The sequence below is a fragment of the Mesoplodon mirus genome (genome assembly GCF_964341445.2).
Source record: "Mesoplodon mirus genome assembly, chromosome: 13".
Taxonomy (NCBI): Eukaryota; Metazoa; Chordata; class Mammalia; order Artiodactyla; family Ziphiidae; genus Mesoplodon; species Mesoplodon mirus.
This window is the reverse complement of record NC_138989.1, coordinates 62,080,312-62,211,943: the sequence shown is the minus strand read 5'-3', so window position 1 is coordinate 62,211,943 and position 131,632 is coordinate 62,080,312. Positions and strand designations below refer to the sequence as shown.

Genomic DNA, 131,632 nt, shown 5'->3' with positions numbered 1-131,632 from the left:
CTTTAAAAGTCAGGAGGCAAACACTCCATAGCAAAGGAATCTAAAATTCAAGTGAGAAATCCCTTTCTTCCCCATTTTTCTTAAATTTCATTTTTGTGGCTTGGTCTGTGATGGCAGAAATCACGTGAACTCTGGTTCACTTCTATGAGCACAGAATTTTAAAAAACAATAAAACACACAGAAAGCTGTGCAGGTGTCAGCAGGGCCTCCCACCCACCTGGACGAGCTGATAATCCTCATGAGGGAGGCGGCCAGCAACTCTCTGGCTCCACCCCCTGGACACCAGCCAGACCACAGGGCTCCATGTAGGGGGGATTCCCTCCTTCCAAGTGTCCCCTGCAGCTCAGGGTATGTGTGTCTGGGGCCTGGGAGGGAGACCATAGGTCCAGGTTTATGACCAGAATTTTGAGGTTCAGGCAAATCTCCCTTCAACATTTTCTTTCTGTTAAAATAAGGAGAAAATAAATTCCTCAGGTTACCCTGAAGGAGAAAAATGAATCACAAGAGGATAATCTGAGGGCCTGGTATAGGAATGAAAGGAATCACACTAGTGTTTCCATGAGTTCCTTATGCAAATGGACTACCATCCCTCGTGGTAATAATAATAGTAATAGTGATAGTAATGATAATGATTGGAATTGCACAAATGTTTGGGCATTCACTCTATGTGCTGGGCACTGCACTTTGGGGTTAAGCACTTTGTATGTACTAGTCATTTAACCATCACTAAAATCCTCTGAGGTGAATGCCATTATCCCCTTTTTGCAGAGGAGGAAACAGGCTCACAGAATTTAAATAACTTGTCCCAAGTCTAACACTGAGGTTTGTACTTGGATGTACTCTAGCATCATCCAGTATTTCCAACTTCTGCCCATTGTCTGCCTTTCATTAATTCATTAATTAACTCAATGAGCTCAGCCATCAACTATTATCTCTAGACCTCATCCTAAAACCACCTCCACATGGTACCCAAATAGCCTTCTGCCTCGGTGGCCTGAGTGGGCTGCTCAGGGGTGGAGGGTGTGTACTGAGTCTTAAGACTTCTTGCAGAGCAACTTCCTCCCCACCCTACCTCCCTGCCCTCTTCCCTGATCTTTGTAAAGGCACACCTTCGGTTGCTGATTACAAGATAGAGCCGTGCTATATGGTTTACAGAAAGTAGTGCAAAGCACGTGGGATTCCAAGTCAGGCAGACCTGAGTTTGAATCCTGGCTTTGTCCCTTACTAGTTGTGTGACCTGAGATATGTTACTCTCTCTGGACCTCAGATTTCTCATTGTAAAGCTGGGTAAGTTGACTTCCTTTGTAAGGTTGTGATGAAGTTTTGTAACTATGTATGTAAATCTCTGTACCTGACACATGGAGGTGCCACCATTCGAATGTCTGCTCTTCTCAATCTGGGTTGGTTTGTCCTTGAGGATTCCTGAAAGCATCCCTCTTCCCTGCCTGAACCAGGGGAAAAGGCTTCTTGGCTCTGACATCCAAAGGGGTGTAGTTATGAGTGTGGAAGAACCCTAAAGTGGTAGGTGGGAGTCAAGTTCTCATACTGCAAGACGCCAAGATGCCAGGGTCTGCCCTTGCCCAGTGGCTGTGGCTTTGGAGAGAACCCTGAGCTGGACATTAGAGGGATAATTGGGCACCCAATAACAAGTGCATACATAGGTTCTTAGGTGCTTTTAAACAGCTCTAATTACACAACTCAATGACTATTTTTCAGCCCCTCCTGGTATCATTAATTGAGAGTTTGAGCCCCGACATTGCTTTCCTTCCCGAGTCGCCCCCAGGCCTCCTCATGGTGGAGGTGCCCCCCTCTCCTGGTTCATGGAACTCATCTATCACCCTCTGTCTGCCTCAATCACAATGAACATATGAGGAGGTTTCTCTCCTCTCACTTTCTCCATAGAGTTTCTGCCCCTAGAAAGTTCTTTCTCTCCTCTCTCCCCACCCACTTTGCATGAGCATCCACACCCAGCTTTCTTCCTCCGCCCGTCCACACTATGCTCCTGGGAACTGAAAGCAATTATGTACATGTTTCTCACTGGGCAAGTGACTATCCCCCTGGACCCTGCGACAGCTCTGTTATTGTCTCTTATTTTAAAAAATACTTTATGGTGTGCAGTCCCACCTGGGCTGGAGGATACTAATAGTTCTTTTTATTGATAACAGATCTCTTTCTTTCCAGAAAGGTTTTGAGGAAGTTCATAAAAATATATGTGAGATGAAGTAAGGACTAGATAAATAAATGGGGAAGAAAGGAGACAAAAACTATGGATAATGATGTGACTTAAATATTTTTCCTACAATGTCTTGCATTTGTAGGGTTTTTTTTATAAGAGATATTTTAATTTTTTAAATAATTTATTTATTTGTTTTTATTTTTGGCTGTGTTGGGTCTTTGTTGCTGTGTACAGGTTTTCTTTAGTTGTGAGTGGGGGCTACTCTTCGTTGCGGTGCGCAGGCTTCTCATTGTCGTGGCTTCTCTTGTTGGCACGGGCTCCAGGTCCGTGGGTTTCAGTAGTTGTGGCACGCAGGCTCAGTAGTTGTGACTCGTGGGCTCTAGAGTGTAGGCTCAGTAGTTGTGGTGCATGGGCTTAGTTGCTCCACGGCATGTGGGATCTTCCCGGGCCAGGAATTGAACCCGTGTCCCCTGCATTGGCAGGTGGATTCTTAACCACTGTGCCACCAGTGAAGCCCCCATTTGTAGGTATTTTAAAATATGTATTGTTTGACTCAGAAATTTTCCCAACATTATTTCATTTTGGTTTCTGCTTGATATTGATGTATCCATAGGCAATTTAACTTTACAAATAATTTGCACCACGGCATAACAGGACAGTGTCCACACTCAGGAATTCTGCAGGAGAGGAACAAGCAGAGGGCCATTCTGCATCTTGAGCAGGGCTTTTCTAAATGGGAGAGAGAGCACTAAAGAAAAAGCAGCCTCAGTCTTCTTCTCCTATCCTCCCGCCCCCCACAGAGAGAAGCAAATAACACACATGGAATACAGAGTGTCCCTCTGCACTGTGTTCTGGGACCACAGTGTTTGGTTTGGTAAACAGTCAGACAAAAAAAAAAAAAAAACAAAAAAAACCAGTCAGACAAAGAGGCTCCAGACGAGGGCCAAAACCCCAGTTGGCTCAGAACACCACTCTGGGTACCCTTTGTGGTAGGCATTCCCTAGATGTGGAGCCAAGAGGCAGGCAGGCGCTAAGTGTACACATCTCTCCACCTGGCCAGGGGAGCATGGGAATGGGAGATGGTAGGAAGCACTGAGGCACCTACATTTTTAGCTCTTAAATGAACTTGTGCAATTATTCAGCCCCATTGAGTATCTGGTTGTTTGTCCTTCTGCACACAGCAGAAGGGTGAGAAAACCTCCATCCCTACATATGACTTCTATCAGATTCCTTCTTTCCATGCATCACCTTCTTTCCAGGTCTTAAATTAAACTCAGGCGAGTTTCAGGTCCATCATGTAGGTATCTGGTGTCCTCAGCCAGTACCTAAGGGTGTGCACTGCAAAAATGCACCATGGCAAAAGGGGCAGCTTTAACATGCTAGACATTTATGTATTTATTGCAACAAAACTCCTATAGATGGAGTTAAAATGTCTTGATGAAAGGGGTGCTGGGGTGCCTTTGAATGAAAGGGCCATACTGGCTAGCAATGGTCCTGCTGGTGCTTTTGTTTCTTCAGGTTTAAAAAATAATAATCTCCCAATGAGGGACAATAGGGAAAAGTGTAGGAGGAGAGTTTTTGTAATCTGTTTAGACTAGGTTGAAAGAAGAGATTGGAGTGTAGAGGAAAATGAGTGTTGGGGACTGGCATGGCCCTGTTTACCTGTAATATTCCTAAACTTAGGAAGTCGAGCTTTATTTTATAATTGGGCCAGGAAGAGAAGGGGGATGGCCTAGCACAAGCATTGCAAATGAGGCTCTCTGAGCCAGTGGGCTGGCCAAGGTTTACAGGCTCTTGGCAAAGACATCAGCCACTGGAGGTTGAGTTGGATGGGCGGAGGCCCTCTCCTAGCCAGGCACAGGAATCGGGGTTACTCACTAGGGAGCCTCTTGGAGAGAGCTGGCATTAATGCAGCCAAGAAGCTGCAAAGGCCGGGGTAGATATGTTAAACTAAGGTTGCTTGCTGGAGCTAAGGAGGTGACAGCTGGCTCAGCCTCCTCACAGTTGCCCTAACTAGAGGCTTAATGTCTGCTGGCTGCACAGTGTTGCCAGCTCCGCCTGATTTAAAGATCAGAAATGCTCCCTATTATCATCCCCCTGCCTCACTCCAATTGGCTGCCAAGATTTACAGAAGGATTCAGAGTCTCTTGGCTCTCACTCCTCCTCCCATTCTCCTCCTCCTGCCTCTTCTTTCTCTACTGTTGGCACCTGTCAAAGCTGGGGTGGGGACCAAAGGCAGAGGGACCTTGAGAGGACATTATTCAACTACTTGTCTGGTCAATTGGCTTAAAGTTGGACTACACTGCACCTTCAACTTCTTGAGTTGGTAAATTGAGCTATTATGATTCAACTGGCCACAGATTTATAACAGAGCCTTAGTAATCCTATAATAACATTGGCTAAGGAAATGCAGTTGTGTGGGGATATTATGACAGACATGGAAGAGAATTCCCATGCAGCTCTGATATTGCATCCTATTCTTAAAGAATAAACTTGAGTCCATGTTTTATTCAAAACAAAAATTAAACCCGGGTCTATAAAAATATGCACCCGGATATTGGTTCAAGATGGTGGAGTAGAAGGACGGGCACTCACTCCCTCTGTGAGAGCACAGGAATAACAACTCACTGCTGAAAAATCGACAGGAAGTCACTGGAACTGATCAAAAAAATACTCCACATCCAAAGACAAAGGAGAACCACAATGAGATAGTAGGAGGGGTGCAACCACAATAAAACCTAATCCCGTAACTGCTGGGTGGATGACTCACAAAGTGGAGAACAATTATACCACAGAGGTCCAGCCACTGGAGTGGAGGTTCTGAGCCCCACGTCAGGCTTCCCAACCTTGGGATCTGGCAATGGGAGGAGGAATTCCCAGAGAATCAGACTTTGAAGGCTAGCAGGATTTGATTACAGGACTTTGACAGGACTGGGGAAAACAGAGACTCCATTCGTGGAGGGCACACACAAAGTAATGTGTTCATCAGGACCCATGGGGAGGGAGCAGGGACCCCTTAGGAGACTGAACCAGACCGACCTGCTAGTGTTGGAGGGTCTCCTGCAGAGACGGGGGGCAGCTGTGGCTCACAAGGACACAGGCAGCAGAAGTTCTGGGAAGTACTCCTTGGCATGAGCCCTCCTGGAGCCTGCTATTAGCCTCACAAAAGGACCCGTAGGCTCCAGTGCTAGGTTGCCTCAGGCCAAATAACCAACAGGGAGGGAACACATCAGCAAGTGGATTAAAGTTTTACTGAGCTCTGCCGAAAAGACCAACACTCAGCTGTACCCATCACCAGTCCCTCCCATCAGCAAGCTTGAACGAATCTCTTAGATAGCCTCATCCACTAGAGGGCAGACAGCAGAAGCAAGAAGAACTACAATACTGCAGCCTGTGGAATGAAAACCACATTCACAGAGAGATAGACAAAATGAAAAGGCAGAGGACTATGTACCAGATGAAGAAACAAGGTAAAACCCCAGAAAAAAAACTAAATGAAGTGGAGATAGGCAACCTTCTAGAAAAAGAATTCAGAATAATGATAGTGAAGATGATCCAGGGCCTTGGAAAAAAAAATGGAGGCAAAGATCAAGAGGATGGAAGAAATGTTTAACAAAGACCTAGAAGAATTAAAGAGTAAACACCTAGAAGAATTAAAGAACAAACAAACAGAGATGAACAATACAATAACTAAAACGAAAAATACACTAGAAGCAATCAGTAGCAGAATAACTGAGGCAGAAGAACAGATAAGTGACCTAGAAGACAGAATGGTGGAATTCACTGCTGCAGAACAGAATAAAGAAAAAAGAAAGAAAAGAAATGAAGACAGCCTGAGAGACCTCTGGAACAACATTAAATGCACCAACATTAGCATTTTGGGGTCCCAGAAGGAGAAGAGAGAGAGAGAAAGGACCTGAGAAAATATTTGAAGAGATTACAGTTGAAAACTTCCCTAACATGGGAAAGGAAATAGCCACCCAAGTCCAGGAAGTGCAGAGAGTCCTGCAGGATAAACCCAAGGAGAAACAAGCTGAGACACATAGTAATCAAATTGACAAAAATTAAAGACAACAAAAAACTACTAAAAGCAACAAGGGAAAAATGACAAATAACATACAAGAGAACTCCCATAAGGTTAACAGCTGATTTCTCAGCAGAAACTCTACAAGCCAGAAGGGAGTGGCATGATATATTTAAAGTGATGAAAGGGAAGAACCTACAACCAAGATTACTCTACCCGGCAGGGATCTCATTCAGATTCGACAGAGAAATCAAAAGTTTTACAGACAAGCGAAATCTAAGAGAATTCAGCACCACCAAACCAGCTCTACAACAAATGCTAAAGGAATTCTCTAGTGGGAAACATAAGAGAAGAAAAGGACCTACAAAAGCAAGACAAAAATAATTAAGAAAATGGTAATAGGAACAAACTTATCAATAATTACCTTAATTGTGAATGGATTAAATGCTCCAAACAAAAGACACAAGCTTGCTGAATGGATACAAAAACAAGACCCATATATATGCGATCTACAAGAGACCCACTTCAGACCTGGAGACACATACAGACTGAAAGTGAGGGGATGGAAAAAAATCTTCCATGCAAATGGAAATTAAAAGAAAACTGGAGTATCAATACTCATATCAGATAAAATAGACTTTAAAATAAAGACTGTTACAAGAGACAAGGAAGGACACTACATAATGATCCAGGGATCAATCCAAGAAGAAGATACAACAATTATAAATATATATGCACCCAACATAGGAGCACCTCAATACATAAAACAAATGCTAACAGCTACAAAAGAGGACATTGACAGTAACACAAAAATAGTGGGGGATTTTAACACCTCACTTACACAAATGGACATATCATCCAGACACAAAATTAATAAGGAAACACAAGCTTTAAATGACACAATAGACCAGATAGATATAATTGATATTCATAGGACATTCCATCCAAAACCAGCAGATTACAATTTCTTCTGAAGTGCACACAGAATATTCTCCTGGATAGATCATATCCTGGGTCACAAATCAAGACTTGGTAAATTTAAGAAATTTGTAATCATATGAAGCGTCTTTTCCAACTACAGTGTTATGAGATTAGAAACAATTTACAGGGAAAATAATGTAAAAATGACAAACACACGGAGGCTAAACAATAAGCAGCTAAATATCCAAGAGCACTGAAGAAATCAAAGAGAAAATTAAAAAAATACCTAGAGAAAAATGACAACGAAAACACGACGACCCAAAATCTATGGGATACAGCAAAAGCAGTTCTAAGGGGGAAGTTTATAGCAATAAAATCCTACCTGAAGAAAAAAGAAAAATATCAAATAAACAATCTAACCTTATACCTAAAGGAACTAGAGAAAGAAGAACAAAACCCAAAGTGAGTAGAAAGAAAGAAATCATAAAGATCAGAGCAGAAATAAATGAAATAGAAACAAAGAAAACAATAGCAAAGATCAATAAACCTAAAAGCTCGTTATTTGAGAAGATAAACAGAATTGATAAACCTTTAGCTAGAGTCATCAAGAAAAAGAGGGAGAGGACTCAAATCAATAAAATTAGAAATGAAAAAGGAGACATTATAACAGGCACCACAGAAATACAAAGCAACATAAGAGACTACTACAAGCAACTCTATGCCAATAAAATGGGCAACCTGGAAGAAATGGACAAATTCTTAGAGATGTATAACCTTCCAAGACTGAACCAGGAAGAAATAGAAAATATAAACAGACCAATCACAAGTAATGAAATTGAAAGTGTGATGAAAAATCTTCCAACAAACAAAAGTCCAGGACCATACGGCTTCACAGGTGAATTCTATCAAACATTTAGAGAAGCGCTAACACCCAGCCTTCTCAAACTCTTCCAAAAAATTGCAGAGGAAGGAATACTCCCAAACTCATTCTTTGAGGCCACCATCACCCTGATACCAAAGCCATAAAAAGATACTACAAAAATAAGAATATTACAGACCAATATCACTGAAGAATATAGATGTAAAAATCCTGAACAAAATACTAGCAAACAGAATCCAACAACACATTAAAAGGATCATACATCATGATCAAGTGAGATTTATCCCAGGGATGCAAGGATTCTTCAATATACTCAAATCAATCAATGTGATACACCATATTAACAAATTGAAAGATAAAAACCATATGATCATCTCAATAGATGCAGAAAAAGCTTTTGACAAAGTTCAACACTGATTTATGATAAAAACTCTCCAGAAAGTGGGCATGGAGGGAACCTACCTCAACATAATAAAGGCCATACATGACAAACCCATAGCAAACATCACTCTCAATGGTGAAAAACTGAAGGCATTTCCTCTAAGATCAGGAACAAGACAAGGATATCCACTTTCGCCACTATTATTCAACATAGTTTTGAAAGTCTCATCCACGGCAATCAGAGAAGAAAAAGAAATAAAATGAATACAAATTGGAAAAGAAGAAGTAAAACGGTCACATTTTGCAGATGACATGATACTATACATATATAATCTTAAAGATGTCACCAGAGAACTACTAGAGATAATCAATGAATTTTGTAAAGTTGCAGGGTACAAAAGTAATGCACAGAAGTCTCTTGCATTCCTATACACTAACAACGAAAGATCAGAAAGAGAAAATAAGAAACAATCCCATTCACTGTTTCAAAAAAAAAGAATAAAATACCTAGGAATAAACCTACCTAAGGAGGTAAAAGACCTGTACTCAGAAAAGTATAAGACATGGATGAAGTAAATCAAGATGACACAAGCAGATGAAGAGATATACCATGTTCTTGGATTGGAAGAATCAATATTGGGAAAATGACTGCACTACCCAAAGCAATCTATAGATTCAATGCAATGCTTATTGAATTATTAGTGGCATTTTTTTTACAGAACTAGAACAAAAAATCTTAAAATTTGTATGGAGACACAAAAGACCCCGAATAGCCAAAGCAATCTTGAGGGGAAAAAAATGAAGCTGGAGGAATCAGACTCCCTGATTTCAGACTATACTACAAAGCTACAGTAATCAAGACAATATTGTAGTGGCACAAAAACAGAAATATAGATAAATGGAACAGGATAGAAAGTGTGGAGATAAACCCATGCACCTATGGTCAACTAATCTATGACAAAGGAGGCAAGGATATACAATGGAGAAAAGACAGTCTCTTCAATAAGCGGTGCTGGGAAAACGGGACATCTACATGTAAAAGAATGAAATTAGAACGCTCCCTAACACCATACACAAAAATGAACTCAAAATGGATTAAAGACCTAAATATAAGGCCAGACACTATAAAACTCTTAGAGGAAAACCTAGGCAGAACACTCTTTGACATAAATCACTGCAAGATCTTTTTCGACCCACCTCCTTGAGTAATGGAAAGAAAAAGAAAAATAAACAAATGGGACCTAATGAATCTAAAAGCTTTTGCACAGCAAAGGAAACTATAAACAAGACGAAAAGACAACCCTCAGAATGGGAGAAAATATTTGCAAACGAATCAATGGACAAAGGATTAATCTCCAAAATATATAAACAGTTCATGCAGCTCAATATTAGAAAAACAAACAAGCCAATCAAAAAAATGGGCAGAAGACCTAAAGAGACATTTCTCCAAAGAAGACATACAGATGGCCAAGAGGCACATGAAAAGCTGCTCAACATCACCAATTATTAGAGAAATGCAAATCAAAACTACAATGAGGTATCACCTCACACTGGTTAGAATGGGCAGCATCAGAAAATCTACAAACACAAATGCCAGAGAGGGTGTGGAGAAAAGGGAACCCTGTTGCACTGTTGGTGGGAACGTAAATCGATACACCCACTATGGAGAACAGTATGGAAGTTCCTTAAAAAACTGAAAATAGAATTACTATGACCCAGTAATCCCACTACTGGACATATACCCAGAGAAAACCATAATTCAAAAAGACACATGCACCCCAGTGTTCATTGAAGTGCTATTTACAATAGCCAGGACATGGAAGCAACCTCAATGCCCATCGACAGATGAATGGATAAAGATGATGTGGTACATATATACAGTGGAATATTACTTAGCCATGACAAGGAACAAAACTGGTTCATTTGTAGAGATGTGGATGGATCTAGAGACTGTCATACAGAGTGAAGTAAGTCAGAAAGAGAAAAATAAATATCATATAATAACGCATATATGTGGAATCTAGAAAAATAATACAGATGAACCAGTTTGGAAGGCAGGAATAGATACAGAGATGTAGAGAACAAATGTATGGACACCAACAGGGGAAAGCAGGGGGTGTGATGGTGGTGGTGGTGGAATGAATTGAGAGATTAGGACTGACATATATACACTAATATGTATAAAATAGATAAGTAATAAGCACGTGCTGTATTAAAAAAAGTAAACCCGGTGGAGAAGGACTTATATATTTTTTGATACAACCGCTCTATTAGAACTTAAAAAATTCAGCTGAGCATTATAGCACCATTATCCTCTGCAGATAGTTATTTGAAATAAAAAATTAATTTATTACTTAATATTATGATGCAAAAATAGTGATAGAACTAGAAGCATTCATAATTAATCACGAACACTTTAAAAAAAGTAAAACATAGCAATTCTCAACACTGTTTTTATCCTTTTTTTTTTTTTTTTTTTTTTTGGGCTGAACTATGAGGTTTGCAGGATCTTATTTCCTTGACCAGGGCCTGAACCTAGGCCCCTGGCAGTGAAAGCATGGAGTTCTAACCACTGGACAGCCAGGGAATTCCCTGTTGTTATCCTTAGTTGGAGAAATGACTTTGTTTCTAAATGGAAGAAGCCAGGTTAGAACTCAGCTTCTAGGAGCTAGTGGTGCCTTCTCCCAGTTAAGGGGTAACTCTGGGACTGGGAGAAATATTAATATGGGAAGAAGTAGGGTACAGACAGGGAAGGGCAGATTTTCCACTGCTTTATCCACTTCCCCTGCCTACAGTCTTTTCTCTCTCAGCCCAGGTTCTTGTTTATTTTCTCCCAATACCTGGATCAAGGGACATATTTGAATAGAGAGCTAATATTTAATTATGTCAGGTGGCCTTGGTGGTTAGGATGTGCTGATGTGAGTGAAGTCACAGAATTTATGAGTAGTTTTATGAGAGTCCTGAGTAGGTTACCTAAGCTCTCTGGCCCCCAAATGCACTGGCCAGCCATACCCATGTGTCAGCTGAGGTCACAGAGTGGGCCAGGGAGAGTGGATGGATGAGGAAAAGTCCTTCCTCCTTACAGAAGAATGCTTAGGACACAGCTCAAGGGATGCCACCTTTGAAGGCAAGGGTCTGTGGGCTCATGATTGAACTCAGATATGACATTGATGATGAGTTAAACACTGTTGAGTGAGGGGGAAAAATCCAGTAAGAAATTTAAAGAAACATACTGATAAGTGATGAGCAAAACAAAACAATATCCCCATGTGGACTCTTAATACACAGCATCACCTAGATTTTTGGCTCCTTCTGGCTCACATTTTTGCAGAATCTGGGGTTTACAGACCTCAGAAAGAGTCAACTGCCATATAAATCTGACAACCAATTTCTCAATAGCTTCTCATGCCCAACAACTTACAAGGAGAAACTAGCTTTAAATTAATATCCATTACAGCTTTGAAGGGAGAAAAAAGTTACCTAAAGGCAGCCTTGGGGGCAGGTGGAGGACTCAGAGCTTTGCTCAGTGTAGAATCTGAGATTTCTATTTGTGGAGGTGGTGGGAAGCCTTAGCCTTTTACCTTGATTATGGTAAGAGATGAAGCACTGAAATCCCTAGAAGAGCCTCAAGCCTCTTTTGCTTCAAACACATTGCTCCATTTATTTTCCACTTGGTGCATTTCATCCTATCATAAAAAATAATCCAAGTCCTAAAAATAAAATCCCCAAACATGGTTTCCTGATAGTGACCCTTCACACTTACATTAGTCGCTTCATCCCAGGTAAAGTCCTTTCTGCTATCGTTATCCATTTCCTCAATTCCAGTATGGCTCCCACTTCTCTACTCAACTTGACTTCTAGACTTCTTGCCCATTGGACCCACTCTGTCCTTCTTGTTCCATCCATTCACTCATCCATCGTCTAATGTATGCTAAGTAGAGGACACATGGATGAATTTGATGTTGTTCTAACTTCAAGGATTTCCGTTTGGTGAGCTTTTCTATCTTTCTGAATCTTCCCCTCATCTCTTAAATGTGAAATGCCTCTTGTTCACTAAAATTCTCTGTTCTTCTCTCTGTATATTCCTTTGGCAAAGCACCTCCATCCTACTTCCTCTCCTGCTCTACTTCATCCCACTACATAATTTTTGTTTAGCTGGTTTATTGTAAAGAGTCCTGGAGTAGGAATTGAGAGGTGCTACTTCTGACAAGATTGGCACTTCATCCATCACTTCTCAACTGCCTCACTTATTAGAAGAGGAGTTGGACTAACTCAGTGATTCTCAGTCTTGTCTGCACGTTGGAATGACCTGAAGGGCTTTTAAAAATGTTGATAGTGGCTCCTTCTCCTAAAGAGTCTGATGTCATTGGTTTGGGGTGGGGCAGCTTTAAAAGTCCTCTTGATGATTCTAACATGAAGGCAAGGTTGGGAACCACTGGACTGAATCTAATTCTAAATCCTTACCTTCCAAAACGAGGAAGTGTGTCATTGTGGGATCAGATGGGTTTTGGAGTTTGACAGACCAGGTTCAAATTTCAGCCAGGTATAACACCCTAGGGGAAATTATGTCACCTTTCCAAGCCTTAATTCCATTATGAAATTAATAGAGATTAATAATACCTACCTTGCCAAACATACAGATAAAACAAGATCGTGGCACATGACAGGCATTCAAGCAAAGGTAACTTTTATTATTATTTCCCCCTAAAATAGTTCCTACCTCTGGCTTCCTTACTTCTGCCTGTGGTGCGATCATTATCCCAGTTCTCAGGCTCAACAACTACTTGCTGAGTGAGTAATAGTTGGTAGATTTGAACATACTCACTCATGAAGGAGAGGGGAAGGTTCACTTTCATTCACTCTTATTAAGGTTCTCAAGTCTTCTAAGTGTGATTCCCCGGGAACTTGTTTAGAATCAAGGAATCTCTGCCTCGGACCCAGAACTTCATAATCAGAATCTGCATTTTAACCAGGTCCCCAGGGGATTTGCATGCACTGTAAAGTTTGGGAAGCACCACTCGCAAGACTCTCTGTCCTTGGGACTAAGTGAAAAGGGATGGACTCAAGCTCCTGGAGTGGTGACAACTTAAAGAGTCCAATGTCTTGGTTGGAGATGCCATGGTGAGCCCAAGTGAGTCATGGTTGTATTCCAGCTGGCAGCGGGGAGCACGCTGTCACATGCTGGGCCATGCCGCTAGAAGGCCGGGCTCTAGGCGAAGCCTCTTCAATCCCATTAGACTCCATCAAGCCACTCTGTCAGGTCCCATCCTCTGCCTGGTACTAATTGCTTCACGTGGGCTTGGTGAGTGCCTCACAGCTCCCAGTCACCATGACAGATTATCACAGGTCACAGGAGGGCGATGTATGCCTAACTGGACCGCTCCTGTTCCTGTGTCCAGCCAGAGGCCTCAGCATCCTGCCCACTCACAGGACTGATACTCCCTGCACTGCATGAGCAGCCCCTGGCCCTAGACTCTGGGGATCTTTTCTAGCATTTTCCTTGGTGACCCCCATCCCTCGATCCTCCATCTTGGATTCCTTGGTCTTTTTACACTAGGGCCCCTTCAGTGATTTCCCCCCATCCCACGCTGGTATACAACTCCTTTGGCCAAAAGGCAAAAAACCCTGTGTGGAATTGTACTTTTTACAGCCTACATTACAACAGTAGGTATGTTAAATACACCTTTCACACCACACATGTTACCCCATGAAGACTCACTGTCTGAGGGAAGGTGACACTTCAGGACGGGACTGGAACCACTGGACGCACCTCCCAGAGCATTTCTCTTTTCTCTCACAGTGTTGACCGTTGTTCATAACTACATGGTTTTGTGAGTATTTGTTTCATTGAATTTACCCACTGGACTGCAAGCTTCCTGGGCAGAGTCGGGCTGGTCTTGTTCATGCTGTGGCTCCAGTTCTGGGCTCCGTGTCTCACTCACAGAGATCTTCGTAAGCTATTTGTTGAGCACATAGGTGAATGAGTTGGTGAATGATTCTGTGACTCTGGGAACTTGAAGGGTAAGGCAAGTTCTTGCACAGTACTGTACTGAGATGGGCGTGCGTGTCTTTGGTGTGGCAAAGGGGTCGGTGTAGATCTGTCCCAAATACAGTCCTCAAAGCAGGGTACAGCATTATGACTGGAACACGTAGCTCATGGGGCAGAGCCCCTGCCATCTGGACACACACAGGTGACCCTTGCTCATGTTCTGCTGCCACAAGCCAATCAACCTAAGGCACCAAGCACCCAGCACTCCAATTTTCAGGTCAACCTCTGTGATTAGAGGCTTTGATTTTCCTCTAAGACTTTCCTAAACTGGAGAGGACAAAGCTCTGGCTCCAGGTGTGTAGACTGGCCAGTTCTTGAAGCACCTGAGTCATCCTGAAGGTGGATAAGCAGACAGGAAGCTGCATCTTCAGGGCCTCCTTGGTAGAGATCAGTGTGGATGGTACAAGACAGTTCCAACCCCAGCTACGAAAACCTGGCTCAATCCAAACCCAGTAAGCCTGGGCTCTCCAAAGACTGGGTGTGGGTTATGGCTGGCTCCTCCTCCCTTTACATCCTAGGTCCTAGGCTATAAATTCATGATGTCTTGGCCAGTTCACTTCCTGCCAGCTGTCCTAGGACTCAGCATCTTCTCTCAAGCTATAGGCCATGCTCTGAGGCATTGCCCCTCCACTTAACCATCATTTGTTCATCCCTGGTTTCCCATCCTACTGTGGATAAAGGTAAGTCCTCGGGACCCTAGGGCATGGTGTGAAGTGTAGTTCTCGAATCCTGGTGCAGCAACAAGACACAAAGGAACATTAGTGTCAGGGTCAAGGCTGTGTCTGATCACTGGTCCTTCTATGGGCAGAATAGTACTTTTTCCTTAGCACAGAAGGGATCTGTAATATCATTGGCCTATGAGGGAGCCCATCATGCAGTCTTCCAGGGAGGGACAGAATGCCCGTCAAGTTTAATCGAGAACTGGCAGATTTTAAGGCTCTCTAAAATGATATGAGATGATGTGCAATTAAGTGCTAAACTGTGAGCAGACACAGTTTAGAACTAAAAGAGTTTGGGTAATATCGGTGGCGTCTGGAGTAGGCAGAGGGAGTTTTATGGAAGATATGGGCCTCATAAGGCCCTTAACATTTAAAAAAAATAAATTTATCTATCTATCTATTTATTTATTTATATTTTTGGCTGTGTTTCTATTTATCTTTGCTGCTGCGTGCGGGCTTTCTCTAGTTGTGGCAGGCGGGGGCTACTCTTTGTTGTGGTGCACAGGCTTCTCATTCTGGTGGCTTCTCTTGTTGCAGAGCACTGGCTCTAGGTGCGCGGGCTTCAGTAGTTGTGGCACGCGGGCTCAGTAGTTGTGGCTCTTGGGCTTTAGAGTGCAGACTCATAGTTGTGGTGCATAGGCTTAGTTGCTCTGTGGCATGTGGGATCTTCCCAAGCCAGTGACTGAACCCGTGTCCACTGCATTGGCAGGCAGATTCTTAACCATTGTACCACCAGGGAAGTCCAAGACCCTTAACATTTGAGTAGCACTTAGTGAAAGTGGGAAAAGAGGGAACAGCCTTTCAGGAAGAAACTTGAGTGTTAGCTGAGAGAAGCATGGCATGCTTGTGGGTTGTGAACAGCCTCGTGATTGCACTGGAGAGTGTGTGCTGTGAGTCACAGGCCATGAATCCACCCCACTCGTGTCCACAAGGAAAGCAATGTTCCTTCATGTTTGCATAAGGCATCTGAATTGATGGGCACTCTGACATTTGCTTCCTCGTGGTACAATACACTAACCAGGCACTGGGTCCCTACCGAAGGACTCAGCATCAAAGAAAGTATAGGTAAGAAAAATAATACATTATGAAAGAAAAGATGGAATTATGAACCTCTGTGACCATTTAAATAGCAAAATTATGCTCGAAGCTTTAAATTTGGGCAATATTAACTAGAGTGTATTGGGGTCCCTTGTGTAAAGTATACATTCAAGTAATAGCAATAACAAACTGTAAGCAAACACTGAACACTCAGTTTTGTTTTTTTTTTTTTTTGCGGTACGCGGGCCTCTCACTGCTGTGGCCTCTCCCATTGCGGAGCACAGGCTCCGGGTGCGCAGGCCCAGCGGCCATGGCCCACAGGCCCAGCCGCTCCACGTCATGTGGGATTTTCCCGGACCGGGGCACGAACCAGCGTCCCCTGCATCGGCAGGCGGACCCCCAACCACTGCGCCACCAGGGAAGCCCCTGAACACTCAGTTTTAATTGCCTTCTTAAAATTTGGGAGGAGTAAGCAAAATTTGCCTGCTTTCTGTTTCCCATGCATGTATTTCTATAATGAAACTTTCTACTGGTCAAAAACCTCCTTAAATGTGGCAGATGCTTGATAACAGTAGCTGATGAGGACGTTTCTCTCACTGAGAAGCAGTTTTAAAAGCAGAGCCAACTTGCAATTTCTATTTGTTACCCCCTCTCCTCTGCACCCAGTTAATATCCAAAGCTCTGCCTGCTTTCAGATCAAATAAAGGTTACCAGCAAATAAGAAGTGATAGCTGTCACTTTAAGAAAATCATGCCAAGTCACTAGGCTTTTTTTCTTAAGTTCTTTTTCTTAAGTTTCTTGGGGATGCTCTGGAAACGAGGGTCTTGGAACAGTCTCTCGAAGGCTCTGCCAGTAGTAACTCTCCAGCTTGGAGGTTTCTTGTAGAACTGCTAACAAAGGACACAGTTTTCCTGCCAAAGAAGCTGATGTCGAAGAGGAATGAGGCACTGGAGAAGGACACGAGGGAGGCAGCACTGAGGCCGGAAGGAAAGGTGGGCTCTGCTTGGTCATCGGCTAGGTATGCAAGGTGTCAGCAGCCAGACAAAATAAACAGATACAACTCTAAAGTAATTGGAGGTCAGGAGCGATTGAAGTTCTGTGGACAGAACAGCAAGAAGATGAGAGCAGCGTGTAGGGAGAGTACGGAGGGACAGATCCCGGGAATGCTCAGCACAAGTTCATGGTGCCTGCAGCAGGGCAGTGCCAAGGGAGAAAGGCTGCAAATGTGAGATAATTTGGGAGGAAAAAGAGATAGGCTTGAGGTGAAGGATGGATGAATCAAAAATGGCATTAAGCGTAAGAGAGTGGAGCAACTAGAACTCACACACGGTGCTAGAGGAGACATGCATGGACACAACCACCTTAGAAAACTGCCTGGCAGCATCTACGGGAGTGGATAGCTGCACGTCCACAGTCCAAAAATTCCTTCCTAGGAACATGCACAAAAGAAATGTGAATACACGATCACGTCGAAAGACAGGCACCACGAAGTTCAACACAGCACTACCCCTAACAGCCAAAAAAGGGAAACAAGTCAACTGCCCATCAACAGTAGAGCAGATAATGATTTATTTGCACAGAAAGAGAATGAATGACCTACAACTCCATGCAATGCTATGAATGCATCTCACAATGTTGAACAAAAGAAGCCAGACACAAAACAGTACAGACTGTGTGATTCCATTTACCCAAAGTTCAAAAACAGGCTAAGCTGAGAGAACTCAGGGTATCAATCACCATTGGAAGGGGGCACAAGGGGAACTTCTGGAGTGCTGACAATGTTCTGTGTCTTGACCCATGGCTGGCTACCTGGATGTGTTAGTTTGTGAAAAGTCATCAAGCTGTATACTTATGATATCTGCCCTTTAATATCTATTATTACACTTTAATAAAAGTTTTTGAAATGACAGTATAAAGTAAAGACAGTTGAAAGCCCATTTTGTGACAATGAGCTTGAGATGGCTGGACAGGCAGGTGGAAATGCCCAGGATGCAGTTGGAGATGGGGAACTCTGGTCTGGGCAAGAACCCAGGCCTGGAGACATTTAATTTGGGGGCTGTTTACTCAGAAGAGACAGGAAGGTGAGAGTGTGGGCAAGTTTTTGGGACAATAGGGGAGCAGTTAGAACAGAAGTCAGTTAAAACAGCAGTCAGCTAGAAGAGCAGTAGGTCCCGTTAGAAGGAGGAAAGAGGGTGAGGAGTGAGCAGCACCATTTATCAGAAGCCTATTCAGCACTTCCCTCCAGTAAGACCCTCCACTTTGCTCTGTGAGCCCTGATTTCTGTCTTTTGGGACTTATATTTTGATGGGGTGGAGGAAAGATGTTCCTTCATCCCTTCAGGAGCCATCATCTTCCCCTAAAAGCTGAACAAACAGAGGGCTGGCTGGCAAGGTGAATGGTCCACGCTGGTGAGGGTGGAGTGAGCCATCAGCCCAGCCATCCACCTGCAAGACATGTGATGCCTTTGACCCTGTGGCTGCTGACAGCAGAGGGCATCAAGGCACCTGGGCAGGTAAGCAGACCCCACAGAAGGGTCCTGAAGGTTAGCCTGAGAGAGAGTAGGCAATGCACTGCCTGGTTCTCCTCCTTGGAATACAGGGGCCTCTTGAGATAAAGGAGGAATGTGCTGGAATCCGTGCACACAAAGAGAGGTGACACAGGCTTGTTGTCCCACCGCCTCATGTGGGCTCCTGGGCTGGTGCTTTCCCTGTAAGCACGGTAGGTCAGAAGGTCAGGGTGCCATCGCAAACACCTGTGTGGTGCTGGAGGCCAAGGCAATATGTCCATAACAGAGCCAGTACATTTCCTCTAATGGAAAATACCAGGGCAGTAGGGACTACCAAACACACCCACATAAAACATCAAGGCATCTGCAGAAATGCGAAGAAAAATACATATCAAGATACACACACACACACACACACACACACACACACTCCAAAGTCCCCACCATGAATTCTTAACCATTACACATGGGATGGCAGGAGTGGTAAAGTAGCTGGTTGGGGGTGAGCGGGAGAAACCCTCCATCAAAGCTCCTCTACCTGTTTTTAGGACCCTCCCTCTGTAGTGGGGTGCTACCCACCCCTCCATCACTAACTCTCATTGCTCCTCAATGGGATGTCAGAAGGGTGTGTCAGTTCCTCAGTGTAGAAGTGCCCCAGGACTAATGGTCCTCATTTCTACCCCATACCTTTGCTAGGCTGTTCCTCCTAGAAAGATGTTCTTGAGAGTCAAGAGGGATGGAAATCCTGGTTCTGGGGCTCCTGAGCATGATAATATGAAGATGTGGGGCAAGTCCTGTGCACTCTGCTCAGTCTCCTTGTCTTTAAGATGGGGACACCCCCTGCCCCCACCAGTGGTACGTGTGGGGTAGCATCCGGGAAGCCCCTGGTAGAGAGAAAACAAATAGTAGTTGTTCTCCATCTCACTTCCATTAACCTCTACCCGGAATGTCCTGATAGTCAACATGACCTTGTGTTTCAAGTGGTTTCACTAATTAGATAGTGTACCTGCCTCCCCTGATTCTGGCTCAGCTCCCAGGGTCAGGAGCACCCACTGTGCAGCCCAGGTTGGCTAAGGGCTTGGGTGTTGCTCTGGAAAGGAACACAGTGTCTCCAGATCTTCTGAGTGACTTCCTCAGGGACATTTGTTTTCTGTAATTTCTAAAATGTCTTTGAAAAGCTAGTAACTACTTGCATATTTGAATTTGATAACTCATTTAAAAAATCATAAGTTTCAAGAGTTAATTGCATTTTATTTATTTGTTTATTTTATTTTATTTATTTTTGGCTACATTGGGTCTTCGTTGCTGCATGTGGGCTTTCTCTAGCTACGGAGAGCATGGGCTACTCTTCCTTGCGATGCATGGGCTTCTCATTGCGGTGGCTTCTCTTGTTGTGGAGCATGGGCTCTAGGCTCATGGGCTCTTCAGTAGTTGTGGCATGTGGGCTCAGTAGTTATGGCTCACAGGCTCTAGAGCGCAGTCTCAGTAGTTGTGGTGCATGGGCTCAGTTGCTCTGCGGCATGTAGGAACTTCCCGGACCAGGGCTTAAACCTGTGTCCCTTACGTTGGCAGGCGGATTCTTAACCACTGTACCACCAGGGAAGTCCCAAGAGTTAACTGAATTTTACAATACAATTGTGGAAGGGCTTCTGGATGCTGGTGATACTGTTTCTTGACCTGGTGCTGGTTACATGAGTATGTTCATTAATTGGAAATTTATTTATGTTCACTTATGACTTTTTCACTCTTCTATATATATGTTTAAAAATGGATTTGTTACAGGTTTTCTGAGCTCTGCCACTTGACTTCATAGTAGGCATTCAAGACTGTAACGGAGTGCCTGCTGGCTCAGCCTGAGGGCACTGGGTCAGAGGTCTTGGATCAGTCTAAAGGGGTCCTTGGATAGGTCATTTTAAGGCTACCTCTGGTGGGCAAGGAGACCCCATCAGCCTGTTACTAGCCAGATCAAAAATGTTAGACTGGAGGTATGCAAAAAATACCACGAGCGTGTCAAGGAAGGAAACAACTTTGCCTAGAGAGTCAGGGAACCCCTTATAAAAGATGCCAGTGACATTTGAACTGGGTATTGAAGCCTGAATAGGACTGTTTCTGGTGGGAAGAATGAGATGACAAGAATAGTACAAACAAAGACAGAATAAAATTAAGGTGCATTGGGTCTGAGGCTCATAACATATTCTAACGTGGAAGAGCTTAGTGAGTGTGTGTGTGTGTGTGTGTGGTTGGTGAGAAGTGAGGTTAAAGAAGGAAGCAGCAGCTGGCTCATGAAGCACTTTGTCTGTTAAGCTCAGGAGTTTGGGATTTATCCTTCAGGTGGAATCTCTGAAGGCTGCTAAGTAGGAGAGCCCACAGCCGCTTCTACCACCACCACCCTCTCTCCATCACCAACTTCAGCAGCTCCATAACCACCAACTTCACTGTCACCTCTACCTTCTTCACCACCTCCACCTCCACTACTCTCTTCACTTCCACCTCCACCACTAGAGTGCCTATTGCAATAACTGCCTCCACAAAATGAGCTATCATAATGCTAATTATAGCACAATTAATTAGGGAACAACACTTAGATGACACCTATTTTTTACTACCTAGCATGGCCTGGGGAAGAACTCTGTGAGTGTGGAGCCTGGAGCCGAGCCCCTTGGTGGAAATGGAGGCTGTGCTTTGCTAACCTGCACTTCAGCTCACCACTGGTGTCATGAACTGTGCTGCAAGCAAAATGATAAAGTCCAGACCAAAAATTATCGAAGAGGCAGAAAAGCTTCTGAATATAGGGATGAAAGACAGCCAAGAGAGAACTTGGATTTGTTTATAATTTGTTGATAATACAAGTTTTAAAACTGTTTTTGCAATTCAAGTTTTCTGGTTTTCTAGCAGTGCAAATCACTGCCTATGGTAGAATAATAATATCCAGTGGCTGATCAAGGAGCATTACTTTTATTATCTCAATGAACTGTTAAAAGAACTACAATAACAGGTTCGTATTTTTCTTTAAGATGAGAAACTTGGGCTTAGAGATTCCTCAGGGCTTCACCACTAACACGAGGTTTTTAAAAAGCAGCTGTGCACTCTTGGGTGATGTGATATCCTTTTGGGAATCAGTGAGGTGGGGGACAGGCCTGAGATTGGGAGATTGGACTCTGGCTGGAGAGCCTGTAGTGCAAAAGGAGAGCGAGGAGGAAGGCAAGACTTGCGTGGCTTTCGGAGATGCTCTGGCGTCCTCTGGTGACAATATGAAGGTATCAGAAACCAAGGAGTGCTTTGTGTGCAAGTTCAGTGATGGTATATGTACACAGGATACGTGCACATACACATGCAAAAGGGCACAAAGTGGGCAGTGGAGATGGGGAAGAGAAAGGAAGAAGTACAGGAAGAGCCATCCTGGTCCTACTTACCTGTCAGCCTCTGCCCACCCTCCCCCACCCCCACCCCCCATCTTGATACAGACTACTTGGCTCCCTCCATTGATCCAAGGTTGAGCAGTAGTTCTCAAGCTTTGGTGTGCACAGGAATCAACAGAGAGCCTGAGAGCACAGCATCTGGGCTCCAGCTTGAGAGTTCCTGATTATTAGGTCTGAAAGAAATCTGCATTTTAAAACCACATCCAGGTGATTCTGATGCAGATGGTTCTTGTACCACACTTTCAAATAAAACACGTTGCTTAATATTTAGTTTTAAAAATGGATACCTCACTAGTAAACCAAAAATACTCATCCTAAACCAGTTACCAAAAAGATCCAGAGGAATTCACAGGTTACTGTCTTATTTCTGCTATCACCTGGTTAAAGATAAAAGATACAACTCTACAAAACAACCCCCAGCCACGCTGGTGGCTTAATTCTCAAAAAGTTAAAATATTTTAAGAGCATTCAAATGAATAAGTTTATTAAAAGTGTGGATCCCGGGCCTCCCTGGTGGCGCAGTGGTTGAGAGTCCGCCTGCCGATGCAGGGGATACGGGTTCGTGCCCCGGTCTGGGAGGATCCCATATGCCGCGGAGCGGCTAGGCCCGTGAGCCATGGCTGCTGGGCCTGCACGTCCAGAGCCTGTGCTCTGCAACGGGAGAGGCCACAACAGTGAGAGGCCCGCATACCGCAAAAAAAAAAAAAAAAAAAGTGTGGATCCCAAACTTGAGTTTCTTGGAAGTGTGTAGCTTCTTTTTCCCCACCCCCTTCTGACCAGAATTTATTTATGTGTCAATGATAAGTTGCAGGGATCATTCTGGGAGGTCATTTGCCCTGTTAATTTCTCTCTTTTTTAAAAAAAATTTTATTGGAGTATAGTTGCTTTACAATGTTGTGTTAGTTTCTACTGTACAGCAAAGTGAATCAGCTACATGTGTGCATATATCCCCTTTTTAAAAAATTTCCTTCCCATTTAGGTCACCACAGAGCACTGAGTAGAGTTCCATGTGCTATACTGTAGGTTCTCATTAGTTATCTATTTTATACATAGTATCAATAGTGTATATATGTCAATCCTAATCTTCCAATTCATCCCACCCCACCTTCCCCCTTGGTATCCATATATTTGTTCTCGTTTGTTCTCTAAGTCTGTGTTTCTATTTCTGCTATGTAAATAAGATCATCTATACCAATTTTTTCAGATTCCACATATATGCGTTAGTATACAATATTTATTTTTCTCTTTCTGACTTACTTCACTCTGTATGACAGTCTCTAGGTCCATCCACATCTCTACAAATGACCGAATTTCATTCCTTTTTATGGCTGAGTAATATTCCATTGTATATATGTACCACATCTTCTTTATCCATTCCTTTGTTGGTGGACACTTAGGTTGTTTCCACATTCTGGTTATTGTAAATAGTGCTGCAATGAACACTGGGGTGCATGTGTCTTTTTGAATTATGATTTTCTCTGGGCAAATACCCAGGAGTGGGATTGCTAGGTCACATGGTAGTTCTATTTTTAGCTTTTAAAGGAACATCCATACTGTTCTCCACAGTGGTTGTATCAATTTACATTCCCACCAACAGTGCAAGAGGGTTCCCTTCTCTCCACACCCTCTCCAGCATTTATTGTTTGTAGATTTTTTGGTGATGGCCATTCTGACTGGTGTGAGGTGATATCTCATTGTAGTTTTGATTTGCATTTCTCTAATAAATTAGTGATGTTGAGCATTTTTTCATGTGTTTTTTGGCCATCTGTATGTCTTCTTTGGAGAAATGTCTATTTAGGTGTTCCGCCCATTTTTGGATTGGCTTGTTTGTTTTTTTGATATTGACCTACATGAGCTGTTTGTATATTTTGGAGATTAATCCTTTGTCAGTAGCTTCCTTTGCAAATATTTTCTCCTATTCTGAGGATTGTCTTTTCGTCTTGTTTATGGTTTCCTTTGCTGTGTGAAAGCTTTTAAGTTGAATTACATCCCATTTGTTTATTTTTGTTTTTATTCTAATTACTCTAGGGTCAAAAAAGATCTTGCTGTGAACACTATGTCAAAGAGTGTTCTGTCTATGTTTTCCCCTAAGAGTTTTATAGTGTCTGGCCTTACATTTAGGGTTTCAATCCATTTTGAGTTTATTTTTGTGTATGGTGTTAGGGAGTGTTCTGGAAGTGTGCTTCTAGAGGTGTTAATATGCGGCCACCTAAAAAGTCTTCACTGATAAAATAAGGGTGAGAGATCCATCAAAGCATGCTGGCACTAAAGTCTTTGAGAAGCCTAGAGTAAAGGGAGATGTTTAATTTTATTTAGCTTAACGTACCTAGAACTTGTTGGATCATGTGACTTTTTTTCCTTTTTTCTAGTAACATGTTTTTAAAGTTCTCAATAGGCCAGCTTGGGAAATACTACATTAGAATAATAGAAATGTAAATTAAAGATTTTTCTGAGTTCTGAAAGAAAACTCCAATAAGTGGGAAAGAGTAGCCTTTAATAAATGGTGCTGAGACAAGTAGATATTCACCTGTAAAATACTGAGAATCCTACGTCACACTGCATACCAAAATTAGCTCAAAATGGATCAGAGACATAAATATAAGGGCTAAAACTGTCAAACTCTTAGAAGAAGCATTTTCACGACCTTGGATTAGGCAATGGTTTCTTAGATATGACACCAAAAGCACAAGAAACAAAAGAAAAAATCAAATAGGAATTCATCAAAATGAAAAGTTTTGGAGTTTCAAAAGACACCATCAAGGGCTTCCCTGGTGGCGCAGTGGTTGAGAGTCCGCCTGCCGATGCAGGGGACACGGGTTCGTGCCCCGATCCCGGAGGATCCCACATGCCGCGGAGCGGCTGGGCCCGCGAGCCATGGCCGCGGAGCCTGTGTGTCCGGAGCCTGTGCTCCGCAACGGGAGAGGCCACAGCAGTGAGAGGCCCGCGTACAGCAAAAAAAAAAAAAAAAAAAAAAAAGACACCATCAAGAAAGTGAAAAAAACTCATAGAGTAGTAGAAAATATTTGCCAGTCATATATCTCATAAGGAACTTGTATTCAGAATATATAAAGAACCCTTACACATCAATAATAAAAAGGCAACCTAATTTTAAAAATAAGCAAAAGATATGAACAGATAAATCATCAAAGAAGATAATTCAAATGGCCATTAAGAACATGAAAAGACACTCAACATTATTAGTCTTCAAGAAAATGCAAATCAAAACTATAATGGGATACCACTTCACACCCACTAGGATAGCTACAGTTAAACACAGATAATATAACTGTGGAACAAGTGGAGGAAATTGGAACTCTAATACATTCCTGTTGGTGAAAATGTAAAATGGTGCAGCCATTTTGGAAAATAGTCTGACAGCCCCTCAAAAGGTTAAACAAATAGTTACCATATACCTGAGTAATTCCTCTCCTATGGATGTACCAAAATGAAATTAAATCACACAAAAATTTGTACATGAATGTACATAGCAGCATAATTCATAACAGCCAATAGTGGAAACAACTGAAATATTTTTTAACTGATGAATGGATAAACAAAAAGTGGTATAACAACACAATGGAATATATTCAGCCATAAAAGGAAGGAAGTACTTATCCCTGCTACAGTGTGATGACCTTGAAAACCTTACTTATGCTAAGTAAAAGAAACCAGTCACAAAAGATCATATATTCTATTGTTTCATATATGTGAAACATCCAGACTAGGCAAATCTATACAGACAGACAGCAGATAAGTGTTGACCTAGGGCTCGAGAGGCTGGGGAGAAATGGGGAATGCTTGCCAATGAGCACAGAGTTTCTTTTTGGGGTGATGAAAATGTTCTAAAATTGATGGTGGTGATGTTTGAACAACTCTGTGGATATTATAAGCTTTCAGTGGGTGAATTGGATGATATGTGAATTATATCTCAATAAAGGTGTTATAATAAATCCTATAAGTTTCCTCTTCCATAGAGGCAATGGAAAGTCCTTGAGAATTATGTATGAAAAGGAATATTTATTTTAAAACTGAGTTTCTAGTCTCTCTTGCCACCTTCAATAAGAGCTGCTGCCTGCCTGAGCTGAAATGATAATAAGGACATAAAGTTAAAAAAAAATATGTTCCTAGGGGTGGTGGAGACAAGATGGTGGAGTAGAGGGACGTGAGCTCACTGCTTCTCATGAAAACACTAAAATCACAGCTAACTGGTGAACAACCATCAATGAAAAAAATACTGGAACCTACCAGAAAACATATCCTACATCCACAAAGAAGAAGCCACAACAAGATGGGAGGAGGAGTGCATTCATGATGAAAATCAAATCCCATGTGGGCAACCCACAAACTGGAAAATAATTATATCATGGAGGTTCTCCCACAGGAGTGAAAGTTCTGAGCCCCACATCAGTCTCCCCAACCTGGGGGTCTGACCTCAGGAGGAGGAGCCCCCAGAACATCCAGCTTTGAAGGTCAGTGGGGTTTGATTGTAGGAATTCCACAGGACTAGGGGAAACAGAAACTCCACACTGAGAGGGTACATACAAGGTCTCCTGCACACCAGGGACCAGAAGAAAAAGCAGTGACCACATAGAAGCCTGGGACAGACCTACCTGCTGGTATTGGAGGGTTTTCTGCAGAGGTTGGGGGGGCGGCTGTGGCTCACTTTGGGGACAAAGACACTGGTGGGAGTACTTCTGGGGAGTACTCTTTGGCATGAGCCCTCTTGGAGGCCACCATTTCCTCACCAAGATCTGACCCTACCCAAGAGCCAGTAGGCTCCAGTGCTGGGATGCCTCAGGCCAAACAATGAACAGGGTGGGAACACAGCCCCACCAATCAGAAAACAGGCTGCATAAAGTCTTCCTGATCCCACAGAGCCCACTAAACACACCCCTTGACACAGCGCTGATCCCCAGAGGGACAAGACCTGGCTGCACCCACCAGTGTAAAGAACCAGTCCCTCCCACCAGGAAGCCTGCACAAGACTCTTAGACCAGCTTCATCCACCAGGAGACAGACAGCAGAAACAAGAAGAACTAAAATCTTGAAGCCTGTGGAACAGAAACCACAATCACAGAAAATTAGACAAAGTGAGATGGCAGAAGAATATGTCTCAGATGAAGGAACAAGATAAAACCCTGGAAGAAGAACTAAGTGAAGTGGAGATAGGTAATCTACCTGAAAAAGAATTCAGAGTAATGATAGTAAAGAGGACCCAAGATTTCAGAACAAGAATAGAGGCACAAACTGAGAAGATACAAGAAACGTATAACAAAGAACTAGGAGTTCTAAAGAACAAACAAAGAGAGATGATCAATACAATAACTGAAATGAACAATACACTAGAAGGAATCAGTAGCAGAATAAAAGGGGCAGAAGAATGGATAAGTGAGCTGGGAGACAGAATGGTGGAAATCACTGCCATGGAACAGAATACAGAAAAAAGAATGAAAAAAATGAGGAGAGTCTAAGAGACCTCTGAGACAATATTAAATGCACCAACATTTCCACTAAAGGGGTCCCAGAAGAAGAAGAAGAGAGAGAAAGGACCTCAGAAAATATTTGAAGAGATAATAGCTGAAAACTTCCCTAACATGGGAAAGAAAACAGTTACTTAAGTCCAGGAAGCACAGAGAGTCCCAGGTAGGATAAACCCAAGGAAGAACATACTGAGAGACATAGTAATCAACTGAGAAAAATTAAAGACAAAGACAAAATATTAAAAGCAACAAGGAAAAAGCAACAGATAATATACCAGGGAATTCCCATAAGGTTATCAGCTGATTTTTCAGCTGGAACTCTGCAAGCCAGAAGGGAGTGGCATGGTATAGTTAAAGTGATGAAAGGAAAGAACATACAACCAAGAATACTCTACCTAGCAAGGCTCTCTTTTAGATTTGATGGAAAGATAAAAAGATTTACAGACAAAGAAAAGCTAAAAGAATTCAGCACTACCAAACCAGCTTTGCAACAAATGCTAAAGGAACTCCTCTAGGTGGAAAAGAAAAGGCCACCACTAGAAACAAGAAAATTATGAATGGAAAAGCTCATCTGTAAAGGCAAACATACAGTAAATATAGGGAATCAACCACACACAAATATGATATCAAAACCAGTAATCATGAGAAGAGGAGAGTACAAATGCAGGATATTGGAAATGCATTTGAAATTAAAAGATCATCAACTTGAAACAATCTTATTTATATACAGACTGCTATATCAAAACCTCATGATAACTGAAAACTGAAAATCTACAAAAGATACACATAAAAAAGAAAAAGAAATCCAAACACAACACTAAAGTTAGTCATCAAATCACAAGAGAATAGAACAAAAGAGGAAGGGGAGAAAAAAGATCTACAAAAACAAATCCAAAACAATTAACAAAATGGCAATAAGAAGATACATATTGATAATTACCTTAAATGTAAACAGATTAAATGCTTCAATCAAAAGACATAGACTGACTGAATGGATAAAAAAAAAAAAGACCCATATATGTGCTATCTACAAGAGACCCACATCAGATCTAGTAACACATACAAACTAAAAATGAGGGGATGGGAAAAGCTATTCCATGCAAATAGAAATCAAAAGAAAGCTGGAGTAGCAATAGTCATATCAGACAAAATTAACTTTTAAATAAAGGCCATTACAAGAGACAAAGAAGGAGACTACATAATGATCAAGGGATCAATCCAAGGAGAAGATATAGCAATTGTAAATATATATGCACCCAACATAGGAGCACCGCAATACACAAGGCAAATATTAACAGCCATAAAAAGAAATTGACAGTAACACAATAAGAGTGGGGGACTTTAACACCCCACTTTCATCAATGGATAGATCATCCAGACAGAAATTCAATAAGGAAACACAGACCTTAAATGACACATTAGACCAGAGGGATTTAATTTATATTTATAGAGCATTCCATCAAAAGCAGCAGAACACACGTTCTTCTCAAGTGCACATGGAATATTCTCCAGGATTGATCACATGCTGGGCCACAAAGTGAGCCTCAGCAAATTTAAGAAAATTGAAATCATATCAATCATCTTTTCCAACAACAATGCTATGAGATTAGAAAGCAACTACAAGAAAAAATCTGTAAAAAAACACAAACACTAGGAGGTTAAATGTCTTGCTACTAAACAACCAATGGATCACTGAAGAAATCAAAGAGGAAATAAAAAAATAACTAGAGACAAAGGAAAACAAAACATGATGATCCAAAACCTATGAGACACAGCAAAAAAAGTTCTAAGAGTAAACTTTATAGCAACACAATCTTACATCAGGAAACAAGAAAAATCTCAAATAAACAACCTAACTTTATAGCAAAAGCAACTAGAGAAAGAAGAACAAACAAAATCCAATGTTAGTAGAAGGAAAGAAATCATAAAGATCAAAGCAGAAATAAATGAAATAGAGACAAAAAAATAGAAAAGATCAATGAAAATAAAAGCTTGTTCTTTGAAAAGGTAAACAAAATTGATAAATCTTTAGCCAGACTCACCAAGAAAAAAAGGGAGAGGGCTCAAATCAATAAAATTAAAAATGAAAAAGGAGAAGTTACAACTGACACCACAGAAATACAAAGGATCATTAGAGACTACTACAAGCAACTCTATGTCAATAAAATGGACAACCTAGAAGAAATGGACAAATTCTTAGAAAGGTACAACCTTCCAAGACTGAACCAGGAAGAAATAGAAAATATGAACAGTCCAGTCACAAGTACTGAAATTGAAACAGTGATTAAGAAACTTCCAACAAACAAAAATCCAGGACCAGATGGCTTCACAGGTGAATTCTTTCAAATATTTAGAGAAAACACCTACACTTCTGAAACTCTTCCAAAAAATTGAAGAGTAATGAACACTCTTAAACTCATTCTATGAGGCCACCATCACCGTGGTAGAAAAATCAGACAAAGATACCACAAAAAAATGGAAATTACAGGCCAATATCACTGATGAACATAGACTCAAAAATCCTCAACAAAATACTGGCAAACCAAATCTAACAATACATTAAAAGGATCATACACCACAATCAAGTGGGATTTATCACAGGGATGCAAGGATTTTTCAATATCCACAGATCAGTCACTATGATACACCACATTAACAAATGAAGAATAAAAACCATATATGATGATCTCAATAGATGGAGAAAAACACTTTTGACAAAATTTAACACCCATTTATGATACAAACTCTCCAGAAAGTGGGCACAGAGGGAACATACCTCAAAATAATAAAGGCCATATATGACAAAACTACAGCTAACATCATACTCAACTGCGAAAAGCCGAAAGCATTTCCTTTAAGATCAAGAACAAGACAAGGATGTCCACTCTTGCCACTTTTATTCAACATAGTTATGGAAGTCCTATCCACAGCAGAGACAAAAATGAAATAAAAGGAATCCAAATTGGGAAAAAAAGAAATAAAACCATCACTGTTTGCAGATGATATGATACTATACACAGAAAATCCTAAAGGTGCTACAAGAAAACTAACAGAGCTCATCAATGAATTTTGTAAAGTTGTAGGATACAAAATTAATACACAGAAATCTGGTGCATTCCTATGCACTAACAATGAAAGATCTGAAAGAGAAATTCAAGAAACAATCCCATTTACTATTACATTAAAAATAATAAAATACCTGGGAATAAACCTACATAAGGAAGCAAAATACCTGTACTCTGAAAACTGTAAGATGCTGATGAAAAAAATTGAAGATGACACAAACAGATGAAAAGATGTACAATGTTCTTAGATTGCAAGAATCAATATTGTCAAAATGACTATACTACCCAAGACAATCTACAGATTCAATGCAATCCCTATCCAATTACCAATGTCATTTTTCACAGAATTAGAATAAAAAATTTTACAATGTATGGAAACACAAAAGACCCCGAATAGCCAAAACAATCTTTTTGTTTGTTTGTTTGTTTTTGTTTTATTTTTTTTTAATTTTTTGCCTTATAACAAATTTAATCAGTTATACATATACATATGTTTCCATATCCCCTCCCTTTTGCGTCTCCCTCCCACCCTCCCTATCCCACCCCTCCAGGCGGTCACAAGGCACCGAGCTGATCTCCCTGTGCTATGCGGCTGCTTCCCATTAGCTATCTACCTTACGTTTGGTAGTGTATATATGTCCATGCCGCTCTTTCACTTTGTCACAGCTTACCCTTCCCCCTCCCCATATCCTCAAGTCCATTCTCTAGTAGGTCTGTGTCTTTATTCCTGTCTTACCCCTATGTTCTTCATGACATTTTTTTTTCTTAAATTCCATATATATGTGTTAGCATACAGTATTTGTCTTTCTCTTTCTGACTTACTTCACTCTGTATGACAGACTCTAGGTCTATCCACCTCATTACAAATAGCTCAATTTCATTTCTTTTTATGGCTGAGTAATATTCCATTGTATATATGTGCCACATCTTCTTTACCCATTCCTCCGATGATGGACACTTAGGTTGTTTCCATCTCCGGGCTATTGTAAATAGGGCTGCTATGAACATTTTGGTACATGTCTCTTTTTGAATTATGGTTTTCTCAGGGTATATGCCCAGTAGTGGGATTGCTGGGTTATATGGTAGTTCTATTTGTAGTTTTTTAAGGAACCTCCATACCGTTCTCCATAGCGGCTGTACCAATTCACATTCCCACCAGCAGTGCAAGAGTGTTCCCTTTTTTCCACACCCTCTCCAGCATTTATTGTTTCTAGATTTTTTGATGATGGCCGTTCTGACTGGTGTGAGATGATATCTCATTGTAGTTTTGATTTGCATTTCTCTAATGAGTAAAGATGTTGAGCATCCTTTCATGTGTTTGTTGGCAGTCTGTATATCTTTTGTGGAGAAATGTCTATTTAGGTCTTCTGCCCATTTTTGGATTGGGTTGTTTGTTTTTTTGTTATTGAGCTGCATGAGCTGCTTATAAATTTTGGAGATTAATCCTTTGTCAGTTGCTTCATTTGCAGATATTTTCTCCCATTCTGAGGGTTGTCTTTTGGTCTTGTTTATGGTTTCCTTTGCTGTGCAAAAGCTTTTAAGTTTCATTAGGTCCCATGTGTTTATTTTTGTCTTTATTTCCATTTCTCTAGGAGGTGGGTCAAAAAGGATTTTGCTGTGATTTATGTCATAGAGTGTTCTGCCTATGTGTTCCTCTAAGAGTTTGATAGTGTCTGGCCTTACATTTAGGTCTTTAATCCATTTTGAGCTTATTTTTGTGTATGGTGTTAGGGAGTGATCTAATCTCATACTTTTACATGTCCCTATCCAGTTTTCCCAGCACCACTTATTGAAGAGACTGTCCTTTCTCCACTGTACATTCCTGCCTCCTTTATCAAAGATAAGGTGACCATATGTCCGTGGGTTTATCTCTGGGCTTTCTATCCTGTTCCATTGATCTATCTTTCTGTTTTTGTGCCAGTACCATACTGTCTTGATTACTGTAGCTTTGTAGTAGAGTCTGAAGTCAGGGAGCCTGATTCCTCCAGCTCCATTTTTCGTTCTCAGGATTGCTTTGGCTATTCGGGGTCTTTTGTGTTTCCATACAAATTGTGAAATGTTTTGTTCTAGTTCTGTGAAAAATGCCAGTGGTAGTTTGATAGGGATTGCATTGAATCTGTAGATTGCTTTGGGTAGTAGAGTCATTTTCACAATGTTGATTCTTCCAATCCAAGAACATGGTACATCTCTCCATCTATTTGTATCATCTTTAATTTCTTTCATCAGTGTCTTATAATTTTCTGCATACAGGTCTTTTGTCTCCTTAGGTAGGTTTATTCCTAGATATTTTATTCTTTTTGTTGCAATGGTAAATGGGAGTGTTTCCTTGATTTCACTTTCAGATTTTTCATCATTAGTATATAGGAATGCCAGAGATTTCTGTGCATTAATTTTGTATCCTGCAACTTGACCAAATTCATTGATTAACTCTAGTAGTTTTCTGGTAGCATCTTTAGGATTCTCTATGTATAGTATCATGTCATCTGCAAACAGTGACAGCTTTACTTCTTCTTTTCCAATTTGGATTCCTTTTATTTCCTTTTCTTCTCTGATTGCTGTGGCTAAAACTTCCAAAACTAGGTTGAATAAGAGTGGTGAGAGTGGGCAGCCTTGTCTTGTTCCTGATCTTAGTGGAAATGGTTTCAGTTTTTCACCATTGAGGATGATGCTGGCTGTGGGTTTGTCATATATGGCCTTTATCATGTTGAGGAAAGTTCCCTCTATGCCTACTTTCTGCAGGGTTTTTATCATAAATGGGTGTTGAATTTTGTCGAAAGCTTTCTCTGCATCTATTGAGATGATCATATGGTTTTTCTCCTTCAATTTCTTAATATGGTGTATCACGTTGATTGATTTGCGTATATTGAAGAATCCTTGCATTCCTGGAATAAACCCCACTTGATCATGGTGTATGATCCTTTTAATGTGCTGTTGGATTCTGTTTGCTGGTATTTTGTTGAGGATTTTTGCATCTATGTTCATCAGTGATATTGGCCTGTAGTTTTCTTTCTTTGTGACATCCTTGTCTGGTTTTGGTATCAAGGTGATGGTGGCCTCGTAGAATGAGTTTGGGAGTGTTCCTCCCTCTGCTATATTTTGGAAGAGTTTCAGAAGGATAGGTGTTAGCTCTTCTCTAAATGCTTGATAGAATTCGCCTGTGAAGCCATCTGGTCCTGGGCTTTTGTTTGTTGGAAGATTTTTTATCACAGTCTCAACTTCAGTGCTTGTGATTGGTCTGTTCATATTTTCTATTTCTTCCTGATTCAGTCTTGGCAGGTTGTGCATTTCTAAGAATTTGTCCATTTCTTCCAGGTTGTCCATTTTATTGGCATAGAGTTGCTTATAGTAATCTCTCATGATCTTTTGTATTTCTGCAGTGTCAGTTGTTACTTCTCCTTTTTCATTTCTAATTCTATTGATTTGAGTCTTCTCCCTTTTTTTCTTGATGAGTCTGGCTAATGGTTTATCAATTTTGTTTATCTTCTCAAAGAACCAGCTTTTAGTTTTATTGATCTTTGCTATCGTTTCCTTCATTTCTTTTTCATTTATTTCTGATCTGATTTTTATGATTTCTTTCCTTCTGCTAACTTTGGAATGTTTTTGTTCTTCTTTCTCTAATTGCTTTAGGTGCAAGGTTAGGTTGTTTATTCGAGATGTTTCCTGTTTCTTAAGGTGGGATTGTATTGCTATAAACTTCCCTCTTAGAACTGCTTTTGCTGCATCCCATAGGTTTTGCGTCGTCGTGTCTCCATTGTCATTTGTTTCTAGGTATTTTTTAATTTCCTCTTTGATTTCTTCAGTGATCACTTCGTTATTAAGTAGTGTATTGTTTAGCCTCCATGTGTTTCTATTTTTTACAGATCTTTTCCTGTAATTGATATCTAGTCTCATAGCATTGTGGTCGGAAAAGATACTTGATACAATTTCAATTTTCTTAAATTTACCAAGGCTTGATTTGTGACCCAAGATATGATCTATCCTGGAGAATGTTCCATGAGCACTTGAGAAAAATGTGTATTCTGTTGTTTTTGGATGGAATGTCCTATAAATATCAATTAAGTCCATCTTGTTTAATGTATCATTTAAAGCTTGTGTTTCCTTATTTATTTTCATTTTGGATGATCTGTCCATTGGTGAAAGTGGGGTGTTAAAGTCCCCTACTATGAGTGTGTTACTGTCGATTTCTCCTTTTATGGCTGTTAGTATTTGCCTTATGTATTGAGGTGCTCCTATGTTGGGTGCATAAATATTTACAATTGTTATATCTTCTTCTTGGATCGATCCCTTGATCATTATGTAGTGTCCTTCTTTGTCTCTTCTAGTAGTCTTTACTTTAAAGTCTATTTTGTCTGATATGAGAATTGCTACTCCAGCTTTCTTTTGGTTTCCATTTGCATGGAATATCTTTTTCCATCCCCTTACTTTCAGTCTGTATGTGTCTCTAGGTCTGAAGTGGGTCTCTTGTAGACAGCATATATATGGGTCTTGTTTTTGTATCCATTCAGCAATCTGTGTCTTTTGGTGGGAGCATTTAGTCCATTTACATTTAAGGTAATTATTGATATGTATGTTCCTGTTCCCATTTTCTTAATTGTTTTGGGTTCGTTATTGTAGGTCTTTTACTTCTGTTGTGTTTCTTGCCTAGAGAAGTTCCTTTAGCATTTGTTGTAAAGCTGGTTTGGTGGTGCTGAACTCTCTCAGCTTTTGCTTGTCTGTAAACGTTTTAATTTCTCCATCAAATCTGAATGAGATCCTTGCTGGGTAGAGTAATCTTGGTTGCAGGTTTTTCTCCTTCATCACTTTAATTATGTCCTGCCACTCCCTTCTGGCTTGTAGAGTTTCTGCTGAGAGATCAGCTGTTATCCTGATGGGGATTCCCTTGTGTGTTATTTGTTGTTTTTGCCTTGCTGCTTTTAATAGGATTTCTTTGTGTTTAATTTTTGACAGTTTGATTAATATGTGTCTTGGCGTATTTCTCCTTGGATTTATTCTGTATGGGACTCTCTGTGCCTCCTGGACTTGATTAACTATTTCCTTTCCCATATTAGGGAAGTTTTCAACTATAATCTCTTCAAATATTTTCTCAGTCCCTTTCTTTTTCTCTTCTTCTTCTGGAACCCCTATAATTCGAATGTTGGTGCGTTTAATGTTGTCCCAGAGGTCTCTGAGACTGTCCTCTGTTCGTTTCATTCTTTTTTCTTTATTTTGCTCTGCAGCAGTTATTTCCACTATTTTATCTTCCACCTCACTTATCCGTTCTTCTGCCTCAGTTATTCTGCTATTGATCCCATCTAGAGTATTTTTTATTTCATGTATTGTGTTTTTAATCGATGCTTGATTCATCTTTAGTTCTTCTAGGTCCTTGTTAACTGTTTCTTGCATTTTGTCTATTCTATTTCCAAGATTTTGGATCTGGGAAATAGAATCTTGGATCATCTTTACCATCATTATTCTGAATTCTTTTTCAGGTAGACTGCCTATTACCTCTTCATTTGTTAGATCTGGTGGGTTTTTATCTTGCTCCTTCTCCTGCTGTGTGTTTTTCTGTCTTCTCATTTTGCTTATGTTACTGTGTTTGGGGTCTCCTTTTTGCAGGCTGCAGGTTCGTAGTTCCCGTTGTTTTTGGTGTCTGTCCCCAGTGGCTAAGGTTGGTTTAGTGGGTTGTGTAGGCTTCCTGGTGGAGGGGACTAGTGCCTGTGTTCTGGTGGATGAGGCTGGATCTTGTCTTTCTGGTGGGCAGGTCCACGTCTGGTGGTGTGTTTTGGGGTGTCTGCAGACTTTTTATGAGTTTAGGCCACCTCTCTGCTAATGGGTGGCGTTGTGTTCCTGTCTTGCTAGTTGTTTGGCTTAGGGTGTCCAGCACTGTAGCTTGCTGGTCGTTGAGTGAAGCTGGGTGCTGGTGTTGAGATGGAGATCTCTGGAAGATTTTTGCCGTTTGATATTATGTGGAGCTGGGAGGTCTCTTGTGGACCAGTGTCCTGAAGTTGGCTCCCCCACCTCAGAGGCACAGCACTGACTCCTGGCTCCTCAATTTGGGATGATGTGTTGTCTATTCATGTATTCCACAGATGCAGGGTACATCAAGTTGATTGTGGAGCTTTAATCCGCTGCTTCTGAGGCTGCTGGGAGAGGTTTCCCTTTCTCTTCTTTGTTCTCACAGCTCCTGGGTCTCAGCTTTGGATTTGGCCCCGCCTCTGCGTGTAGGTCGCCGGAGGGCGTCTGTTCTTCGCTCAGGCAGGACAGGGTTAAAGGAGCAGCCTCTTCGGGGACTCTGGCTCACTCAGGCCGGGCGGGAGGGAGGGGCACGGAGTGCGGGGCGAGCCTGCAGCGGCAAAGGTCGGCGTGACGTTGCACCAGCCCAAGGCGCGCCGTGCGTTCTCCCAGGGAAGCCGCCCCTGGATCCCGGGACCCCGGCAGTGGCGGGCTGCACAGGCTCCCGGAAGGGCGGTGTGGGCAGTGACCTGCGCTCGCACACAGGCTTCTTGGCGGCGGCAGCAGCAGCCCCAGCGTCCCACGCCCGTCTCTGGGCTCCGCGCTTTCAGTCGCGACTTGCGCCCGTCTGTGGAGCCCCTCTAAGCAGCACTCTCAATCCCCTCTCCTCGCGCACCAGGAAACCAAGAGGGAAGAAAAAGTCTCTTGCCTCTTCGGCAGCTCCAGAGTTTTCCCGGACTCCCTCCCGGCTAGCTGTGGCACATTAGCCCCCTTCAGGCTGAGTTCTCGCCGCCAGCCCCAGTCCTCTCCCTGCGCTCTGACCGAAGCCCGAGCCTCAGCTTCCAGCGCTGCCCGCCCCAGCGGGCGAGCAGACAAGCCTCTCGGGCTGGTGAGTGCCGCTCGGCACTGATCCTCTGTGTGGGGATCTCTCCGCTTTGCCCTACCCAGGTATGTGGGGGGTTTCTTGCCTTTTGGGAGGTCTGGCGTCTTCTGCCAGTGTTCAGTAGGTGTTCTGTAGGAGTTGTTCCACATGTAGCTGTATTTCTGGTGTATCCGTGGGGAGGAAGGTGATCTCTGCGTCTTACTCTTCCGCCATCTTACCCGGAAGTCCAAAACAATCTTGAGAAAGAAAAACAGAGCTGGACAAATCAGGCTCCTTGACTGCAGACTATACTACAAAGTACAGTTATCAAAACAGTAAGGTAGGGCTTCCCTGGTGGTGCAGTGGTTGAGAGTCCGCCTGCTGATGCAGGGGACATGGGTTCGTGCCCCAGTCTGGGAAGTTCCCACATGCCGTGGAGCGGCTGCACCCATGAGCCATGGCCGCTGGGCCTGCGTGTGCTCTGCAACAGGAGAGGCCACAACAGTGAGAGGCCCACGTACCGCAAAAAAAAAAAAAAAAAAAAAAAAAAAAAAAAACAACCTAAAAAACAAAACCCCCCCACAACAAACAGTAAGGTACTGGCACAAAAAGAGAAATATAGAACAATGGAACAGGATAGAAAGTCCAGAAATAAACTCACATGCCTATGATAAATTAATCTATGACAAAGGAGGCAAGAACATACAATGGAGGAGACAATCTCTTCAATAAATGGTACTGGGAAAAATGGACAGCTACATGTAAAGGAATGAAATTAGAACATTGACACCATACAGAAAAATAACCTCAAAATGGAATAAAGACCTAAATATAAGACCAGATACTATAAAACTCTTAACAAAAAACATAGGCAGAACACTCTTTTATATAAATCACAGCAATATCTTTTTCAATCCATCTCCTAGAGTAATGGAAATAAAAACAAAAATAAACAAATGGGATCAATTAAACCCCAAAACTTTTTCACAACAAAGGAAGCCATAAACAAGACAATAAGACAGCACACAGGATGGGATAAAAGACTTGCAAATGATGAGACCCACAAGGGATTAATCTCCAAAATTTACAAACTACTCAGGCAGCTCAATATCAAAAAAACCACCCAATCAAAAAATGGATAGAAGACCTAACTAGACATTTCTCTAAAGGAGACATACATATGGGCAAGAGGCACATGAAAAAATGCTCAACATCACTAATTATTAGAGAAATGCAGATCAAAACTACAATGAAATATCATCTCACACCAGTCAGAATGGCCATCATCAAGAAATCTAGAAACAATAAATGCTGGAGAGGGTGTGGAGAAAAGGGAACACTCTTGCACTGCTGGTGGGAATGTGAATTGGTACAGCCACTATGGAGAACAGTATGGAGATTCCTTAAAAAACTACAAATAGAATTACCATATGATCCAGCAATCCCACTACTAGGCATATACCCTGAGAAAACCATAATTCAAAAAGAGACATGTACCAAAATGTTCATTGCAGCTCTATTCACAATAGCCCGGAGATGGAAACAACCTAAGTGTCCATCATCTGATGAATGGATAAAGAAGATGTGACACATATATACAATGGAATATTGCTCAGCCATAAAAAGAAACGAAACTGAGCTATTTGTAATGAGGTGGATAGACCTAGAGTCTGTCATACAGAGTGAAGTAAGTCAGAAAGAGAAAGACAAATACCGTATGCTAACACATATATATGGAATTTAAGGGGAAAAAATGTCATGAAGAACTTAGGGATAAAACGGGAATAAAGACACAGACCTACTTGAGAATGGACTTGAGGATATGGGGAGGGGGAAGGGTAAGCTGTGATAAAGTGAAAGAGAGGCATGGACATATATACACTACCAAACGTAAGGTAGATAGCTAGTGGGAAGCAGCCGCAGAGCACAGGGAGATCAGCTCAGTGCTTTGTGACCGCCTGGAGGGGTGGGATGGGGAGGGTGGGAGGGAGGGAGATGCATGAGGGAAGGGATGTGGGAACAGATGTATATGTATGACTGATTCACTTTGTTATAAAGCAGAAACTAATAAAAAATAAATAAATAAATAAAAAACTACAAGGAAATATCATCTCACACCAGTCAGAATGGCCATCATCAAAAAATCTACAAACAATAAATGCTGGAGAAGATGTGGAGAAAAAGGAACCCTCTACACTGTTGTTGGGAATGTAAGTTGGTATAGCCACTATGGAGAACAATATGGAAGTTCCTTAAAAAACTAAAACTGGGGCTACCACATGATCCAGCAATCCCACTCCTGGGCATATATCTGGAGAAAACCATGGTTTGAAATGTACCCCAATGTTCACTGCAGCACTATTTACAATAGTCAAGATATGGAATCAACCTAAATGTATATCAACAGATGAATGGATAAAGAAGATATGGTACATATATACAAAGGACTATTACTCAACCATAAGAAACAATGAAATGAGATTCGTTCAAGGTGGTGGAGTAGAATGACGTGTGCTCACTCCCTCTTGCAAGAGCACTGGAATCACAACTAACTGCTGAATAGTCATCTACAGGAAGCTACTGGAGCTAACCAAAAAAGATATCCCACATCTAAAGACAAAGGAGAAGCTGCAATGAGATGGTAGGAAGGGCCCCATCACAATAAAATCAAATCCCATAACTGCTGGGTGGGTGACTCACAAATTTGAGAACAATTATACCACAGAAGCCCACCCACTGGAGTTAAGGTTCTGAGCCCCACATCAGGTTTCCCAACTGTGGGGTCCAGCAACAGTAGGGGGAATTCCCAGAAAATCAACTTTGAAGGCTAGTGGGATTTGACTGCAGGACTTTGACAGGACTGGGTGAAACAGGGACTCCACTCTTGGAGGGCACACACAAAGTAGTGTGTGCATCAGGACCCATGGGGAAGGAGCAGTGACCCCATAGCAGACTGAACCAGACATACCTGCTACTGCTGGAGGGTCTCCTGCTGAGGTAGGGGCTGGCTGTGGCTCACTGTGGGGGCAAGGACACTGGCAGCACAAGTTCTGGGACATATTCCTTGGTGTGAACCCTCCCGGAGTCTGCCATTAGCCTCACTAAAGGGCCTGTAGGCTCCAGTGCTGGGTTGCTTCAGGTCAAACAACCAACAGGGAGGGAACTCAGCCCCACCCATCAGCAGACAAGTGGATTAAAGTTTTACTGAACTCTGCCCACCATAGCAACATCCAGCTGTACCCACCACCAGTCCCTCCCATCAGGAAGCTTGCACAAGCCTCTTAAATAGCCTCATCTGCCAGCGGGCAGACAGCAGAAGCAAGAAGAACTACAATCCTGCAGCCTGTGGAACAAAAACCAAATTCACAGAGAGATAGACAAAATGAAAAGGCAGAGGACTATGTACCAGATGAAGAAACAAGATAAAACCCCAGAAAAACAACTAAATAAAGTGGAGATAGGCAGCCTTCCAGAAAAAGAATTCAGAATAATGAGAGTGAAGATGATCGAGGACCTCAGAAAAAGAATGAAGGCAAAGATCGAGAAGATGAAATAAATGTTTAACAAAGACCTAGAAGAATTAAAGAACAAAGACCTAGAAGAATTAAAGAACAAAGACCTAGAAGAATTAAAGAACAAACAAACAGAGATGAACAATACAATAACTAAAACGAAAAATACACTAGAAGCAATCAGTACAGAATAACTGAAGCAGAAGAACAGATAAGTGACCTGGAAGACAGAATGGTAGAATTCACTGACATAGAACAGAATAAAGAAAAGAAATGAATACGGACTAAGAGACCTCTGGGACAACATTAAATGCACCAACATTAGCATTTTGGGGTCCCAGAAGGAGAAGAGAGAGAGAGAAAGGACCTGAGAAAATATCTGAAGAGATTATAGTTGAAAACTTCCCTAACATGGGAAAGGAAATAGCCACCCAAGTCCAGGAAGTGCAGAGAGTCCAGGCAGGATAAACCCAAGGAGAAACAAGCTGAGACACATAGTAGTCAACTTGACAAAAATTAAAGACAAAGAAAAATTATTAAAAGCAACAAGGGAAAAATGACAAATAACATACAAAGGAACTCCCATAAGGTTAACGGCTGATTTCTCAGCAGAAACTCTACAAGCCAGAAGGGAGTGGCACAATATACTTAAAGTGATGACCTACAACCAAAATTACTCTACCCAGCAAAGATCTCATTCATATTCGATGGAGAAATCAAAAGCTTTACAGACAAGCAAAAGCTAAGAAAATTCAGCACCACCAAACCAGCTCTACAAAAAATGCTAAAGGAATTCTCTAGTGGGAAACACAAGAGAAGAAAAGGACCTACAAAAACAAACCAAAATCAATTAAGAAAATGGTAATAGGAACAAGCATATTGATAATTACCTTAAATATGAATGGATGAAATGCTCCAACCAAAAGACACAAGCTTGCTGAATGGATACAAAAACTGTCTACAAGAGACCCACTTCAGACCTAGGGACACGTACAGATTGAAACTGAGGGGATGGAAAAAGATATTCCATGCAAATGGAAATCAAAAGAAAGCTGGAGTAGCAATACTCATATCAGATAAAATAGACTTTAAAACAAAGACTATTACAAGAGACAAGGAAGGACACTACATAATGATCCAGGGATAAATCCAAGAAGAATATATAACAATTATAAAAATATATGCACCCAAAATAGGAGCACCACAATACAAAAGGCAAATGCTAATAGCTATAAAAGAGGAAATCGACAGTAACACAATAATAGTGCGGGACTTTAACACCTCACTTACACCAATGGACAGATCATCCACACAGAAAATTAACAAGGAAACACAAGCTTTAAATGACACAATAGACCAGATAGATATAATTGATATTTATAGGACATTCCATCCGAAAACAGCAGATTACACTTTCTTCTCAAGTGCACATGGAACATTCTCCAGGATAGATCATATCTTGGGTCACAGATCAAGTCCTGGTAAATTTAAGAAAATTGGAATCATATCAAGCATCTTTTCCAGCCACAACTCTATGAGATTAGAAATCAGTTACAGGGTAAAAAAAGTAAAAATAGAAAAACATGGAGACTAAACAATACATTACTCAATAACCAAGAGATCACTGAAGAAATCAAAGAGGAAATCAAAAAATACCTAGAGACAAATGACAATGAAAACACGAAGATCTAAAACCTATGGGAGACGGGAAAAGCAGTTCTAAGAGGAAAGATTATAGCGATACAATCCTACCTCAAGAAACAAGAAAAATCTCAAATAAACAATATAACCTTACACATAGAGGAACCAGAGAAAGAAGAATAAACAAAACCCAAAGTGAGCAGAAGGAAAGAAATCATAAAGATCAGAGCAGAAATAAATGAAATAGAAACAAAGAAAACAATAGCAAAGGTCAATAAAGCTAAAAGCTGTTTTTTGAAAAAACTTTATTTTATTTATTTACTTTTGGCTATGTTGGGTCTTCATTGCTCCTTGTGGTCTTTCTCTAGTTGTGGCAAACAGGGGCTACTCTTTTTTTTTTTCCTTGCAGTACGCGGGCCTCTCACTGTTGTGGCCTCTCCCATTGCGGAGCACAGGCTCTGGACGCGCAGGCTCAGTGGCCATGGCTAACGGGCCTAGCCACTCTGTGGCATGTGGGATCTTCCTGGACCGGGGCATGAACCCATGTCCCCTGCATCGGCAGGCGGACTCTCAACCACTGCGCCACCAGGGAAGCCCAGGGGCTACTCTTCATTGCAGTGCAAGCGCTTCTTATTGTGATGGCTTCTCTTGTTGTGGAGCATGGGCTCTAGGTGAGCGGGCTTCAGTAGTTGCAGTGTACGGATTTGGTAGTTGTGGCTTTCGGGCTCTAGTGCACAGGCTCAGTAGTTGTGGTGCACAGGCTTAGTTGCTCCATGGCATGTGGGATCTTCCTGGACCAGGGCTCGAACCTGTGTCCTCTGCATTGGCAGGCGGATTCATAACCACTGCACCACTAGGGAAGTCCTAAAATCTGTTTTTTTAAGAAGATAAACAAAATTGATAAACATTTAGCCAGAGTCATCAAGAAAAAGAGGGAGAGGACTTAAATCAATAAAATCAGAAATGAAAAAGGAGACGTTGCAGTGGACACTGCAGAAATACAAAGCATCCTAAGAGGCTACTACAAGCAACTCTATGCCAATAAAATGGACAACCTGGAAGAAATGGACAAATTCTTAGAAAGGTATAACCTTCCAAGACTGAACCAGGAAGAAATAGAAAATATGAACAGACCAATTACAAGTAATGAAATTGAAAGTGTGGTGGAAAATCTTCCAACAAACAGAAGTCCAGCACCCGATGGCTTCACAGGTGAATTCTATCAAACATTTAGAGAAGAGCTGACACCCAGCCTTCTCAAACTCATCCAAAAAATTGCAGAGGAAGGAACACTCCCAAACTCATTCTACGATGCCACAATCACCCTGATACCAACACCAGACAAAGATACTACAAAAAAAGAAAATTACAGACCAATATCACTGATGAATATAGATGCAAAAGTCCTCAACAAAACACTAGCAAACAGAATCCAACAACACATTAAAAGGATCATACACCATGATCAAGTGGGATTTATCCCAGGGATGCAAGGATTCTTCAATATACTCAAATCAATCAATGTGATACACCATATTAACAAATTGAAGAATAAAAACCATATGATCATCTCAATAGATGCAGGAAAAGCTTCTGACAAAGTTCAACACCGGTTTATGATAAAAACTCTCCAGAAAGTGGGCATAGAGGGAACCTACCTCAACATAATAAAGGCCATATATGACAAACCCACAGCAAACATCATTCTCAATGGTGAAAAACTGAAAGCATTTCCTCTAAGATTAGGAACAAGACAAGGATGTCCACTCTCGCCACTATTATTCAACATAGTTTTGGAAGTCCTAGCAATGGCAGTCAGAGAAGAAGAAGAAATAAAAGGAATCCAAACTGGAAAAGAAGTAAAACAGTCACTGTTTGCAGATGAAATGATACTATGCATAGATAATCCTAAAGATGCCACCAGAGAACTACTAGAGCTAATCAGTGAATTTGGTAAAGTTGCAGCATACAAAATTAATGCACAGAAGTCTCTTGCATTCCTATATACTAACCATGAAAGATCAGAAAGAGAAATTAAGGAAAACAATCCCATTCACCATTTCAACAGAAAGAATAAAATACCTAGGGATAAACCTACCTAAGGAGGTAAAAGACCTGTACTCAGAAAACTATAAGACACTGATGAAAGAAATCAAAGATGATGCAAACAGATAGAGAGATATACCATGTTCTTGGACTGGAAGAATCAATATTTTGAAAATGACTATACTACCTAAAGTAATCTACAGATTCAATGCAATCCCTATCAAATTACCGGTGGCATTTTTTTTTACAGAACTAGAACAAAAAATCTTAAAATTTGTATGGAAACACAAAAGACCCTGAATAGCCAAATCAATCTTGAGGGAAAAAAATGTAGTTGGAGGAATCAGACTCCCTGATTTCAGACTATACTACTAAGATACAGTAATCAAGACAATGTGGTACTGGCACAAAGACAGAAATATAGATCAATGGAACAGGATAGAAAGTGCAGAGATAAACCCATGCACCTATGGTTAACTAATCTATGACAAAGGAGGCAAGGATATACAATGGAGAAAAGACAGTCTCTTCAATAAGTGGTGCTGGGAAAGCTGGACAGCTACATGTAAAAGAAGGAAATTGGAATGCCCTCTAACACCATACACAAAAATGAACTCAAAATGGATTGAAGACCTAAATATAAGACTGGACACTATAAAACTCTTAGAGGAAAACATAGGCAGAACATTCTTTGACATAAATCACAGCAAGATCTTTTTTGACCCACCTCCCAGAGTAATTGAAATAAAAAGAAAAATAAACAAATTGGACCTAATGAAACTTAAGAGCTTTGGCACAGCAAAGGAAACTATAAACAAGATGAAAAGACAACCCTCAGAATAGGAGAAAATATTTGTAAACGAATCAACAGACAAAGGATTAATCTCCAAAATATATAAACAGCTCATGCAGCTCAATATTAAAAAAACAAACAAGCCAATCAAAAAATGGGCGGAAGACCTAAAGAGACATTTCTCCAAAGAAGACATACAGATGGCCAAGAGGCACATGAAAAGCTGCTCAACATCACCAATTATTAGAGAAATGCAAATCAAAACTACAATGAGGTATCACCTCACACTGGTTAGAATGGGCAGCATCAGAAAATCTACAAACAACAAATGCCAGAGAGGGTGTGGAGAAAAGGGAACCCTGTTGCACTGTTGGTGGGAATGTAAATCGATACACCCACTATGGAGAACAGTATGGAAGTTCCTTAGGAAACTGAAAATAGAATTACATATGACCCAGCAATCCCACTGCTGGGCATATACCCAGAGAAAACCATAATTCAAAAAGACACTTGCACCCCAGTGTTCATTGTAGCACTATTTACGATAGCCAGGTCATAGAAGCAACCTCAATGCCCATCGACAGATGAATGGATAAAGAAGATTTGGTACATATATACAACGGAATAGTACTTAGCCATAAAAAGGAACGAAATTGGGTTATTTGTAGAGACGTGGATGGACCTAGAGACTGTCATACAGAGTGAAGTAATCAGAAATAGAAAAATAAATATTGTATATTATGCATATATTCGGAATCTAGAAGAACGGTGCAGATGAACCAGTTTGCAAGGCGGAAATAGAGATAGCGATGCAGAGCACAAATGTATGGACACCAAAGGAAGAAAGCTGGGGGTGTGCTGTTGGTGGGTGGGATGAATTCGGAGATTGGGATCAACATGTATACACTAATACGTATAAAATAGGTAACTCATAAGAAGATGCTGTATAAAAAATAAATAAAAATCAAATTAAAAAAATAAAATAGTTACTCTTAAGCATTTTATTGTACTTGCAAGTAGCTATTGAAGGAAAAAAAAAAGAAAGCCAGAAAAGGCCTGGTCTGTGGCGTGTGGAGCTTAGGCATGGGTGGAGTTTAGGGGGGGGATGGGGCCTATGCTTAATACCCACATTGCCTAAAAGGTGGCCCTGGAGGGGGTAGGGGGTGGGGCTTAGGTTCAGTGCCACGAGAGGGGCCCAGGAGTGCCTCTGGCCTTGGAAGAGAGAGGACAAGTCCTGGGAGCCCAGCAGGCTTCCCAGGGCCCAATTGGGCAGGGGAAATGTTAGCCATGCTCTCCCCTGTCCGTCTGATCTTCCAGACCCCTGAGGGTCCCTCCAGGCATGGGAACCCCTCCCCTCTTCCAGCCACCACTCAGGGGCACAAGTCTTGTCTGGTCTTCACTTCTCCTCCCCCTCACTCCCAACAACGTTCTGCTCGGTCACTCGGGGGTTCCTCCCATCTCCTTGGGTATTGAAGTCCCTGCCAACGTCTGGCAGGTGCCCTAGTTGTGGGGGTAAACTCCTAGATGTGCAAACTCCACATCTTCCCACACCGCCACCTTGACCCCAGGTGTTCTTAAGTAGCCTTCACATGAACACTGCTCTGAGGCAGGTACAACCCTCATTTCGTAGACAATGAGCTACAGGCTCTGAGATAACCTCCCAGCCTGTAAGGACTGGATTCAAAACCAGGCTAGTCTGAATTCACAGCTGGGACCTCTTCAAACCTACCTCCTGACTCACCAACTAGGTTTGATGACTGTAGGAGGTGTTGTGAATTTATTATCTTTCTCGTAGGTTCATGGTCTTCCTGAACTCAGTTCATATCCTCAATTCCTACATCTTTCATTTTTGGAAATGTTCTTTCCCACATTTCTCAACACTGTTGAGCAGTCTCAACAGTGACAAAAATTTCCTCTTATTTCTACATTTCATCAGAGATTCTAAAACATTCTAAAAGAAGAAATAAAACATACGTTCTTTACTATTGTTCTTTTAGGGGTTAAAATATGTTCAACTAATTTGGAGGCGAAGTGCAAAATCTTCATATCTATATCTATCTATGTATCTATGTATCTATCTATCATCTATCTATCTATTACCTATCTACCCATCTATCATCTATTATCTATCTATCTATCATCTATATCTATCATCTATCTATCCATCTACCTATCATCTATCTATCATCTACCTATCATCTAAGTATCTATCTATCTATTGTTCTATCTATCTATCTGTCATCTATATCTATCTATCTATCATCTATCTATCCATCTACCTATCATCTATCTATCTATTTATCATCTATCATCTATCTATCATCTAAGTATCTATCTATCTATCTATTGTTCTATCTATCTATCTACCTGTCTGTCATCTATCTATATCTATCAATCTATCTATCATCTATCTATCTATCTATCTATCTATCTATCTATCATCTAAGTATCTATCATCTATCTAAGTATCTATCTATCTATCTACCTACCTATCTATCATCTATCTATCATCTATCTATCTCAGTTTGTAGTGTGGCCAGAATGCTTCTATATGCTAGTGGAGGTAGACGGGATGCTCTCAGGCTTTACAGGTTGACCCCGCCCAATTCTGGGTTCACTCTGAGGCTCTGACAGGGCTGAGCAGAGCACACACTATGCCCCACCCTTTTTATAATTTCTTCTGACCAAGAAGTGAGTTAATCATGTGGCTTAGTCCCTCCATATTGTCTTCTTGGTCTGTGCAAGGCCCCTCTCTTGAATGTATGAAGGTCTGTATGTCTTTTCATTTTTATACTCCATTCTCTTTTCTCTCTCATATTCTAGTGTACCTCTTTTTCTGTTTGCATACTTGCAAAATATCTGTTGTTTTGTGTGCATGCATTTTAAATTTATGAATTGGTATGATTATAAATGTCATTTTCCTCTTTATGCCAACACTATGTTTTTAAGATCTATCCTCACGGCTCTACGTGTGGTTCTGGACTTCTACCTGCTGTGCTGGCTCCCTGGTGTGCAGCACCCCATTCAGCCTCTGCCCTCTCTCCAGCTCTCTGCAATGCAACCAAGGCCGTGGTGAACAGCCCCACCTGGAACTGTTTATACTCTGGCCAGGAATTTCTTGGCCACAAGGTGTGTAGATATTCAACATGACTGAATTCTAAGGACCTGGTCTCCAAATGGCAACCGTGTTCAATTTCCCACCAGCATCTCATGAGGACCCCAAGCTTGCTCCGTGAGTGCTTTAAAAGAACATCTGGATTTTTTCCTGGGGCGCCCGTGTCTGGGCGGTTTGTACGTGCTGGTTGTGGCCGCGGCGCTTCAATGTAGAGGCGTAGAGTTGGTGGGGAGGGATGTACCGCGCTCCCGGTGGAAACAGAGGAGCCGAGCGGGAACCATGGCCAGTACAGTGGTAGCAGTTGGACTGACCATTGCTGCTGCAGGATTTGCAGGCCGTTACGCTTTGCAAGCCATGAAGCATATGGAGCCTCAAGTAAAACAAGTTTTTCAAAGTCTACCAAAATCTGCCTTCAGTGGTGGCTATTACAGAGGTGGGTTTGAACCCAAAATGACAAAATGGGAAGCAGCATTAATACTAGGTGTTAGCCCTACTGCCAATAAGGGAAAAATAAGAGATGCTCATTGACGAATTATGCTTTTAAATCACCCAGACAAGGGAGGATCTCCTTATATAGCAGCCAAAATCAATGAAGCTAAAGATTTACTAGAAGGTCAAGCTAAAAAATGAAGTAAATGTATGATGAATTTTAAGTTCCAATTCATTTATGTATGAGTACCAGCTTTTTATAATAAAATGCCTCAAAGCTACACATTTTAAAAATTAGCATAAGCTAAATGAAAGCCTTGGTATAAATTTGAGGATTTAAAATCGGATTACAGAATATTTGTAGGTTAATACTCAATAATTATGGATAAATGCATGCCATTTGAAGTGTTTGTTACTCATTTGTCAAATAATTTGGTACCTATGTCAAGACAAAGTGAACAAGATAGTCTCTCCTTGAAGGAATCCCCAATCTGATGGGAGACTGATAAACTGATAATTAAAATACAATGTGAAAATTAAAAAAAAAAAAGAACATCTGTTCTCTATTTGAGAACACATTTTTTGGGGGGTGTTGAGTGAGAGGGTTTGGAATCCTACATGTACATAAGAGCTTACACTTATTAATCATATTGTTCATAGCCCTGATATCTCTGCTTCTTTTTTGTTCTCTTGATATATCTGTTTCTGAGGTTTTGGTAAAATCTTAGCTACAGTTATTAATTTGTTTGTTTCCCCCTGCAGTTCAGTCATTTTTTGCTTGATGTATTTTGAGACTGATTGTTCAGGTCACAAGTGTTGATGATGAGTGTGTGCTCTTGGCTTATTGTTCCCTTTACATCATTCTTTGTCCTTTATTTTTGGGCTTTAATTTCACTTTTCAAGGTATTATGGTTGATACCCTAGCTTTCTTTCAGTCTGGATTTGTTTAGTATATCTTATTTCATCCTCTCGTATTCAAACATTTATGTCTTTCTGTTTTAAATGTGTTTATTGTAAATAGCAAATTGTTCAGTCTTTAAAAAAATGCAGCCTGAGAGTCTCGGTCTTTCAGTGGTGAATTTAATAGTTTTAATAGTTTTTTTTTTGGTCAATTACTGTCATATTATGACTAATTTCTACCTTCTGCTTATTTTTTTGTGCTTGTTTTTTTTTGGAAGGGGAGACTTTCTATAATATTTTACTCCTTTTTTGCTTTCCATTGCAAAGAGAATTTTCCTCTGGTTTAAAATTTATAATTCTGATTTTGTTCTCATGGTGGTTGCCCTTATCAACCATGTTTATTCCTCCCTGTGGACCTTGTAAACGTACGAATTTTTATACAAGCTAAGTACTCTAATAGGCTCTCCTGCCTCTTCCCCACCCACCCTGCCACCATCATTTGATATTCCAGTTCTAGGTCTATTTCTTCTGTTTTTCCCCTTTGGTCCTAATAAACAATAAACATATTTGATCACCTTACACTTCTTGTGTCCTTTGCAGCATTTCCTGGTTTCATTTTTCTCCTTATTTGGATGCTTCCACTCAGAGTGTTTGCAGTACAGGCTTCTGTGGGTAAATCTTATGCTTGAGAACCCTTTGTTATTCTCTCAGATGCCTCCTGTATGTAGAGTGGCATCCATGTAGCATCACTGGATTGAATATTTTGGCCCTAGTCTTGGAGTCTCTGGTTAGGAAGCCTACATTAGTTCCTTCTCACCAAACTGACGTGTCAGTGATGTGCTGGTGAGTTGTCCATCCAGGAAAACAAATCTCAGATTTGTAATTTCTGGGGTGTAAATACTCCCACCCTCTCCGATTTCCAGCTACCAAGGTGATGTCACTAAGTGTGGCACCAGAGGGATATGCCAATTGAGTAACCAGCTTTCAGGAGCTGGTTGGAGCTGTCTCCCCTCTCCACTGCTGACATGGAATTGAAGGGCTGGAGGAGAAGAACTACTTTGGTAGCCTCTAGATGTCATACATTTTGTAAATCAAATTCTTTTATCCCATCTATTTCAACCTTGCTTGGTATCCTGGGCCAACTCAACTTGCTTTATAGGTGAGGATATTAAAATAATTAGAACAGCTGATGGATTTGTTAGTGGTCAATAATCAGAATGGCATGCATGTGGAGGGTTTCCTGCTCTTAATAAAACCAGATTATAACACTTTGGTGGAAAATGCATGAAAAATGGTATTTTAATTGTTCTATGTTATCACTTAGAGGTTCTGGGGCAGCTGAGTGAGCTGTGAGCATAAACAGCCTTCTGGTGAAATTCTCGGATCCTTGATCCTCAGACAGCCATAACTCACTGGTCATGAAAATAGAGCCTGAGACCTTCTTGGCCTCCAGGTGTGATCACAAACTCAGAGGTAGCCTCTGGAGTGTGACTTGTTCCCATTTCCTATGTGGGGCATTTGTTTCCAGCGAGAAGTGTTCTGTTTTCCTGGAGAAGCCATAATTGGCTAGATATAATCTGGAAGAGAACTAGGCAGCCAAGTATTCTTGGGCTAATGGAAGAGGGCTGGGATCTCAGGGCTGACAGAGGAAAGAAAATATAAACGTAGACACCAGCTTTTGCTAAATGATGGATTTATAGTTTGTCCACTCACCCTTGTTTCCTTCCCTCATCTCCCGCCTTATGTCCTCACCCTACAATGCTAACCTGGAAGGGTGCAGGGGCTGGGCACTGAGGCACTATAAGTGGTTCATCCCTGTCTTTTGGGGGAGGGGTGGGAAGGCTGAGCCACGTGGCTTCCCACAAAGGGACCCTGTGTTTTAGGAGCTCAATGCTATAACCAGAGCAACTAAATAACAAGAGTTACTGGCTATTCAAGAAGGGCTGGATTAGTAATTTTAGGGTGCAAGACTATCCCCTAAGAAATGAGATGGGTTGCAACAACTTGCACTTCAACTGAAACAGAAAACAATGACCATGGTCATTACTGTATAATTCCCTTTGTAAGCAAATCAAACCTTCTTCTGATAACTTTCACCCTCCTCTCTCTCTGTTTTTTTTTTGGAAGAGGTATCTTTTATTGTTTTGGACTTTATGTAATACAGTCATTACAGTGAATACATAGCTGTTGTTTTTCAGTGTTAAGACAGAATTGGTGGCAAGTGATTCTGTGGAAAGAGGTAAGAATGCATTTTATCTATTCATCCTCATCTCTTTTCAAACACATCCTTGACTGTGGAAAACCCCTCAAATGAGCATGGTGTGGACAATGTAGGTGAGCTCCATTTTAAGAAAACCCTGACACCAACTTGCAACCTTAAACATTTAATGAGAGTATGCTTATGAATATCACAAAAGGAAACACATTTGTTTAAAATATGATTTAAATGTTGAAAAAGATCAATTTTCATCTGATGACATTTCTAGTAATATTTGTTACATAAAGGAAGGCATGTTGGCATTTCCAGTGAACTTAGGTTCCTAATCTTAAGTCTGGAGAACATCTCATGACTCAAGAATAAATCTCCATACAACATTAAGATTGTCCTGCCTCTTCTCCAGATAGCCCTTTCATCTTTTACTTAAAGTAATTATTTATTGATCATGCTGATTTTGTCAGTTTATAGGAAAGAGAAGAATCAATACTTCTGAGGTGGAAGGGACTGTAGGGCCCCTCCTCGTCATGAAACCAATAAGAAATTGAGGCTGAGAGGGGGGATGGACCCACCCAAGTTGTTGGAGTTCACTCATGGCAGAGCTGGGGGTAGACCTGCTCTTTTGCCTTGTAGACTGATTTCCTGACACTACATTACTGCATTAAATGACTGAGTTGACTAAGAATGTCACCCATCTCTGTCCCCTTCCTGGTGAGTTCTCTTTAGAGGTGTGGCTTATTTCACAAAAGAGAAAATTCCCCACAAAGAGAGCCCTTATTGAGTGAGCTATAGGTATAAGGTCTAAATTAACCATGTTTTTGATAAGTATTGTGCATCTTAGAACAGAGAACTTCCTGAATAGGGACTGCATGCGTATTTCCCTGTTCTTGGGAATAACTGGGGTATAGGCTTGCTTGGGGGCAGAATCACAGAACCATCAGAAGGAGAATTTAAGTGGCCTTCAGCCTGGGGACCTGGACAGCCTGCTGAAGGCTGAATTTACAGTGACATGTTTTGGAAAGGGCAACTTAGGAGACATCGTAGGCCTGGTACTTTGTGATGGTTGATGCTCTTCTGTTTTTCTCCTGGGACAGGTAGTAGATGCGGTTGGCCTCTGGGTAGGTGACCTTGCTGAGCGGGAGCTTGTAGATGGCCGGGTTGTTGGTCGTCAGGAGCAGGAAGGTGAGTGCCGAAAGGCAGAAGGGCCAGGTGCAGGGCGGTAATCCAAACTGGGGGGAGGGGGATCACAAGAGAAGCCTTGGTTACATCAGATGACTGTGCTCATCTCATCGGCCCTTCACAATCACCTAGGGTCCTGGGTGGAGGAGGGGAGGCTTGGTGGGCACTGAGCAGAATAATACTTAATTCATGACCAACATTAATCAAATCGTGCCATTGGGGTCAGTCTGCATTGTAACAGGGAACACATATTCTTCAAAATGAAGCTGCTGGAACCCTCTTATAATATGCTTTTATGTAGGAGACGTATTTTGTCTTGGGTGTCTGGCCAGGCTCTACCTCCCACTCTAGGACTTGTGGCCATTCCCCACCTTCTCCCAAAGCCCCTGTTGAAGGAACAGCATCAGCAGCCATTTTTTGTTCAAAACCTTTTTCTCCTTGGTCATGTCTGCTTGCACTAGAGATAAGCACCTGACCCAAATGCAGCTTCCCATAGGCAGGCTACCTGGGAATAGAAACACTGTCTTGAGAATTTGAGCTAAGAGATACAGAGACTGTGTCCAAAGACTCGATCTGAAAAAATTAGAGAGCCAACCAGTGCTGGGTGAATATTTGGGGGCCTCTGTGCAGCAGAAGAAACCCATCCCAGAGAGACACAGCAACAGAACAGACATATGGAGAGAAGCAGAGATGTCACATCCTAGTCCCAGGGAGCTGGAGATCAGGAGTAGCTACCTCTCTCCTCAAGGGCTCTCCCATTCCCAACAGCCTTTCTCATGATGTTCCCCTGTTTTTTATACCTTAAGATGCCCTGAGGCTTTTAAATACCCCTCCCCACTCTTCATTTGAGATAACCTGGATAGCTTGTTAGCAAAGAGCCTACAAATTCAACTATGAAGCCAATCAAATCAATGCCCCTTCTCCCCCAAACCTCCTTTTATCATAAGAAGTAAAGGCCTCAGGGAGCACCATTGAAGGAGTGATTCCAGTTGGTGTGTGTTCAAAGATGGTCCTGTTGGGTGGGACTTAAGGAGGAGCAATGACAGCCTGGTACCAGAACTGTAGCCTTAGGGAACACCCATGACTGAAGAATTCCACTCCTCGAGTCTTACCAAAGCCCTGCTAAGACTGCATAGGGTGTTTTGGAAAGCATCTCCTTCAAGCCCTACAGTGGGAAGGATGTGGGCTGGGAGTTCCACAGACCCAAATCCAAATCTCAGCTCTGGTTATCTTGTTGGAACCATTTCCTCTTTCTGACAACTATTTCCTCAACAGCAAAGTCGGGATAAAGATATCTACTCAGAGTTGGTGCCTAGTGCATACTAAGTGCTCAGTAAATGGTCCTCAGTTTGTGGTCATTGTCGTGAAGCAGAGGGCAGTGCTGTTGAATATACGGGGCTGCACATGCAGGAGCCGATTAGAAAGCAAAATTGTGTGGCTCCTAAGTGCCCTCTTCTGTGGAGGCTTGAACGGTCTCATAAATGTCATTCAGCATTTTTATATCCTGTTCCTCAAGGAGACTGGAAATTCCTTCAGAGTGAATTAATAGCCTGCACTTTTTTTTGTATCCCTGAGAGTGGGCAGTACAGTGTCTTAAACATAGTAGGCACACAGAAAATAAACATTATTTTGTTTTGAAAAATGTCTAGGTAGAGTGATATAACCTGTAACTTCTCTGCACAAGATGAAGGGGCCAGTTACCCTGTAAATTCCTATGATCAGGAACTAAAGTGTCCCGTTTGCATCCCTTCTAGTACCTTGTCCAAGGAAGGCACGTGACACATATTTACTGGATGGACAGTTGGGTGAAAGGATGGGGGCAAGAAGAGGTGGGAAAGCCTGGGGCAGACAGGAGCCTCAGAGGCCAGGCTCCATCCCGTTTCTGATGGTCGGCTATCTAGCCCCAGCTCTAATGTATCCCATGGTGGGGACTCACTACCTTAGGGTTTCATTCATTCCGCATTTCTTGAGCACCTACTATGAGCTGGGCACTATAATAGGTACTAGAGATAAAGATAAGAATACAGCCGGGCCCCTGTTCAGAGGGAGCACAAGGACTGAAGGTGGAAGAGGACTGGTGTGTACTAGACTTGTCACAATGTTGTCAAGCGTCGTAGCAGATACGTACACAAAATGTGATGGGGCCCAGAGAGGGACTTAGTCCACTGGGGGACACAGGATGGTGCTAGGGAAGTCCAGTTCTATTGCTTACAAAATTCCTTCCTATGCTCTGTCCAAACCACCCAATTTCACTGAGGAGGGATTTAAACAGGGGTTAGTGGAATGCCCATATCCACCTTCACCTGCAGGACCAACGGGACTTTTCCTGGTTGCCTATGTGAGCTGTGTCTTGAACCTTTATGGGGGGGAGGCATCGGCTGTAGGCTGAGCCCTGTGCACTCTGCGATGGGGCCAGTGTCCCTCCTGTGTGTGTTGGGGGCTGGGCTGGCCATGTGACTCCCCTGACCTCACACACCACCTGCATTGGGGCTCAGGCAAAGAAGGGTTCTCAGACTGCTGCACAGGCCCTCAGCCGCTAGCTCCTCTCAGGCTTGGCTTCCTGTCCTCTTGGAAGCCTTGCCTCGTGACTCCTGACTCCCTGGTAGTTGCTATGGGGTGAACAAAGATGTACACTGGCCCACAAGCTACTTAGGTAGATGATTTAGAAACACAGGAAGAAAATTAAATATGAAGATTTAAAACTAGTTGTAGAGGAGTTTGATTTACAAGAGATTTACAAGAAACAAGTCTGATTTACAAGATAATGCTCTTCAGACTGTCCTTCTATACGCAGCCCCACTGGCCCACTGACCACAGGATCTGATTGACCAGTGTTGACATTAACACTTTGGAAGACCAGCTCTTTCTGTCTGAGGCTGTGGAGGAGGGAAGCGTGGTTTGAGACATGAGGGATGGATTGCGAAGGGGTTCCTGGAGGAGGGGTTTGGGGAGCTGAGAGAATACAGGGGAGGGTGTAATGCACATTCCTAGCCCATGTTGACTCACCACAGATAATACGTTAGCCAGGGCAGCACCCAGGTAGGCTGCAAACAGAGCTGCAAAAGAACCAAGAAATAGTCAGGTGACTAAGAGTGCCTCGAGTTTACATATTCTCTCCCTATACGTTTTATGCCACAAATGCTATCTCTCAGGTTAAAAAAAAATCGAGTTATGCTTCTGTTGCTTGGCAGCTTTGAAAAGTGTTAAATTCCATGCAAATTCTGGTACAACTAAGACAGCAGATGAAATTTGTTAAAAAGGACCAGAATTTAGCTGTTACATTTCTCCTGGGTCCCACCACCTTGCATTCTAGCAAAGGAACACTTAGGAGCATAAACCATAAATGAACATTTTACTATACAGCCAAGGCACGTGAATCCCAGAACTCCCTGCTCTGATATTTCATCACAAGTTATTAACATAATATGGGTTTCTGGAGAGGAACAGCATTCTTTAAGCTTGAGGAAGACCACATACACCTACTGCCTCATCTTCTGGGCTTTGTGTGTGGAGGGTACCACTAGGCTGGCCACTGGGAAGACCCAAGTGCTGGTGAGAGGTGAGCTTCCGTGAAAACGGGCCACAGTAATTGGGCTTTGCTTCTGAACTCTCACTTTCTCCACTAAAACCATCCCAATGGTCCCTAGGATATTAACAACAGCAAACCTTTATCAGAGAGTTACTGAGTGCCCTGACTGCAGTCTTCAGCATTCCTACAAGCATTATTTGAAGGTTCTATGGTTAATGTTTGGGCGCATAAGGTTAACTGCTGTATCTGATGTAAACTGCCCAATTCCACATATAAAGATTAATTTGCATAAGACTTGCTCTGTCGGAAAGTTCCAGTCACCAGCACGGAAAGCAGCAATCACAGCAGACAGCCCATGGGCAACAACCGAACAACCTCCATCTGAAAACTCTGTCTCCATGTGGCTGAACACTTAGTGTTCAGTGAAAATAGTTTTCAATGTACTAATCACTAAAGGACCATTCAAAACAGTTTAAAATAAAAACGCTTTTATAAAGCAAACACATCCTCCCATTTATCTCTGGAGGACCAGCAGAATTTCCGCAGGGCGGTTTCCCTGTGGGCATGGACTCCGGCATCATCTGGGGTGGAAAGGGAATCCCGCTGGCAGTACCCACCGCAGGCGACGGCAAGGAGGTGTGTCTGCCAGGTGATGACGTAGAACATGCCTCCTATGGCGATGCAGGCCAGCGTGCTGTTGAAGCCACACAGCCCGAAGTAGATGGAGTCAAAGGGTGTCGCGAGAGTGAGGGCTGGGGGAGAAGACAGGCTGAGTGCTGTGCGGGTCGCGTGGCCCCACCCACCAGCCCCAAAGCCCTCCACAGTCCTCAACCCAGACGAGTTACCAACACCAAAGTATGTATAAAAAGGACTTCTGACTATTCAGTGAAAAAACATCTAAAGGAAACAGATGGCCTTAGTCACATGCATATCAGTGGTTAACCTGGTATGGGTACAAGAGACCATTTTGAGTAATGATCTGAAGTCTGAGCGAGCAGTCCAGAGAAGGTCCCTTCCCTGCCAGAAAGAGGCGGGTTAACAGAACCTTAATGTTCTCTAATGGAGGACAAATGCTTCTTATCGTGATTAGAGATAAGATTTAAAATATAAACATGCCTGGAAGCAACTCCTCCCCAGCTTTTAATTTATACTGAGGTGGAAATGACTAACACCAGAGCCTTTCCTGAGGACAGCCTTTGCTCAGGGGAGTAGGAGGGCACCGGCACCCAAAATGGAAAACAGGTGTAATGGAAGGAGGGAGAGTTTATAGGAATAAGCCGGTGGAGCACTGAAGACACATGGCACCATTTTCTTTGGAGCAGGCCCCAGATACAGCATCCTTATGGCCCATTAATAAGGGGCCCATTAATTAATAATGACACTAACCTGCTAACATCCCCATGGTGGATCCGATCGCAGCATGCAAGCAAATAAGAGGTGACGATACGAACAAAGCTATGAGGAAAATGCCTCCAGTCCAGGGATTGTCGCAGCCGTACACTTGGCCGATTCCAACAGGGATGGCTCTCAGAAGCTGCAAGTCCAACAAGAGCACATGCAATTATGGAGGCAAAAGAGACAACTTGAAGCTTGGCTGGAAAAGATTTGGGGCCAAACCCTCCACACTAATATTTTGCAACAGTTTTCCAAGATATTTTCAAATAGATTCACTCTAAAAGGCACACAAGATTTATTGTTTTAATCTTAAGTTCTTAGAACAGTAAGAGGTTAAAATGTCATTTCCTTTATTTAGAAACATGAGTGTAAGGCACTAAACTCTCAGTGGAGAGAAACTGAATACTTCAAATGAGGGTGTTATTCATTCGAAAAGTAATAGATGTCTGACCAAAGTTGGGGTTGAAAAACTCTTGTAACATTTTTTTTAAGCTAAAAACATGATGAGAAGGCTAAATATTAGACGGAAAAGTGGTCCTTTTTGTTTCCAAGAACAGCATGTCTGAGCTGTGGTCACGTTTGTGCAGTCGTCTGTGTGAGGAGACGGACTCGTATCCACAGAGCAGCCCCTGGGCAGGTGGTATCCTGGCATCTGTGGGTTTTATTGATAAACCTGTCATGTGGCTGATGGAGGAGCACCCTGATGTGTTAGGCCTCCGTGTGTCTCAGGTAGCGGACCTGTGTGTGAATGAGAAAGGAAGGCCAGGGTCCACTGTCGAGTGGGCACTTGCACACGTACTCTGGAGTTTGGGAAAAGGATCCAGGGCACATGGGCTTCCCCAGCGACTGAGATTGGGTCCTGTGTTTTGGAAGGTTGGCCAAAGGCCCTTGAGTAAAGAAACGCTTACAGGAGGGGCTCTGGGCCCTGCTGGGATGCACTGGGGTCCGTCCTTCCCCTTGTGTATATTTCATGATGAGGCAGTTCTTCCCTCAGCCCAAGTCCTCTGAGGACTCCTCCTGGGGTGCAGGGGAGGGAGGTCTTGTAGCTCCAGGGCCCTCGCCCCACACGAGAGTGTGCAGGGACAGGACTGCAGGGTAGTCTAGTGGGCAACCCTCTGGGCTCCGTCCCCCGTTATCCCAGGACAGAGAACAGGACTGGGCTCCGGCATCGCCATGCGGGGGATGGTGGGACAGGCAGAGGGTTTGGTGCAGAGGCAGTGGTGCTGGGTCCTCGGTCCCCAGCCAGTTGCACCCTGCAGCAGGCTCTCCCCTCGCCAAAGATCAGAGGAGCTTGTGGGGCCTCAAAATCGTTGGGAGGTTTAGACCCTCTCTCTGACATCTACCACTTCTTTCCCCAAAACTCAAGGCTCTAGTTATAATTGTCAAAATGACAAAACATACTCATTCTTACCATAATCCATTCAAAATTGGCCAGAAAGGTATTTCTTAAAGAATAACCACCAAACATTGAATTTGTCTTTCTTGGAAATTTGGGGGTTCTAAAGCATTTGTACAGTATTTTCCTTTTTTTTTTTTTTCATTTTTACACAGTTCCTAGTTATCTTTTCAATTGAAAATGTGGTTTGGAGCATGCAAAATATCTTAAACTTGCCTTTTCTACCACCATTTCCCCATAGCACGCCAATTAGAGCAATTTTGACTTCAAAAGATACTGGTTGGTTGAATATCGCGAAAGGGAAGCCTGAGGGGCTGAACTGCTAACAGCACCTTTTCTCACCTTTGGTTCATGAAGGTACACACACACACACACACAGACACACACCAACAAGGGTGGGGCTAATGTGAATACGTCTCTTCCTAGATAATGCGTCTGGGACAAATGGAGGGCTCTTTCTGCCCCACCATGCTGCTATCTCCTTGAACTGTTCAGAGAAACTAGGCACCATTATTTCTGACACAAAGTCCCTTCAACAAGCCCAGGTGGCTCTGTGGTTAGATGATGAATTGCCAATAACAAAGTTCAGAGTGATCTCTAGCCTATGGAGTCATTTAGTGTAACAGAGAGTAGGGGGACCTCAGAGAAAACGGGCCCAGTTAGAAAAGAAGGCTGATGGGCATAGTTCTCCAGGCTGACTTAACGCTTTTAGAGTAGCTTCTTATTTAGTTTGGCAGACTGACAGCGGCCAGCAGTATATACAGAATACTTGCAAAAAGCTTAAAAATCTCTGTTATATAGATATTTCTTAATCGAGCAACACCTGTGCTTTAAAGTGTGAGGATGCCCCAGAGAGCAAGGGGAAGCAGCTCCCCAGGCTGGAGCAGAGACTTGTGGAGCCATCAGATGGCAGTGTGTGCGATGTGCATGTCTTCAATGATTCAACGACATTGAATGAGAAAAAAAATACACAGAGTCGCTTGGATTGAAACTGGAGTAAAGCATCAAAAGGGCTTTAAAAAAAAAAAAAAGATAAAAGAACCCAAGTCTAGGAGTCAGGAGGCGGGAGCTCTAGTCTTGACTTTGCTCCTTACTGATTAACCATGTGACCTCAGGCAGTCTCTTAACCTGGCCTTAGTCTCTCCCGCTGTGCTATGATAGGACAGTGTGCAGCCAAAAATGGCCTTTTTAGCTCTTAAAAAGAGGAAAGAAAAGGCTGGTGGCTAATGAGATATTGAGGTAGAGTGTCTCGCACAGTATAATTGGTAATAGTTGGTAATTGGTATATATTTGGTAATTGGTATATATATAATTGGTAATACTTGTTACTCATGGATGTTTCTGACACGCAAACTAAGTAAATGCCACTTAACACTGAGTTTGGACAGACGCTGTCCTTCCACCTTCCACGATACCTACCAAGGGCACTTGGACCTCCGACCAGGTGATATTGGGTGTGGAGGAGGAGGGCTGCAGCAGCGTCGTGGGGAAGAAGAGGTTGTAGTGGCCCGTGGCTGCCAGGTACAGGGTCACTGCGATGTTGAACGGCAGCGTGAAGACCGGGAGGTCCCACTTGCTGAAGATGGTGCCCAGGGCACTGGAGAGGATGGGGCTGAGGGCAGAAGCACAGGAGATGCTGTTCAAGACGCCCCCTGGCCCTGACACTGGCCTGAGTGGGTTTAGGGGGCCCCCTGTGCCTTCCCAGGGAAAAGCAGCTGGCTGGCTCCCTCTCCCAGCCAGACTGGCCCTGGGCAGCTCCTCCCCTGGACCTCCTTCCTCTGCGCCTGCACAGCAGCAGGGTGGATGCCCAGACTCAACTTCAGAAGGAGGGCTTTCAGGGGAGGTCCTAAGGCGGGGGGCCACAGAACTTCCCTGAAGAGCCGCGTGGCTCCCTCCGCAGGCATGGGGAGAGAGCACCGGCTGGAGAAGTGGCTGATGGTGAGGGGAATCACATTCATTCAATCATCCAACAAATGTTTGTTGAGGAGCTGAGAGCGCTCCTGGCCGGGGTGCCCTGTGGTTTCTGCAGGTGAGTGAGGACCTGGAGCCTGGACGTCTGAGGGCTCTGGGCAGGGCTGGGCCTGCAGCCCACACTGGGAGGTTGTCCCCGTCTGGTCAGGGTGCCCAAGGACAGGGCAGCATGGGGGGAGCAGGAGGGACGGGAAGATTTCCAGACACTGGCAGGACCCCGTAGTACGGCTCTTAACCTCTGTGGGCCTAAGTTCTCTTCCCTGTGCTCTGCCGGGGTAGGACCAGGGGCTCTTTTAGATCTTACAAAAATGAAGAGTAAGGGAGGGTATGTACTGAGATACTGTGTACAGATCACTTAGCACAGTGGTACTGTTGCCGTATAATGTCAGTAATTATTTCTAGCGGCTGTTTCTGATGTGCAAGCTAAGGAAATGCTTCTTTAAACTCCAGTGTGGACAGACAGTCACGGAGTTGGGGTAGAAAGGCTGGCAGCCCTTGATCTACACCCACAGCCTCAGAAGCAAACTTACCAAGACACGGACATCACGATGACGGGGAGTAGAAGCCACCAGTAATAGTCGCCTTTGTCCGAGAACACAGCCATCAGCAGCCCCACCAGCACCCCGTTGTAGCCGTGAAGTCCGGCTGCGATGGCGGACCTGGGAGGGGGAGGGCTGGTGAAGAAGGGCTTCCCCGAGGCCTGACGCAGGGCGCTGCCTTCCTGATTTTCCTTCCGAGTCAGGCTTTTCTCAGCCGGAGCCTGACCACACACCCCTTCAAATCATCAACCCTTCACAGTCCCCTAGACAATGTGTGGTTGTTAAAAGTAACCAGGGAATGGTTGTTTTGAGTGATTAGTGACCTTATTTTGAGGGGTTTCTGAGCCGGGAGCCAGGCAGTGAGGATCTGAGGCTGGTGAATGTCCCCACGGGGAGCTACCTGTGGTCTCAGGCCTGGACCCTGGGTTTCCTGGGACTTACTTGTCCTGACTCAGGATGAGGGCTGTCAGGGTGGACACCACAGTGCCCAGGCAGCCCAAGATGGCCCACCAGGGGTTCTGGATGAAGAGGCCGAGGACGATGAGGATGCCACTGAGGGGATTGTTCACAAACATCACCTGGGATGTGCCCCGGAGGACCCAGTCGAGGAACTGGAACACTGGGGATTTGTCTGAAATGGAACCAGTCAAGGCATCAGTCAAGGCTCAGCTGTTACACCTCTAGGCGAGGCCCCAGAGGGCGAGGGGGTGAGGGAGGCTGGGCATCCAAGGTGGGTTCAGCTCCCTGCTGTCATCTACCACAGAGGAGGGTAAACCAAGAACCTGAGGGGGCATCTGACTGCCCAGAAAACCCTTCAGACCCACTGAGAGCTGGCTGTGGTCTTTGGGTTACCATTCAGGCAGTGGGTACCCTGTGCGACCTGTGCCCCTGTGAGAGTGGCGAGAATTTTCAAGAGCAGGGATCCAGAAAGGAAACTCTTGCAGCCCAGCAGGCATCAAACACATGGCCTGAGGTCTGGAGGATTGCTAACGGGAACCTATTGGAACAGTAGACACGGCTCTCCCATGATCCATCTCTAGGGCAGGCATTTTTCTAGAATGCTGGCTCTAGAATACCAGTCCTACAATGTGACATTCATATTTTAAAAAATTTTTTATTGGAGTATCGTTGCTTTGCAATGTTGTGTACAATGTGACATTCTGAGGGGATATTTGAAAGCACATGACTGTTATGTATGTTCAGAACCGAGAGCTTGCACACCTACATGTATTGGCATTTACATCCTGAGAGACTGCGTGTGTGTCATAAGAGTGAAACTCCTATCCTACCCTACCCTATCCTATCCATGGGAATGGGACTCGGTCTCATCTACAGAGATCTGTGCAGCATGTTTCCTGGGGGACGACCAGAGTGGACGTTTTTAGGGATAGGAGCAGGGGCTGTTCTCACGGAACCTTTACCTCTAAGTCCCTCTCCGCACTCCTTCATCTCTCCTGTGATGTACCCGAGGGCTTTGCGGACCCTCTTCCCGCTGGCGGCCAGGGAACTCTGAATCCAGGAAGTCTTGGAGATGCCTGTTTCTACCTTTATCTCGGAGCTCTCCTCCATGGTGTGCAGATCCTGTCCAGGGACAAGAGACGGGCAACAAGCTCCCACATTCTGAGCCTCTCACACTGAGGAGTGACTTGTTGTTTGGGGACAAGCTAAGATTTTCACTTGGTGTTTAGTGAAATTGCTATTTAATCATTTTTGTTTCTGTAGGCCAGAATATCTTTGTTTGATCTTTTACCTCACTTAATATAGGCAAGAGCCTTGCACAGTCAGCCATCTGTATCATCCGTGGATTCATCTAACTTTGGGTTAAGAATATTCAAAAAAAATTTCCAGAAAGTTCCATAAAGCAAAACTTGAATTTGCTGCACACTGGCAACTTTTTACATAGCATTTACATGGTACTTACAACTATTTACATAGCATTTACATTGTATTAGGTATTGTAGGTAATCTAGAGATCATTTAAAGTATTCCAGAGGATGTGCATAGGATATATGCAACTACTATGCCATTTTACGTAAAAGATTTGAGCATCCACAGGTTTTGGTACACATTGGGGGTCCTGGAATCAATCCCCCATGACTGTAGAATAACAAGACAATATCTTTATCCTCATTCCGTGGATGAGGTCTCAGGCATGGCTGGAGAGGTTCTCATTTGTAAAGGTCAAGGTCAAATGATAGAATTTAGATTTACCCACAGATTTTTAGATTCTTTTTTTAAAACAAATATTACTTCTACTGTACCATACTCTTTCCAGAAGAAAGTATCCCCTCCCACCCCAGCATGTCTAGTCTTTAAAATTTAACTGTCCATAAAATTAAACAAGTAAATGTTCTGTTTTGAAAATTGGCACCAGCTTATTTCCTAAATGCTTGAATGCTGGATTCAGAGGAAGAGGGATAAGAAATAATTAAACTAAAAGAAACATGAAACTTTATACAGTAAACTGAAAAGTAGACATCTTTATCCCATATAATTATGTTTCTGGAAATATGAACTCAAGAAAAGTTTGCCTAAATCAGAGGACATCTTTTCTGGACCTCAGCTCTCTACCTTGCTGCGGACTCTGTGATGTGGGTGCTGCCCCTGATTCGGGCCACTCTTTACTTACCAGCAACTCGACCGTGGGCTTCCGGTATTGGTGGGGAGAAGGGTCTTTGGTGCGCCTTTCCTGGTGTTCACCTTTTCCAAATACTGGAGTTGGCAGGGAGAACATCATCTGTTAGGACCTCTACCCTGGCACCTTAGCAGCAAATTTCCTGCAAGGCTCAAGTTGGAATACTCAGCACTTTCTACCCCAGTGAGGATGCCCCAGCCTCTGCACCTGAGGCAGGAGGACCCCCTCCTCTGCTACTGCACACACCCAATGGGGCAAGCTCTTTGGGGAAAAAAAATGCACATCTTCATGTAAATTGGACATTTTGCAAGAATTTAGGGAATTCAGAGACTCAGCTGACTTTTAGTTAAGAGGCTCTGATCTTGTTCAACTCCCCTATTTTTTAGGTGAGGAAACAAAGCTGTCTGTGAGCCCTGAACCCAGGGTTCTTTTCCCACATGAACACGAAGATTGGTATTTATGAGGCATTATTGCTCACAAAGCATTAAGCTGCCTGAACCATAGGAGGTCTGTGTTCAAATTATACTACAACTCTTTCCAGCTGGATAACCTCAGCTGTTTTGGTATTTTTAGGATGTATGTCTTAGAATTTTAGGTATTTTAGCAGCAGCTTCTTGTAGGATTAAGACAAGTGATATCCATGTTGTCACTTGAAACAGATTTTGGCATGTCCTTGTAATTCTAGAAAACTGTTATTAAGTGGCTCTGAATGTATTTTTCATTATTACACGATAATTTATTTGTAAAGGTGAGTAATTTCAGAAAGGTTTTAAGTATCATGAAAGGCGGCCCTTGGAAGTTTTGCTGTTTATGCTCTGGTGCCCTCTTGTGGTCAAGTGTGAGAATGGCTGTCTGGGCTCAGAATGCCCTGTATCTTCAGACAATTGGCCATTCTGTCTGCATTCATGAGGTTTCAGGGCACCTAAACACTAGAAGAGATACGTCAATGGCTCTGTGCTCCCCCATCTGAAGGAGCAGGGACTGCAAATACCAGTGTGGTTGGGAAGTTACACGATGCCAGAGAAACAAATTAAGGAAGTTTGAAAGGAAGAGTAGGAAGCAAAGAGGAAGACTCTAGACTCTGAGGCTAGTGTGTTTGATATCCTGATGGATTCTCAGCTTCTGTCTGAAGCGCCAGCTCTTCAGCAGCTTCCGCTAACCCGCCTCCCAGGCTCCTTTGCGTGGGGCTCTCTGCTAGGCCCTCTTTCACCCCAGCCCCCAACCACTCTCCTAAGAATATGTTTGCAGGGAGATTGTTAACTTTTTGAGGCAAACTAGGCTTTCTTCCTGAGGATGCCCTGGGGCCTCTGTCAAACACAAACTCCTGGGCTAAAGGGGTCCTTGATTTAATTCGGTGCCCTCTCCCCAGTGTATGAGGTTTTCCCAGACCACCCCAGGCCATTTCTCTGGCTGGCTACTTTGGGTACAAAACAAGGAGGCTCAGACAAACTGGGGGAAGAAAGTCATATGCTTCTGGGAAGCATGTGATACTGTAAAAGGACGCTAACCCAGGAATCAGTTTTATCCCTGCCATGACCTCACCAGCTGTGTGACCCTGGGCAGGTCGCCTCCCTTCTCTGGAGGGCAAAGTTAGATTGCGCCTCTGCCATGGGTCTTCATGACGCTGCTCCCACCATTCATCTGACTGGGGAGACCCCCACTTGACCCCACACCCCTCCCCCGCTGCCAGCTCTTCCCTGTTTGAGACAACATGTCCTCAGCATCCAAATTCAAGTTTCTGGCTTCCCTGCTTTGGCTGCCCTCTGGACCCTCCTCTTGGCCTTTGGGAGCCCCTCTCCTCCAGGGCTCTCCATCTGTTCCCTTGTCTAGACATCACCACTGTCTAGCATCAGGACCAGCATCAGCATTAGGACCAGTAGCATCAGGATCAGTGGTTGTGACTTGGCAGCACATTAGAATCTCATGGAAAGCTTTTTTGGGGGTCATTTTAAAAGTGCAAAGTTTTATCTATTTTTATTTTATTTTTTGTATTTTGGCCGTGCTGCACGGCATATGGGATGGTTCCCTGACCAGGGATCAAACCCAGGCCTCTGCAGTGAACGGGCCGAATCCTAACCATTAGGCCGCCAGGGAACTCCCTCATGGAGAGCTTTTAAAACTCCTTCTGCCACCCAGGCTGCTTCCTGGGAGAATTGGATTAGCACTTCCAGGAATGAGATGCAGGTGGTTCCAATGTGCAGTCAAGTTTGCAACCTCCTGGCCTAGACTGACAGAGTCAGCTGCTTGTCGTGGCTCCAGTCTCCCCGCCCCGGGGCGTCTATAGACCCTGGAACCCGTGGCTGTGGTCAGAGGTCGGGGGTGATGAGACTGAACCTCACCCTGTGGCTCTCCCCACTGCCTTGTGATGGAGGTGTTGCCATGGTCCCCATTTTAGAGGTGAGGAGATCAAGGACCCGGGAGCGGGGTCAGGGTGGGGATGGGAAGCGCACACCTTTGCTCCTTCTGCGAATGGATGACCACTCGATGTGGAACACGTTCCTGGGCTTGGGGTGCACAGCCTCCGAGCCCTCATCTGCCTTTGGGCTCGTCGTGGGCGGCTGCTCCCCAGCGCTGCCTGGCCGGGGGCAAAACAAGACAGGTCAGTGTCCCATCCTGGACCACCCCCCGAGAGGCAAGCAGAGAGTGCAGGGAAATCATGTGCGGAGCCAGAGGAGCAGCGTGGTCTGAGCTGCAGCAGTGATTGCTCCAGTATCTGCGGAAAAATCCCTCTTTTCCATTCTTCCCGATGAAACTTCCACTTCCTTTCCTCACAGAAACTGCATCTCAGACACCTGTCAGTGTCGAACTACGGACGGGCCAGCCTGCCTTGTTTCCCCAGTAATGCACTGCTCTAAGGCCTCCTTCACTCGGCCTCGGACTGGCGTGGGTGGTGGACCCAAGCCGACCGCCCGTTCCCGTCCTTTACCCGGTGCCCTGGCCTCCGCCTGCGGGAGGGACCTTGTGTGTGTGGGTCCTCAGTGCTCGCTGCACATCAGAATCACCTGGGTGCTTAAAAAAATGCCTGACCCCTACCCCAGACCAATTTTAAAAACTGGAGTTTTTAATGCCCAAGATGTTTTAGGAGGTGGCCCTAATGTGCAGATTGGGCTGAGAACCTCTCATCTAGGGTCTTGCTACTCAAAGTGTAGTCCCTGGACCAGCAGCACCAGCCTCCTCTGGGAGCTTGTTAGAAATGCAGAATCTCAGTTTCCACCCAGACTGATGGAATCAGAATCTACAGTTCAACAAGACTCCCCAGGTGATTTCTGTGCACATTGGTTTGCTCTGTGGGGAGCTAAGAAGCTGAATCAGCTACAAGAAACATTTCTACCCTTGTGGAGAACAGAGTAGCTTATCACGTGGGACAGGGTTTCTCAAATTGGGTCTGAGAATTGACAGTGTCAGGTCACCTGACACATGTTATGATGCATGCCCCAAACCCTACTACGCCCGACCCACACTGACTAATTGGAGTACGTGGTGGTCCCCGAGATAGGCACTTCTGACACTTTCTGCTTGTGGTTCCAGTGAAGTCTAGAGTTAGATGATCAAGTGGCTGCCTGGAATAGTGGAGAGCTTTCACACTGTTACTACATTTGCACACTTTTGTAAGTTAACTCACTTGGGCATTGTTATCACCAAAAGATGGAAAATCGAGGCTCAGATGATTTCTGAAGCATCCTACAGACAGTGAGCCGTGTGGCTCTCAGCCCTCAGTCCTCTTCTCTGCAGCTTTGCTGCTCAATGTCTGGTTTGTGGACCAGCTTCACGGACATCCAAGGGAGCTTGTTAGAAACGCAGACTCTCAGGTCCCATCTCAGGCCCACTGAATTGGAATTTTTTTTTTTTTTTTTTTTTAAACGAGATCTCCAACTGACTTGTGTGCACATTAAAGTTTGAAAAAACTGGTCTAGTTCACACTGCTCATGTAGAAACAACATTAGCAAAGCTGAGAATATAGCAGGACCAACAACCAGAGTATGTGGGACATGTGTGAGCAAGGAAGGTATTCTGTCTATGCTCTCATAGATTGAAAGGTCACACATATGACCGTGTCCCTTCCCTCTAGGCTCGGGATGGGAAAAAAGCTCCTGTTTCACTCATCACCCTGCCCGTGGGTCACCATGGAGCCATAACTCCAGAGGCTAGAGAAGCCCCCTTGATCCTGTGCTTAAGACACACGTGGAATGTCAGCCTGCCCTAGGGCACTTCTGCAGATAGGTTCTGGGCAGGGGGCGTGAGGACCGAGGGGATATTATTGCATCATCTGGCAAAGCAGGGCATTCTCCCATAGCCAGTCCAGAGTGTACACCTCCCAGGCTGGAAGGACACCTCTGCTGGCCCAATGCTTCTCATTTCTCACGTGCCAAGGGTCAGCCACCCTAGCCACACCCTGAGCAGAGCTATATTTTGACCTTAGCATCATAGGTTCAGACTTGCATGGATCTTCAAAATCACAGTCTACCTCCCATGTCCAGAGAAATCACCTCCCCCCACCCGAGTCACATAGTTTATTAATTATGGCACAGCCAGGCGCTGCACCCAGGTCTCCAGACTCCCAGTTCGCTGCTCTACAGATGGCCGCAGAAGACCTGGTTCCTGTTTCCTGCCCTGGCCCTTTGCTTTCAGCAATTAGATTGTGCTTCTTGCTCAGAGCCCAGGAAAGTGGGTCAGGGTCCACAGTGCTACGTGTTCCCAGAATCGATGTCCCAGCCACAGAAACAAAAATGAAGAGTATCTTTCTTTTCCTTGAACACATTTTTTTTCTTATTTGGGGTGATTGGGGAGGTAGCCCCAAATGTGGTCTGACATAGTGCTGCTCCTGGACCTCCCATGGGCAGGACGGGAGTGCTGAGCTGTAGACCAACCACCCAGGGAGGGCGATGGCCCCTCCAGATGTGCCGGCCAAGCGGTGAGGATGACAGGTGGGAAGGATGCCACAAGGAAGATTGGAGAGAAGATAACACATTTCCTGAGGCTGTGAAAATACTTAAAGCTAAGGCAATAGCAACTTACCACTACCTTTGGGACAGATTCTCAGGGCTTTCATAATGGATAAAGGCAATTTCAAAAATATCATGAACACATCTATCAAATGCTCTAGAAATAAATGTTCCATTGGTGTGGTGGGGAAAAAAGAAAACAACGAAAACACTGGCCAGGAACCAGCATCGCTCATTCTGCACGGCATTTTGCAAGTCAAGTCATTTCATCAACAGTTTCCCGCACTGCAAGCACGGCGCTCAGAAGGAGATATAGAGACCCCGTAGAGCTGACCTTGCAAACCCAACCTACAGAATGATGAAAGATATTTCGGAGGGTACCTGCTATTTCGTTCTCATATAGTTATGAAGATGAAATCAATGCTTGCAAAATGTTGGGGAAACTAATTTTGCAGCGCTCATATCAGTATCTCCTCAGGGAGGCCATGTCTCTGGAACAGCTTGTGCTCTGGGCAGGGTGGGTCCTTAAGTCAGGGCAGGCCTGGCATTTTATACCTACCATCACCCATTCCTACCTCGTGTTCCTGTCTGTTACCTTCACAGGATGGTGGGATCCTTGACAGCCTGGGTTACAGAGGTTTACCTTGGCACTTCCAGCACCTAGCATGAGCCTGGCCTATTGTAGGCACTCAGAAGTATTTGTTGAATACATTAATGAGGGATAATTATCCTACACATTTTAATTTCTGAATAGTAAAATGAACAACCGTTGGCTATTTTGGGGTATGAACTATTAAAAAATAATATATCTCATTGTAAATGTTAAATGCTTGATAAATATTGAAATAAAAGTGAGTCTTTCATAGGTTAACGATGGTAATAGCTGAGTTGTGTAGGGATTTGGAAGTTTCAGGGCAAGAGCTGATTATCTCCAGCAGTACCTGGAGAAAAGAAAGGAAGTTTATAGATGTGATAAAGTGATTGGTCGTCTATGACCAACCAACCAGAAACCCAGAAATCCTTCACGAGTCGATAGAAGAACCCAGTTAATGAGAGAGAATAAAACAGGCCACTGAAGACAGAGATCTTGCTTGATGTGATTTGTTTTGGTTAACAAGAGATTACACCAGGTGGTTGAAAACCCCAAAGCTTCTTGGAAGAGGGCAGCTGGGTGTTCCGAAGCCCAAGAACACATTTTTTTTTGACAATAACTCACTCTGGAGAGTTCTTTCCAGCTTCCCCTTCCCCCCGCCCCCCAGCATCATGGCACACATAAAAATAATACTGTGTGACATGGTGCAGAAAATAGATGATGATGTTTATGGCCTGGGCCTGAGGACTCTGGCCACACCAGCCACCCTCTGTCTGCTTCGAGGACTAAGGGCTTTGCTTTCTTGGCTCAGCTACCTATGTGCTGAGAAGCTCTGTCCTTGAGAACCTGCAGGTAAACCTTAGCAGCTGAGTAACTCCTCGGCTTTCCCACCTGGTGTAGGAACTGCTGCTCCCTCCTTCTCTAACAAGCCTTTTAAGTGTCCCAATGTGTGTAGCTTCACACTGGGGCTGTTCAGGACCATTTCAGGCGCACGGTCCCTGCCCTTGAGGATTGCCACCATCCTGCGTTTTAACAGGCAGGAGTCCAGTGATGCTTTCCTCCCATTGACTCAGAGAAGGAAAAAATAGTCATGAGCCATAATGATTTGTTCAGAAGCACTTTTTTTTTTCTTTTCTGGAGAGTAGTATCCCATAGTACCCACACCTCTACTGACTGCTAACATACAGAAAATGCCATCTGTTCAAATATCATGGGTAAAAAACATTTTACAGAAGAGCCCACCTGTCAAATACAAGTTTGAAGCTTACTGCAATTTCTTTGAGGGGAAAAAAAACAAACCCAAACCATATATGACATCTTTCAGAAGAGGAAAAATGATCTAGTCTATTTTACTAAAATCAACCTTTACTCAAGCCTTTACCTATACTCCTTCTACAAGCTGTCTTTCTCAGGTTTTGAACAGGTTTTCCTGTCTCCTGGAGGTGGACCAATACTGTCCATCTATCACTAGCAATGCCCAACATATAGAAGATCTGGAACCTACTATCAAGACCCTTTTGTTGTCCCTCCCCAGATCACTGGGTCTCTTATTCCTCCAACGTACTGTGGCAGACACAACCACACACCATGAGGCAATTTCCTAGCTACTATGCCAGAAGGATTTTTTGAAGTGACAATAGTATATAATTTGATTTTTTCCTACACCCAGTTCTACAGGATAACACTTTGGCCGCAATTTGGGCATATGTTTCCCCATGTGGAAGTTGAGCTTTGCACTGTGATGTGTAATTTTCAAGGCTACTCTGTGTGTGTATATGTGTGTGTGTGATATAGATACCTGTGGGTGCTAAATGAGGTGCTATCTTTTTCTGTGAATTTGTGTTTAGTTGACATTTTTGAAGATCATTCTATAAACTATCAGAAGCATCGAACGTTAGAATTGGAAAAGGCTTTAGAGATTATCCAGTCCAGCCCTCTCATACAGTAACCACCCCCCCCAGTACCCGCCCCCTCATAGAGGAGGAAATGAAGGCTTGGAGTATTGGGAGGACTTTGGTGTCTCTGTCTGATGCCATGAAGACATTCATTAGCATATATGAGTTGGTCCTTCATTTAACCTCATGATGCCTTATGGCAACCTCATGAATGAGGCTGAAGAGAGTGCAAAGTTCAGAGTGCCCATTCTGTCACTGGGGTAACACCTGACTGACCTTCCTTTAGAGTGAGTTTTCACTCTCCTTCCCCTATTTACACCGAGCTCACACCTCAGAATTACCTGTCTACATTGTCAGTTTCCCTCCTTTCAATCCATTCTGTGCTTCAACTGTTAGACCATATCATTACATGACTCTGTTACTCAACAATCTACATGGCTCCCTGTTGCCAAGAGTACAATAATGCTCAAACTCCTCTGCCATGCCTTCCAGGTATCCCACAATGTAGCTGATTTCATCATCCTGCTCAGCCTTCCCTGCCCGACACACACCCTGCCTTGGCATTCTGGCCTCATCTCTGGCCCTCTGTGCCTCTTCTTGCTTAGTTTCTATCCACACTTCAATGTCTGCTTTATGTTCTACTTCCTCCATGAAGCCATCCTTGGCTTACTTGGCCACATGGATCATTCCATTATTTGCAGAAGGTACCCTAGATCCATCTTTTGGAGTTAGGGCCATGGTGGACTTTTATAGTTACAATGCACATGAAAATTTTCCAATCAAATGAAACTACTTGAAATTATCAATCCTTTATAACCAAGTGAACTTTAGGTCTAGGCAATAGCAGAAAAAAACTGAGGCCCAAAGAGAAGTAGCTTCCTTGAGGCTACACAGCTAATTAGTCATGGAGCTAGATTTTGACGTCCTGGTTTTGATTCTTTTCTCATGTAGCGTAGGTGTTTTACAGATAGTTGGAGCCTTCGCAAATGGTATCAATGGACTTGTGACTTTTTTATTTAAAAAATTATGAAGTATATCATACCTTAAAAGGAGTAACAAAAGTCACCAAAAACAAATAAAAAGAACCCACCTGTGTACCATTGCATTTGTGACATTCAATGAAAGCCCAAGGAAATTCTGGGCCATTGTATACCAGCTTCTTCTCTTGTGGCAATGTTTCCACACACCCTTTCCCCACATCCTCTTCCCTGTCACCCTTTCTTTGCATTACCAATGGCAAACATAGCTAACTGATCATAGCACTCTTTCCCAATAGGTTTCAGTACAGCCTCAGAATCCTTCTTAACACAAAGCTCCAGACAAACAATAGCAGTTAATCACAGTTGGCACTTGAGAGTAAACTTCTTTTCCCCTCTAACCTTAAATGAGGGTGTGGATGCTATACAAGTCTGAGAGAAGGGGTATGTGAAAGTAGGCAGAGGCCTGGCCATGGGCTTTCCAAGACTCACAGGATGGCCTAACTTCAGCAAGTTCACCGAGGCTCATATCCTTTGGGGCCAGTTTTTGAGGAGATCCCATTCTCTGATCAGATAACTTCAATGTCCTGGAATGTTGTTCCTCATGGCATGGCTATCTGTTTCCATCTGGATGTTTCTACATCCACTCTCTGTAGCTACACACAACATGTCTAAAGTAATCTAAGATGGCCATGTAAGAGAGGGCCATTGAGGAGATGGGCTGTTAGGCTGGGATGTTAAGATATTTGCGGTTCCTGAGATGCTCTAGTTCTATTGGCTTGTCTGTGGAAGGGGTACAGGACCTGAGGAGAGAGTCCAAGGAGCCTGGACCAGGTGCCTCCACCCTGGAAGCAGCAGGTAAGGAAGGACTCCTGGGAAGAAGGTTTTCAAATCTATCTCATTAGCATCCCACAGTCAGCTCAACAAGGGGCTGCCCTGGGAACCATACTGATGTCAGAGCTGTGGGTTACAGAGTTGTGGAAAGGATGATAAATAATATGACGGCTCATCCAGTGGGCAGGTAGGTGGTAAGGGGATTTGAGGGCTGACGGGTTAACCTGGATCCATCACCAGATGAGCAAGAAGAGCTCAGGGCTGTGAGTTAGAACACCTGGGCATTTGTCCAGGCTCATTTATCACCTGGGCAGGTTCCTGGACAAGCCATGGTTTCCTCATCTAAAAGTAAAGGGTTTGAACTATAACTATGTAAGAGCCCTTCCAGCTTCAAGCTTCCAGGATCTGAACTCTCTCTGGAGTTCTTAATAAGGTCCCCCATCCCAGGATTGCCCTCCTGAAGCTCAGCAGAAGAAAGGAATGGAAAAAGATTGGCCTACCTTTTTTCTCTTCCTCTGAAAACTCAGATAGATGGTCCTGTTGGCTAGGGCTCTTTCTGATTCATTTCTCTCCCCCAGGACCTCTTACCTGAGCTCTTTTTGATTTTCTGCACAGGGCTGGAGGGATCTAGACCACCAGGATTTGGGAAGAAGCTTCTTACCAATTGGGCGGCGTCTCTGGTCCTCAACTCAGGCGCTGGACTTCTCCCTAAAGCCGAACCCCTTCAGTTCCCAGAGCCCGCAGCTCATTCTCTTACTGGCTTTCTGTAAATTCCCTTTGTGTTTCCTAACCCTATGCCTTGTGCACGCCTTCCACTTGAGGAAGGGTACCATGGAGGAAGAGGGAGAGGAGAGACAACGTTCTTCCAGCAGCTTGCTCACTCTCCGACCTTCCTAAACTCCCTGGGGAAGACTGGCTTGACTACCATGGTTTCCCCAAACTGGTTTGATCAGGCAGGTTTCCTTTAAAGGGCCAGAGCCTGGACTGCCTGATAATAGCTTCCCTGTCTTCCCTCGGGCATCACCTCCCAGTTACTCCTCTCCTTAGAATTCTTGCTCCAGTATTTGCCTTTAAAGCAATTACCTAAGTGTTGTCTCCTCAGGGTGCCAATTTGCCTTCCCACATCAATGAACTCCCTTAACTCCCCCCACCACAGGCAGGGCACAGGCTGGGGAACAGTATTGCCATCTGCGTCTTGATGGATATTTCTGCACAGCCTAATACTAGATGCTGTCTTTCTGGTTTTGTGGAAATTTTTAGACCTTTCCTCCTTCTGACTTCTGCTGACTGGGTCCTGGGGGCTGTCTCAGAGCAAGAAGGGCATGACCTAACCCCCGCATCCAAAACGGACTCTGAGCTCTATATATTAGGGAAGCAGCCCTCCCAAGTCCCATGAGGCCCTTGGGGGGGGCGGGGCTCTGGTGGGCTGGAGTCTGGGGATGAGGCCCAATCCAAACATGTTTTGTTTGGCTTTGTGAGTATGATGGGTCAAGCATCAACTGTATACCCACCCCCACCCCTGCACATGTATACCCCCAACCCCCCTCAGCGACAGGGTGTGAGTTGGCTACCCAAGTTCAGAAACAGAACCTCACACTGAGGATATTAGCTACACCTGAGTAGACAAACTCCCCACTGACGTCAAAGGCCCCCTTCTCACAAGGCCAGGTGTTTTGGAACTGCAGAGGAGGGGTCCTGATCACGGAGGGCCTCATGAAGAAGGAAAGCAAACAAAAGAGTGAGGGAGGAGCCCTGGAGGGACCCACATTCCAGGGCAGGGTGGGGAACTGACAAGAGGTCAGCTTACTGCACAGGGGGCCTTCCTTTGGTGTTGCAAGTTCAAGGCCCATGGCTGTCTGCTGAGGACACGTTCCTTGTCCCCCCAGCTGGCTGGTCTCTTGGCTCAGCTCTGGAGGTCCATCTCTTGACCTCTTGCTCTAGCCTCTCCTTGAAGGCTCCTGAACTTCCTGTGGTGTGTTCACTCCAGCCCCTAAGCACCTAAAAGTGACAGGGAGATGCTACCCACGTACAACATGTAACCAGTTTGAAAAGACAAGAAATGATCACCCGGGAGGGAGGAGCCACCCAGGAAATTCTCACACGTTCCATGAGCCAAATGGAGCTGTGTACTCAGAAGTGTGGTGAGTATCTGTTACGCACACTAGATTAGGGAGGGGCAGTCGAGTGCTCCTGGAAAGCAGAAATCTGAGGTGGACTCTTGTCCTTTGAGGGTCTTACCAGAGGCCACAGCTCAGATTCTGGGGTATCCCCAAGATAATCTATGCATACAGATTATCTCCTGGAGGGCTTGGTCATCAGAATTTACTTCAGAACTAAGTCTTCTTCATAATGCTTATGGCTTCAACTCTGCATTTCCAACTTCGTAGGGGGAGGAGCCTGCATTGACCTCCAGGAGCCAAACTTGGGGAGGTCAGATTCCTCCAGGGGAAAAGCCTAGAGTTCCTGTGGAATAAATGAAAGCCGAGCTAGAAGTTCCCCGGAGAGTTACTTCCTTTACTTCATTCTGTTCCAGCAGCCTGTGCAGCTGTAGAGGGGCTGGCAACTCCTAGTTATCAGTTCACAGAGAATAAGGACTTATCTAGCAATGCCCCCTGCCTCCCTCCTTGGGGCCTTGGAATTCTAGTTCCATTAGGGACAGAAGTGTTCTCTATGGATTCTTCTATCTTCTCTGAATGGCAAGAGGCAGGGAAAGCCAGGCAAGTTGAAAAATCTCACATAAAAATTGAATACCTTTTAAAGTTGTCAGGTGAGACTGTGGTTTATTGAGTGGAAATCATACCTGCACTGAAACTGCCAGCTCCTAGCTGGTTTTAGGTAAGAGTTGTCCCCAGGCCCTCACAGCCTTTATGACCTGAAGAGACAAAGCTCAGACTCATACAGGAAGCACAAACAAACTGGGGCACACAGGTTTGATGTAGCCACAGATGCAGGCCAGGAAGATTAAGTTTTTTGATGGGCAGATCTTAGAGGGTTGACCAGAAGAAGAATCCCTGCAGAGGGGAGAGTGATGAAGAGGAGAAAGTCAAGGACAAGGCACAATTGAGTAATGCTGGCCCCTCAGTTTGCATTCACACAAGCAGCCATGTTGAGCATTTTAGTAGACTGACCAAATGGCTAACTAGTCAAGCTCTAGGAAAAGCTATAAAGGCAGCAATGGTATACTTTTGATATATTTATCTCCATGTTCTTAACTTTTTGCCACCTTAATGATAACTCCTCCTTATTCTTCTGTAGGAACTCAGGGCTATAGAATCACTGAAACTTGGAGTTGGAAGAGAAGCTGCAGTTGTCAGCTGGTCTACCCCCACCCACAGCAAGCATCTCCAAGAGGTCCCCAGCCCTGTTCCTGAGCTCAGGGTCTCACAGGACAACCATTTTTCCGGCAACTTCCACTGTGAAAAAGCACCCCTCTCCACTGATTCAATATCTGCTTGCTTATCACTCCCACATAGTGGTCCTTATTCCATGCTCTGAAGTATTGTTGAGTAAACTGACTTATTCTTCCACATGTGTTACCTCATACTACGGACAGTCATGGCCCCAGATGTTTCTTCTCCAAGCTGAATACGACAGTTTCATCATCATTCCTGATGAAACAAAGGGGCCTCCAGACCTCATTCACCCAGCCCGGCCCCATGTCAGGATGCCCTCTCTTGCCAAAGATGCTCTCAGAATGTGCTGCCCATTTTTTCCTTTGTACTCTCCCTTCCTTTTTCGTCCAACTTATTCTCAGGAATGACTCCTTCAAACTAAGATGCAAGTGATTGATCATGCTTACCGTGTTACCTTCCCAGGACTGTTTACATTTTAACAGGTTCAAAGACTTGAACTGAAGGGATAGTTGGGAATGTTTGGGCAGCAGGTAATGACAAGATAGAAGACAAGAGGAGAAGAGGCACAGAAATTTTCCTGAAACCCTTAACATCATGCTTGATAGTTTTCCTAAACAGAAGACTAAACCGACAAGATAATTCACTCAAAATCATGAAACTGGTGCTGTGACCTTATGTGGCACAGGTAGTCTGTGGTGACATCCTCACTTTTACCTCAGGTGAGACTAATCACCTGGTCAGGCAAATCCCCATAAAGTGAATTCCTTGAAGGCACAAACTGGTCTGATTCTTTCCTGGTTTGTTGTCAAGGGGGCCTGAGTAACATATTATTAATTCCCCATACAATATCTTCTGGATGAATGAGTGAATGAAATCAGAAATACAGTTAAAAGAAAATGATAAAGTTAAAAGGAAATGATAAAGGTTAAAACAAAGGGATAAGAAAACACCAGGAAAAAAATAAAAAAAAGAAAATACCAGAAAGAAAGTAAGTATGGCAACATAAATGTCAGCTGAGTTGGAATTTGGTTAAAGGCACTAATGAGTATAAAAATGAGTACTTTGTAATAGTAAAAGATAAAATTTAAGAAGAAACAATGACAGTCATAGTCCATAGGCACCAAACAATGTAGCTGCTAAATATATGAGACAAATATTTCAGAAATACAAAGAGAGTTTAATAAAACTATACAATTATAGTTGAATTTTAATAAACACTTCAGAATTAAGATTCATAGACAAAAAATAAATAAGTGCATAGAAGAGTTGAATGATGCAATTAATAAATGAATTTAATATGTATTTCCTTCAAATCAAAAATTTGCATTTTGTATGTCCAAATCAATCAAATACTTGGCCACACAGAAAAATGCATAACATTTTAAAATAAAGATTGAACAGACCATATTCTTTGCTCATAATCCAATAAAACTAGATATAAGAAGTTAAAAAATATCAAAAAGTTTAAAGTGCTAGAAATTAAAAAACACATTCTTAAATAATCCTTGCATCAAAGAGAAATATAAAGTAAAGTTATGAACTGTTTAAAACTGATGAAAGTAGAATACTTTATTCCAAAACCTACAGTACACAGCTAAAGCTGTACTCAGAGGGAAATTAATAGCCTTAAAATGCCTTTGTTGTTAAAAGAGAAAGATCTAAAATAAAGGAACTTTATATGAATTTTTAAAACATTAGGAAAAAGCCATTTAAATAAACCACGAGAAAACTGGAAAAAGACATAGAAAAAAATCCCAAAATGAGTAGAAAAGGACAAATAAATTCTAAACTGTTTCTTTGAAAAAAACCAATAAAATGGATGAACCCCTCACAAGCCTGATTAAGCAAAAGAGAACAAAATCACATAAGATTAGAAATGAAAAAGGAGACAAAGCAACAGATAACAGGAGAGATAGAAATTATCATGAGAATATTATGAGTAATAGTATGGCAACAAAATTTTACAATGAAAGAAAATGTGTTATTTCCTAGCAAACTCCCAAGTTTGACCAAGAAGAAGTAAAACATTTTATTATGTTAATTATCATAGAAGAGACAGGAGAGATGATTTAAGACTATTTAAAAATACAGCACAAAAATAGAACAAAAAATAGAATTTTTTGTTCTAAGAATAGAACAAAACTATTTCACAGTGATAGTAGAACTCATCAGTGTTGTAGGAGAGAAGATGAAAATGGGAGGGTGAGATGGCCAGGTCAGAGGGAAGAGACAGTGGAGAGAGGGAGAAAGGGGTATGTTGGGGAAAGAGAGTTTAAGACAGTGCCTCCTCTAAAGCACCCTCCTCCCCAACCCCACACATACATTCCTACTCTCTTTAATGACTGCTTATTTCTGTTCATCCATAAATACTTATGTTCAACTATCATTTGTATACCCAAGGGCTGCTGCTGCTAGTTTGGGGTGATAGTAGGAAAACATTTATGATGTGCTCCCTGAAGCCCTTCTCCTTCCCTCCTGGGGTCCTGCTCCCAAGCAACCCCATGTTGGTGGTGAGAATCTGTAAGGTTAGGGCTCGTGACATACTCATTCAAGGGGACAGTAGTTGGCGAAGCTCTGGTGAAGGTGGGACAAGATCACTCCAGGGAGCTAGCTCTCAGGTCCCGAAAGGCTATTTGGGCTACTTCAGAGGACATCTGGACATCTGTCTATGGTCTGTGGGAAGAGTGCCCTGCACTGGGCAGAGTTTTCTTAGAGGGGTGGGGATTTTCACTCCTGCCCCACCCTCATCCATACTAGAGGGAGAGAGAGAGAGATGCTGCTTCTGCCCACCAGCCTGGCTTAATGAGATTTGTTCTGCCTCCGGAAGGAGATTGTTTGACCAAATTTGAAAAGTTACCATCAATTTTCAGCCTCTTAGCCCAAAAAGATTTTTTTTTAAACATTTTATCACTCCTGTACCACTTCTCTTGGCAAGAGAATTCAGTGATTAATAATACTTGGCCCCAGCGGTTCTTTCTTACATCACACTAGCAGATAATGTGTTTTTCTATTTGTACATATATACCTGGCCATATTGATCACAGTGCATTATAAAGTTTCTGGGGTCCTGTGGCTTTTCCAGACTTGCTGGACATACTTTTTCCTTTCTCTGAATAACTTAGCTTTTATCCATTTTTTTCCAAATGAGTTTGGCAGCTTGTATTACAGTTAACTTTTAATTCCTGTGGGGGTTAAAGGGGGAACTTGGGAGGCAAAAACAACCCAGATACCAGTGACCAAAGTGGTACCTTGTAAATGACAAACTATGAAGTGGTGTGGGGAGAGAAGGGAGGGGGAGAGATAATCTTGTTCAGTTGAGCTGAAAGCATTTTTCATATCCAAATAGTTTTCCTCTCCTGAAAATCCAATAGAAAGCATGGTTAAAGGAGTGCTCCCATCAGATCCAGTGTTTTGGGTGGAGATTCTCAAGGGCTTAACAGAGAGAAGAGGGGATTTCCTACGACAATTTGCCCATAATGAAAGAATAGGGTTTCTGGTTCTATCTCTTGTTAGAATAGCCGGGGTGGGGGTGGGGTGTCTCCCTCCGTTTTGGATGATTGAGCCCCAGAAGGCTTCATCCTCCATATGGAGGGGATCCCTCATCACAGGATGGTGGGACAACCTGGCCTGCATGCTCCCTTCTAACCCTGAGATTCCAGAGCCCCCCTCCTCTTCCTGCCTAGAAACCCCTGCACTGAAGGGCCTGAGTTTTCTTCTTCCTCTCATGGTGGTGCACCTGCTGGCAGAGGGGAAACAGAGCGAGGGGCCGGAGAGGGTGAGCCTTAGAGGTGGTTCCCAGACATGCGTGTGGAAGGAAGTCCCGGTGTAAACTGCATCTCTTAGTGCTCATCACTGGGCCTGTCAGTCTCTGAAGGAGCCTCAGGGCAGATTTTCCGGCTTCCGGTCACACTGATCTCTGTTTCTTGAGTGCCCTCCATTTCTTAAGAATCTTCACACTATCATCCAGCATGTAAATGCCTTGTGGCTTTATCTGGTGTAAAGAACATGGTGGTGTCCTTTGGGTCTGCCCACTTCCCACCAGCTCCTAACTGTTATATGTGGATCTCCAGCTCTAAGCGTTGTTATATTGATCATCTACCTCAGGGACTAGCCAACTATGGCTTGTGGGCCAAATCTAGCTGCTTGCTTAATAAAGTCTTATTGGAACACAGCTACCATCATTGATTTACATGTAGTCTAAGACTGCTTTGCTCTACGATGACAGAGTTGAGTGTTTGCAAGAGACTGTATAGCCTCCAGAGCCAAAAATATTTACTATTTGACACTTTCTGGGAAAAAGTTGACAACCCCTGATCTATATATAAATAAAGATTGAATGTAAGCTAATGCCTATAATTGGGAAGGCAAATTATGAAATTCATGGATAAGTTTTGTTCTTCTACTCAAGGCTAACCATTTGTTTAAAGTATCATAAATCTCATAAAGCTTCCAACACCCACAAGCAGACAGGAAAATGAAATAAATTTCCCCAGCCTCTCACATACTGAGCTCAGGTACTTTCCTCAACTGAATTCCCTGCTCAAAGTTGCCGGCTTGACCTACACTGAGAAATGCTTATCCTTCATCATGAGTCATATAGGATTCTAACTTATTGATTCCTTCCTGCTATGGAATACCCTCTTGTCCTTTACTTTGACCCCTGAACATTCAAGACTCCCTATTTAGACACTTTCAGTGCCCTAGCTGTCCCTGTTTTTACTTTAAAACTACCTGTGTGAAATTCCTCTCTTTAATGTAAAGCTGTATGTGCCCATCAGCCATTAGCTCCGTGCACCGTGGTGCCTTCATCCCCCGAATTTTCACCCACTCAGGAACCACTCAGCAAGTTCAGTTTCACAGCATCTATTATTTAGTTAAACATGCCAAGAAGATCATCTCTTAATCACCTTTCCAAAAGACTAAATACAAAGAATGGTTTTAAGCCAATGACATTGAAAACACATGCCTTACTACTGGTGCCAGCAAGCTCATCACCAACTTCCTCTAACGATGCACAATGGTTAGTTAAGGTGATTTGGGCAGGAAGAGAAAATCAGCACCAGGGAAAGGGAGTTACAGGTGTGTTTGGTTCCACACGGGTACAAAGAGAAGCAAAGAAAGTGAGTGCTGCAGCTGATTGACCCAGAGTTGAGATTACAGGGAGCAGACCCAGGTCCAGGCAAAGAGCATTTCTGCCTGTAACTTGGTTAATCACCACTGAGGGACTTCTCTTCTTCACTGCTTTTCACTGTCAGGTAGTAGATGCGGTTGGCCTCTGGGTAGGTGACTTTGCTGAGTGGGAGCTTGTAGATGGCTGGGTTGTTGGTCGCCAGGAGCAGGAAGGTGAGTGCCGAGAGGCAGAAGGGCCAGGTGCCTGGTGGCACACCAACCTGAAATCAAAAACACTGGGGTCTGAAAATGTTCCTGGGTTCCAGGGACCTTGGGGGAGAAGGATGAGGTAGGGGTTGAGGATGGGGCATTAGTTTCTGGATTTATCATGTCAGAGTATTTGGTTTGAATTTCAGGTGTTGGTACCTTTGGGCACAATCAGAATCTTTTAATGATGGAGCTGGAAACCCCCCAGGGATGATCTCCCATATCCGGCCAAACATGAGTACCTCCATCTGTCCATCCATGTTCTCCACTGCTGGTTACAATACTCTCTCTTTCACACACACACACACACACACACACACCCTCAGAGGCACATGTATGCTATTGCCAGTCCTTCTCTGCACAGACCCTGGATAAACCTTGACAAGGGTGTTGTATGGAGTGCTAACTACCAGAACACAATCACAAGACTCCAAATGTCCTGAAGCCCTGGCTGGGGAGGGGCACTTTAGGGTAGTGTCAGGAGACCCCAAACTTACCACTGACATTATGTTGGAGAGGGCTGCTCCCATGTATGCACAGAACAGGGCTGTGGAAAAACAAGGACCAACGGGAGTCAGCTTTCCAGGGCCGGCCCCCAGCCCTCCCCAAGAGCAGGGCTCCACTCTGGCTCCAGCAGCTTTGGTGTTTGCACCATACCCTGGCATCTGGCATGTTTGCCTGACATTATTAGTTATCTTTGCAGGTAGATGTGACCCATCTCCCATCAGGCTGTGTGTTCTCTAAGGGTAGAGGTTAAAGCTTACATACTCTTTTATCCCCTCCCCACTTCCATGGTGACCTTGAATAGAGTCAGGGGTCAACAAGCATCTTTCACTAGTCCACACTGACCTTGGTGATGGTCTAGCACAGGCTGGATGGCTGGATGATTATCTGTCTGGGGAGTGAGTGGTCAGACTATGTGAGCTCTGGATAAAGTCCCTCCTGTGCAAGATTCTGAGCTGCTGTGATGCTGTTGGACCTTAATCAAGTCCCACCATGGCTGGACCTTATTGGGTCCCTGAGCCAGGCATCTGGGTTCACCCATAGGATGAGAGTAGTTGGACAGTTAGGGGAGCTCATCCATACCCCTGGTGCCTCTGGACAAGCTCCTTCTACCGTTTTACCTTTGCTCTGTTTCTCTGTCCAGAACACCTTTTCCCCATCTTTGCCTATCTAAATCCCACCCTGAAAGTGTTGAGATAAACCCCAGCCTCCCCTTGAAGCCTTCCCAGATGGTTCCAGCCACAGGAATCTGTCATTCCTCTGAAGGACAAAGACAATCACAGTCTGAACCTCAAAATACCTGGCATTTTTGACTCGGTGAATATTTACAGAGCCCACTGTCTCCAAGCCCAGCCTTGTGCTGGATGCTGAGGAGAATACAAGAGACATGGAAGTCATTTACAGTCCCCACACATAAGTGGGGAAAAGCAGGAAAAGCTCTTCTAGAGGATATTCTGCCCTTTACAGAGCATGGTGCTGGGGTGCAGGTGTAATGACCGTGGCCACTTCTCTTCTCTTCTCTGTTTACTCTATGGAAATCAAGCTTCCTTAGTGCTATGTTAGCATTTTCTGGGACCTCAGTGCTCCCAGGTACACACATCATCTCACTGGATCTTCCCAACCGTCTTTTTAGATATCTTAGCCTGAATAATTGTGTAATTATTTCTCCTCTGCTAGACCATGCCTTCCTGAGGATGTGGTCACCTCTGTATTTTCCGTGCCTAGCCAAGGGCCTAGAACTTAGTGGTTGAATGAAGAGTTATTCAGGGCAGGAACGCTGCCACTAGCACACGAGGAAACGTGTGTGGGATTTCCTCGTGAAATTTATAACGCTGTGTACATATAGTAGCAGTAATGGTGGCGGTGACTCCATCTGACAGTGGAGGAGCCTCAAATCCGCCAGCTGTTAGGGACCCTACCATTAAACCCTCTAGTGATAGGACCCCAGCCACAGTTGTTCCATCACTACTGCTCAGTACTGATTAGCGGCCATCATGGATGTCACATAACCAGGGGAGTGGGGAGGGCAAGGAACAGAAGAGTGACTTGGTTGCCAGCTTTCCCAGATACCCACCGCAGACAAGGGCCAGCAGGTGGGTCTGCCAGGTAAGGGCGTAGAACATGCCACCGATGGCGATGCAGGAGAGGACGCAGTTGTAGCTCCAGAGGCCCAGGTAGATAGTCTTGAAGGGCGTGGCCACCGTCAGGGCTGTGGGACAAGGTGTTGCATTTCTGGCTGATTCAGGGTCACAGCACACAGATCACCCCACGCTGGTGCCAGGTCTCAGGTGGCCTCTCTTCTGTCGTTCCGCCCACACCTGCTACCCTTACTCATCAGAGGAGCCTCTACAAATAGTGTCCAGTCTTAGGAAACCAACAATGGGAGGAGAGCAATGGTTTCCACTGTTTTTCAAAGACTTCACTCAGAGATATGACTACTTCTACGGTGAGGGTAAGCCAAGGAGGTGGGACTCCAGGCCCTCCCCATTCCTTTGGCCAGAGCAACTGCATTTTTAGCAAGAAAGATTTCAATTGAAAAAGTTCTGCTTCAACTGGTTGAGAAACATTATGTATATACAGATATAGCTATATCTATACATACAGATAGAGAAATGAGACAGCAAAAGGGGTAGGATGTGAACAGCAGGTGATCGGGGTAAAGAATTTGTGGGTGCCTCTTGGACTATTTTTATTTTCGTAATTTTTTTTTTTTTTTCCGGTACGCGGGCCTCTCACTGCTGTGGTCTCTCCCGTTGCGGAGCACAGGCTCCGGACACGCAGGCTCAGTGGCCATGGCTCACGGGCCAAGCCGCTCTGCGGCATGTGGGATCTTCCCGGACCTGGGCATGAACCCGTGTCCCCTGCATCGGCAGGTGGACTCTCAACCACTGCGCCACCAAGGGAGCCCTATTTTCGTAATTTTTGATAAGTTTGAAATTATTTCCAAATAAAACAATTTTTTTAAGGTTGCGCTTCCAAGAAATTTTTGAAAAATATTGCGATAAGTCAACAGGCTCCTATTCTTAAAGCGCCGACATCTGTTTCTGACTCTACTGTCTGCAGTTACATATATAAGTGTGTATATAAACACATATATAGAAATTAAATGACATTTGTCAAATGACAATTCAATTTCTGAGAAAAGTTTTCCTTTTAGCTTAGTCAGAATTTCGAAGGGCTGGGTCATTTATGCCTCTGCTTGGTCTGCTACTGGCCCCCACCCTCACCGGGTTACCCTCCTCCTCCCACCCCTCAGCTCCTAGGGGCTCAGTTTACAGGCCAACACGTCTCAGTCCCTTTGCATCTCTCCACACATCCTGCTACTGCAATCTGCTCCCTTTGGAGACTCGAGAAACGGAAAAATAATTCTCAAGCCCTGACAGTGTTTAAAAACTCCAGTCTAGACAATTTGCTGTGTGCTGGGGAAAAATGACCCCAGGAAAATGATCCCTGCAGAGAGGGGGCCCTGTCCTACCTGCTAGCATCCCCACGATTGAGCCAATGGCTGCATGCAAGCAGATGAGTGGTGAGCAGATGAACAGGGCCACGAGGAACACGCCACCTGTCCAGGGATTGTCGCAGCCATACACCTGTCCGACCCCAATGGGGATGGATTGTAGCAGCTGCAAAGTCAACAGAATCCAGGTCACTGGAGCGTGGGCTGATAATGCAAGGACCAGGCCCTAGGGCCAGGAGTGAGCCATTCCTGGGTGGGTAATGGGGTGGAACGGAAGGATGGCTGTGCCCTCGAGTGTGTGGGAGAACGTGGGAGGGCACAAACTGGAACAAATAACTCCTCACTCCACCACCTGGCAGGCATCTGAGCATCCCTCATGCAAAGCCAGGCAGGTCCCCCAACACAGAGGCCGGACACAGGCGCTTCTGAGGGACACATGGCTTTTGCTTTGAGGGGACCAGAGGATACCTCCCTGGACTGCCATTGGGGGTTTCAGGCACTAGGGGATTTCCCCTAGGCCTTCTGAAATTCTAGAAATATTCCAGGAATTTTGGAAATATTCTAGGCCATTTTGATGAATGATTTGACCAAAGGTCAGCCAGCTCATGGTGGCCAAGCCCAGGCTAGAGCCTCTGAGCTTGACCCCTAGTCTACTGGTGGCTGCCTCACATTCAGTGCTACCTGGGGGATGGTGGGACCCTGGGAAGGAGGAGAAGACACTTCCCCTGCTCTGGAGGAGCACTTCACATTGCAGAAAGGTAGCGCAAGGAACATCTGGAGAATAGCAAGGAGCCCCAAATCCCTGGGCCTGAGAATCATTGGGTGGTGCTGGAATTGGAGATGATTGATTTGGCAGTGATGTCAGATAGCCTTTTTTTGCCCTAGCTGAACCACCCACACTTTGGCAAAAAGTTCTTTGAGGGCAAAAAGGAAAGGAAGGAGATTGACAGGGCAGGGAGAGGACTGGCTTGGGAGTCGAGAGCTCTAGCTTTTAGCGGGCTCTGCAGGAGGTCATTGTGTAACCGTTGGCATGTCACCTCCTCATCTGGGCTCTGGTGACCTCCTCCGTAAGATGGGGAGGCTGTCCTAGCAGACTATCTTCCAGCTTTAAGATTCTGCCAACTCCTTTCTCCATTACGAGCTCACATGACCTCTTTGAGGACAGGGCTCCTTTACCTGGGCCCATAATAGGTGCTTAATAAATATGTGTTGATTAGCTCAGTGGTTTCCAAACTTTGTGTACATTGGAATCACCTAAAGGTCTTTTTAAAAACTGTTGGTGTCAGACATTCTGTTTTAACTGGTGTGGGGGGTCGGGAGGCTGGCTGGGGCCTCTTCTGACTCTAATGTACAACAGAGCTTGGGGACCAATGGATTAGCTACAGACAATCTACTGTAGATGTTGGGAGTGCATTGCATTTCTCCCTTTGGTGAAATTTTGCTCTTTCTAACAGCTTGACTTAATTCTGGAGTCAGTATGATTTCTTTAGAGAATTTGAGGAGTCCCAGAGAGCTTTTAAACTATGTCCACTCTTGTCTCCGAATGGGTAGCCTTTTAATCACCAAGCACTGTTTGGGCCAGAGTCTATAGACTTCTGCAAGGAATCATAGGGTGGGGGCCCTGTCTTATTTAAAGAAACCCTGAAAACCCTTTGTACCAGTCCAGGGACCTCAGCTTCAGAGTGGGAACAGGTTGGAAATCTACTCATTAAATATTCCATGGCTTCCCTACATCTGAGGAATGCAGGATGCTGCGGGGAATCTGACTCCCACCTTCCCAACTGGGAACCCAGGTTTAAAGCCCAAGCAGGCAAGAATGAGAAGAATGAGGGGACAAGCCGCTTTGGAGTGAAGCCTGGGTTTAGAATGAAGCTCTGCCGGTTTCCAAATCTCAGCCTGGCGAATGGTGGCCCTGGTCCCTCCAAGCTGTGCTCCGGGCCACAGCCAATACCCTGGTGTGAAGTGCAGTCAGGTGTGCGGTGGAAATTTACTAAGGACCGGCCTCCTATGTACTCCGGATAATCCTTGTGTAACAACAACAAGCTGGTTAAACAAAACAGACGTCACTCCCCTCATTGTTTTGAAGAGAAAGAGGGAAATGGCATTGATTCTTCAAAACTCAGATCTGGATGTGCAGAAGAAAAGGAGCCAGTGGTCAGAGTGGTGGTGGTGGGGAATTCAGAGGGTGAGCTTGGGCCTCAGGGTATCTAGATTTGGCTCCTACCACTTTGTTTGTTTTGAAGATGAACAAGAGGTACCTCTTCTGTGTGGCTGTCTCCACTCTGGTCCCCTCAGCACAGGACAGTACAGCCTCACCCTGCAGGGTGGGTGGGGGGCTTGGTGGCCCTTTCTCTCTGGCAGTGCCACATGTCCCTGTGGCTGTCACTCAGACCAGCCTCATCCCTAGGGCTCAGGGATAGCGGGTTGTGCCCCTGAGGCCGTGTGTGTCCAGTTGCCAGATGGCTGATCATTGATAATTCAAAGTTAGTTTCGTCCCTGCTCTGACCCCAGCAGTTTTCCATTTGAGAGGATGGGCTTTTGCTTAAATGCAGGGCTCTGTCTTTTCCATTGTCTTGAATTTAGGCCCTAATCCTGCCTCTGATCCCATTCTAACCTCAGCCTCAGGTAAAGCTTTTAAAAAGACAAAAGCTTCAAAAAGGTTTGGCATTGCTGGCAGCAGCGTTTGCCGTGAGGGGCAGGGGAGCCTTTCCTTTTCTGACAGGTTCAGGCTGGGAGTTTGGCTGACGCTGCAGGGCCTGTGCTGTCCACCCCACCTGGTGTCTGCCTGGCACCAGGGCCACCCAGAGGTTTAAGCACATCTAGACAAAGGACTTGGCTGGGGGGGAGGGCTCAGAAATCAGATTTTGTGAACAATATTTGAGGTACTAGCTACAGTTTGACCTCGGGGATCTAACCGCCTCTGTGCCTTGGTTTTCCCATCTGTAAAAGGGGATGATGATAGAACGTACAGTATTGGGTTATGATGAGTGTTAAATGAGTTAGTAAGCTAAGGGCTTGGAACAGAGTCTGATACATAATAAACTTGCTTTAGTGTAAGCTGTTAGCTATCTCTATATTCATTAACAAAGGCAAAATTTTACAATTCTATATATCTAACCTTATGTTAGGTTTTTATTATATCTCTTGATCTCTGATGTCTAGAAATCAGTAGAATAAATGAATATGTACATGTGTGATAGAATATAAAGCAGGGTTTCTCAACTTTGGAATTGCTGACATTTTGGGCTGGTTAATTCTTTGCTGTGGGGCAGGGGCTGACCTGTGCATTGTGGGATATCTAGCAGCATCCCTAACCTCTACCCACTAGATGCCAGTGGCACCCTTTCTCCTCAGTCTTGATAATTATAACATTTCTGCAGACATTTACCTTCCCCAGGAGGGCAAAAATCACTCCTGCTTGAGAACCACTGATATGGAAAATAAACAAAAATTTAACCCCAGCTTCTATTGATAGTATCTTTAAAATCTTAATTTTAAACATTATTTTAGTGTCCTGATCCTTCAACCAACTATCTATTTTATTTAAAATTTTCCCCTTAATCCCACCATTCTGTATTGTCAACTTAACCTTTATCTGTAAACTTGTTTATTATCTGTTTCCCTGTGCAGAGTGTAGGTGCCATGAAGGCAGGGCTGTTGTTTTGTTCTCCATGTATTCCCAGTGTCTGATAAAGTGCCCAACACAAATAAGGTCTTCAGTAGGGGTTTATTGAAAGAACATATGGAGGTGGCCGTGACCGTTTCCTGTCCTCCTCTCTGCTAAGACCCATGATCTGCTGGAGGTGCATCTAGAGAAGATGAGAGCCTGAGTAATCCACAAAGTGGTGAGTGAGACGGTCTGCAGTGGAAACAGGGCCCCACACACCTGCCACTGGTGACTTACCAAAGACATCTCAATCTCTGACCAGGTGATGTTGGGCACTGAAGACACGGGCTCCACCAGCGTCGTGGGGAAGAAGAGGTTGTAGTGGCCTGTGGCCGCCAAGTACAGGGTCACTGCGATGTTGAAGGGCAGTGTGAAGACCGGGAGGTCCCACTTGCTGAAGATGGAACTCAAGGCGCTAGAAAAGACAGGGCTGGAGATGGAAGGGGCAAAGGATTAATCGCTGCGCTCATCCTTCAGTCTATACTGTCTAGCCAGCTCCGGTCACTGGACCACTCACTATCCCCTCTCCTTGGCACAGCCATTCCTGGCTCCCTTGAGACTCGAGTGGTCCATTTACCTGGGACTGGAAACAAGGTGTCCAATATAAGTCTACATCTTTGGGAAACAAAACTTAAAAGTCTTATAACTTGTTTTCTATAGAAAAGGTTATAAAATAATTTATATATTTCCTTGTTTCTTAAACCAAGAAAACTAAACAAAATCTTATCCTTACAAGATGTCATGTATTGCCTTTGGATCATTACAATGTACATCACGATGTATCCTGGGCTGTGATAACATTTAGAATATATGCTTTAATTAACCTTCTAAGAGGAGGCTGCTATGAATATAGCAATTCAGCTGAAGTACTTGGAATTATGCTAGGAGCCACCATGTGAAAATGAAACCTTCAGTTGACCGTGTCCTCTGTCATCCTGGTGTCTTCCTTGGGGAGAGAGTGGATTCTGGAGAAAGATGGAGCGAGGTGCAAATCCTAACTCCTACACTTACGGGCTGAGTGAGCTGCGTTAGGAAATTAACCTTCCTTAGCCTCAGTTTCCTCTGAAAGGGCCATACACCTGGCACCCAACACTCTACATCACCCACAGGCAGTGAGCTGCAGGACAAAACTTGAACTCATGTGATGCAGTTGATTGGCTCACTTTTAATTAAGTACGATGAATCTCAATTGGGCATTTAAGACTGCCTGAAACCCCTACTATACGTCCCTAGCAAATTAACTCTCCAACTTGCTGAGACAACAATTTTGCATTTTCTCCTTTCTCCTCAATTCTTCACTTTCTGCTTCCCTTTAGTTTCAGCTAACCACCTTGCTTTACTCCACTAAGAAAACAGAAATGACAAGATGAGAAATGCTTCGTTTTCCCGACCATAAGATTCAAACTCCGACTGCTCTGTTCCCACATACTCTGCCTCTCTGCCTTTTTCATGTAATGGAAGTGTCCCTGCTCCCTTATCAGGCCAATTCTTTTCCTTGTACTTTGGGATCCAGTCTCTCAAAGACTTCATTCTTGCAATTCTCTCCTGCAGCTTCAACCTCTCCTTTTTCTCCAGGTCACTCTCATAAATACATAATGTGTTCTAGTACCTTCTACCTTAAAAATCCTCCCCCTTTCTGATTTCTGCTCCAAATATTGCCCCTTTTCTCTGCCCCCTGAACAACAATACTCCTCAAAACGAGTCTATCTTTGTTGTCCCCAATTTTTCTACTCCCATTCTTTCCTAAACCCGCTCCAATCAGGTGGATGTTCTCCCCACACCACAGAAATGGCTTTTGTCCAGTTCATCGATGACATCTCTCTTGCCGTGGTCATTCTCTGCTCCTTTCATTTGACAGTTGGATCCTCCGCCTGGATCGAAACACTTTCTGTCAGGGCTACCACGACGCTGCACTTAGTTGCTTCTCTAGATGCTCCTTCTCAAGTCCCCTTCAGTGGTTCTTCCGCTCCTCTGCCAGGCATCTAAATCTTGGAAGATCCTACAGCTCTGTCTTGGATTTTCTCTTTTTGAATCCTCTCCTCCTGGGTGACAACCTTTAGTTTCAAGGATGAAATATCTTCTATATGCTTCTGCCTTCCTAATCTTGACCAGATCACTACATTTCAGATTTGCACATCCAATTTCTTTCTCAGCATCTCTACTCAGAAGGCTGAAGTTTAATATGTCCAAACAGAGCTCTTGACTTGTGTCCTGTCCCTCATCATCAACTGGTTTTTCTTTCTGTCTCCTCCATCAACCCGGGTGCTCAGGCAAATTACAGGAGTGCACCGAGTCTTCCTTCATCCCCATCCCCAAACTCCACAGCCTCCCAGAAAGTCCTGCCAACTACCTTCCTTAAAATATACCCCAAGCCCAACCACTTCTCTTCACCTTCGTGGACATCACCCTGGTCAAAGCATTCCTGTCCTCTGTGGGTTATTGCAGCAGATTCCTAACTATGTTTCTAGCATCCACTCCCGCTCCAGCTAAAATCCATTCTCCACACTACCAGCAGAGTGATTTGTTTAAATTTAAACCACATCCTATCACTCCTCTGCTTAAAACCCTTTAACTGCTTCTCATCACAGTTGTAAAAATCAAAAGGCTTACTGGAGAGGTACAAACTATTAGGTACAAAATAAGCTACAAGGGTATATTGTACAACATGGGGAATAGAACCAATCTTATAATAACTATACATGGAGTATAACCTTTAAAAATTGTGAATCACTATATTGTACACCTATAACTTATATGACGTTGTACAGCAACTATACTTCAATTAAAAGAAAGGCTTACTAGATCCACAAGGTGTATGGACCTTGGCCATCATCTACTTCTGCCCTCATCTCCTGCCACCCCTCCTTCATTCACTGGGCTTCAGCCCCTCTGGTCTTGTTTCTTGAACACATCATACTTCTCCAGTTGGTGCCTTTGCATATGCCACTGGTTCTGCCTGCAATATACTTCACCCAGATCTTCAGATGGCAGGTACTTTCTTATTTAGGTGACAGTTCAGATGTCTCCTCTTCAAAGTGGCCTTCCCTGACCACCCAAGTCTGGGGTCACTCTTTGTCCCGTTTGCCCCATTTTGTTTTCCTCAAAGCACTTATCATATCTTGAAATGATCATTTTACTGAACAATTGATGAGTTTTTTTCTATCTTTGCCAAGAAGAAAGTCAGCTCCCAGACAATGGAGACTTTCTCTTGCTCACAGCTCTCCCCAACATCTAGAATAGTCTCTGCACATAGCAGGCCCTCGGCAAATTTTTGTTTGTTGGATAACTCCAGCACTACTTAGGACCTACGCTGTGGATTGGATTTCCAGGATTGCATGAGTGGATTCATGAAGTGCCCAAGAAAGTATCACAGAGCTCAGTCAGCGAAGGGGCCCAATGTTTATTTTCTTTTTTTTCACTTTAAATTGGGAATTGAGGGTGGGGATGGGGGCACGGTAGACACACTGCCACCCAGTGCACTGTGTCTGAGGGGCTTAATCTATGTAGTTATAAACCAAATGTATGCAAATGAAGACAAGTTCTCCTCCTCCTCAGGCATGGCGTGTGGGGGACATTAAGGAAATCTCCACAGAAATGACTGTGTTAGCATTTTGTCGGGATAGATTGACAAAGAAATCCTAAGAAGAAACATAAATTGCCCAGAATGCTTAATGTAGTAATTTATTTGCAAACACTCCTAAAAAGTAACGGAACAGCACTTAAACTAAATTAAACTAACTGGTTTTAGTAACTCCAGACTTTGAAACCAAAGAAAGATGTTAAAAATCAGTCGTCATGTCAGAGAGTGGTAGAGTTCAGGGGTTGGGGGACATGGGCTCCCCCCAGGCTTCCTGCCACCATGTGACAGTGGGTGCGACCAGACCCTTTGACGCTATAGACCCACTGTAGGTTCAAGTGAACTGAGCATTACATGCATAAAAGGCCTGTTTGTTCCTAACACCCTTCATCTTGACTTTTATTCCTTCTGAAAAATGAGGCAAATGCACAGCAAGACCTCAACTGATGCTTCTTGTTCAAAGATACTATGCTTTAAATACAGACATTTTGTTTCAAGAAAGCCCTCTGATTCTATCACAGGTGAGTTTCAGCTTTTGGGTCTTGGTTAGGCCACGGGATAGACGATTCCCATGTAGGCTGGAGTTGAATAGTGCAGACTCTGGGTTCATCATCTGGGGCAGGTTGCATAGCCTCTGCATGCCTTAGCCTTCCCTTCTGTAAATTGGGGACAGTAATAATCCTCCCTTGCCTAGCACTGTGCCTGGCATGTAGAAAATACTCAGTAAATGTTAGCCTTTATTACTAAGCCTATCATTCAGAGGAGGTTATCAGCACAGTAAAAAAAAAAAAAAGGTAGCATTTGCTCTTTGAAAGTTCCATGTTATTCCAAACTCAAAATGATCCTCTTGTGTTGCCACTCAACTCATGGACTCTTGCGAGACAGAGACAAACCAGGTTGACTATGAAGACACTGGGCCCCACAACAGTGTCAGACACAGCACCTTGGGGCCCTGTAGGTCCGAGAGCAGAAAGAAGGAAGTGCCTCACCAGGACATGGCTGTGAAGGTCACAGGAAGCAGAAGCCACCAGTAGTAGTCTAACTTCTCGGAGAACACAGCTATCAGTACTCCCACCAGCATCCCATTGTACCCATGGAGGCCCGAGGCGATGGCGGTCCTGGGGTTGAACACAGAGGTGCTGTGTGAATTTGTTGGCACTTACTGGGTCTGTTCCTCCTGGTGCTCACAGAAAAAACTCAGCTTAGTCAATGAATATAGGGTAGTCACACAGCTGCCGGCACATTTCTAGATCACACACACACACACACACACACACACACACACCTTGATTACCCTTACTGATCTAGAATTAAATAATGCACTTTGTGTCTAAGCTCCCCTGTGCTTCTCAGGGGAGTCTAGACTGCTTGATATAGAGGGAAATCTAAGAGAAACCTGAGGTGTGTCACGGGGAAAGGGTGTGTGTGTGTGTGTGTGAAAGAGATAGGACAGGAGGAGGCAGGAGGGCGGCAGAGAGGAGAGAGTGTGCTCTGACTGCATTGTGTGACACTGTAATCGTCTGAATTTGGCTGCTTTCCCCCTCTCTGAAGTTGGCCCCAGAGTGCACAAGCCAAGTCCGCTGTGATGCCCACGTCCCTCCCCGCGGCACAGCAGGAGGGCCCAGAGGCACCATAGAACCCAAGCTTGAGTCTCCTTCTGCTTCATCAGAGTTGCCTGTATGCACCTAGACTTCTCTTCCTGATCCAAATAAACACTGCCCTTGACCTTTCCCATTGCTCTGCTGGGTAAGGGGAGAGGGGAATGGGGTGAGGGACAGGCCTGGACAAATCACATTGCAAGGCCACTGCAGAGAATGAGCTTTGTGTGCTGTGGTCTGCCCTGCCTTCCACTGAAAGTTGCATGAGGTCAAAGCTTATCTGATGACAGTGTCAACAACAGTCAACAGTGTCTGGTGCACGGAGCATGCTAGGCAAGCAGTTGATGAATGGATGTGAGTGTGTGTTAAATCCTACCACAGATACTGACTGTTTTGTAGGCGGAGGCACCTGGAAGCGTGGTGCCTTATGGTGGAGGAAGGGAGTTCTAGCCAGAGGAGGCCGCTGCCTGGCAGAGGCCACAGCTTAGGTGTGGAATAGGGGAACCTTCAGCTCTGGAGTGACCAGGAGATCAGCTCAGCGAGATTAGGGGAGTGAGAGCAGGGGAGAGGGTGGGAGAGCATCTCTAGGCAGTTTCCAACAAGAAAAGCTGAACATGGGGCACTTGTGTGGGGACACTTGTATGGGACATGGGACAGCTGGGTCTTTAGCTGCTCCGAGGCCAGGAAGATATGGGGCAGCTGTGGGCAGGCAGGGGGCTGAGAAAGAACGGGGCGGCAGGGAAGACCACTGAAGTTCAGAATCTCCTCAGGACTAGAATAACTACCTGAGAAACCCGTGCCTGGGGAAGAATCATTATTTTTAAGTGTGTTTGCATTTTCTCTATATTTTCTCATTTCTGTTCCATGTTAGAATTTAGTACATTTTTAGTTTAATACCAGTTGCTTCAGGCAAACTGAGCAGAGACTGATGACCCATACTGGGGGAGAACCTCAGCCCCAGTGGCTGGGTGTATAGGAACAGCAGGAATAAAATGAGGGAATCCAGGGGAGATAAAATTAGGGAGACATCTACAGGCTGCCTCCATAGCTGCCCCTCCCTGTAGGGAGTCCCCTCCCAGAACCCTTCTCTATCAAAATGTTGGTGGATTCTGGCTTAATTGTCAAAAGGAGACCCATTGCCTCACATCCCCATCCCTGCCCTGACCATCAAAAATATAAAATTAGGTTCAACCTCAATGCCCAAAAGACCTTCATTAGGACCATGTTCCACCAGGACACTGCAGCATCATGCTGCTGAGCTTGAGGCTGCAGTGATAAAGGGCTGTCTCGGGCTAGTGGGGGTGGGGTAGCAGAAGTAAGGGTTGGGGAGTGGGGGTGGGAGGAAGCAGGAGTGGTGGACAAGGAGAAGAGGTAGGGGCTCTGGGGGTAGGCGAGTCAGATGGTGGAGGGGGGTGGTAGAGGTTATGACTAGGATATGCAGCTCCATCAGTGGTTCACTGGGGACAGTGGTGAAGTTGGGGCTCCTCAGAAGGATGTGCATGTACACATGTCATGTAGGGTGCCTAGAGCTTTGAGCCTATGATGTAGAACATGGCACCGACCTACCAGCAATGAGGCTGGAATCTTTTCTAGGCACCGTGGTAGAATATGGAACATCTGAGATGGACTTCCTGTTCTGAACATAGCCAGGGAGAGAAGACTCAGAAAGCAGAGAATGATCCAAGATAGTATGGGGGTAAGTTCTGTGGTTTTTCAGAGAGAAAGGAGGGTTCAGAGAGCACTGGGGTAGTCAGGGGTGGCTCCCTGGAGGAGGAGGGATTTGCAGGAAGGGTAGGATTAGTTAGGCCGAAGCAAAAGTGCTCAGTTGGGAAGAGTGTGATGCTACATGGTAGGTTGGGTGAGGCCCGTCAGGGAAGGCTTTGGAAACCAAGCTGAGGGATTGGGTTTTTAGCTAATGCACACTTGTCTTAGATTCTTAATCAGGATATTTGGGAAGATTAGGCAGGGAATGTGTGTGTTTCCCTCATAAAAATGGGAGCAAAAAAAGAGTCCATGGAGCAACTCTTTGAATGGCTTGGCAAGTTTTCCAGTGGATTATGGTCAGGAGGGAAGTTGGCGAATTAGACTGTCAGAGCAGGAAGGGACACAGACTTCTTGAAGGTGACCTGTAGGTGGGCTGGATGGAGTTCACCTCAGGGGAGTTTTGGCGAACAGTGATGGAGCAGTCGGACAAGAGCTGATCCTGTCAGAGGCCATTTCTATGCCAGCTCTCCGTGAGGCTGTAGGTGAGTGGCAGCAAGGAATAGGGAACCCACCGCTTGAAACAGAGACACAAATCCTGGCTGGAGCCCATTTCTTCTGTCAGCCTACCAGCCCTACACCCCAAAGAATTCAGCCTCTTATTCATCTGATCTCGTATGGCCTCCCAGCTAGAATTGGCGTGGTCCCCCAAGGCCATCTTAGAGGGGCACTGACACTTCTCATGGGAGACAAGTCGACCCACGCCTGTGCCTTGGTGGAGCTGGGATGTCGAGGGGGCTGGAGGAGTGCAGCGTTGGTTATAACACAAGCAACTCAGATCTCTCCCCAGGCTCTGGGGTCACCAGGGACCCCTTGCTCTGCTGTCCACTCTGTCCACGTGCCAGGGAGATCACTGTCCTCCAGCCTAGAAGACGCAGGTCACGTGTCCAAGCCTGAACCCTGCCATCCACTGGCTGTAGCTCCTTCCATGAGCACCTTACTCCTGCTAGCCTTCTTTCTCTCACTTGCAAAATGTGGACCCTCTTACCTTCACTGTCGACCTTGTGGAGTGGCAGGAAGAATCACAGGTAACAAGGCACGACAGTGCTTTTCAATATTTGACAGTACCCCATGGTAAGGAAGGAATGTGTTCATATTGTATAGTATGGCCCAGTTTCTCTCTCTCTCTCTCTCTCTTTCTCTCTCTCTCTCACACTCCCACCCCCCCCACACACCCAACATGATTGAAACAAAGATTTCACAAAATATTTACCTTTACTACATATGGATTACTCTAATCTGTTTTATTTTATTCTATTATTTTAATTTAAAAATCCTGTTTTTAAAAATTCATGATCTACAAATGAAGTGGTGACCGCCAAATTTGAAAACAAACTGAGTCTCCAAAATATAGTTTGGAGACTCTGGGCATTCCCAGGCCTCTCTGATCATCAGAACTACCCAGGAGAATCTTGTTTAAAACACCACCCACCTCCAAATCCATTGAATGGGAATATCTCTGGGAGGGAGGGGGACTGGGGCGGTGCTGAGAAAGTACATTTCTTTCTTTTTTTTTTTTTTTTTGTGGTACGTGGGCCTCTCACTGTTGTGGCCTCTCCCGTTGCGGAGCACAGGCTCTGGACACGCAGGCTCAGAGGCCATGGCTCACGGATCCAGCCACTCCGCGGCATGTGGGATCTTCCCGGACCGGGGCACGAACCCGTGTCCCCTGAATCGGCAGGCGGACTCTTAACCACTGCGCCACCAGGGAAGCCCGAGAAACTACATTTCTTAACAATCACTCCAGGTGTTTCTGGCCATCAGGAAAGTTTGGGAACCATTGGAATAACATATGGCAAAGTCTGAGGAGATGGTCCCGTTCTCTAAAATGCACTTGTTGTTGTTACTGGGCTTTGTGGCCACCAGTGCAGAGCTGCCCCCCCGCCGACCCAACCTGCCCCCTCTCAGCTCCTGTTGTTCCCTTCTCCATGCCACCCCCCATGCCCTCACTGCCCTCTCCTCTAGCCTTCCTCTCTCCCACATCAATGTCACTAGCTCAAGGCTGCCCTTTCTAAACTTCCCAACACTTAATGAGGTCTGCCTTCTCTGAGCTCTCCTGTATATACTGTCTTGCATTATTCTGAGACATTTCTTATCTGTTAGTCTTACCTCCCTCAACTACATTGTAGGCTCCATGAAGGAAGAGCAGCTTAAGTGTTCCTCTGCACCTGCCTTCGAGGGAGTGTTTCCAGAAGTCTCTACAGTCAGATGGGGCCTGGTACTGTCACTTGCTGTGAACTTAGGAGAAGTTTAACTGTGTAAAGAACTCCAGTGACATGTTTAAAGCTGATACTCAGGAGGCTGTGGTTGGCTGATACTAGAATAAGGTCACTCAAGTAAACACTTCTCCACCTGTCTACCCCAAGAACCCAAGACCCTCAGAGAGAGGAACTCACCTGTCCTGGCTCAAGACAAGGGCAGTTAAAGTTGACACCACTGTCCCCAGACCCCCAGCAATTGTCCACCAGGGATTCTGGATCAGGAGCCCTATGAAGATGATGAGCCCGCTGAGGGGGTTGTTGACAAACATCACCTGAGCGGCCCCCCTCAGAACCCAGTCTGTGAACTGGATAGCCAGGGGCTTATCTGAAAGAGATAGGCAGAGTCATCAGCAGGGTTCAGCCTGTGCTTCCCTGCTGGACCACTGATTGGCGAGGCAACCAAGGTAGACAGGGGTGCACTAGCCAGGACATTTTCCCTCATTCAGTCTGGCGCCCAGCCTGAATCTCTGCGTGGCCTGACAATCAGTCCACAGTGGTGTCAGTTTTGCCATACAGACTGAGGCACCATGCTGAGACCAATTTAATGTTATTCCAGCCATCGGCTTGGTTGGTAAGGAAGCCCCAGGAACATTCCAAGGGAAATTTATTGGTCCAAAGGAAGAGGTGGGGAGGGAAGGAAACTCTTTTTGTGTAGAGCTGTATGACTCAGTTGAGGGCTGGTATCTGAGCAGCAAAGAATATAGTCTGGAGAAAAAAAGGCTGGGAAAGAAATGATTTTAGCCCAGCTGTGAAATCAGTATTGAGTTATGTATTGGCACTGAGTATTGACATGCATTCTGTTTCATTCTCTGGTTTGGTTTCCAGGACAACATATACAAGTGGGGGGCAGGTGGGGGAGGGTATGTTAGGGATATTTGTTGCAACATTTAGTTTAGGGAAACTAGGAGAAGAATGATGTTAAAAGGGAAGAATCTGGAACATTGGGGAGGGTGAGGCCAATATTTTCTTGGCACATAAAAAATGGCTGTGGAATAAGTGAAGGAATGGCCATTCAGTTTGTTTGAAAATGGTTCCTACATTGCTAATGTGGTTGTCCTATATCTATTCCATGTAGGAGTGAAGAATTTGCAAAGAACTATAATCAGTGGAATGCACTGAATTCTGAAACCATGGGAATTCAGGTAGTAGGATACATTACGGCCACCCAGAGCCAGCCCTGAGCTGGAGCACCTCAAATGTGGGGGCCCTGCCATGGGTGAGTGTGGGAGCAACTTCCTCAGTCCAAGCCAGAGGGAGGGCTGGCTCTCTGGCCTGGTCTGGCTGCTTCTGCCCTGGGCATTGGCCTACCTTTCAGCCAGCTCCTGCATTCCTTCATCTCGCCTGTGAGGTAGCCCACAGCTTGAAAGAGGCTGATGCCCCCTTGGCCCGAAGAGCCCTGAGGGGCTACCCCACTTTCTCTTCTTCTACCCTTTTCATTGGGTTTTTCAATCTTCACAATGTGGCTTTCTTCACTGGATGACCGAAGATCCTTTAAGGAGGAGCCATGACAAAACATCAAATAATATAGCTTTTTGAGAGCAGGGGCATTTGGGGGTAGGGAAGATTGTCATTTTTTGATAAAGATAGAGGATCATGAGACAAATAAATGTCCGTTGTGCAATGCTGTCTAGAGTGCCCCACGCAGGCCTGCTCTTCCCAGGACTTCTACACATTCCTCATAGCAGGGTTCTTAACTTTTTGTGCCATGGATCCCTTTTGGCAGTTTGGTAGGCCTGTGGACTTCCTTTCAGAATGTTTGTAAATGAATAAAATAAATAAGATTGCAATGAAAACCAATTATATTGAAATGCAGTTATCACAGTATTTTAAAAAAACCTGCTATGCACATAGGGGCAGCAGATCCAATACCAATTATAATTTTAAAGTATTGATGAGTGACTATGTGGGAAAACAACTCAGGACAGCTCTATAGGGCCATTCTAGCTCCAGAACTCACCGTAGGCTCACCTGAGGCCTTTATTGTGACTGCATCACAGCCCAACTTCTGCCTAATTCTGCTGCCTTTACTTCTCTACAAGTATTGACTCCAAGGACACACCCCAGTAAACTTCTTACATCCAACTCTCCATCTCAAGGTCAGCTTTCTGGGGGAACCCAATCATGTGACAATGACAAAAATCTCAGGTACTACTAATACGGCTGTTGTTCTTTGCTTATATTTATAATTGAAGTAAATGCTAAAGTTCATTGGAGGTTAGTGAAAATAAAGATAAATTATTTTTTCCATCCAAGTTCATATCCCCGTCAATCTTGTCTATGGACGCTTGGGTCAGGACTCCTTGCTCTAAAACTGTGCTTTCCGATACAGTATCCATATGGCTCTTGGCACTTAAAATGTGGCTAATCTGAACTGAGATGTGCTCGAAGTAGGTTTTGAAGGTTTAGTACGAAAAAAGAATGTGTAAAAGATCTCAGTGATACTTTATATTGATTAAATATTAAAATAATAATATACGTATCCATATATATTAGGCTAAATAAAATATATTATTAAAATTAATTTCACCTGATTAATACAGATAGCCAAAAGGCACATAAAAGATGTGCAACATCACTAATTATAAGAGAAATGCAAATGAAAACTACAATGAGGTATCACCTCACACCAGTCAGAATGGCCATCATCAAAAAATCTACAAATAATAAATGCTGGAGAGGGTGTGGAGAAAAGGGAACCCTCTTGCACTGTTGGTGGGAATGTAAATTGGTGCAGCCACTATGGAGAATAGTATTGAGGTTCCTGAAAAAACTAAAAACAGCTACCATATGATCCTTCAATCCCAATCCTAGGCATATATATGGGGAAAAGCATAATTCAAAATGATACATGCACCCCAATGTTCATTGCAGCACTATTTACAATAGGCAAGACATGGAAGCAACCTAAGTGTCCATCAACAGATGAATAGACAAAGAAGATGTGGTATATTTATACAATGGAATATTACTCAGCCATAAGAAAGAATGAAATAATGTCATCTGCAGCAACATGGATGGACCTTGAGATTATCATACTAGATGAGGAAATCAGTCAGAGAAAGACAAATATATGATGTTGCTCATATGTGGAATCTAAAGAAAAAATAATGCAAAGGAACTTATATATAAAACAGAAATAGACTCACAGAATTAGAAAATAGACTTATGGTTACCAAGGGGGAAGTGGGGGGAGGGATGGTTAGTTTGGATTAACATATATACATTACTATATATAAAATAGATAACCAACAAGGACCTACTATATAGCACAGAGAACTATACTCAATATTCTGTAATAACCTATAAGGGAAAAGAATCTGAAAAAGAACATATATATATATATATATATATACATATATATATATATATATATGTATATGTATATATAAAACTGAACAATAATATATATATATATAGTTATATATATAACAGAATCACTGTGCTGTATATCTGAAACTAACACAACATTGTAAATCAACCATACTTCAATAAAAAATAAAATAAATTAATTTCACCTCTTTCTTTTTCTTTTTACTTTTTAAAATGTAGTTAATATAAATTTAAACTTACATGTGTGGCTCATATTATATTACTATTGTATACTGATGGTCTACAGATTTCTCTAACCTCATCACTGCATCAAAACTTAAATGTCTTGAAGATGTCAGTAGAAATGGTGAAGTGAGGACCTCCTCAAATTCTCTCCTCCATTAAGGCAATGAGAACACTGGAAAAAAATGTGCCGGAGGTGGTGGATAACAGTTGAGGAAAACAAGAAGCTAATCAAAAAGTTAAAAGGAAAAACTGGGGAATGAGATATCCAAAGGGGGCTTTAAAAGGCTTGGGTATATTGCTGTGAATCTAGAACACCTCATGCATGTGTAGGGCTTGCACATGCCCAGGACAGTGTGTATGCTCAAGAAAGACCTGAGAATGCCCTAAGCTCTCACCTCTGGCTGAGTTTGAATCTCTATGGAAGCAGAAATTAAAGGCTAGGTGGAGTTGAAAACTGCCTAGGTGAGTGTTGAAGATGCCCCAACACACAGACAGCTCTCCTTGGCAAAGACTGAGAAGCTTACTGATCCCAGGCATTTAAGGAAATCTCTGTCCCATAATTAGTTAAACTTTAAGCTGACTGAGCAGAGATTTCAGTGGCTACAAATGACAAAAGAATAAAGACTTTCCAGAACTAGTCCAGAAAAGCCATTAAACAAACAAGCCAGCAACGACAAACCCTGGGGAGAGGGAAGAATCTGATTTTCAGAGTTGTCACATTATTTAAGACATCCAGTTTTTTTTTGTTTGTTTGTTTGTTTGTTTGTTTGTTTTTTCAGTACGTGGGCCTCTCACTGTTGTGGCCTCTCCCGTTGCAGAGTGCAGACTCAGCGGCCATGGCTTACGGGCCCAGCTGCTCCGTGGCATGTGGGATCTTCCCGGACCGGGGCACGAACCCGTGTCCCCTGCATCAGCAGGCGGACTCTCAACCACTGCGCCACCAGGGAAGCCCGACATCCAGTTTTTTAACAAACAATTATGAGACATGCAAGGAAACAAGAAAGTATGAGACAAGGGAAATAAAGCAATCAATAGGAACTGTCCCTGAGGAAGGCCAGACTTATTAAACAAAGATTTTAAATCACCTTAAAATATCATCAGGGAACAAAAGAAAACCATGTTTAAAAACTAAAGGAGATTATGAGAAATATGAGAACAATCTCACTAAATAGAGATTATCAATAAACACGAAATTATAAAAAAGAAACAAATAGAAATCCTGAAGTTGAAAGGTATAAAAATGGAAATGAAAAATTTGTTTAGAGGAGCTCAACAGCAGCTTGGAGCACTCAGAAGAAAGAATCAGAAAACCTAAAGGCAAGTCAATTGCGATTGTCCCATCTGAGGAACAGAAAGAAAACAGAAAGATGAAAAATGAACATAGTCTCAGAGACCTGTGGGACCCAACAAGTGTACCACCATATGCATAATGGGCATTCCAGAAGGGAAGGAGAGAGAAAGGGGCAGGAATATTTGACAACTTCCCAAATTTGATGAAAATCAGTAATAGACACATCCAAGTAGTTCAACAAACTTCCAGTAGGATAAACTCAAAGAGATCTTCACCTAGACATATCATAAACTATTAAAAATCAAAGACAAGCATAATTTTGTATAGACTCTTGAAAGCAGCAAGAGTGAATCAAGTCATTACATACAAGAAATCCTCAATAGAATTAACACCCAATTTCAGAAGCCATGGAAGTCAGAAGGCAGTGGAATGACATATTGAAAGTGCTGAAAGAAAGACTGTCAATCAAGAATTCTATATTCAGTAAAATAGTTTTTTAAAAATGTAGGAGAAATTAACACATTCTGAGATAAATGAAACCTGAGAGAATTTATTGCTAGTAGACCTGCCTATGAGAAATATTAAAGTGCGTCCTTCAGGCTGATATGAAAGGACACTAAGAAGGAAACTAGTATCTCAAGAAGAAATAAAGAGCATTAGTAAAGGTAACTACATAGGTAAATATAATAGACAGTATAAATGTATTTTTGGTAATTCTTTTTTTCCCCTTCTGATGTAAAGACAACTTCATAAAACAATTGTAAGTCTGTATTGGTGGGCATACAATGTATAAAGATGTAATTTGTATGACAGTAACAGCACAAAGGAGGTGGGGATAGAGCTACATAGGAACACAGCTTTTGGATAATATTGTAATTAAGTTGGTTTTAATCCAAGCTAGATTGTTATAAATTAAGATGTTTAATTGTAATATCCAGGGCAACTACTCAGAAAATAACTAGAAACATATAGAAAACAATGACAGAAGAATTAAAATGATACACTGGAAAATATCTGTTTAAGACAATAGATGGCATAGTGAAATAATAGAGAAACAGAAAAAAGTCATAGAAAACAAATAACAAAATGGCAGGCATAAATCCTACCTTATCAGTAATAAATTAAATATAAATGGATTCACACTTCAATTAAAAGAAATTGGCAGAACAGAATTTAAAAAGTTATACAACTATATCTTGTCTACAAGAGACACAATTTATATTCAAATATGTAAATAGATTGTAAGGATGGAAAAAGGTATATTGTGCAAACCGTTACCAAAAAAAAAAAAAAAAAAAAAGCCGGAGTGACTATACTAAGATCAGCAAAATAGATTTTTTGCTAAGACAAAAATTGTTACTAGAGAGTAAGAAAGACAATTTTAATGATAAAAGGATCAATCTATGAAGAAGATATAAGAATTATAAACACTTACATGCTTAACAAAGCCCCAAAATATATGAAGCAGGAATTGGCAGAATTGAAGGGAGGAAAAAGTCAACTCAATAATAATAATTGGAGACTTCTATACTCCACTTGAAAAAATGGATAGAATAACTAGACAGAAGATCAAGGAAATAGAAGACTTGAACAACACTATAAACTAACTAGTCCTAATACATATCTATAGAACACTTCACCCAGCAATAGCAGAATATACCTCTTATAGTGCACATGGAACCTTCTCCAATATAGACCATGTTAGGCCATAAAATAAGTAAAACATTTTTACTGATAAAAATATCAGTAAAGGGATTGAAATCATTCACAATATATTCTCTGGTCACAATGGAGTGATATTAGAAATCAAACATAGAAGGATATTTGGAAAATATATGGAAATTAAACAACACACTCCTAAATAATCCATGGATCAGAGAGGAAATCAGAAGAGAAATTGGAAAATATTTCATTCATTGAGATGAATGAAAACAAAATCACAACACACCAAAACTTATGGGATGCAGCTAAATCAGTGAGTAGAGTGAAATTTGTAATTATAAATACCTATGTTAAAAAAGAAGAACTATCTCAACAACCTAACTTTTCACTTTAAGAAACTAGAAAAATAACAGCAAATTAAACCCAAAGCAAGTAGAAGGAAAGAAAAGTTGGTTCTTTGGAAAGATCAAAATTGACAAACTTTTAACTAGTTTGACAAAGAAAAAAATGAGCAAATTGAAATAACTAGAATCAGAAATGAAAGAGGGTACATTACTACTAACCTTAAAGAAAAAGAAAGGATTACAAGGAAGTGGATTATAAAGAAATTAATAATTGTATGTTAACAAATTAGATAACCTAGATGAACTGTATAAAATCTTAGAAAGCCACAAACTACGAAAACTGACTCAGGAAGAAATAGAAGATCTGAACTGACTCATAACAAAGTAAAGCAACTGAATTAGTTAAAAACCAAACCAAACCAAACCAAAATTTCCCACAGAACCCCAAGTCCTGGTGGCTTCACTTGTGAATTGCACCAAATGTTTAAAGAATTAATACCAATATCTTCTAAAGAATAGAAGAGAAGGGAACACTTCTTAACACATTCTGTGAGGCTACTATTATCCTGATATCAAAACCAGACAAAGTAATCACAAGAAAGAAAACTATAGACCAATATGCTTTATGAATATAGATGCAAAAATCCTTAACAAAATACTAGCAAAACAAATCCAAGCAGGATATAAAAAAGATTATGACCAAAAGAGAATTCTAAGAATTTGAGGCTGTTTCAACCTATAAAAACTATCAACAGATTGTTTAATAGAATAAAGAAAAAAACTCACATGATTATCTTGATAAACACAGAAAAACCATTTGAAAAATTAAGCAACTTTTCCTGACAAAAAACAATCAACAGACTAGGAATAGAAAGGAAGTTCCTCAACCTAATAATAAAAACCCACAGCTAATATCAAACTTAATGGTGAAAGACTGGATGCTTTCCCTCTAAGATCAGCAACAAGAGAGATGTGTGCTCTTGTCACTACTATTCAACATTGTACTGGAAGTTCTAGCCAGAGGAATTAGGTAAGAAGAAAACAGACAAAAGGGACCCGTGTTGGAAAGAAAGAATTTAAACTGTCTCTATTTGAAGATGGAACATCCTTTTATACATAAAATCCTTAAGGAATCTACAAAAAAACTATTAGAGATAATGAATGTGTTCAGCAAGTTTGCAGGATAGACAATCAATATACAAAACAAATTTATTTCTATACATTGGCAATGAACAATAAAAAATAAGTTTAAGAAAACAATTCTATTTATGCAGCATGAAAAAGAATCAAATATTTTGGAATGAATTTAACAAAAGAGGTGCAAGACTGTACACTTAAAAACTACAAAATATCACTGAAAGAAATTATAGACTCAATAAAAGGAAAGATAACCTATGTCTAAGGACTGGAAGACTTAATATTGTTAAGATGACAATATTCTCCAAATTGATCTATAGATTTAACACAATCCCTATCAAAATGCCAGTTGCCTTTTTATTTTTATTCAGAAATTGAAAGTTGCATCCTAAAATTCATATGGAAATTTAAGGATCTCAGAATAGATACAACAATCTTGAAAAAGAACAAAGTTGGAGAACTCATACTTTCCCATTTCAAAACTTACTGCAAAGCTACAGTGATCAAGGTGGTGTGGTATTGCCATAAGGATAAACATATAAATCAGTTCAATAGAAATGAGAATCCAGAAACAAACCCATACATTTATAGTCAATTGATTGTTGATAGGAATATCAAGACAATTCAGTGGAGGAGGGATAATCTTTTTAACAAATGATTCTGGGACAAGTGGATATCCACTTGGTAAAATATTAAAATTGGACCCCTACTTAATACCATATACAGAAGGGAACTCAAAATGGATAAAAGACTTACATGTAAGAGCTAAAGCTATAAAACCCTTAGACTAAAACATTGGAGTAAATCTTTGTGACCTTGGATAAGGAAGTGGTTTCTTGCATATGACACCAAAAGCATAAGCAATCAAAGAAAAAATAGATAAATTGGACTTAATCAGAATTAAAAACTCTGCTTCTAAGGACACTATCAAGAAAGTGAAAAGACAACCTACAGAGTGGGAGAAATTATTTGCAAATTATATACCTGGACAGGGTCTAATATCCAGAATATAAAAAGAATGATTACAACTCCACAATAAAAAGACCAATAACCCAATTTTAAAAATGGGCAAAAGGTTTGAAAAGACATTTTTCCAAAAAAGATATACAAGTGGCCAGTAAGCACATGAAAAGATGTTCGACATCATTTGCCATTAGGGAAATGCTAATCAAACTCACAATGAGATGCCATTTCACATTCACCTAGGCTGTAACAAAAAAGACAACAACACATTTTGGTGAGGAGGTGTAGTGGCATGATGTGCACATTGCTGGTGAGAATATACACTGATGCAGCCACTTTGGAAAAACAGTTTGGCAGTTTGTTAGAATGTTAAACATAGATTTACCATATGACCCAGAAATACCACTTCTAGGTATATACCCAAGAAAAATAGAAATGTGTCCACACAAAAACTTCTACACAGATGCTTATAGTAGGATTACTACTTATACAGCCTCAAAGCAGAAACAACCCAAATGTCCATCAGCTGATGGATAAATGAAATACAGTATATTCATACAATGAAATATTATTTGGCCATAAAAAGGAATGATCTACTGAAAGAACCCAAAAATATTATGCTAAATGAATGAAACCAACCACAAAAGGCCACATATTATATGATTCCATTTATATGAAATGTACAGAGTAGGCAAATCCATAGGGACAGAAAGTAGATTGGTGGTTGCCAGGGGTTGGGGGGAGGATGGAATGAGGACTGACTGCTCATGAGTGTGGATTTTCTTTTTGAGGTGATAAAAATATTCTGGCATTAGATAATGATGACGTTTGCAGAGCTTTGTAAATATGCTAAAAAACAGTGTAATGTATACTTTAAAGGCGTGAATTTTATGGTACCTGAATTACATCTCATTAAAAAACCTAAGCAGTCTTGGGTCCTCTTCCACTGAATCTGTAGCTAGCCAGGCTGCCTTGGTGCTTCTGGGTCCAAGGAGTGCTAAAGGCCTGTGTTTGAATGAGGGCTTCCTTTTGGAGATAGTAGAGTAACTCAAGGGAGCAGGTGTAAGGGGAAAGATTTTGGGGACTGGTTGGAAGACTGGTATGTGTGTGTGTGCATTCTCTACTTGTCCTTAAAATCATGTTGCACACAGGGCCACATTTTCCATCTAAGGCCAAGTAGGGCTGATTGTGGGTGTGAGCACGTTTGGGGGGCAGAATCTCCCCAGCGGTGACACTTCCATGGCATTAGGTCCCATGTGCTGGGAGAGCATCTCTCTACACTCTTCCTCCCACCATCCACCTGGGAAACACCCTGGGAGGGACATTCCTCACCTTTTCTTCAGGCATTTCCAGGAGGGGCAGGGCCGGGTGTGTATCCTGGGGGCTTGAGGGCCAGCTAGGGCTGTTAAGCTCTGACTCGTAGAGTTTGTGTCTGCTGGAAAGAGGCTCTGCCAGGAGAGGACTGCTGTGAATGTGAGTGTCAGACATCTCTTCCATGTGGCGGCCACTCATGGATCATGTGACTGGTGAAAGAAAAGGGAAAGAGCAGGTGAGTCAGGATGGGGCCTCAGGCACTTGACCGAGGCTGGATGGAGGCCCCAGGAGGACTGAGGTCTGTCCTGACACAAAGGACCTACTCCTCCAGTCTCTTGGGCTACCAGAGGGGCCTGAAGCCATTCCTCAACCCACGTGACCTGTACCTTTCAAAATCCTCCCATTCTTCCAAGCCCAGAAGAAAGTCCATTTCTGCTGTGCAGATTTCCCTGACCACCCAGTTAGACTAGATTTCTTTTTTTTTCCTGATCACTAAAATATTTTTTCTCTACCTTTCATATCGTCCATTGTACTCTCTTATTGTGGTAATTAGTTGTACATATATTTTCCCCCTTGATACATACATGTGGATCTGGGTCTTCCAACCAAATGGGGGTCTAAGAGAGATTTGTTTTCTTAGTTGCTGTGCAGCTTATATTGCTGACAGTTGGCCTGCAGTGCCCCCTCTCTCCCCTCTGCCCTCAGTGCCCTTTCCAACTCCTGCCCCCTTCCCTTCCCCAGGAGCAGTAAGCAGCTCTGCTATGATCTCTCGGAGGCTATGTGCACTGGTCCCTCTATGGGGGGCTCCTTTTCCTTTCACCACTGGGCCAGGGCTTATGCCAGGACTTGGTTTTAGAACAACCTCTGCCCAGCGTCCTTAGTTTCCAGTTTAGTCCAGCTGCCCCCTGGTAGTTCTGTACTTCTCCTCTTCCTGTCTCAGCCATTCTTGCTTGGCCTCTTCCAGCTCAATTACGTCTTCCTTGACTTCGACTTTATTGCTTCTTTGGGAGGTGGTTTTGGATCTGCCCACAGTCCCATCTCAGTATGAGCTAGAATTTTCCTCATTGGTCCGTGCTGCCATGGGTTAACCTTCCATCTACATACCTGTAACTCCCAAATCTAACATTTCCAGCCCAGTTTTGAGCACTAGATTCATAGATTTAATTCTTTACTTCATACTTGCATGTGGATGTTCCCGAAGCAGCTTAAACTTAATACACTGAGACAACTCATAATGTTCCCTCCCCAAGTCCTGTCCTCCTCCCTCAAAGGGGCCCATCCCAGGAAAAGTCCCCTCCCCCTTCCAAGCTGCTCCTTCAGACAACTCAGGAGCCAAACTTCATGCTCCCTTCTCTTCTGCTCTCTGAATCCAGTAATTCTATCTCTAAGATACACCTTGATGTACAGTATCACCACTTGGTTGTCATTACTTCTTGTCACTTCTCCAATAACTCTCAAATGATCACCTCTACCTCTTCTCAGATTTCTCCTCCAAGCCGTGCTCCACAGGCAGTCAGAGTCATCATATTAACACTCAAGACTACTCATGTCTGTTTCCTGATTAAATCCCTTCAGTGGCTACAGAGGGAAAGCCACATCTTTAACATGGTGCTCAAGGCTCTGCATCACCAAGTTCGTCTATGCTTTAGCCCGCCCTGTGCTTCTCCTGCCCCTCATCTCTGGGCTCCACACTGTCCTCCTTCTAGCACTTTCTACCTCAGGGTCTCTGTAAATGCTGGTCTATCTGCCTGGAAGGCTTCTCCCTCACTCTTTACTAGGACTCCTACTTTTCCCTTTGTGTCAATTATCACCTATCAGCGATGCCTTCCCGGATGGTCTCCTGTCACATGTTCTCATGGGACCCAGTATTTTTCCTTATACTGATGTATCCCAGCTCCTAGCACAGAGCCTGGCACATAGTAGGTATTCAATAAATAAGTAGCTAAGTGAAGGAGAAGGAGGGAAGGAAGAAAAGGGGGGAAGGAAGGGTGGAAGGCTACAGGTAACTGCGAGAGTGGGGGAACTTTACAAATCACCGTGGGTCTCAGGTGTTGAATGGTTTAAGAAGGTGTGGGGCTGCCCACCAGCTCTGCACTTTGAGGCAAAACTCTGCTGTGTCTAGCACTTGTTCTCATTCCCAGGAAGCGCTCATTTGAACCATGGGTGATTTTTAGCATGGGTCAGCAAACATCATTCAGATCCCACCAACTCCCCTTTGTCGTTCTGCCATGGCTCTGAAAGAGGGCCTTTCCTCTATTTTGACTTTGCAGGTGGCGTTTCAGTGAGTTTCAGACTGCCCTGGAGGGGGCACCCTGGAAAGGTTTAGGAGAGGGAAAGCCCGCAAGCCTGAGAATCCGTCCCTTCCCAATGCACTCTCTCCCTCTGGTGGCCACGAGGTGATACAGCATCCCGGCCTGTTGGTATGATTCCTTCCAAGTCACCTAATTGAAAACGTGAGGGGCAGTGAGATATCTAGACACACGATCTGCATGACACTATATATCTGAATGAACTAGAAATGTTCTGGAAAAATTGTGTATTAAATTCAGTGGCTGTGAATTACATTAAAAATCCAGTTGAAAAATAAGTTTTTTCCCCAAACATATTTCATTGAATCGAAGATGTTATCAACTGTAAGATATATCATTGTTTTGTCTATAACCAAGAAAGAAGAAAATGCTGCCAATTAAAATTGCAGGTTGCACCCTGATTTAAGAAATGTTAAAATGAGAAAGAGGTATATTATATAATCAAGGAAATATGATAAAAAATCATAGTGATGGGGCTCAGGAATACAGGAGTAGGAATTGTTTTCTAACTGCGGGACTTCAAACATTTATATATTTTTTTGATGAAAAATGTGTGTATATATTAGGAGCCCTTTAAGAACAGGGCCTGTTACCTTGTTGATTTCTGTATTTGCATTGCTCAGCAGAAAGCCTGACACATAATAAACCCTCAATATATGTTTAATGATTATGGAAAAATGAATGATTGCACAATGGAAGTACTCTCCAGAGTGTCTCCAGAAAGCCTCCATCTTCTCTTCCTCTGAGTCCCTCCTGTATGCAGATAATATTCCCAATTACCGATGGAGAAATCAAGGCCCAGGAAAGCAAAACAAGAGTTGTTTCTCACGTGGATTAACTCTGTGCACTTTCTGAAGCAAACTTGCTGCCTTGTGGTGGCTACAGGGAGCAGAGACCCAGGGAAGCCACCAGCTTGCTGCAGAGTCAAGATTAGACCCAGTTTCCCACCCTGGGCTCCTTCTATTACTCCAACTGCCTTGCAGGGCACAGCTGGGGGAGGCGGGGGAGGCAGGCAGCCCTCCAGCCCGGGGCCAGGCCCTCAGCCCAGTGTCCTATTTCATAAGCCCACATAACCTCGGCAGGAACAACGTGATTGCATCTCCTCTGGGGAACACAGCGTTCCTTTGCCATGGGAATGTTTATCCTGTTCAAATGGGGGAATTTTGGCTTTGGGGTAGGGGCGAGACATGCAGCAAAAATGGCCTTGTAAAGAGAAGGTCACTGTTTGGAAAGAGAAAGGCTGTGGAAGCTGAGATGCCCAGCTTCACTCTTTTCTCTGCCAGGAGGTGCTGCATGGGCCTCTGTCTCTCCCTCTTTCACGGGTTCTTAGGACAGTGAAACTGCTGACTTGGTTCTTGGCACACAGTAGGTGCACAGTGATTTTTATTTTCCTCCCTCAGTGTGCTCCCAAATTGAAGGGAAAGATGGCTAAAGCAACCAGATGAAGTGCAAGCTGGCTGGTCTGAAACAGAACGCCTTTCAAAAGTTTCCATAAGGCGTTGGCCACTTGTTAAAACTGGACAGTGAAATCGCTGCCCGAGCCACGTCCCGTCAGAAGGCGGCAGCCCTCAGAGCCCATTCCCAGTTCAGTTCTGAGCCAGTCCATGAAACCTGCTTCCAAGAACACATAATTATCTGCTTGGCGTGAGAACGCTCTCCTTGGCCGCCCGCACCTCCTCTTCTCCCTCAGAAATGTGGACAGAAACGGTTGTTTGGATCAGCCTCCTGTCTCTCCAAAAAGCCAGGCCTCAACGTTCCGCAAGGGGGCTCCCCAGATAGACTGGGCCCTCCTTCCTCTTTGTAAGAAGCTCCCTGTTGAATACCTACTGTGTGCCCTTAGGCTACCCCAGGGGGCACGGAGCTGCGGTGGTAGAGAGGCAGGGAGAGAGTCAGCAGACTGTCAGCGTGGAGGGAAAGTGGGGCAGGGTGGGGGGGATGCAGGGACGGCTGTCGAAGCACAGGGCAGTTCCCCAACCTCCCTGCCTCAGGGAGACCAGCCCAGGCTTTCCTGTTAGGGCTTGGCTGAGCAGGCAAGAGGCAGGCGAGCACTCCAGCCAAGGAAATGCCTGAAAAAATACACACCTGTTTTGTGCCAGGAAATCCCAGTTGTGGGCCTGCTGGAGCCGGAGTCAGCCAGCAACCACGGCGAAGCTGGGTGTTAGAAGCCAGACTGTGAGTTCTCAGTCCATATACTTGGACCCCATTTCACCTCCCAACATCAGAAAGCGTGGCTTCCACTCTACTGTACTAATTTTGAAATTCTTCTTCTAGCTCTTTTCTCTAAAAGACTGTTTCCAGTAGCAATGTAAAAACATGCCTCTGCCCAGTGAAGAGAAGCTGCACCCTCCCTGGCATATTCCTGCAATTATGAGAGGAAAGGGCCTGTGATTGAGGGGTTTCTGTTTTTTGTTTTTTTTTGCGGTACGCGGGCCTCTCACTGCTGTGGCCTCTCCCGTTGTGAAGCACAGGCTCCGGACGCGCAGGCCCAGCGGCCATGGCTCACGGGCCCAGCTGCTCCGCGGCATGTGGGATCTTCCTGGACCGGGGCACGAACCCGTGTCCCCTGCATCGGCAGGCAGACTCTCAACCACTGCGCCACCAGGGAAGCCCCTCTGTTTTGTTTTGTTTTTTTGAGGGGTCTCTTGAGGTTTTGGTGTGAATCAGTGCACAGTTGAAGCTCTCCCTCGCTGTGGCTTGTTGGGTTTAAGTCTGCCGGTGACCCTGTCATGGGGGTTGAATCTAAAATGGCCTCATTTACGTCATCTTCCACCCAACTGAGTTACTGAGGCTGCAGTGTCCTGGAGAAGGAAAAGTGATTAGTAGGTTTTCCAAAATATTTACTGAATTGATTAATTTTGCCCAAGACTTTACAATTGATACAATTATGGAAAGGGAGAGTTTCCATAAGTTTCTTCAACCGTAAGACGGAAAGGGATATCCTTTGCCTCTCTCAAACTTTGAAGGTCCATTTTTTAGTGCCTCTGACTGTTGGCTGGGGTCCCACAGCCCCATGAGGCAGTCTGCTCTCACTGTGAACAGCTCTGATTACTGGAAACCCCTTGGGTCTGTGGAGCTGACATCAAGCCCCTGAGTTTTACCCAGCGCGGGCTCTGGTTCTGTCTATCATGTTGGCACAGGACGCTCGCACTCCCTGTGCCACATAAGAGCACTTCAGAGATTGAGTCCAAACTTTCCTTTCTCTAGGGCAGACCCCTTGAGCTTCCTTTGATTTGGCTCAGCAGACAAGGCCCCCAGACTCTCTGCCGTCTTGCTACGATCACAGTGACAGCAGGATCCAAGGCAGGGACTTCGCTCTGAAGGACCTTGCTGTGTCAGGCTGGGTCCCTAGGCCAGGGGCTCTGCTGATCCCTGAGCTTGGTGGACAGCTGCTGAAAGGGAGAAATCAGCTGTGCAGGGCTCAGTGGATGCTGGAATGGGGACAGAAGAGGCCCATGGCCTGGTGGATCATCCCCAGGGAGGCCAATGGACAGATAGGCTGGAGAAGAAAGGAAGGGGCCTGGCAGGCCACTGGGCCTAGGTGAGAGGTGCCTTTCTCAGGGCCAGTTGTTTAAGAGGTTGGCCAAGTGCTGCCTCTTGTTAGGAGTGGCTCAGAGCTTTTCTTGGCAGCTCCAGCCCAATGAGTTTGATTTGGGCTCAGAGAAGCCTGACTCACTGGGGCCAGAAGGTCAGGTGGGTGGGACGGGAGTCAGGAGGTAGCAAAACTCCTCTGGGCCATCAGCAGACTGTCTGGGGTTAGACGGCTGGTGGCCAGCGTGCCGGGGGCTGTATCTTTCTGGCCTCTCCTTCAGGGCCAGGGCTGGGGCCTGTAGCTGGGAATTTAACCAGGGCCCTCAGCTGAAAGTCTCAGGAGTCTATGTGAGGTGGAGGTAAGAGACCAGACCTTTGATCTCCACCTTAGATACTAGCTTGTGTTTGGAAGGACATTCAGATGTGCACACCACACCCTTCTCAGCTGACACTTTTCAAGTGGGATGACCCTTCCATGTGCTATGTACTGAGCCCCTGCCTCACCATCCCAACTGCAGCAATTACCAGGCCATCAGAGTTCCCTTAGAGGGCCTTTGTCTGCATCAGTCTATTCTCTCCCTCTGGGCCAGGCCCTCCCCTGTCCAGGCCAGCTCACATCCCTTTCCACCTCCCCACTGGTGGTGGATATATTATCTTAAAACACTATTTGGTCATATCATGGCTCAAAAAGCTTCTCAGGTGCTCCAGGTCTGAGTGTCTCATTACCTCTGGACGGGATATGCACACTGCTCCAGATGCTAATTGTTTTTGGTGGGAAATTGTTGTATATTTAAGCAAACATTGCTTATAAAAGGGTAGCATGCAAACATTTTAATTTTTAAAATAAACATTTCTGGACAGACATTTCGAGTCTGTAGCTGGCCGCTTTGGGCATGTCCCCAGACCACCTGGGGACAATGTGTCAAGTGCCTCCATCAGTTGGGGTTAGTTGGGGGAAAACTTAAGCAGCACTGAAGGTGGCAACTGTCCTTGCTCCCTTGTGGCTCTGCCTGAGGGCTGGGCCCCCTGTGCCTGAGCATATGCCACTGGCTTGGGCAGGAGGTCTCCTCTGACCCCATGGCCCCCTCAGGCTTGATTCTGCATCATGTGTGTTGTTCTCCATTATCCACCCTGATCCTGCCCACAGCCTGGCCCTGTCATCACTACGGTACCTTCCTGACCACCCGGAGGTGCTCTGACCTTGCCTTTGACCCATGTGGTGGTTGGGATCTGTTTTACAGTGCAAGAGTCACAGACACACAGGCACACACACAGACACACACACTCATCCACACATTCACTCATGCACATGCCCCCGCCACACACAATCATACACACACTCACACACATATCTCTTGCACACACACATACACACGCACACACTATGAACACTACAAACTTTGCACTGCTTTAAGCCTTCATGCACATAGTATTTCATACTTTACAAAGCACTTTCCTTACTATAACTACATTTGTCTCCTCAAACGATCCCATGATGTGTGGAGAGAGGTAGGATGGTGTATTCATCTCACTTCACAGGCCCAGGGAAGTGAGGCTAGCTGCCTGAAGTCACGTGAGGGTTGACACAGGAGCTGGGGCTGACCCTGCCTCCTAATGCTCAGACCTGGGCTCTTTCTGCATCACTGACACCCTTGCTACAGGTCCTGGACTCTTCCCTGAGGATGACTCTCTCCTCCCATGCATATACCAGGGGCCTGGCTGTATACAGTTTATGCTTTTGGTCTTTGGATACAGTGTGTACAAACACATGCCTCCTTTCATGAACTGGACCACAGTGTGAGCTGGGACTTTGCGTGTGTAACCGGGATGGTGTGTAGCCCCATCTGCCACCGTGGCAGGGAGAGAGTTCTGTACTTGACCTCTCCAAAAGGCTTTGTTTGGCATGTCCGTAAGGCCCTTGAGCTACACCCTTTCTTTTCAACCAAACTTTGATAATTTTTTTTCCCGGCACAGATGTTTGCTTTCTGAAAGTGACACTGATTAGAGAGGGGAGTCAGGCTGTCCCTGGGAGGGTGCAGAACTGGGACAGATCCCATCGGGCGCTGTCCTTGGAGCCTCTTATTCAGCTAAAACAGAGTCAGGTGAATATGGAAGGCCTCTGTGGACAGAGTGGAGGCGTTTAGAATGGGGTGAGGGGTACTGATGGGAGGGGGAGGGGAGCCAGTTAATGGGCCCGTGTTCAAGCTCAGGTCATTCTTCAGCACCAGCCGAAGGGGCGACTGGACTGGATTCTCCCAGTGCAGCATCCTGCCTGCCCCATCCCCCGTGGCTTTAGACAGCGCTTCTCAATGTGCTGTAACATGCTTAGGAGCTGGCTTTCCCCCAGTCTCCCAGTTTTCAAAACTGGCTTCACATAAGCCATTTTCTGCACATGATGAACCCAAGCCACTGTTTCATCTGGTTTGGTGGGAACTGAGTAAGGATGAATTGTTTTCAAAGCACCTCCCCTTTCCCTTCAGCCAGATGTGAATGCTCCTTCCTTTAAACACTGAGAGCAAAGGTCCTCAACCTTGACAGCACAAAGTCATCGTCTCTTTCTAGGGAGCTTTAAAAATGCTGCTGCCTGGGCTCCTTCTCCAGAGATTCTGACTTAAGTAGTCTGGGCTGCAGCCTGGGATGGTTAAAAGCTCCCCAGGGATGCTGACGTGCAGCACAGATGAAGTGCTGACCTAGGTCTCTAAGTCTGTTCTTGTTTTGCACACAGTCTGCTCCCTCCTGCTCAAGATGAGTGATGAGCATCAGCTCCAGTTCTAAACTCAGGAGCTCAGCCCCACCTGCAGAAGCAGAATCTGCATTCGAACAAGAGCCCCAGGTCTGCTCCTTCAGGTCTGAGTGGCACAGATGTAGGGGTCTCAGCTGGTGGCAGAGGTGGGCTGTGGGCATGGTAGGAGAGGGCCTGGAAAAGATCTTCATTCAATTCAGAACTTTTTTGCTTAGTGGTCAAAGCATTCAGTAAACAAGCAAAACCAGACAGATTTAAGAACAGCAAAACAAAATCAAAACAAAAGACTTATGACTTTAGTTAAATGTCATTACGTCCTCTATCTCCAGATGAAAGGATGTAGCAAACACTCCAGTCTTTTCCAGTGTGTGCCTTGGCCTGTAGAAGCTAAGTCCCTGCTTCCCATGCAAGCTGCTCAGGGTCAGAGCAATGGCCTACTTGCAAGGAAGCTAGTTATAGGGGATGCACAAGTTCAGAAATAAACATGTACTGCCTATGGAAACAGAGGCTCATTCAGTTGTTAGAATATTGAAATCGAATGCTCACCTTGCCTTGTAAGTCCATACAAGAATGTAAAGAGGAGACACAGATGGGTTGTTGATTTGCCCATCCCCGAAGAGAACAGAAGCTTGGACCCACATTGGGGTGAGTGGAAGTTAGGGGGCTTCGGTTGTGGTGACCTCATGCAGCCTTGCCAGAAGCTTCAGTGGGGGTGAACACAGCAGGAGGGCACCAAGGGAAAACCCTCAGTGATCAAGAGATTAGTGTGCACTCTCAGAGAGGAGAGGACAGAGAGAGCCCCACCTGATGTGAAAAGGGACATTTTGTGCAGGTAGTGAGAAGAGAAATACAGTTGGGATTGGCAGAAATGAAAGAAAAAGTGAAAGGATTGGAGAACTCTAGACACAAGAAAGAAGAAGGAGAAGAAGAAGAGGAGGAGGAGGAGGAGGAGGAGGAAGAAGAAGAAGAAGAAGAAGAAGAAGAAGAAGAAGAAGAAGAAGAAGAAGAAGAAGAAGATGATGATGAAGAAGGAGGAGGAGGAGGAGGAGGAGAAGGAGAAAAGATGTGACTGAGGAGAGGAAAAAAGAGAAAATGAAGTCACAGCACAGTAGACGCTGTAGACCCTGACGTGCTGGTAGTAGAGGAAAGGGGGGCAAAATCAGGCTGAGGAGGAGACGGACGGGGCGGGGCAGGCAGACAGCAGCCCCTGAGCCAGTTGTCTCTACTCTGATGGGGCAACGGCCTTCAAGCTGCCACACCCCTTGGCTTGGCTTCCCCCTCCTCCCCTCTTCCACGAATCCTGTGAAGGATAGAGAAGAGGAATTGGGGAGCTTCTTTTTCATCGCCCTGGCATATCATCTGGACTCAGAAATAGCCCCTGGGCCAGCTATCTAAAAAGGAAAACAGGAGCTTAACAATTCCAGCTCCATCCCGCCCTCACTCCTCCCATGTGACTAGTCAGATTGACAAAACAATCTTTCTTCAGATGCCCAAAGAAGCCACTTGGGGTTGCATCAGTTGGGTGTCAAGGAATGTGTGCATTTGGAAGTGGCTGAAGTCATTTGCTGAGCTGCTTGTCCTCTGACTCCCTGAGGCTTGACTGAGGTAATGGGAGAGCTAAGTTGGCTATATTTAAACAGCCAAAAATCTGAAGAGATGGAATTTGTCTGGACATCACTGGAAAGTAAATTGAGCTTGTTGTGAAATCGCTGAAGATGTGTTTTCTCTTGAGCATCTGAAAGGAGGGTGAGTGTTGATGAGCAAATCCCACTGGGATGGAACAAAAAGCACATGGACTCTGGAGTCCAGCCAAATTCCAGCTCTGCCACTCACCACGGTGCCACCTCAGACACAGATCCTTCCTCACTGTGAAGCAGGATGTTGGTAACTACCTTGCAAAGCCACATGAAGAGGGCCTAGCTCGCTGCCTGGCATGAGGTGGGTGTCAACCGGTGTCAGTTTCTACCTCTATCCACCCACATGTTCTGGGGTTGTCCACAAATTCTAAGGACTCCAACTACCAGGGATTTTAAGAGAGTGGTTTGGCTGATGTAAATATTTAGAAATGTTAATCTTCCAAAAATTTCTTCATAGCAGGTCTTATATTGGATGTTATTCTTTCATTCAAAAGTATTTGTTGAGCACCTACTATGGGCCAGTCACTGAAGATTCAACAGTGAGCAAGAAAGAGCCCTTCTTGTCCTAATGGAAACCAGAAGGTAACCTGTAAGTGCCCAGGGATGGGATTGTCTGGCTCCCATGGCGGGAGGGTAGGTTATGGAGGTGAAAACAAGGGAGCACCTCTTGGTGACCTGAGGGACTGAGGGACATAACTAGGATGTTTGGGAGGAAGACTGGGGAGGCTAAAAATCCTGCAATATGCAGGACAAGCCTATATGACAAGGGATTGTCCCACTCAAAATGCTTGGTTAGAAACCATTATAGACCAAGTGTGAAAAAAGTCATGGAAACCAAAAACTTGCCTGCTGGTAGAAATATTTTTAATATCATCATTTCCCTAACATCAGCTTTTAAGAGATCTTTGAATTGGGTGTTAAGGGATCTTGTATCCTGTTTCTTTTGCTTTCCAGATTTTCTAGGCCCTTTTCTCCTAGGGCCTTTCCTTCTATATAATGATTGTATTCATTTTTTGGTAATGTTCTTAATTCCTTCATGCACAAATCTCATGCAACCAACTGTGAACTAAGAAGTGGGGTTTAATCAGGATTCTAGGATTCACATACCCCCTTGATCAGTGATTTGCCTCTACCGGGGGTCTAGCTTTGATTAGGGGTACAGATGGGGATCACAGATTTGGGAGAAGACAAATGGCTCATTGGGGATCTGAACCCACTGTCTTTGGCTGCATTATGTCTGTACTCTAACTCACTAAGACAAGAGCCAGGAAAACCCCTCTAAAAACTGATGACCCATCTATAACATCTTCAAGGGCTTCTGAGGTTCTAAGATATAAATTTTGGGGAATACACATTAAAAATGATATGACAGTATAACCCACCCAATAATCATATTCTTTTAAGAATTAAATTAAAATTAATTTAATTGTAATTAAATTAAAATTTAACCATGTTTATACTTATCATGTTCATAAAATCATATACATTCATTGTGAAAATGTAAACTACTGAAGAGTACAGGAAGAGAGCAAAAACTTATTCCATTTTAAAAGAATTCCATGTTTCATTTTTAGGTAGTGTTGATTACCTCTTCACTGAGAAAAATGAGGAAATTGGTTTTCCATACTTTTATCAATTTTTATTAATTTTATTACCATTATTATTTTTGCTTTGTCAAGGTTTATACGTTTTTATTTTATTCTTTAATTGTAATTCAAAGTTGTCTTCTATCTCTAACACTATTTATCTATCCAGAGAAAAAAGAACTAATATATTAGGCTATTACTAGGTGGGCCTCAATGCTCCTTGCCTGCTGGTAGTCACAGCACTGACCTGTGTAACCAGTGGGACATTGGAGAAATAATGGTCTGTGACTTCTGAGGCTGGGTTATAAGAGACAGCCTTGCGCTCTTCGCTCACTTGCTCTGGGGGAAACTGCTGCCATGTCATGATGACACTCAAGCAGCCTTAGGAGTTCCTCAACAACCAGCATCAGCTTACAGCTGTGTGAGTGAGCCACCTTCAGAGTGGATCCTCCAGCCCTGGGCAAGCCTTCAGATGACAGCAGCCCCATCACTATCTTGACTGCTGTCTTATTGTAGACCCAGAATGACCCAGAGCGACCCAGCTGTGCTGCTCCTGGATTCCTGGCCAAAGACATTCTGAGGATAATAAATATATATATAAATATATTTTGCAGTACGTGGGCCTCTCACAGTTGTGGCCTCTCCCGCTGCGGAGCACAGGCTCCGGATGCGCAGGCTCAGCGGCCATGGCTCACGGGCCCAGCCGCTCCGCGGCATGTGGGATCCTCCCGGACCGGGGCACGAACCCGTGTCCCCTGCATCGGCAGGCGGACTCTCAACCACTGCGCCACCAGGGAAGCCCCGATAATAAATATTTATTGTTGTTTTAAGCTGCTAAGTTTTGGGCAATTTATTACACATCAATTGATAATGAATACATTAGCCATCAATATGTCTTCAAGGATCTGATTTTAGCCAGTCTCTTAGCAGGAATCTTGGAAGGCATTTTTTTCATAGGAAAAGGTTCTTGGGGAGAAGGAAGGAACCAATATTTATTGAACAGCTACAGTGTGGTAGGTATTGTTACCCTATGCTATCTTATTTAATCCTTATAGCAACCCTGTAGAATAGTGTGGAGGGCACTTGCTTACCAACTTGGAGGTAGTCTGCTGCCAAAATGTGATGACAGGACCTATAATAAAGATCTGTTTGCCTCACACTTTTGCAGGAAATTTGTTTCCTATTGATTATCATGGGGCAGAAATATGTTTTGGGAAAAAATATTGACTGTGAATATTTTTGGCTGTGAATATTGGCTGTGAAACACAATCAACCCAGTGTTTGTGGAATGTATATACCCAGCCCTGTGGCACATTCTGTGGGGACATGCCTGAGAAGTACTAACCAGTATTACCTTCAAGGAGGCAGAGACAACACTTAAATGCAGGAACAGAATCAGAAAGCAAACTGAGAAAGTACTGACACAGTTAAAGCACTCCATCATTTAATTGTTTGGCTGTCCTTAGCAAGGGCCTCTTATTTGCAAGGCTGTAGCCTTGAAGAATGTGAAATACATGATTTCCTTCCTCTGGGGACTGAAGGATGGTTAGACATGTAAAAATGACGTAGGATGTATTATTTGGAAAATTCCCATGGTGGAACCTGTAGCTTGGATTGCCTAATCCTCCTTCTAGGGTACCTTACTATACCCAAGAGGCTGGAAGGTTAAATGTCAAAATTTTCAGCATCCCTTGAAGCTAGGCTTTAGAAGAAAATCAGGTTTTGTCAACTAGAGGCATTTAGGAAATATTTAGAAGGTGTAAGTGAATCAGAAGACTTTAGTTGTTTACTGATGAGAGTCAGGTCATGGACATATGATGTTTTCTGCCACTCAGTGCTCAGCCGCCAGCGTTGTGGGGTTTGAGAGGCAGTAGCTGTAGTGACTTCGTGATTCTGGCTTCCTGATTCCTGGAATTCAGTGGTGGTTCTTGAACTCAAGTTTCAGTGGTGACCTCAGAGGTAGTAGCTCCTATGGTAAATCAGTTCTGTAGTGTCCGGGAGTAATTTCTGGCCCAACCTAGAGAGCTCCCTCCTACAACTCTGCCCCAAATTTTGTAAGTCCCTAAATACCTGTGTTAAATCTCTTTCTGCTTACAATACCTGCAAGGTTTTCTGTTTCCTGTACTGAACCTGACTGATAGATGTCAGAGTAAAAACCCAGTGTTCAGAGATTAGAGCAGGTGACAGTTGAGAAGGGGTAATAAGAAAGGAATTTGGGGAAGAGGTAAATTTTTAGCATAAAGGAATAAGGATTTCAAACAGCCGAGAGGAGAGATGAGGGCACCATGGTGAGAGTGAGTAAAAGAACCTGTTTCTCCTTCTCCCAAGCTGGTGCCTCTCTATCACCTTCCACCCTTCAGCAGGATGGGTTATGTTTTTCATTAAAGCCTAGACTTGAATGAACAGTTTCTTGGAGTTTCTGTTGTCACTGGGAAGTGTGTTATTTCAATATGGGATTCAATACCCAGAAAACAGACTCTCATGGAGCCCCTTGTGGATCCTGCAAAGATAAATACATCTGGAGAAAGCAGTGCTTTTCCTTTCCTTTTACCTTCCTCCATCACCCCGCTGGAAACTGCAAGCTGCTGTCCAGGCTCAGTTCCTGATCACCTGTCTCCCTGGGGGAGGATAAAACAGAGGGACCAGGTGTTCTCTGACATGGCAAATCAGAAGAAAAATCACTGTATTGGGAGTGAGGAGACCTAGGATCTAAATTTAGCTCTGCTGCCTACCGGCTGTTTAACCTTGGGCAGGTTTAATTAATAACCAGATCTTAAGTATTTCATGAATCTGCCCACTTTGCTCCATTTAAAAGGCTGCAACCTTAACTCAGACCATTATCATTTCTCCTGTTACAAGTCCTGATATCTGTGCATGCTCCACAATCCATTCTTCTAGATGCATCCAGAATAATCTTATAAGAATGCAAATCAGGTCATATCACCTCTTCTTTAAGACTCTTTAATGCTTCCCAGTGCCCCCAGGTTGTCAAAAACTCCTGGGCAGGACATTAAGTCTGATTTGGTCTCAGTAGGCATCTCCACCCTTCTCTACAGAAGAGGCTGTATTTTAAGGTGAACTAGAGCCAGCGGTTCCCAAAGTGGGACATTCATCCTGAGGGGTACATAAAACAGTCCACTGGGGTGTGAGTAGAAAATACTAGAACTTCTATATATTTTTTTATCTAAAAATTAAGGTGAATTTAAGATAAGGAGTCTTGGCTCAGATCATTTTTCAAGTCATCACATGTCACAAGTGGACATTGGGTACCATGTGTGAAGGTCAGCACTGCAAGGTCACCTATGCAGCCTCTGGAGTCAGACTTCCTGGATACGTGCTTTTTATTTGTTATTAATATTATATTATTATTCTTAATTTTATTATTATCATCCTGGTAAAGAGTGGAACTCCCACGGTGCAAAAGGATTTACACAAAATGGACAGTCGATTAATAAGACTCTTGTAAAGAAACTTCAGGACTTCCCTGGTGACGCAGTGGTTAAGAATCCGCCTGCCAACGTAGGACACACAGGTTCGAGCCCTGGTCCATGAAGATCCCACGTGCTGCGGAGCAACTAAGCCCGTGCACCACAACTACTGAGCCTGAGCTCTACAGCCTGCGAGCCACAACTACTGAGTCCGTGTGCCACAGCTACTGAAGCCCACATGCCTAGAGCCCATGCTCTGCAACGAGAGAAGCCACTGCAATGAGAAGCCCACGCACAGCAACTGAGTAGCCCCTGCTTGCCGCAACTAGAGGAAGCCCACGCGCAGCAACGAAGACCCAACGCAGCCAAAAATAAAAATAAATTAATTAAAAAAAGAAACCTCAGATTATAAAGAAAGATTGGCTAATATAAGCCCAAATAAATCACAAAAAAAAGTGGTGGGGCTATTGCTTCCTCAGTTCTGATTATAAACTCATTATCAGCCATATTAGGAAGTAAAGGCAATGACAATCTAATTAGCCAAGATGAGAATTAGGCCAAACAAAGATAAAAATAATGAAGTCGACTTTAAAAAGGATTTACATTCACTGTCATTAAAGATGACCCTCACCTAAGTGTGTATTGTGCCTTGACATATTGGCTGCTGTAAGTACATGAGTATAAATTATAATTAAACAAACATATTGGGGTGCCTGCTCAAAAATATTTTTATGGTAGAATTGCGCAGTAAAGAAATTTGGAGACCACTGAGCTGCGCATAGACTTGGGTCTAGGCATTGTAAGAACCTGCCCTAGATCCAATTAATGAACTCTGGCCTAATGCAAGTATGTGAACTTCTTGGTTATTGACGCTTTTATTGCATTTATAAAGTGGAGTTGTTAATGTGTAGTATATTCACAGTGTATTTTAAAGGAGTAGACTTGAAAATTTGGAATATTTTATCTGCAAAATCATTTGATCTGGATATTGTGCCATATTTACTTGAATTAGAAAAGGTAATTATTATATACCATACAAAATTATGTCCCTGCTAGATGGGTTATGGCACCCTGCACCCTTGTGATGGTGAATTGCTTGCTGACATTAGGACCAACTGGATCACACACCTGTCCATCATTTAGAACCCAGCAAGCAATGCCCTTTTTGCACCACAGCCATTCTTGAAGTAATTTGTTTACCCCAGCCAACAGAACACAGTCAATAAAATGCAGGGATTGACAAAGTGGCACTGTATAGGCAACACAGGAAAATTGGAAAAGTGAATTGTAGGTGGTGAGTGACTAACAATAAATAATCAGCTTATTCCCATTGCAGAAATGTCTGTGACCAGGAGAAAAATCTGACCAGTGGAAAATTTGAATCAGACAAAAGTGGGTCGTTTAATTCTGTATGAATATTTTTGAGAGTGAATATGTTCTGATTCCCTAAGCAAGATGGCTCTTCACTCTACCTGGTTTTGTTAACACCATGTCTGCTGACACTTGGACTCTGCCCAGTTACCTGGCATCTGAAATTACTGTTGGGTCTCCATACCATGGGATCTGTATCCACAGATAGAGAGAGCAGACTGTACTATACCATTTTATATAAGGGACTTGAGCATCTGCAGATTTTGGTATCCACTGGGGTACAAGAGCCAATCCCCCGCATTTACGGAGGGACGACTGTATGTCATTAGTGATTTACTCTTCTGAGCTAAACCCAGATCTCTTCAGGTATCTTCTGTCGAAAAACAGGCAGCCCTGGAAAGAGCACAGAGAGTCAAAGGTCCCTCGGTGTGTCTTGGTCTATTAAATGGTTCCCCCTGTGGGGAGAGCTCTGGGAGAGTGCTAGGGCTCTGAGCATCCTGGGAGGGGATGTAGGAGGAGGTCGGGAGCTGCTGGCGCGTGGGAGGAGAGTGAAGTCAGAGGAGCACAGCACCAAAAGCCAGCTTTAATGGTTTCGTTTGTAACAAAAAAAAGAACCTGGGCTTCCCTGGTGGCGCAGTGGTTGAGAGTCCGCCTGCCGATGCAGGGGACACGGGTTCGTGCCCCGATCCCGGAGGATCCCACATGCCGCGGAGCGGCTGGGCCCGCGAGCCATGGCCGCGGAGCCTGTGTGTCCGGAGCCTGTGCTCCGCAACGGGAGAGGCCACAGCAGTGAGAGGCCCGCGTACAGCAAAAAAAAAAAAAAAAAGAACCTGATTTTAACCCTTTAGTTCAGGTTTAAAACTGACTGTATCCAACACTGAATTTATCATAATCCTCTGGACTTGGGTAGGAATCACATCTTTCAGAATTAATTCAGTGTAATACAGCCTTCAAGGAGTCCCCATAAACACAGTCTACTTCCAGTTTTCAGTGAACTTGCATTGGCTTGTTTGTTGAAGGACAATCCAGGCACAGTCAGATTCTGGGCAATCATACCATTTTCTTATCAACTATGGACAAACAAGAGACAGGAAGGGGAATTTCTAGGGAGAATAGAAAAATGCTCTTGAATGCACAAAATTGTTGTGATTAGGGGTTACCTATCCTCTTGCAGGATCCTATTTCTCCTTGTTATTGTGGATTATTGAGCATGATATCGTGGCCGTCCTGATGGCACGTTTTGAAGATTTCGTTTCTGACGTTCACCTCCCTGCTTGTTCAGCAAGCTGACCCATCTGTTCGATAATGCACCACCACACACAACTGACTGATTTAATAGATTCAGTGAAAAAAATCAAAGTAGTTTGACAAAAATGTACTTTTTTGATGGAAGTTATTAGTCAGTTGCTAAATAAATGGATAGATTTTTTTATCTTGATTTTTTATTTTTGTTTTTAGACATAAGTTTAACTAACTAAAAAGACCAGGTATATAACTGACTTGGCTGGTTATGCTGACAGATATCTGATATGACATCAATTGACTAAACTGACGGGAATTTGAATGAGTTCAGTCAAAATGTTTGAATTCATCAGCGGGGAGTGTCAACCAATTTTTGCTCTGGAGAAAGCACTCAAGTGTCTGCGTTTTAGAAGGTGGAAGTACAAGCTGTTTGGCTTCAAGAAACAAAAAGCTGAGAGGAGAATTCTTTGAAAGACCTGAGTGATTTTTTTGTGTCTTCTGATCTCTGTAAGGACGTGAGTTTCTCCAGGAAAGACCAGCTTATGTGCCCCGTTACAATTACATGTTTTAAGTCTCTGGAGAGGGTAGCAGCAGCGGAAGTGAACCTGAGGGTAGATGTTTTCTATGTTTCACCAGAGACCTCATACTAACTCTGTCCTTGGGGTGTCCAGAGCCGGACCATGGAAAAGCCTTGCCTACCAGTAAAATGAGTTTTCAGTTTTCGTGATCCGCGCTCCTCAGCCTGCCTCTAATGACTTTTTCCACCCTCCTACTTTCTTCATCAGAGTGTCTAATGCCCTCACACTGTCCCACTCTAGGATAAATAACCTCTAATAGCCCCCAGGAAGGAGGGGCAAATCTCTCTGCTCACTAACGCTCTCCGAGAGAGAATATATTCCCATCGGAGACTGGCATTTTAGTACATACTGTGTACCAGGTCTGTGCTGAGCACTTTACACATGCTACCTCATTTCTTCTTCCCAACAACCCCTGACCATCATATGGCTCATCTACAGCTTTTGGGTAGTTCATGAATTAACGTTCTTGGCTGCAGTTTAGAATTGAAGTTCTGGCAAATTTCTGGGTGAATTTGGCTTGATCTGGACAGTGAACTGGCCCTCCTAGAACAGGCCCTGAATCCCAGAATGATGGAGACCCTTGGGTATCATGTATGGCCATGTACACCCTCACCGAGAGTGAGTTATTGCAGTGGCCGATGCCAAAGGCTCTGACCGTTCAGATCTCTCAGACAGTGCTGCCAAAGTAGCAGCTTCTTTGATGAAACCAAAGGAAATGCTCCTGACCTTGTCTGAGAAAGCCCATGTCACTCTAGTTCAGCAGAAAAGACTCAGAGGTTGAGGGTCACCAAGGCTATGTCTCATCACACTGCGACAGGCTGGGACCTGGAAACATTTGCTGCAGTGTTTGCACCTGGAGCACCTCTCATCAAGCAACAAAACATAAAGAAACTATATGGGACTAAAAATAACTTTGTGCATATGCAGTTGGGGTGAATTCTGGACCAAAAGATACAAAACAACCAAAGGGAAAAAAAACCAACTGCCACTTCTGAAGAGCTGGGAGCAAAAACTGGGTGTCAGGAGCAAAAGCAGTGTACTGTGCATGCCCCCTGCACTCAACACCACAAAGGGGTGGGCAACACACCTAAGCCACCCCTCTAGACAGACCTCTGGACACACCCCTACCCTTACCCCATACAAGGAACAAGCTCGGCGCCCCTTGGGGAACGAGAGGGCAAGGGAAACTGTTACTTGTTCTTGCTCCCCCCTGCTGCAGCAGGGGCCCCAATAAAGCCTTGCCTGAATTTCTTGTCTGGCCTCTAGTCAATTTCTATTGATTGGGGAAGGCCAAGAACCCTGGTTGGTATCAGTACTACAGATTTGGTGTTCCTCAAGTCAGTGTTTACTAATGGGTCAGTCTGATCAATGCATTTGAGGAAAAACATCATGCAGATTTTTCCTCCAAAGGCATTCATTCAGCAAACATCTGTTCTGTGGTACAGATGTCAGCTGGGCTGGGGGCATCCTTCTGGATCACTAATGGAGAGAGCTACCCCATTGGACTAAATATATAGAGAAAAACAACCCACTGGAATTAGACGATGAAATCAAAGCATTTGTACCCAGACTCAGAAAATATTACAGCCCTAAGTGGCCTGAGTGGTGAATTGGCCTAACCTTGTCCCTTTCTCACTGAGGGGCTACAGAGCAGTTACATTTACAAAGCGTGTATGCTCTCCTCTCTGGACATTCAAGGTTGGGGTCAGTCGCCTGGTGAGGGGTGGGGAAAAGCCTGGGAAAGGAGGAGATGGTTCTGGTCAGGTTCTCCCACTTCTATATTTTAGGTGACACTGGTGCTTCTATATAAATGGACCTTTAGGATTCCATGTTTTTTCCACAGCGCCCCCATGTGGCAGGTTGGGCTAATAGAGGCTAAGGAACTGCCCATGGTCACACAGCCAGTGGATAGCTGACTGAAAAAGACAGTGCAGATTGGGGTGTACACTCTCTTTTGCCTGTTCTGCAAGACCATGTAGTATTGTACTGCACAGGGGCAGCCAGATTTGATGGAAAAAGGAACAACATAGGGAAGTAGTGAAGAATGAGGCTCTGGAGACAGATGACTGAGTTTGAGTCTCAGTGTCCCCCACCCCCGCCAAAGTATCATGACTTTGGGCAGATTAAAGGGCCTGAGTTCCCCCCTTGGGCAAAATGAGGACAGTGGTATTATCTGCCCAGAGTCGGCTTCATGGGCACACGACCAATGCAATTGTATATGGTTTTGAGCTTAAGAGGGTCTGGGCTTGGGGTCTGATTCTCTATAATTGCCATCTTAAAATTCTTCATAACTCAAATACCTTCAATTATTAAAAATCTTAAATTTGCTTTGAGTACAGTCTGATAGGACAATGGGTCACGAGTGGGGGAGGCTTGGATCCTCAGCTCACACTCAGTCCTGCCTCCCCTGATCTCTCCCGCCTGCTCCCCCATCTCTAGGTGCCCAGGGCCCTGCCTAGCTTCTCCCTCTTTGCCCTGAGTCTGGGGACGGCTGCTGCCCTCTGTGTGCAAGTGCGTTCAGGCACCTAGGCACAGGTGTAGGGCGGTGCACCCTGAGGAATCCTGGCCATTCCTGGTACCAAGTGAATCCGGGCACAGAGGTTGCCATTCCTTGTCGGGGGGAGGGGTCACCGTTCACAAAGGGCTGGGGTGGAAGCCTTACAGGGGGAGACACCTGGCTCAACTCCTCCACGCTGGACCAGGTGTGTCTGTCTGAGGGCTGGGGGTCGGGAACCTGGCAGCCAGTGGGCCTTCTGTCTTTGCACTGAGATGCAGGGTGGGGCTCCTGGTATCTGGGACGGTCTGCACTCACCTGGCCAGTGCAACATTAAGTAGCAGATGAAAACACCATGACGGGCCAAGGTGAGAGAGGCAGAGGGAGCAAGAGAGTGAGAGAGGGAGAAAGTTATCCAAGGAAGAATAAAAAAATTATATTTCAGTACCTTTAACCGTAGATTTCTCCTGCTTTTTGAACAAGGACCCCATATTTTCATTTTGCACGAAGCCCCACAGGCTCTGTATCAGGCCTGAATATGCCCCGGGTTGCAGTGAGGGTTAGATGAGCAAGCACCTGAAAGTGCTGCGGACAGGGCCCAGCGGAGGCGTGCTCGGCGCACGCTTGTCCATTTCCGGCTGGAGGTGCGGACCAGCTCAGGTTCTGCTCCTTTGCAGCAGGAGGGCTGCAGTCATGCTCCCTGGGGGGCGTCCCTCCACCCATCAAGCTCACAGTGAAAGAGAATTCTCTGCTCTCTTCCTAACTCCAGACACACTTCTTTAAATCGGGCCAGGTATTGACAGGTAACTACGTTTGCAACAGACAGGGCAGGTCGGGACCAGGGCTGTGGCAGGCATCTCACTGCACTCACTTGGAAGGAGAGCAAGGGACTCATCATGTGGTCACATCCACTGCGATTCAGCTCATTTCCAGCATGATAATGAATTCAAGAATGAGCTTCTGAAATGAACTCTTGATCAGGAGGGAGGTGATAATTACGCTGGTTATTAACGATTACTCCTGGATAGGGGTTAGGGGTGTGAGCAATAGAATTAAATGAATTTCCTTTGAAAGTTCTGCTGCGCAAAGTAAGAGATAAAAATACTACATTATGTGTTTAAAATACCTCCAGGGTTTGGTTTATAGACTTGTTTATATTTATATATTTATTTGAATGTTTATGGCTTTCTGTCATTTTCATGTTGGTATCTCCACACTCATTATGGTTTTATGGCTGCTTTTTGGAAATCAGTGGCTTCACACACCAGCACATGATTTGATGAGAGAAGGAGATCCAGAAAAGGAAAACAAGTTTAATATTGTAGTTGCGGGGAAGAGCCTTCCTTTGGGATCAGAAAGTTAAAAATGAATATTTGAATGAAAGTTAAAAATAATGAAATGAAAAAATGA

General features: G+C 43.9%; 1 protein-coding gene and 1 pseudogene across 2 annotated transcripts; one reads left to right on the top strand and one right to left on the bottom strand.

Annotated features, from left to right (window-relative positions):
- Positions 1-48,710: 48,710 nt before the first annotated feature.
- Positions 48,711-49,281, top strand: LOC309814376 (mitochondrial import inner membrane translocase subunit TIM14-like; annotated as a pseudogene). The gene has a single exon. The product of its transcript is annotated as a mitochondrial import inner membrane translocase subunit TIM14-like (transcript).
- Positions 49,282-53,130: 3,849 nt separating this feature from the next.
- SLC14A2 (solute carrier family 14 member 2) lies at positions 53,131-113,768 on the bottom strand (the record flags this gene model as incomplete). The annotated part of the gene is made up of 20 exons (XM_082640139.1): positions 113,698-113,768; positions 109,325-109,515; positions 100,349-100,529; positions 99,176-99,365; positions 94,410-94,538; positions 90,081-90,273; positions 86,195-86,342; positions 84,794-84,928; positions 83,214-83,263; positions 82,556-82,730; positions 67,199-67,321; positions 64,741-64,823; positions 63,533-63,692; positions 62,553-62,742; positions 62,103-62,231; positions 61,021-61,213; positions 58,197-58,344; positions 57,428-57,562; positions 56,288-56,337; positions 53,131-53,331 (listed from the first exon to the last, which is right to left on the bottom strand). Exons 2-20 carry the CDS (start codon positions 109,502-109,504, stop codon positions 53,131-53,133), a joined length of 2,793 nt encoding a protein of 930 aa, XP_082496265.1. The 5' UTR covers positions 109,505-109,515; positions 113,698-113,768.
- Positions 113,769-131,632: the final 17,864 nt, after the last annotated feature.